The sequence below is a fragment of the Papaver somniferum genome, chromosome 6 (genome assembly GCF_003573695.1).
Source record: "Papaver somniferum cultivar HN1 chromosome 6, ASM357369v1, whole genome shotgun sequence".
Lineage (NCBI taxonomy): Eukaryota > Viridiplantae > Streptophyta > Magnoliopsida > Ranunculales > Papaveraceae > Papaver > Papaver somniferum.
Window position 1 is genome coordinate 135,823,802 of NC_039363.1, and position 144,179 is coordinate 135,967,980.

At 36.5% G+C, this 144,179-nt stretch overlaps 7 protein-coding genes across 8 annotated transcripts; 4 read left to right on the forward strand and 3 right to left on the reverse strand.

Moving 5' to 3' along the window:
• Positions 1–17,319: 17,319 nt before the first annotated feature.
• LOC113289429 (root phototropism protein 3-like) lies at positions 17,320–20,408 on the forward strand. Of its 2 annotated transcripts, none has more exons than XM_026538678.1 (4): positions 17,320–17,972; positions 18,124–18,197; positions 18,286–19,557; positions 19,662–20,408. In XM_026538678.1, exons 1-4 carry the CDS (start codon positions 17,945–17,947, stop codon positions 20,211–20,213), a joined length of 1,926 nt encoding a protein of 641 aa, XP_026394463.1. In that variant the 5' UTR covers positions 17,320–17,944; the 3' UTR covers positions 20,214–20,408. The 2 variants fall into 2 exon arrangements, with proteins under 2 accessions (XP_026394463.1, XP_026394462.1); XM_026538677.1 differs by having other exon boundaries at positions 17,323–17,972; positions 18,128–18,197.
• Positions 20,409–21,060: 652 nt separating this feature from the next.
• Positions 21,061–24,254, reverse strand: LOC113289430 (transcription factor bHLH143-like). Its single transcript, XM_026538679.1, has 4 exons — positions 24,100–24,254; positions 23,323–23,938; positions 23,042–23,201; positions 21,061–22,929 (listed from the first exon to the last, which is right to left on the reverse strand). Exon 4 carries the CDS (start codon positions 22,910–22,912, stop codon positions 21,869–21,871), a length of 1,044 nt encoding a protein of 347 aa, XP_026394464.1. The 5' UTR covers positions 22,913–22,929; positions 23,042–23,201; positions 23,323–23,938; positions 24,100–24,254; the 3' UTR covers positions 21,061–21,868.
• A 27,289-nt stretch (positions 24,255–51,543) lies between these two features.
• LOC113289432 (cyclin-D4-1-like) lies at positions 51,544–53,842 on the reverse strand. The gene is made up of 6 exons (XM_026538680.1): positions 53,371–53,842; positions 52,928–53,014; positions 52,696–52,794; positions 52,363–52,561; positions 52,130–52,257; positions 51,544–51,981 (listed from the first exon to the last, which is right to left on the reverse strand). Exons 1-6 carry the CDS (start codon positions 53,683–53,685, stop codon positions 51,763–51,765), a joined length of 1,047 nt encoding a protein of 348 aa, XP_026394465.1. The 5' UTR covers positions 53,686–53,842; the 3' UTR covers positions 51,544–51,762.
• Positions 53,843–56,262: 2,420 nt separating this feature from the next.
• On the forward strand, positions 56,263–59,099 carry LOC113291537 (serpin-ZX-like). The gene is made up of 3 exons (XM_026541062.1): positions 56,263–56,700; positions 57,740–57,927; positions 58,811–59,099. Exons 1-3 carry the CDS (start codon positions 56,263–56,265, stop codon positions 59,097–59,099), a joined length of 915 nt encoding a protein of 304 aa, XP_026396847.1.
• A 21,027-nt stretch (positions 59,100–80,126) lies between these two features.
• LOC113291538 (serpin-Z1C-like) lies at positions 80,127–81,486 on the forward strand. The gene is made up of 3 exons (XM_026541063.1): positions 80,127–80,459; positions 80,725–81,045; positions 81,175–81,486. Exons 1-3 carry the CDS (start codon positions 80,127–80,129, stop codon positions 81,484–81,486), a joined length of 966 nt encoding a protein of 321 aa, XP_026396848.1.
• Positions 81,487–94,169: 12,683 nt separating this feature from the next.
• LOC113291540 (serpin-Z1-like) lies at positions 94,170–95,445 on the forward strand. The gene is made up of 3 exons (XM_026541064.1): positions 94,170–94,502; positions 94,617–95,136; positions 95,252–95,445. The coding sequence occupies exons 1-3, from the start codon at positions 94,170–94,172 to the stop codon at positions 95,443–95,445; spliced, it is 1,047 nt and encodes a 348-aa protein (XP_026396849.1).
• A 441-nt stretch (positions 95,446–95,886) lies between these two features.
• LOC113289433 (14-3-3-like protein GF14 lambda) lies at positions 95,887–98,132 on the reverse strand. Its single transcript, XM_026538682.1, has 4 exons — positions 97,546–98,132; positions 97,183–97,305; positions 96,248–96,364; positions 95,887–96,106 (listed from the first exon to the last, which is right to left on the reverse strand). Exons 1-4 carry the CDS (start codon positions 98,029–98,031, stop codon positions 96,074–96,076), a joined length of 759 nt encoding a protein of 252 aa, XP_026394467.1. The 5' UTR covers positions 98,032–98,132; the 3' UTR covers positions 95,887–96,073.
• Between the last annotated feature and the right edge of the window lie 46,047 nt (positions 98,133–144,179).

A 144,179-nucleotide genomic window follows, 5' to 3' on the forward strand; every position in this document is an offset into this window, starting at 1 on the left:
AAAGTTATCCATATGAACACTTTCATATCAACCTTGTTCATCTTAATCACAACTAGTTCAAATGACTCAAATGAAACTAGTTCTAGAGTTGTTCAATTGTTTATATTCTCATAGAAGTATACAAGACATAATTGAAGCAAAATCGTTTTTGATTCAAATCGAATCAATTTATGAACATTATATCCACGGTTTGCAAAAGATTGCATTACTTATCATATAAACGTATTTGTTCATAAACAAACCGATTTTAGAACTTAACCCACTCAAGTATGCAAACGGGTACGCATACCTAAGTAGCCGGACTTGGTTTGGGTTCGCCAGTATGCAAACGGGTACACATACCATCGTACAAGACCAAACTCAGTTGAATTCCCGGACCTGAACTTTTAATCTGGTACGTATACGGGTATGCATAATAAGTTCCCGGACTTCAACTATCAAACCAGTACGCATACGGGTATGCATATTATGGTTCCCGGACTTGGAATAACTTGCAACAGTTAGCATACAAGTATGCATATTGGGCTACATCCAATCAATGATTAATCGTTCTAAACTCCATGTTAATCATTGAAACATTCTTGGAAGAGGGGAATAGCTATCTCACACAAACTATTAGCTTCAAAGCAATTTTCAAGTGATGAATAGATCAAAACGAAACATTCCGAGTCTACATCAAATGACTGTTTCACACAAATCATGTAAGATGTTACCATGCGATTTTCACATGATTATCTTTTGATTTTCACCAAGAATAAAAATGAACTTTGTTAAAGCGAAAGTTTAAAAACACATATTTTGAGAAATATGTAAGCGCGTTAAACTCAGCTCGAAATATCAAATGTGTATAATATAAAGTCTATATAGCTATACGACTTTTGTCTCAATAGGAGATAGAATATAAATAGACTTCCGAGTGATAGATGAGTTCAAGTCTCCATATACCTTTTGTTTATGAAGTTCCACAAGCTCCCTTTAGTAGTTCTTCGTCTTCAATCGATGAATGTCGTGAATTCTAAATCTCAACTACACATTTTATCCTAATCCGAACATAACGATAAGTAGACTAGAAATCAAGACTTATAGTTTTGGCAACTAAACTTGACAAACAAGCTTGAAATATAAACGCTTGCGAGTTAGACCGAGCATTGCTCTAACAAATACCTTGATAAATTCTTCTCAATTTCTTATTTTCACGACAAAGATCAGCCGGAATAGGTGTGAGACAAGAAGCTATCATCTTTCTATTTTCTAACAGTTTCAATAGATTAACATACTCTGAGATTTCCTCATTTACATCTCTACCAATATCTGAGTCACCTTCATCAAAAAGTTCATCCAACTGTTCTTCTAGCCATTTTTCCAAGTTATCAACAGTTACAACATCAAGAGAATGTTTATATATTGATCTAGATGTCATATTTTCCTCAGGTGTTGGATCCAAACTTTGATTAAAATCATCTAGTTGATTATGAACTAGTATTACGTTATTAAAGATAGTACGTTCGTCCATTGAATCAGATTGCTTCAAACACAGACTTATTAAGTCTTACACGTGTTTGCCTGCTCTGATACCAATTGAACACGTGGAGGTACCAAAATACATCACCAACTCTTTCTAATTCAACATGTATGGACTACACTCGAATACAATTCCGATAGTTCAACTTAAAGAATCTCAATCAAGGAATTATATGAAGAGTTTATTTCTCTTTTTCTCAAAATTAGAATGTTTAAATAACTAAGTCAGTGAACCTAATTATGTGAGAGTACTTGGACGATTCCAAAGATCAATATCTAAGAATCAATCAAGTTGTATCCAACAAAAAAGGATGGATATATCTACTTTGATTGATTTATGTACAACCTGTGATATTTCAATTATAAAGATAAACAATATAATAAGGAAAAGAAATAACAAAGACATCATACATTTTTTTAATAAGGGAACCACAAATGCAGAAAAACCCCGGGACCTAGTCCGTATTTGAACACCAAAATGTATTAAGCCGCTACAGACACTAGCCTCCTATCAGAACTTTGGACTGAAATGTAGTTGAGATCGAATTAAACCGTCACAGTAATTCATTTATAGTCGCGCTCTTTATACCTCTTGAATCCCATCAGGACTCCGCACAATTGATTCCCTTAGCTGACGTCCTTTACATCCTAAGAGTTTCTCCAAATCAATTGTTTGAGTGAGAAACTCAACAATCAAAACAAGATCAGGATACACAAACTATCAAGATAAAGATAGTTGGAACTGGCTTTACGAATCCCTAGGTGAAGTCTTTTTATTAACTAAGCCTTAGAAGGGTTTTAAGGAGATGACGATTCTGTTTACAACTAGGAAACACAAGAATAGTATCAGGGATTCAAAGATCCCAGTTGTTTGAGGTTCTCCTTATATAGACTTTCAAGATCAAGATTGTTTTAGGTTTAAGCTAAGGTAGATTTGGAACCAAGTAGTCAATAATCACCATTAGATAAAAAAACTTGACTTGAGATTAATATAGAAGAATATACACTCTGGTTAGGATGAACCGTAACTGAACCATGTATAATGACATGTTCATGAAGGTTAGCCGAAACTAAACAATTGAACAATAAGCTTAAGTATTTTCGTATAACACTTTAATACTTTCATTGAATCACACATATGATCAAACATGTATAGATAGTGTTTTTAGAGAGTTATTAAATGACGATTATCTCATAGAAATAATTCTGATGCATCTGAAAATATTCGAAAGGGTAAGTACGTGTACCGGGTACTGTATTATACTTGTTCGTGAATATTCTTGTCATAGTATGTATACCGGGTATGTGTAACCTTAAGATAAAAACAAATTCAGGAACTCATAGATATTTTATGGTATGTGTTCTGGGTATGCGTACCTTATTTGGTTTTGAAACCAACAGATCTTTTCCAATGTGCATACTAGGTATGCGTACATTTCATGGTCCATGAGTTCACATGCTTTTTATGGTATGGATATTGGGTACGCGTACCAAAAAGTCACAACCAAACTATAACTACGCTGGTACGTGTACTGGGCACATGTAATGCGGCTCCGGACCTATAACAGTTCTCCCAGTATGTGGACAGGTATGCATACTGTCCTGTATCCAGACTTACAGTAGTTCTATATATCTCTAATAATCAATATGAAACATTCCCGAATAACATCAATGGCACATATCACTGTTCCAAGCTATTCTCAAATGATTAAATCTTGAGTCATAATTAGTTCATAAGCAATAAATTTCTTTTCACCAAATTCATCAAGTATGAACAAATGTTCTTAAGCTTAGCATACTTCGAGAATGATATTTAAGATAAACTTGATTCGAAATTTATGTTATGCTACTGTCTAATTTAGTCATACAACAATGTCTCAAAGTTAGAAAGGTTAAAACTTGAGATATAGGTTGTTCAGTATTCACTTACCTTTGTTGAAGAAGTTCCCCGTAACTCATGTTGATCTTTTCCTCCAAATGGTAGAACGTAGTGATATCCGAATCTTAACCATACACTTCTATCCTAATCCGAGACAAACTAAATGTAGACTAGAAATCAAGATATAGTTTTGACAACTAAGTTTGACAAGCTTGAGATAACAATAATTGTGAATTCGACCGAGCAATGCTCTAACAATGCGTACCTTATCAGTTTTGAAACCAACAGATCTTTTCTGGTTTACATACTAGGTATGCATACCTTCCAGGTTCACGAGTCCACATACTTTTTATGGTATGGATACCGGGTATGCGTACCAAAAAGTCTCTGTCGAACTATAACTATGCCGGAACATGTACAAGGTACATGTACTACGGCTCTGGAATTATAACAGTTCTCCCAGTATGTGAACTGGTATGCATATTTTCATGTATCCAGGTTACAGTAGTTTTATATCTCTCTAATAATCAATATGAAACAATCTCGAACAACATCAATGACACATATCACTGTTGGTTATTTTCAAATGATTAAATCTTGAATCATAATTATGTCATAAACATTAAATTGTTCTTAACCAAATTCATCAAGTATGAATAGATATTCTTAAGCTTAGCATATTTTGAGAACGATATTCAAGATAAACTTGACTCGAAATTTTTTTTATGCATGTACTGTATAATTTAGTCATGCGACAATGTCTCATAGATAGAAAGGTGAAAAATTGAGAAATAGGTGGTTCAGTCTTCACTTACCTTTTGTTGAAGAAGTTCTCCAGAGCTCCTGTTGATCTTCGCCTTCAAATGGGAGAACGCGGTGATATTCGGTACTCAACTAAACATTTCTATCCTAATCCGAGACTTGACTAAATGTAGACTAGAAATCAAGATATAGTTTTGACAACTAAATTTGAAAACAATCTTGAGATAGAAACACTTGTGAGTTCGACCGACCAATGCTCTAACAATTTTCCTTTTTGTCATTTTTAGTGACAAAACTATCAATACATATGGATTAAAAATTAAAGCTTCAAAACTCTATGATCCATCATGCTTGATTTTCTTGGTTCTTAAACTCCTTGAATTCTTTATTACTTCAAGTTGCAATGATTCTGAATGTGTTCAACTCAGCATCGTTGTTGTTGAAGATCCATAGCGATAAGAACTTTGAAAATAGATATTCTAATCATCGTTATACAGAAACATAATATTATTATCTTCTCCAAAGTTCAATTGTATGGCAACTTCGAATTAATACTATGGTTATATGTTTCTCCCCCTTAGTCAATACTTACATTTTTTGCATAATAGGTGAAACCTCTATATGTTGATTCACTTCCCTGTACATAATGATCCGTAAACCCTATGTATGTAGTGTGAAACTACTAATTAATTCTCCACCTTTTTGCCACAAAAGAATTGGCAGAGGTACGAAAATTATGGGATCGTAATGAACTCAAACAAAAGATATTTCAAAACTTAAAGGAATACATATTAACTTTAATTTATATTATATATCATAGAGTATAAAATATTTAGCGCTCATCTAAGAGATTTAAGATACAAGCATCCCTGTAAATTCCACATCCACTCTCCCCACAAAAATATAACGATTAATAACAAGTTCAATTAAGAATTCTCCCCCATTTGATGTCATTCCCAAGAGAACAACATGAGTGACCTTACTTTAATAAAAATAATTGTATCCTAAACATCGGCATAAATGAATCTCAACACCAGTTACGAACAAAAAGATAATATTAATCGATATAACTCAACATAAGAAAATATTATGGAGTTGATAGTGCGGTAATTACACAAAGGTGTGATCATGAGTAGATTAATACTGCGAAAAATTCTCACAAAGCTTGTTCTATTTTTAGTTCATAAAACTCAACGTAATTGATGATCTTCCATCTAGTACATATGCTTGATATACTAGTGTCTGGTATTAAGGTCAAGTAAAATCCTTTTGTCTGAAAAGGTCATTGTGTTGTTCCTTTGTGAATGACATCAAATGGGGGAGAGTTCAATTTGAACTTATGCTCAACTGATACTCCCTACGTCCCACTATTAGATGACCTAGTTCAAGTTTGCACAATTCTAAAGACAAGGAAGGGAAAAGACTACTTTTAAAAATATTCTTACAATGATACCCTTATGGATAAAAATTAGTGAAATTTTGAAATGATTATCTCTCAAACTATACCAAGGATGTTAGCAAATTTCATACCATTGAAAAGCATTTTAAACACCTACATAACAAATATAAACATGCCTATCAAATTATGCATATTTCTTATATTTCTTATAATCAATTAAAAGGATAATTTTATAAATATATCCTTATTTAGTGATATAGGTCATCTATTATGGGACACAATCTAAAAGTAAATAGGTCAACTAATAGTGCAATGGAGGGAGTATATCTTTGTGGGAAGTACGGCTGTAGAATTATAGGAGATGCTTGAATCTATATATCTCCTTGATGAAGATACTGAGTTTACTAAGTGAAATCATCCAAATCAAAGATGGTTTGTTATCTCTGGTCTTGATACCTTTGTTTTTTCATTATGATCCCTTGTTTTTTCGCCTTTGCTAAATATTTTGGCAAAAAGAGGGAGAATTATTTTGTAGTACTCTACTATAAATATGGATTCTTGGAGCATCATGTAAGAGGAGTATATTATGATCCATAAATTTTACCTATTTTTCAAAAGAAGTAAGTAATGACTAAGGGTTAGAACAAATCACACTAGTATTGCTTCAAGTTGTGGTGCAATTGAACTTTGAGGAAGGTAACAATACTACGTTTTTGGTATAACAACCATTGAGTTGACTGATTTTAATATTTTAGAAAAGATCTAATCGAATATTCTCATATGTTGTTATTGCTACGGATCTTCAATAACAAAGGAGGTGAAACAATTATATGCATAACCATAGAAGAACTTGGAGAACAAAGAATTTAAGATGATGTTTAAGAATTAAGGCAATCAAGCATGATGGATTTAGATCTGAAAGATCTATTCATTTTAAATCCATATGTATTGATAGTTTTGTCACTAAATTTGACAAAGGAGAAGATTGTTAGAGCACTAATCAGTCAAACTCGCAAGTTTTGTTATCTCAGGCTTGTTATCAATGTTAAATGCACAAAACTATATCTTGATTTCTATTCTACTTAAGTCAAGTCTCAGACTAGGATTAGAGTATGGTAGTTGAGTATCAGACATCATTGAATAACCCTCGAAGATTGAAGACTGATGATCAAACGAAGACATTTGGAGAACTTCAAACGACAAAAAGGTATGTAAAGACTGAACCATTCTATTTTTTCACAACATCACCATTATATGTATATGTGTCTATGTCAAATTACTTCTACTAGATTTGATATTGCAAAGAAGAAGTTTCAAGTTAAGCTTGTCTTATTAAACATCTCGAAATATGATTCAAGCAATGGATGTTCATTGATCCTTGGAAATATTAGTTCAAAACAATTTATTATTCAAGAATTATTTTTGTTTCAAATGGATCATTTAGAAATTATCCAAACAATGATATTTATATCTATGGCGATTGAGAATGTTTCAGAACATCAAAAAAGAGTTTCAAGAACTGCTGAAATCTGGACATAGGGTAAGTACGCGTACAGACCCTAGATATCTGAAGTTTCGGACATATGTAGGTATACATACCTAGTGCTTGTATCATTTAGTTCTGAATTCGTAAAATGGGGGAGGTACGCACCCAGTACGTGTACCTCAAGGGTCTGAGTTCGTGAATAGGTTAATAGTATGCATACCCAGTATGTATACATTAGCTCTTTAAATTCATGAACTGGTTTATATATAGGTGTACCCTTTTGCATACCTAAGCAATATGAATTAAGCAGATGCTCGAGAATTATCTTCATAAATATGTTTTGCATTGCTCTCAGGAACACCTCTAAGACAACTTTAAACACTAAATCACTTGGTGTATGTGTATCATGATTCAAGTCTTAGGTGTTAAATGAACACGCTTATGCTTATACGTCATAAGGCATACTTTCCACGAACTATCATTATACACGGTTCCGGTACCCTAGACCATAGTGTATATTCTTCTCTATAATTTTAAGACGAACTTCTCACATGCTTATATTAACTCCTAACAAGAGTTTTATCTAAGCAGAGAAAGTGTTTGCTTGAATCTCAAGTTATCTTAGCTTGAATTTTTAAGCAACCCTTAGTCTTGAAAGTCTGTAAATAAAGAGACTCAAACAATTGGGAAATTTAATCTGTGACACTTCTATGGCCTAGTTGTATGCTAGAGTCGTCCTCTGTTAACCTAGGTTTTCTCTAAGAAACATAATTAGGTTTACGACTTAAAAACTTCACTTAGGGATTCATGAAGGCAGGTCTGACTATCTTTACCTTGATGGTTTGTGTATCTTGATCTTCTTTTTTCTGTTGCTGAGGTTTTCGACAATCTCTTCAGGAACGAGATAGATAGAGATCACAAAGTTTTACTTGTATCAGACTTTGTGATTCCTCTAGATAGATATCTAAAACTATTCTTTATTAATCCCTTTAAGAGTGTTCTTGAGAGATGGTTAATAATCCAGGATTCTCAGCTAATTGAGTGTAAGTGTTCCGGATTTGTGAAGTTGCTAGCTTTGTTTGTTGCAAACAGATTTCCAAGCCTTCATCTGTTCAATCCTAAGAGAAATAAAATAGGCTTATATGTTAGAAGCAGATTGGTATCAAAAGTCTTCACTTAGGATAACGCAACTCTTAGGATGTAAAGGATATCAGCTAAGGGAATCAATTGCGTAGAGCCTCGCGAGGTTCAAGAGACATAAGGAGCACGACTACAGTTGAATTTCTTTGAGTGTGTGTTCAAATCCGGACGAAGTCCCGGGTTTTTTTCCTGCAAGTGCAGTTTTCCTCATTTACAAAATTCTTGTATGTATGCTTTTTATTTTTCCGTATCTTTTGATTACTAAAAGTACTACACGGGTTCATACTCCTATCAAACAAAAAGGTCAGTAGTGTACTTCGTACCCTCTTCTTTTCGGACCCTTAGGAATTTTAATTGCTTGATAAAATCCTTCATATTTTTCTTCACCTAAATCTTTTCATGAATTGTTTAACATAATCCACCTCCATTTTCAAGCTAACACCATAGCCAACCACTATGTTTAAAGTTGTTTCATCTACTCTAATAGCATACCAATTGCCTTACTTAAAGCAAGCACAATTTTATCCTTCCATATTTTAATACAAAGTCCTGAAAATTTTATCCATGAAACCACAATTAATGGTTATCTTCTGATTTTCAGGGTTGATTAGGCTCTCATTTTCTCTAATTCTCACAATTTTCTTACCAAGCATCTAAACCTTTTTTTTTCCAAACATTATTCTTATCAATAGAATTATTCAGTTTTAAGATGAAGAAATCTTTCTTTAGAAGGATTAATTGATAATCACCAAAGAGATTTTATTGTTCTCTAAGAGAAATCGGAGCATCATCCAATTTGAACTTCAGGAAATCAAGCTTCTCAATTAAATTATACTTCTACTCATTAAGACTACTTTCACTCAGATCATCGGACAATTCCACAGATAGATCATTTCCTCTCATACCATCACTAGGAATATTAACTTCTGAAATAATTTTAGGTCTAAAAGCTGAATAACCATTACCAACATCATCATCACTTCCACAAAATTGATGGTTATTATGAAGAAAATAGAAAAAATCTATACTAACATCACTTAACACCAATTATTAAACCCTGAATCAAAAAAAAAGTCATACAGATTTCACCTGAAATGAAAGCAGAAGCTTCAACATTCTAGAGCTTGACTATTTTGGTCAACGTAATCCAAAAAATCACTTTTAAATTCAAGTTAGAGAACCCAATTTCACAAATCAAAATTGCCTTATGTTGATGGTGGATTTTAGTTCAAGGCTAAAATTCTAAAACCAGATTTAGTGTGCCGACATCCTGCAAAGGGTAAGGCCATTTGACAAACGATGAGTGCAGAAATCCTCTCGTTTTATTTATTTGAAGCAATTCAATAGATATACAAAATTCACTCAGAATAGTGCACGTAACAACAATCCCAGATATTCTGTGTATTTATAGCATTATTAATTAATACATGAGTTGCCTTGTATTTCCTGTGTTGTTCTCAGCAGGACTCTCGTTATTGGTGCGGCATGACGACTGAGTGTTTACTCTCAGCAGAGTAACACGAATCTCCAAGTGTCAATAGTGAGGTATGCACGAAATACCTGCAGGCCATACCATTCTCTAACCAAGAGGACCCTGTGTCGGTGTGCTTATATTAGCCCGATCGAGCATGTTTAATTCCCTAAGGGAAATCTGGACTGTCCATGTCAGTCTCCAAAACGATGGCGGCCACGCAAGTTGGCCGCATAATTTAACTAGCCTAGACGAACCCTAGCAGGAGCATGCAATCACCGTGATGTCCACCGGCGGGCCCACCTATGCCCTAGGCGATCGAACACCACGCTATACCCCTAACGCCTGTCAAACTCCGGGCCCGAAGAGGGATGGCCGCGTTGCCTTGGGGAAGGCTCAAACGAGCAAGACCGCTCAAAGCAGTCTTAAAATCATCATGATCGTCCAACTTCACCAGCCTGATTGGACGGATTAGATCATCCCACGATTGATCAATGAAGCACTAATGCACACATTAGTGGGCCCACTCCTCACCCACCTGATCGGTTTTCTCACGACCTAGCTTTAGAGCAATGAACGCTTGCTCGAAGTATGGCTGACGTGATGCTTAAAGGGTCACGGAAATCCCATTAGCGTCTTAAATCGATCACAACCATCCAACTTCGCCAGCATGTTTGGATGGATTAGATCACTCCTAGGACCATCGGGTAGGAACACATAAGTTCACCGTCGGCCCAACATGGGCCCCGAATGGTCGGTCTCCCCAAAGGAGGAGCATAGCCTGCCAAACCGTTTGGCCAAAGTTGCGCAGCGTGACTGATCCAAAACCCTAATTAGGGTTTGTGGCATTACATATATGTCGCAGTTTGATCATGACCATTCATCTTCGCCAGCTCGGATGGATGGTATAGATATAGACTAAGGAGGTCCGGAGAGCATCAACATGATCATCGTGGGCCCACCTGCGCATATAACCGGTCATCCAAGGTGGACCATGGCCAAGAGCCTCGAACGCGCGCCCAAAGATGGCATGCCGTGGCACCCTAAAATCATTTGTGGCAAAGGATTTCTGTCGCAAATCGATCACGACCACTCACCTTTGCCAGACAAATTGAGTGTCCAGCTTGGTCGGACATCCTAGGATAAGAGTTAAACAACCAATGAGGCACCTTGGTGATCTCCGTACGTCACTCTACCACAGGGAGTGATCGGCCAAGGGATGGCCCGCCCATGCGGACTTCAAACGATTCCTTGAAGATGTTTGAACATGCTGCTATTTTAAGACGCTTAATCCGCGACTTACTTTATTAAGCTTTAAAACAGCGATGCTTCATACATATTGATCATATTCGATGCATTACATGCATAGAATATACACGATATTTTATGAATATCGATTTCTTAAATAACTTAGTTATTTAACCTAATAGCATCACGTGTTATTTCCTGTGGGTCCCACAACTCGACCCACTTACTCGAGACATCAAACATGTCACAAACTAGGGGATACTTACTGGGGTAATGGTCTGGCGGTTTACAGCGTTCGGCGTGCAACGCGCCCATATATAAGAACGTGTCAGGAGGCATGGACGGTTAAGATGATGAGGGAAGTGGGCTAAGACGTGATCGTGCAATCACCTACACAACCCCACTACTCCATCACTCAACTTCCTCCACTTCCTACGAGATGAGGGTTTGTGCTCAATGACTTGTATAAATAGGTCCTTCGTCTGTTTCCAAACAACACGAACAAACACAGAAAAACCAAGTGTTGTCATCAGTATCCAGAAAACACCAGAACTGATAGCTTTCATTGTGCAAGACAGTTCATCATTCTGATACAAGTCATAAACAACCAACACCTTCATAATCTCAACACCTTCTTCGCTTCCCTCCCTAAGATCAACCCCATCTCCTTCACTTTGTCACCGAAGGAAGTCTGGAACAGCCATTTCTTGGTTTAGGCCAGAATTGTATAGATTGATCTCTCGAAGCAAAAGCACTCTTGTGCAGTGCATTTGTTTAAGGTTTAGATTCATTTCTCATCCATACATACCCAAATTTACCAAAACCAGCAGAAACAGTTTTCATCGATAAATAATTGGCGACCACAGTGGGAGATTAATCTCTCGGTTGTGAAGTCAAGTTCTTCAATACCCAATCCCATTTGGATGATTTCAAATGGTTGGTCTTATGACTCCCCCAACAACTTCAAATACCGATCGAAGTCCCTCCAATGGAGATACCCCTCTTCCCAACAGTGTATCTGATGGTGTAACCGGAAGAATCCCAACATTGATCGAGTTAGCACGGGTGCAGGAGATTCACACGAAGAACATGGACCTGATCAAAGAAGAGGTAAACGGTATACTCGATCTCCTCATCAAGATGACATCGGATATGAGATGTTCTTCTGTCACAGAGATTTTTACACTGGAGACTGATCCTCGCAACGATCCTCCTCAAGACAATAGTTTCACTATGAACCAGAGGCTGGTAGATCAGGAAGCGGCTTCTCTAGTGGAAAGTTTATGCGAACTTTTACACCTATCGAAGAATCAACGAGCGAAGATGTTTGCTGCAATCAACCAGATAGCCCTAGACGTGCATTTAACTCCTTTGCGTCCGGAAGCCTCGAAAACACCAGAGATATCTATGAATAATATCACAGAAGAAGACATGATGGCGGAGGAAGGTCATAACCGTGCCATACACGTTACTACACGCATCAAGGATTCAGATTTCAAAAGGTCCCTCGTCGACACGGGAGCATCTTCGAATGCGATTACTCTCAAGACACTCAGGACGACCAAGATTTGCACAAGCAAGATCGTGTGACAGCCTATCACGATGACAGACTTCGAAGGAAACCAAACCAACACGTACGGGTATGTCAATCTGAATTTATCTGTAAGGCCTGTGAAATCAAAGGTGAAATTCGCAGTCATACAAAAGGAGACGTGACTACTACTTAGAAGAACGCAACGGCTTCTCTCGAGATCTGGATGGAACAACCGTTTTTTCTGCGACACCACAAATGTTGTATGGAGAAATTCAGAAATGCCGCAAAGGGTCCACATCGAGAAAGACGAAGTGAAGATTCACGTAGTCGTTGTTCTAGTATGGAGGTAGTTGACAGCAAACAACACCAATGGAGTCCTAGAAATACACCTTCAGAGATCGCACAAGAAAAGATCCAAAACATGGAGTAATTCTGAGGATCTGTACATCTACAATAACAAAGGAGGAATGGCGCATCTTTAAATCATCATAAAGGGTTCACCCATTATGTCAACCCAAACAAGAGAAATCCCAGGACATCTTCAGATCTACTAGAGCTGACACCTTAAGGGAGCAGCCTCAAGAAGATAACGATGTCCGCGCATCATGTGGAGAAAGAATCCGGACGAATCACTATGTCAGACGATGGTGCATGTCTATCGTGCTATGTTGGAGAATCTGCGCTTTTGGTCATCCTATGGACTTCGTGAAGCTGTCAAACGCTCATCTACAACAGCATCTGCCCTGCTAGAAAGAACTAGGCCTGCCAGTAATGAAGAGCCTCATGATGTTCGTGGAAGCATACATCTCACCAACAGGCAATACAACCTTCAACCTTTCGTAAGTAGTTTCGCTGAAGCAGCAAGAGGAAATCCACCGAGATACAACATCCTGCGCGTCCAAAATCGCCAACTCCGACCCCGGTACCACATGCACGACTGCGACAATGATGAAACGACGTCCAAGATATTCTGGCTCGACGGCAACAACATCAATGAGAGACGCTTTCATAATTTCGTCTTCTGTAAGAGAAGTAGTTTTGTTACCAAAGGAGATTGCACCTGGGACTTAAGAGGTACATACAGACTCTCCATGTCAAGAGATTCATCATATTTTCAGAACTTATTAGTTAAATCATTCGCATGAAGGAACTTCCCTACTCCTCAAACACACGATCCAAAGATAATAATGGCAAAGGAGTATGACTGGGGACTGCTTAGCACTACCCATCTCAAAGATGGTGAATTTAAAGAGATGCAAGCACGCTATCATTATGATTCCAAGATGTATGAGGATGTACTCAAGAGAGCATACGTATTGTCAAAGACCAGTGATATTCCTGGACGTGTATGAAACGCAACGCAGACGAAAGGACGGCCTCATGAACCTAGCGTGACAACGTCTATCAAGTCGAAGGATCAGTGGAGGCTCGTGGGCAGGGGACTGCTTCTCTATTTTTTATTCCATGAGGCAACATCAAGGGACCTATCGGTTCTATCATTAGCTTCTCCCTTTAATAACGAGACAAGCTCTACCACTATATGAAGACTGCCAAGTTCGTGCCCGTAGCTATCACGCCTCTTCCTGCCGGTCTCTTCTGATCACAGCTGTTGCTAAGAACCGTTGTTCGTTCGTCAATACCCGTGCCCGAGCTTCACCATAGCAACAACCACTGCAGACATAGGTGTCCGAGCTTCACCATAGCAACAACCACTACAGACATAGGTAACCCGAACTTCTGCATATTTTATTTTCCCATGGAGAAGTAATAGAGTCACGGAGGCGATATGGTGATATCTTTATTATGGTAAACCCACCGACCATACAAGATAGACCATATAAATCACGCTTGGGGACTGAGCCTCAACATGAAATTCCTTCGTCGTCAGTCAAGGACTTCTTCAACACAAGAGAGATGGTCAATCAAGGAGCATGTAGCAAGGGAAAATTAAACTAAAGAAGAAGCCTCTTCAATGCTCTCTTTAGAGGAAGCCGCTTCAACGCTCTCTCCATAAGAAGCCTTTTCAATGCTCTATTCAGAGGAAGCCACTTCAAAGCTCTCCAGAAAAAGCCGCTTCAACGCTCTCTCCAGAAGAAGCCTTTTCAATGATATCTTCAAAGGAAGCCGCTTCAACGCTCTCTCCAAGATCCTCTTCGACGTTCACTTCAGAAGCTTCTTCAACGCTCTCTCCAGGATCCAGTTCGATGTTCGCTCCAGAAGCCGCTTCAACGCTCTCTTCAGAAGACGCTTAAACACGCCTTCCGGAAGCTACATCAACGTTCTCTTTGGGTGACGCTTCAACATATTTTCATCAGCATCCTTTTAAGGATATTCCTCATGATAGGGCTCGTCCACATCAGAGTCGAAGATTATGACATAAACCGACATCATGCTAGGGGAACGCTTACTTGGACGCCTCTTGAACGTGACATGTTCCAAGGACAGGACGACCCATCTCTCCTGGTAACATCTAACTTTGTCTCATAAGTTTTATTCTTATTTGTCACCATCTAATGTCTACCCCGTAATAGTGCAACCATTACATGCTAGGCATGGGACTTAATGTTGATGGCGGATTTTAGTTCAAGGCTAAAATTGTAAAACCAGATTTAGTGTGCCGACATCCTGCAAAGGAATTTTAAAACCAGATTTTAAAACCAGATTTTAAAATTGTAAAACCAGATTTTAGTTGCGGCAAAGGAATTTTGTCTCAAATCGATCACGACCACTCACCTTTGCCAGACAAATTGAGTGGCCTAGATCGCACCTCCGCGAAACAGAGTGGCATGGACTTGTACACCGGCAAGCCGTCTACACGCACGCCCGGTCGGTCCCACCAAAAACTTTGTCCATGCTTGATTTCGGTCAATCTAAAGAGTGATGCTTGCGCACCTCTTTAAAACCCTAAAATCCATCAACGGTCGCAAACATGTGCCGCAGATCATCTCGTCCTTCCAACTTTGCCAGCTTGGTCGGACAGCCTAGGCTAAGAGTTAAACAGCCAATGAGGCACCTTGGTGATCGCCGTCCGTCACTCTACAGATGTCCAAGGGATGGCCCACCCATGCGGCCTTCAAACGATCCCTTGAAGATGTTTGAACATGCTTCTATTTTAAGACGCTTAATCCGCGACTTACTCTACTAAGCTTTAAAACAGCGATGCTTCATACATATTGATCATATTCGATGCATTACACGCACAGAATATACACGATATTTTATGAATATCAATTTCTTAAAAACTTAGTTATTTAACCTAATAGCATCACGTGTTATTTCATGCGGGTCCCACAACTCGACCCACTTACTCGAGACATCAAACATGTCACAAACTGGGGGATACTTACTGCGGTATTAGTCTGGCAGTTAAGATGATGAGGGAAGTGGACTAAGACGTGATCGTGCAATCACCTACACTACTCCATCACTCAACTTCCTCCACTTCCTATGAGATGAGGGTTTGCACTTAATGACTTGTATACATAGGTCCTTCGCCTATTTCCAAACAACACGAACAAACACAGAAAAACCAAGTGTTGTCATCAGTATCCAGAATACATCAGAACTGATAGCTTTCATTGTGCAAGCCAGTTCATCATTCTGATACAAGTCATAAACAGCCAACACCTTCATAATCTCAACACCTTCTTCGCTTCCCTCCCTAAAATCAACCCCATCTCCTTCACTTTGTGACCGAAGCAAGTCTGGAACGACCATTTTGGTTTAGGCCAGAATTGTATAGATTGATCTCTCGAATCAAAAGCACTCCCGTGCAGTGCATTTGTTTAGGGTTTAGATTCGTTTCTCATCCGCACATACCCAAATTCACCAAAACCAGCAGAAACAGTTTTTACCCATAAACACCTTATTACTCGATTAAACTACGTCTCCCTTATCGTTTTAAACGGCATTTTTTCGAACATGTTCCACATTAGCCTCAAAACTAGCAGATTTTGATCTCAACCGACTGAAACCCATGTGGAAATAGGACCATATTAATGCTAAATTGTTCCAAAAAATTGAATAAATAATCAACATGATCATGACAATACTAGCTAGCATACATTTTTCCAAAGGAATGTTTTTATCAAAATTTAATTAGTTGGTCCCTCTTCCTCCCTACTCAAGACTTAAGAGACCATGCCATGAGTAATGGGTGAGGTTGAGCGTGGGCATAACTGCAACTACATCACAGTGGAAGTGTATACTATGTGGGGTCTGTCTCTCGCTCGCCAGCTAAAAGAACACCTTCTTCATTCTTTTTTCCTGTTGAAACAGCTCAAAGAACAATCGGTGATACCCGTCAAGTGATACGTTGCAAATTTGTTTGGCAGTATAATCTAATTTGACATTTGTTCGGAGTATATTTTAAGCGCTTGAATAAGTAGATCGATATGACATTTGTTTACTACATTTGTTCGGAGTATAATTTGACATTTGTTCGGAGTATACAAATCAACTTTAAAGCCGTGGGGCTAAAACATTGAATGTGAATATCTGCTATAGTCCTCTCTGATCCCCAATGAACACAACTACTCTAATCTAGATGGTTGAACGTTGAACGTACAGAGGGATGTTTACCAATCGTACCTACTACCCAGAAAAACGCCTCAACTCTCCACACCACAAGTTTTAGGCACGTATCGTCATAACCTTCTGATGTAAATCATCACAAGAATTACATAGATCATCAAACAAAATCTAGCAAGTATTGTCACTTCTTATCATTGTACTGGTGCAAACTGCAAACCAAACAAGCACGTGAAATTGTAAAGCCTGTATGCATAGTAGGGTAGGATGTCCGGCAGAGTAATCCCACTAAAACATAAAGAGAGGTATCCAAGTTCAAGCTTTTTTTAAATCCTCCGTAGCCACAATCGATCTCGAACAGTTAAAAGAAGTGTTGATTCATTCCAGTGAAGTAAATGTAACGGTGAAACTTTAGTGTTCCTATGAATTTCACTGTTACAAATATGTAACCAATGTCAAGAACTACTCTAGATGTTCCTCGGGATTCGGCTTACACCTTCGGGACAACATTGCTACAGTTATTAACCCAGACATTATGAGAGAGAGAGAGGATCAAACTCATAAATAACTATTATAATGCTTCATATGGGAAAAAAGAGGACTCAAGATAGCTAAAAAGAGTGAGAATGCTGAGAAAAGATCCAAAAACACTACTAAGACCCATTACTACACAGCCTGTAAGAGTTTTTGGAAATCCTCTTAAACCCGACATCTCTAACATAATTTGAACCATGCCCATGTGAGATTTTCGTGATCTTGCTCTTCTTGATCTTGTTAGTTGAAGTATTTGGGTATTTCTTTGATGCCATGTTCTGGTATTCTTGAGAGAAAGAAAGAAGCATAACAGGAAAACTAGCTAGCTTGCTACTCAATTTTCTGATCTCCCATAATGTGGGAATCGGAGAGTGAGTCGGGTAGAGGGAGAGATTACGGGAACGAAGTGGTTAGTACGAGCAAACACGGTGTCAAGACGGATGGATTTGAAAGAAGGGATCATTCTTGGTAACTTCAAAACTAATAGCAGTACTTAACATTTGTTTCTGTCTGAATTCATAAAAGTGTTCTGAAATCCTTACAGATCCAAATATGTACCTAAATTTCATATAATTTAAAGCTGTTTAAATTCACACTGACGGTGGTTTTCTTGTGTAAGTTAGGTATGTCGCCACGGATGTACCAAGTGACCTACTTGTTCAAGTTGGAGATATTGGCTTTCATCTGCACAAGGTACAGTTTTTTTCTTCAACTTCTATAATTTATTAAGATTTGAATTCAGGACTCATGTTTACATGTTTGTGTTTCAATGTCTATATAGTATCCCCTGCTCTCGCGGAGCGGAAAGATGAATAGAATCATATATGATTCACATGAAGCAAACATAAGCAGAGTTGAGTTCGACGATCTTCCGGGAGGCTCAGATGCATTTGAACTTGCTGCAAAATTCTGTTATGGTATAGCGGTTGATCTAACCGCTGGAAACATCTCTGGTTTGAGATGTACAGCAGAGTATCTTGAGATGACTGAGGATCTGGAAGAAGGAAACCTTATATTCAAAACAGAAGCTTTTCTTAGCTATGTTGTGTTATCATCTTGGAGAGACTCAATTTTAGTATTGAAAAGCTGTGAACATCTTTCTCCATGGGCAGAAAATCTCCAGATTGTCCGAAGGTGCAGTGAATCCATTGCTTGGAAAGCTTGCACCAATCCTAGAAGTATTAGATGGGCTTATAGTGGGAAACCTACGAGCATTTCCAGTCCCAAATGGAATGAAATGAGCGAATCGAGTCCTGGTAGAAATCAGCAAGCACCGCCGGATTGGTGGTTTGAGGATGTATCGATCCTCAGGATCGATCATTTTGTGAGGGTTGTCACTGCAATTAAAGTGAAGGGTATGAGGTTTGAATATATTGGAGCTGCAATGATGCAGTATGGCTCGAAATGGTTACCCGGTATAACTAAAGAAGGATCAGGAGATGAAGGCAATAACAGTAGAGACAGTAAAAGCAGCTGCAGTAGTAGTAGCTGGAATGGTGGGTTACACATGATTGTCGCAGGAAATAAGGAAAACCCGCCAAATCTACAGATCAAAGAGCAAAGAATGATCGTTGAGAGCCTTATTAGTATCATTCCTCCACAGAAGGATAGTGTTTCATGCAGCTTCCTTCTGCGGCTTTTGAGGATGGCAAACATGCTAAAGGTGGCTCCTGCATTGGTTACTGAGCTAGAGAAACGAGTCGGAATGCAATTCGAACAGGCTACTTTGGTTGATCTTCTAATTCCTTCTTACAATAAGACTGAGACTTTGTATGATGTTGATCTTATTCAAAGGCTTTTGGAGCATTTTCTGGTTCAAGAACAAACAGAACCTTCAAGTCCCAACAGGCAAACATTGTCTGATAAACTCAATTATGAAGGAAGGGGCAATGCAAAGATGAGAGTCGCAAAGCTCGTGGATAGTTATCTCACAGAAGTGTCGAGAGACAGAAATCTCACCTTGACGAAGTTCCAGGTCTTGGCAGAGGCGTTACCAGAATCCGCAAGAACTTGTGATGACGGTCTTTACCGCGCAGTAGACTCATATTTGAAGGTAATCCAACTCACTCTCACATGTAGCTTTCCCCAATTGTGCTCCTCATATATAGTACATGAATGCCTCCTTAATAAGCTTTTAATTAACTGTCAACTCCTTAGGCACATCCAACACTCTCTGAGCATGAACGGAAGCGAATTTGCCGTGTGATGGACTGCCAAAAGCTCTCAATTGACGCCTGCATGCATGCTGCACAAAATGAGCGTCTCCCACTGAGAGTAGTGGTACAAGTTCTTTTCTCTGAACAAGTTAAGATAAGCAATGCTATAGCCAACAACACACTAAAGGAGTCGGGTGAATCTCACTACCAGCCTCTAGTCACAAGCCGCAAAGCTTTGATCGAAGCCACCCCACAATCATTTCAAGAGGGATGGTCAACAGCAAAAAAGGACATCAATACATTGAAGTTTGAGTTAGAGAGTATGAAAACGAAATACCTGGAACTCCAAATTGACATGGAGAATTTGCAAAGGCAGTTTGATAAGTTGTCAAAGCAGAAGCACTCATCTGCCTGGACAAGTGGCTGGAAGAAGCTGGGCAAATTGACCAAGATGACACCTTTAGAATCATCAGACTTTGGGTCTCAGATCCCGACTGTTCCTGCCGAGCAAACAAGAAAAGGCCCCAGAAGATGGAGGAACTCTATCTCCTAAAAAGTGAGGACTGGAACACAGTCTCTGGGCCAGGAGAAAGAGAAACAAAATTATCTTCATTATCAAACTAATTTGTTTACATTTGCTGTATGTAATTCAGTTTCATTTGTCTTGTTGTTTCTCCTTCAAAGGAAAATCTTGGTTCCCCAATTCTATTTTGAGTTAATTCCTGTGTTTGCCTCAGGTCTCTCGTTACTGCTATTGCATACTGAAAAATAAGATTGTCGTTGGGATGCCTAGAAATGAAACCTAAAATCTAAACTTTCCATGCATTCACATTTCAGGAAACGACGCTGTCATAAACGAGTCGAACCCTGTTGTATCAGCAACAAATGTCATCAACATACAGTAAGTTTTATGGACTATCCCCCTCCTGAGGCTTGTCCATCATATTGATAACCACACGTTCTGTTGCACAGAGATTCTTCACAAGCTTAAATCTGAAGCCGCTTACAGCCGTGGAAGAATGAGTAAATCTATCTCCCAGATGTTCAGGGGTTTGTTTTTCCGATAACACGGAGAAATCCTGGAATATGTCCTGTTTTAAGGTTCACCATGGATGTATCTTTTGGAGCATCCTACACTAGTTCAAAGTTGAAATATCCTCCTAGTCCTAGCCTCTTACACAAGTCTGTCGGCCATAGCATTTAACTTGCAACCACGACTACTCAACAAACTAAGAGCAATTATGCTTCACAAAAAAACAAGTAGGAGCAATTGGGTGGGGATTCAACTTTCGATTTCAGTTCTAGACCCACTTCGATAACGTTCTATATGATGTTTTGTGGGCCTACACCCACAAAACACCATCGGACATACTCATACACAACTAAATACAAGATGTTGGTAACATTGAACTCGCACACAATGCAATTTCATTAATGAAGAAATCAAATACATTCACACCATAATACATAAATTGGGAGACCATTCCGAAGAAGATGATAATGTCGTTCATAACGCAATACATCAACTCTTTCACAAGAAAGCACAACCCCATCAAGGCACTCATCTGCGCAACCTTGTATATTACAAGGGTACAAAACAGTACACAAATCAACTACTCACACTTGTTTTTAGTTTATTTAAAATGGACTACTGAATAATACCAGTACCATTCTCAAACACACAAATTCATCTAAATAAAAGCTTTTAGAACCAAACATTTCATGTTCTGGTTTGACCTTACCCATAATGATATCATTTCTGAGTGCAGTGGAGAGTGGGAGGCAGAGAAGCCCGACCACAGAGGATAATATATTTAGAAGTTGACAAACATAAAATGGCTGAATTTGGTAATGGTGGTGGTAGGTCCTCAAGTTCACCAAAACTTAGCATGCAGGTTTTAACTGGGCACATCCCAGTAAAACAGTTTTCTCAATCATATGCCCACCAACAAGATGAGTCGAACAATTTCCTCCTAATTAGAAATCGCGAAAGAAGACTTACAGTAATCAAAATGTGAGTGCTGATACTGATTTTCTAGACATCCAAGCATGCAGGATTAAAAGAACTTCCTTCACCAAGCTACCACCCCCCTCTCTGCCTCCTCAAAAGTGTACTCGTTTTTTCAGGTCAACCACTGTTTATTATGCAAACCGAATCAATCACACAATCAATCAAGCTACTATTACTACTAATCTTACTGATAGGGATCACTTCATTGATCTAGCTTTAAACTTTAGGGACTTGATGTATTGGATAGCTTCATCAATGACCATAATAGCATCCTTGTCTTTCCCACCTGGAATTAGGTTCTGCAGAATTCTCACGGTCTCCCTTACCCTCTCTCTCCTCAGCCGCTTATTAACTGGTAAGGATTCCATATCTTTTTGTCTCATGCTGCCTCCAGCACAACTTGATTCAGCATCGTCGTTGCACTCCACTGAGTGATTTGCTAATCCCGAACTTGCAGTGTCCAAAAGTGATGCATTATAATGGTCTTCCTCCAATACTCTCTTCCTTTTAGTAGGACAAGCAGAACTAACAATGTCTACTAAATTTTCGCCAACCTCCTCAAGGTCCTGGCATCCAATCACATCATGTGGGGAATGGCCCGTGCTAATCTCTTCATCATCGGAATCACATTCATCATCAGAGTATAATAGTGCATTAAGCTCTTCTGTATCTTCGTGCATTTCACTTTTATCCCCAGATTCTTGACTCTCCTCAAGAGGAACTGAGGCTACTTGACCATGAGGGATCAGCTCTCTGTTACTTGTAAGGTCATCCTTCTGCGACCCAGTAATGTGCAATGATTTTGCACCATCATGACATGGGTGTCGAACATTTGAACCAACTGCCGAACTGTAGAAGAGGCTTGTTTGATCTCCAGACTGATCAAAGACAAGGAATCTCTTCTGGTCAGACCCAGCTAGTGAACTGGGTACAGCCCCTGCACCACATCCATCTACGCCACCATGCCGATAAGGGGAAGAAGCCAACTCTTTGGGTGCAGAGTTTGGCAATGGAGTTAACGTCTGGCGATGGCGAGGTAAGCAATAGAACCAGCCATTAGGTTCATTAACTTGCCCAATCTTTGATTGAGGTAAGCCAGCAGCATTGTATCCCAGCAAAGATGCATTCCGAGGAACCATACTGGGGTACCGGTTTGTATACGTCCTCAAATAATCACCGGGATTTGAATCTAATGTGAAGCCCGGGCTGTTAAGGTTGGATAATTGCAAGTCTTTTTCCATCCAACCAAATAAATTCCCTACAAAATTAAAAAGAGCGTAAATCAGCACAGACTGTCAGTTGCAATATCCAGTAATACAAAAAAATAAATAATAAAATCTAGTAAGACAAGTGAAAGATTAGAAACATACCGGTAAATAGAAAGTAATTCTTCAAGGGAGAGATTCTGAATACTTGATAAACTTCCAATAAAGAAAAAGAAGAATAGAACTCCTGAGTAACTATAAAAATGACAAACAGACTCCAAAACACCTACGTCACTGGTTTAAGTAAATGTCTAAAATATTCAGCCTGCAATCAACGAAAAAAAAAAAAGGAAATTAAGCAAGCATTATATGAACAAATCTTCAAGACCAAGAAGCACAGATAATATGAGTACATAAACTGAGACAAGATTAGGTGTGTGACAAACCTGGCAATCTTGCAATGGTTGAAAGCATGCTATTACTTTAACTATAATTGTGGTGTTTCCTGCGACACCCGTCTCGTGTTTCAAAGCTCGGAATTTTGATTGACTAGCTCTTTGACACACCATAACTCCTTGACAAACCCTTTTTATAGCAAAACCCACCCAAATAAAACTACAATTCTGGTAATGAAGTTAAAATGACCGTGACAAGAAACAAGGTTCAAAATACTTGACAGTGAAACTTTAACAAACAAAACTTAGGATATCAGATAGACAGGATGGAATTGTAACAGAAGTTTGAGAATGAAAATAACTAAAACTTGACAGTGAAATGTTAAACAGAGAAAGCTTGGTATTCAAAGAGAAACGTTATCAGATAGCTACCGAATTTTGCTAAAAGAAATTGGATCTGAGAGACAAAGAGAAAGAGAGAGAGGGGACTGAAAGAAGGTGAAGCAAGAGAGGAAATCTACAAAATAACTCTACAAAACAAGTTCAAAGAGACGGCTTTACGGAACACATCGACTGATAAACTCAACCACCGCATGCTGTTCTTCTGTTTATATAAAACTTTATGAACTAGCCACAATTACTTTCTTTCAAAATTCTCCTTCACAACCTGAAACAATTCCAATACATTAAAGTCAGGTTCTTGGTAAGGAAATAAAATTGTAGATCCATATAACCACAAGAAAAAGAATCAAAAGCAAAAAAAAACTTAACAACATTACATGAAATCTGAAAAAAACAATGACTAATAGAAAATCAGATATTACTTACAGAGAAGAGAACAGTGGATTTTTTAGTAAGATATTACTTGCTGTTCTTCAAAATTAAGAAGATCTTTGAAAAATCTTTTAAGGGATGGAAAAAAGAAGGGAGGAGGAAAAAATGAGGAACTTTTTTTTGATTTTGAGAGAAAGGAGATGAATGAATGAAGAAGAGTTAACAAAGAGAGTGAGCGTTGAAAGTGAGGATTATATAAAGAGGTAATGACAAAACTACCCTTATTTGTGGTGGTGGGGAAAAGTAAAAACAGATAGCATTCGTGGATCATAATTCCAGTATACTAATGGGATTAAAGAAAAAAGAAAAGTAGTAAAACCCCTTTTAATTATGAATGGTTAAATCATGATTTCTCTGGTTATTTTTTCTTAATACTTTAGTTTTCTTTAATGAGTTTCTTTTGACCACCATTGGAACAATGGAACCCTAGGTTTTGAATCCTTTTTTGTTTTTCCATCTTTGTGGAGTGCTGAGATGAATAAATTGACCACTTGGGAGAATCTTCGAGTTGGGAATATATGATGGAGTTGTTAGTTTCATTTACCTACTACACTGGTAAAATTTGGGTTTGTTTTGGGGGACACATTTGAGAATTTTATTCGGTCGATAATGCAGATTTGATCTCTAGATTTTGTATAATTAGAAAGGAGAGACGCTTTTTATTAAGAATTCGATAAACTCCGAGAACAATTACTCGAATTTCTTTGTCATGGAAAATGAACAACTGGAGTAGTCAATCTCAATCGAGACGTCCGAAATTTTCTTGTATCAGTCTATGATCTTTCCAAAATCAAGAAAATTGAGATACTCACTAAGTCGGGAAATGGTATGGAAATCAATTACAAAATATCAAGTAAATCCTAAAAAAACTCGAATTCTTTCGTGTTATGTGAAGTTGTGAATCATATTACGACGAGAAATTTGCAGTTAATCTAAAATTTCTTATATCTTCGTTTGCTCGATTAAGTAATATAAATTTTGATATGGGGCTATGAAGTTTTACCAAAACTCTTACTAAGATAAAATTGTTAACGTGTTTCGCTCCCGTCTAAGATGAGACCAATGTAGTTAATTTCGACCGAGGTCTCGTCGAAATTACGGGTTTCGGCACCCAAATGAGATAACACGCACAATATCGGTGATATGGCATTTGACTAGAAATTTCGGCCTACATGGTCGAAATGAAGGTGGTAATTAAAATTTACCTAAAGTATAAGGGCAGTTTAGAAAACTGATAAGCGTGGTAATGAAAATTTACCTAAAGTATGAGGGTAGTTTAGAAAATTTAGGAAAAGGAAATGATTAAAGCCCTAAAAACGGACCCTCTTCTTTTCTCTTCTTCTTAATCTCAAATCAATCCTTAAACGGCCGTAAAATTACATTTTTTTTACTCTCATATTAAAATTTTTATGGTTCTGGAGCTTTCTATATATCTTGAATGAATATTAATTTATTTTCTTTCTTTTTTCACAGTCGGTGGTAGTCCTTACATCTCAACATGTGCAATGTATAACAAACGTTCGATATAAAAAAATATAGGGATAAAATTTGGAACCAAGATTCCTATGTTAATTTTCTGGATACAATCATACCAAGGTTAGTCGAGATTCCAAATTGACTACATTAGACAAAATCAAATCCAGTTTCCAATGGACGAGACCAAAATCCGATATCAACTGCATTCACTGAACTATCCCAAAATAGTTGATACGTAGGTTTTGTTAGGTTGGGTAAGCGTTCTTTTTTTTTGTTTTTGTTTTTTTATAGCTTGGAACAGTGTTCTTGAGCTACATCCTTAACTCCTTATAAGGAATACGTGGTTCGAACACTTATCTCCACGGTGGGAGGGAGCATGTGACCACTTGATGGTTGGCTAGCTTGGGTAAGCGTAGACTTCCCTTACCACCATGACCATATGTAACGTGTGATACAGTGAAAAATCAGCAAACATGATGGGTTGCCTTCATGCGAGGAAAATGTGATTATGGAAGACGATTACAGGTTTTATAGCGAGTACGTGTAGAAAATGGGATGGACAACCGTACGACAGTACAATTGATTATTGTTGGATTACTAGTTGGGGTGTGTTAGTTGATAATTATATTATACTTAACTTAAGCGTGCTTATACATTGAAGTAAAAGTCTTGATCTAATTATTAACATTTGTGACGATCAAGGGGTTGGAGTCTTGTGATAAAAATAAAACATCACATTCTTCGCACCTAGGAATATACCACAGTACCTTCTCACAGGCACGCTTGTCCCAAAATCGTTTGATTAAGGCAGCCTAATTCCGAATTAGACTTTTCTTCGGAACTTGAAACCAAATCTCTTAAACAAAAAATAGCCAAATGTGAACCGGCCAGTGTCATTGAAAATTCAGAAATTGCAGGTTTAGGTAAAGTGTGCTTAATTTTACTTCACTAATTAACCTTAGTTAGGTTGGTCACACTGCACTCTAATAAAAAAAGCAAAGTGAAAATCAATATATTAATCAGTGTCACTCTTATAATGTAATTACCCATTACCATGCAGGAAGACTTTTTAACTTTAAATTCATCACTAATCCATTTTTAATAGTTGTAGTAGAAAATTATTTACCTGGTCTCTACATTATCATCTTCACTACTTGTGATGATTCCTTTTACCTGCAAAAGGATCTTAATACACAGAACAGAAGATCTAGCTTCACTAACCTCAAAAACTGTAGGTATTTTTAATTAGCAGGAGGAAATATGGATGGGATATAAATAATTAGTTTTATTATGCATTATCATCCCTTGTTGTTTGGAGAGTGGGGAACATAATACCACGCTCTAATATTGTATTAAGTTTGGTAACACTAACACATTTCTCACCCATAAACATTTCTCACGCTCTAATTTGTTTTATTTAACTTTTCTTAAATAGTTGTGTTTAAAATTTTCGAATTCAGATTACTGATATCATCTCGACTTTTGCATTGACATGACTGATAAGATTTCTAAGTATGAAATGGTAATTGCTTGATATTTACTGTTTAACTGCAAGAAGTAAGAAATGTGTGTACTCTCGTGGTCGTGGGTAATGATTTGAAGTCTAACAAATCGGACAAGTATATAGATGGACAGATCAGTTTGGCTAGGCGTATTGCATATTATTTGAATGATGAGAGACAAGAAGTGGGGTAAGCATAAATTCATGGAGCCAATTGGGTTTGTGGAAAGCTATCCACGCTTAGAAAGCCAAGCACACTATTTTCCCACCAGCACCACTTTCATTCATCACTAATGAAAAAGATTACAACTTTTCTTGTGCCCTAAAAATACCCAAAAATAAAAAAAGATAGAAGAGGGAGGAGGGAATCCAGGGTCACACTCTCTTTATATCTCCACACTCACTCACTTTCTTAGACTCTATTTTAAGCCCATCTCATCTCTAACTTTTAACAATCCAATTCTAATTGACATCTAATTAACATTATTGTTTCGTTCTTTTTCACTTCTTTTTTTTTTTGGGGGGTGGGGGGGGGGGGGGGGGGGGGGGGGGGGGGGTTTGTATGGGAGAAACTGTTGGGCATAGTGATAAAAGAGAATCCATCCATCATCTTCTCACGTACGATGAGCACGCAGGTAATGGGGTGTTTTCATTAAAGAAGAAAAATAAAGTCTAATTAGTGAGAGTTTGAAATAAGGGGAGGGATTAAAAAGTTGTTTTTGGTGGGACTGTTTTTTTAATTAAACATGATTAACTTTTGTATTGATGGGGGATGAGGATTGATCATTTGAGATGGACTATGAGTTTGCACGTTCAAGTTACTTCGGTGGTAAGGGAAATCAACACAATTTTATGTTGGTTTTTAAAGATGTGAAGTTGAAGGTAAATCAAAGACTTTTCTAGAAAAAAAGAATGAAAAAAAAAATGGGAATCAATTCATTTGATTATATACAAAATGAGAATTTAAGTTATGAGTAGAGGTGTAAAACGTACCGGCCCAGCACAACACAGCCCACAAAATCATAATTAAATTACTAGCTATTAATTACAATTAACTAGCCTGAATTATGGTTATTAAATTAAGATAAATTAGGCATAGGGTAAAATCTTTCGATTCCAGACAACCAAATCTGGTTGCAGTGTGAAAATAAGAAAAGTTTTAAAGGAAAATATTAAAAAAGATGAAAAAGCAAGTTGGTAAAAAAAAGTTTATAATATGTTTTTCACGCTGGATTAGCTGTGCAGTCATCAAATACCACACACGCCTAAGCTCCGTTGCCTCTATCTATTCAAAATTTCTGCGCTTTCACGCAGTTAAATCCCAACATTTTGAAAAAGGAGATAAAATCCAAAGTCAGAAGAAGAACTGAAATACGAATGCTTGTAATAATTCTTGAGTTCCATCATTTCTTTCTGACTTTATTATCTTTCAATACAAGCCGAGACGGAGAATGGGTTTCATGCGGTGAGAGAAGATGTTTAGCAGTGTTCTAGTGACGGTAGCAACGGTTAGATATTTTGTTTTTACTTTTTGTATGACATGGTCTAGACCTGCCTTCTAACAAATTTTGAAGCCGTCCAACATGTTTCCATGAGCAATGAGCTTAATTTTCGTTTGTATTTCCACTGGATCCATCCTTCACGCCTCATCCATAAGGCCAAGCACTATGGTGCTCAATTTCCCTTCTCTATCCCTTAAATGTGGGAAATTTCACAAAATTCATCTATTATGATTTTTTATATCCCCTCTAAATAAGGATATCCCTTCCCTACATTTAATACGAGATTAAATGTGATCCAAGTAGTAGGAATTAGGAAAGGGAAATGGCACATAAACTCAATTTCCGTATAAAAATTCTACTTTACGGTAACTAAGTATCCAGTTTTCAGTTGAAACAGATACTCAATATCCCTGATTTTTTATAAGGAAACCAAGTATCCGTTTCTGGTTTTCCAAGCTTTACACTAAAACTTTTCTTTTTCATTCTTTTTTTAACCTATTATATATATTCTTTTTTTATTCTATTTTTTTTACCTATACAAATATTCCAACGCAAAAAAAAAGGGAAAAAAACGACATTATTTACACGAAAACTGAGTTTCCGTGCAGTGTGGAGATGGGATAAAAGCATACCATAGTGCGGATTCCTTGTGACCCATATCCCTTCTTTACAAATAGCGGGTAGGGAAGGAAAATGGTGTGCCATAGTGCTTGGACTAAGGGCAGAAATTATCATACTGGTTGGAGATTATTCTCATACAATATTACAATATATATACGCAGGAATCCTAAAAGAGCCCACAATATTATCAATAAAATCGATTTGGATCCCTTAAACGCATGTTCCATATCACATATACTCTGGAAATGGTGAAGAATTTCTCAATATCGGATTCTTAGTGCGGATCCAACGCCGTGACACTCGGGAATCCCCAAAGTACACAGTTTCACAAGAATCGTCAAATATGACAAGCAAGCGTAGTACTGTGAGAATCGAACTCTAATGCAAGAGTAATCGAATGCAAGACACAATCCCAAACAGTTTTCCGAGTCATCGTGGAGTTAATGTGAGTTAGCCGACACGATAACGCACGTCGTTCCAAGCAGGTGGAGATGATCAGTTCTATTGTCTGTCACTGTTCTGAATGGTTTTCCAGGTCACCAACTATCTGGTGAGTGACAATTTAAGTTCTCGCAATTTCAAATTACTAGGCTAAATCCCACACGATTTTAAAGTAACTGACTTAACAGTTACGAACTTTCTTCACGCGCAATAGTTGGTCTTTTCTTCCAACTTATTCTTTTTCTTTTAAGGAAAGTTTTGTAGTCACATTACGAACACTTACGAGTCCTATAAGCATAATCCCTTGTGTATCTCGCAACTTGTTCTGATACCAACTATGACAAACCGAAAATCCCACCTCCATCATTATACTTGGAAGGCCGAGCTTCTAGATGAGCCACTAGGAATATGCACGTTGATTAGCTTTTCCAAGCATGGTTTCTAAACATGATACTCGAAATGTAGTTTCCATAAGTAGAATATGACCGTTCAAATTTTTCCTTGTTCTGCCAACGGTACAAGGCCATAAAGTTAATGGAATGACATTTTTTTCTATAAAGTTAATGCAAATACCGTCCACATGCATATGATATGCCATGGACTTACACTCAGACCATTGAAAACCAATTATGTACCCTTCTTTTGCCTCGACACTTAGATGGATGCATGCACTGATCTTGCTCGTGCCAACGGTCCATTAGCCATGCTCATTGAAAACGTGGGGGTATAAGAACCACACCCAATCCAATTATTTCGTTTGGCAATGTGTATGGACTAAAGTCCAATATAATTCTGAGAGAACCAAGTTACTGAGTCTCAATCAGGATATATATTAAAGATCTTTATCTCTTTCTCAACTCAATCAGTAAATCAAACAGATAGAAATCCGTGAACCTGATTTTTATGAGAATAACTAGGATGGTACCAAAGACCAATGTTCTAGTGTCAATCAAGTCATATCCAACAAACAACGTCGGATTTATCAACTATGATTAAACTACGCAAAACCTGTGATATTTCAATTATATAAACAAACTATAATGCGGAAAAGAAATAACACAGACACCAGAAATTTCGTTAACGAGGAAACCGCAAATGCAGAAAAACCCCGGAACCTAGAGTTGTTGTAATTGATTAATGGAAATATATCACTTTTACCGAAAAACGGCTTCCTCCATAGCCCCAAGGATTGGGTTTAGATCCTCATTATTATAAAGAAAACTAAATAGAAGAAATAAAAGAAAATTGTGAAACTGGCTACCGGCTCACCGGCTCTCCCTTGATTGTGCTCTCTTGCTCTCTATTTATACACACAAACCCATTAATCAAATATATTCTTCCATAACTCCAAAATCATCTTCTTTTTAATTAAAAATATCTTCAAGAATTTTTCTTCTTCTTTATATTCTCTAAATTTCTTTATTATACGCAAATCTTCTTTAATTCGCAGAATCAAATCCAAGAGAAAATCCTCTAAGATATCTTTCATGTTTAATAGAAGATAACTTCCTTTTTTCCAAAACTCCGGTAATTAATACTCATAGATTTCCTGTTTATAAGGAAGAAGATATTCTTGTCTTAAAAATTGTAAATCCTTTACTGTTGAAACCCAAATTTATCGCCAATATTTTGTTTGAAAATGAAGAAGAAGGTGTTGCCCCTATCCAAAGTGCATGTGCCTTTATTAATTTTCTCAGAGAGGTGCAAGCATCACTATTCGAGCAACTTTTTCCACACAAGTGTATTTCTCCAAAAACACCTACAAAAACATAAAAACACCATAATAAGTACAAAATCAAGCACTAACAATAGAGACACTGAGGACAATTCAGACACAAAAATGTGTCTATCACCGACCGAGCAATGCTCTAAAACGTATTATCCAGTTCGCGGAATTCTGATATTCTGTAAACTCTCTTTCAACAATTTGAAACATTCACCGTAGTCATAGTTCATAAATATCATTGCTCTGACAATTTCCAAATGATTAACATGAACAATAAATTGCTCTTAACCAAGATTGTTAAGGATTTAAAAACATCCATATCTTGAATCATATTTCGAGAGATTTATCAAGACAAGCTTGACTCAATTTTTTTGGTAATATTAAATCATACGACATAGTTTCATAAGATAGATTAGTAAATTCCTTGAGTAAATGGTTCAGTCTTCACATACCTCTTTGTTAATGAAGTGCTCGCAAATATTTTCCCTTGTTCTCTAGTCTTCAATCTTAAAGAGTTCTGTGATGTCTAATACTCGAATACCATACTCTAATCCTAGTCCAAGACTTGACTTTAGTAAACTAGAAATCGAGATATAGTTTTGTGCATCTAACATTGACAACAAGCTTGGGATAGGAAAACTTGCGAGTTCGAATTAGCAATGCTCTAAGAATATTCCCCTTTTTCAATTTCAGTGAAAAAAATATCAGTATATTAGATTCAATAAAATAAACCTTTCTGCTCAAAATCCATCACGCTTGATTTCTTGAATCTTCAACATCTGCTTGAATCTTTCGTTCTTCGAGTTCTTATATGGCTCTGCATATGATCGTTTTAACACCTTTGTTGTTGAAGATATGTAGTCATAACAACTTATGAGAATACCCATGAGAGATATTATAGAATGATAAAGTCAATTTACTCAATGATTGTTACATCGGTTCATACTATTTTTACCTACCTCAAGGTCCAATTGTACCAAAACCTTGAAGCGTTACTACGGTGATATGTTCTCTTCCGCAATCCTCACTTATATCTTTTGCATAATAGGTAAAACCTACGCTTGTAATTCACTCCCTCTTATATAATGTTCCGAAAATTCATGTGTTATAGCTATCAATAATTCTCATACTTTTTGTCAATAAAATTAGCAAAGGTGAAAAACAAGGGATGGTAATGAACTACACAAAAGATTTATCCAGACTAAAGATAACATACCAAATTTTTATTTATATGATTTCACTAAGTAAACTTAGCATCTTCATCAAGTAAAGATATAGGCACAGTCATTCCCTCTAATTCTATGGCCGCACTCCCCACAAAGATATAGTAGTTAAGCACAAGTTCAAATTGAACTCTCCCCTATTTGATGTCATTCGCAAAGGAATAATATGAGCGACCTTTATCTAACTACAAGAGAATGATTTCTTGGACAATAAAAAAGTTACAAGTAAATTTGTATCCTTAATATTTTTCTCTCTTCTCGCCAGTTATGAACAAATAAGTTTAAAAAAAAATCAGTGTTAATATTAGAGGCACTAAGGAACATTACTTTCGTGAGAAAAATAACATCGGAAAAAATTGTTCTCGAGGTCATTTACGAACAAAGAGCATAATTTTAGTGATATAACTCGACAAAAAAATTCTATCTTCTCTAGCAATGTACGAACATAGAGATTAAGATTTTCGATCTTATTCCTTGCCATTTATGGTTTCGATGAGGAAAGACGACAACTAAGATTATTTTATGGAACCTGCAATATATTCACAAAGTGTAATCGTGTGAAGATCAATATTGCAATTCTCAAAATAGTGTACGCTTCTTTAGACACTGGCGAACAAAAAGAGTTAAGAGCTTAAACTATGAGAACATATGAGATATTGTTCTAATCATAAAAAATATGATAGAAAAGAACAAATCTCACAATAATACACATCATAATCGATGAAGATTAGGTATTGCAATCATCCAGTGTAAAAGTTAACCAAATAAACTTTAATAATTACAAGATGATAGTATTTGGAGTAACTAGTTTAAATCACATAAATAGGCTACTCCAAAAGCATGTGTTCCCCTTAAAACAATACGAATAAAATTCCTATAAGGAACTAACTAGAAACGCATCAAATCACTCTTACGAGCACGAGCGGAGAATTCATTCTCATTGTTGAAAAACTCATTGATGATGGGATCATTCAGTTCTTCAAGATCTCCAGAGATGTTAGTCAACTCACTAAGTTCTGACCAAAGATCACAGAAGGCATTCTTACACAAATTATACTTTTGTTCACAGTAAGTTACCTCCTTAAAAGAATGATTAGTCGGAAACTTCAAGTCATTCCTCTAGGTTACGAAATCCTTCACAGTCGACCTAAAATCATTGTCATTGTGAAAAGTTGACAGTTGACATGAAGATGAAAAGGCTTCAGCATCTCTTGATGGTTTCTCCTTCTTGATGACGTAATTCCTTCAGAAAGATAAATATTGACAGCTTCTACAACATATCCTTCTTTATAACACCTTTAGTTATTGGATCCACAATTATATACCTCTTTTTCAATGAGTTGAGAAAACATGTATAGAGAAGAATCGTCAAGAAAAGAATTCTATGAAAATAAGGAAATTGGTCTTTTTTTAACATTCCATACATGAGTTCATGAACTAATACGACATGGGCAGGTACGAGCCAGTCCATTCATGAGCCTTTTCTAACACATCCAAAATATAAATTGTTGACATTCTTTTATGATTATCCAGTTGTACTAATTGTTAGATGTTTATCCATGGAAAGGAGTAATTCTCCCTTAAGAGTTATTAAGTTTAATATCAACTTTATGAATTAGAAAATCTAAGAGCATAAATTTCAACTTGTTAGATAGAAGTTCTCATGTTCTCGTCTCTTACTTAGGATTCAGATAAGAAAGGAAATCTCTAAATAATAACACAAACTAGGTTGACACCCATATCGGGTCATCATATTTTAGACTCACTGTTTGTGATGTGGTCGTACCTAGTCGCAATTGACTAACATAAATGTGCGAAGAAGACAATATTGACAACAAATAAAACCACACTTAGCCATTTATGTGATTAGTGTTAAAGAAGTTTAATTTATTGGATCAAGGCTCAACAAATAAATAACCCTTTTTTATGTCTTCCCCCATTAAAGAGAGTGTGATCCGCACAAGTTAGGATTCCATAAAACAAATAGAAGAACGTAATCGAAACATAAAATACTATACAAACATACTTGAGCAACCCCTACATCATAAAAATATAGTTTTCATGATATTCTTTGTGCAAATTTTGTATTCTCAAAGTCAATATTTGAGGTTGCACACATTACAGTAGAACCTCTATATAAGAATACTCCATATAGGAATAACCTATGTATAAGAAAAATTTTTGGTCCCGATTTGGGCCAGTTATATTTAAGAATATATTCCATATTGGAATAATTCATATTTTTTTGTGGTCCCGTTACCTCCATATAAGAATAATTCAGAATAGTATATATATAATATAAGTCATATCGTACATCAAAGTTTAAGACGAAGAGATTCTTTTAACCAGTTTGAAAAATCCTTTTAAGTTTTATAGTGCATGATGATTATTTATTTTTTTTGCATGACTCATTTAAATATATTTGATCATATGATTTTGTTTGTCGATTTTCCATATCATTGTTGAATATTGTGTGATTTGTATTATATAGCAAACTTCATGTATTTAACTAATACACTAGGTATCACCAGGCCGTAGGCCCGGTGATACCTTTGCTTTTAATTGGTTAGCCATGTTGGGTTGTCAAATTCAATAAATTTCTAATAGGGAAAGCATCTGCAGTTAGACTCCATTTAGAAATCCGTCTCAGTCTTTTCCAGTTGTAAGCTAGTTACCGAGGTATTTGGATGCATGCTTGTTGATCAATTCATAACAACAAATAATATTTTGTTTCTCTCACAACTTCACATGTAACATATTCTCGTGGTATCTTCATCTCTGTCTAAGTTTGGACAGACGATAGGGTCTGTATGCTTCCTGCAACCACCAATAACCGACGACAGTTGACCAATATCTTGACACATCTTCTTAAATCGAAAAGTTAATGAATGTTTTAGGCATAAAGATAAAGGTTATCTGATTGTTGATATCATTATTTGGTTTCTCATTTACGACCATAAAGGAGCTTCATTGTTTTGTTCTTCGAGTTGTTGACTGATGTTATCCATCGTCCACTTATGATGCATTTTTCCAAGACATATAAAAAACACATCATTAAAAGAAAAAATAAACCTTACGAATCGCAGCATAATTACACCGACTCTTAATCCATACTAACTCATATATTTTTAGTTTACTTCTAGGAATCTCAACAATAATTCTATAAACAATATCATCTATAAGGAAAAAAAAAATCATGTGAAAGGTAGATGTACGATATTAATTAACATATCATTATCTTCTTCGTTTTCTTATATCTCTGACTTATCATATCTTCCTTTTGTGATAAAATCTTCCGAACGATTGCAGTTGTAACGACATGTTACTATCAATAATCTCCCTTCGTTTTTTTTTCTCACTATCGCCATGTTTATGGTCATATATGGATGGCGATTCCTCAGTTTTCTCATCTTTTTTATTATCTTCATCTTTTTCTAGATCATCAAAAGACGGAAACTTTGAAGGATCAAATACTGAGCTTACTTGATCATTGTATCAAAAAGAATCAGTGAGTTTCATAAAAGACTTCACCGAAAACCTACTCAGAGATGAAAAGAACAAATAAAGCTGATATCAAGATGCATAAAATGGTAACAACCAACAAACAAATAAAAAGAATAATAGAGACATGAGAACATGAGAAAGTGGATGATGAGGAATGAAGTTGATTAAAGAAGAGAATTACCCAAAAGGATTCCCAAACATATCAAAGGTCATTTTGTTGTTTCAGAAGATCGATGAAATAAATGTTTGTCAGTTTGGAATATATGTTCAGGAATATGGGTTTAAACGTCCTCATCCTACTCAACGCAATATATATATCACATATTTGGATTATGTCAAATACTTCATACTTGATGGTATCATAACCGCTGTTGGAGCATATGCAGGTACATTTGTGTACCATGCAATATTATTGTTGGGATATAAGATACTTAGAGTATAGCATGAGAAGGGGGTTCTCTAAGTGTTATGTATGGTCTCTAGCCTTCCATCAATAGTAGGTGATTACATATTCAACTGTCATCTGGAGATACAGTAGAGACCCGGGCTTGGAACTCTGCGAGATTGGTATCGAAAAATGCTCAGAGAGGCAACGAGTTAAAAAATTGATACTGATTGGGATGAGGATGAAGTTATTGAGGGGAATATATATTTTTGATGGTAGTACGTTAATTTCATAGATTTAAGCATGAAAAACCATTACCAGTTCGATAATCTTCAAAGAGCAAAGAGTACCTCCACGATGGACACTCTACATATCTGTGATAAGCTGAAAGTATCTACCATATGTTTGCTTAATAACAACGACATGATCAATTTAAAGGTGGAAAGTGTTTATTTTTTCTAGGAATTTTAGATTGATTTTTCTTTATACATGTTAAGTTGGTTTGTAGGGGTATGACATCGGACGAAAAGAGAGGAGTTCTTTTGATGCCAAGCTATAAATTCAATTAAAATGGTTTTCGAGTTGCCTAGTTAGGAAATCTGGTGGGCGTTTTTTTTATTCGGGTACATAGGTAGCTAAGAGATGGTAGAGAGTTGAAAATTAAGAGTTAGTCTGGCCGAGAAAGGGTTATGGGGCCGTGACATATAATCTCTGCCATTCAATATCAAAAACGATCACAACCGCTCTTTGACCTAGATACATATACACCACCTTTCCTTAGAACATTTTTGTGAAAGTAAACAAATTTCACATGTGAAACTAAACAAAACTTATGTTTTCCTACGTATTTCCTAGGTACATTGTATTGCATAGGAAACTTCGTGTATTTACCATATGTATCATACATGTGAAACTAAACAAAATTTAACTAATATTTGTATTGCTTAGGTACATTGTGATGTTTGTTATGCATGATTATGTTTTCTCCTAGGTACATATATAACTATTAATCGTTTCAAGGAAGATCTACATATAAGAATAACCTCCATATAAGAATAATTTCTTGTGGTCCCTAGGATATTATTATATAGAGGCTCTATTGTACTACACTTAAGTAGTGATGGAGTAAGTTAGAGACTCGCCACTACTGTCATTGGATGGCGCAACAAGGTCGTTTGTATCTTTATGATGATCAAGTTTTTTCTTATCTTTCCTGCTCTTTCTTTTTTTCTCTCATGACGTGGCTCAAAAGATGCTCCAAAAGTGAAGTTCTTCAAAATTTGATTCATTCTATGCATGTGATCACTCTAAAGCTTTATGATAATTATGTTATTATTTTTGAATCTCCAACACTTCTCCTGAACATGTCCATTACTTCCGCAAAAAGAACAATATTTAGAAAAGCATTCTCCTTGAGGTTCGACTCCTTTACTACCACCAAGGATTTTTTTCATCATCCTTATTAGATCTGCAAGAATGTAGGTATTATTTTTGGTGTAAGAGGTGTTACCACTAAACCCGACCACTAGTATTTCCAAAGTATTTTTAATTAAAAAGCATGGCCGAGATCTTATCAGAACATCCAGATAGCCTTTCTAGATCATTCTTCAGGGTATCAATCTCTTTCTCCTTGAGATATAGGACTAGTGAAATTCTCATTGAGTTTGTCAAGCTCTTGATTTTCACATAAAGAGAGGTTTCATATTTTTTCAAGTTTTTCTTCTTGAAGATTTTCTCGGTGAATTTTTTCACTTTTGCTAAAGAATTCAAGAATCCCGTTGTCTAACTCTTCATCTAAATCAGAATTAGGATCTACATATATTTCTGTTGTGAGAGCTGAATTTTTGTATTAGTCTTTAAGAGCATGCAGATCAGGCGTCTCATCAAGAGAAACAATAAAAATATTATTTTCTTGATAATATTTCTTACCAGGGCATTCTTTTTGCATGTGTCCAAAACCACGACTTTTGAAGCACTAAAGAAGATTCTCATATTGTCGAGAGACCTTGTCTTCCTGAAATTGAGATATGTGATAGAACTTTTATTTCAGAACGTATTCCTCTTCATTTCTTGAGAAGTTCCTGTAACTGTTATGTGATTATAGGCATGGTACATGGCAGCGTCCATTTCGCCAGTACCATTGCAGCATTTATCAGCTAATGAATATCCAACCTTTTGAGGAGGTGGACTAGGTTCGGTAACGAATTCTAGAGCAGACATTTTCTTTAGCCGTACGTTGTTCATGATCTAATATATTTAACTTTCCAACAAGGATGCTTCTGGAAAGAGTTTTCAGATCATTTACTTCAGTGATGAGATGTTTCTTAAACTCTTCTCTATCTGGAAAAGATCTTAGAATTTTCATCACAATATCCTTTTCGGGAGTAGTCCTACTAAAATTTAACGCATGAAAGGTATTCACTATTTCAGATAACTTGTAATTAAATTCTTCAAACGAATATTCGTTAGCCCTACAAAGGTTTTCCTAGAAAGGTTTTGAAGCCATCCTATCTTTTCTGAGTTATTCCCTTCGAATAAGGTCTCTAAGATACTCTGAGCATCCTTCGACGTAGTGCACGTAGACGCATGATATTGAAGATCTTGGCTTATGACATGGGTAATAGCATTTAATCAATTAGATTTATGCTTTGCAATACTGATCTCGACTTCACTATACTCAGTTATGCCTTTAGCAACAGTTCCACCGCCTTGTCCAACTGTTGGAGGAACATAACTCTTCATGACAAGTGCCCATGTTTGAAAATCACAAGCTTATAAGAAGGAACACATAATTATTTTCACCATAAGTAATTTATGTCATCGAAGGCTGGTGGTACGTTAATAACTATTTTTCATAGATTCAGATCATCACAAACACAGACTTATCAGGTCTAGCGGTATTTTCCTAATCTGATACCGATTGTAAAGGAGAGGATACCAAGTATACCACCAACTTTTTCATTCGACAACCTGTATACACAAAACCCAATACAATTGTAAGTAGGTCTAAGGAAAAGACCCAAATATCAAGGCAAAGACCATTAGACCTAAGGCGAAGACCCAAACTCTAAGACGAAGAGAACTTTGCTATTTTTATCTATCTCTTTCCTGATATGAGATTACTAGAACCTCAAATATCAATAAGAACAAGATCCAGATACATAAACTATCATGTAAATGATAATATGACCGGGATTCACGAATCCCTAAGTGAACTCTTCCAAGTTGTAACCTAGATTTTTTTTATGAAGAACCTAGGTTATAGAGGATGACCCTTACTTAGCAGATAAGATATAAGAGGGCAAGGGATTGAGGAATCATATTGCATGAGTCATTCTATTTATTTATTTTCAATGCTCTAGGTAGCTTTGAATTTAATCTAAGATAATCCAAGCAAATACTTTCTTAGTTTAGATGAAATTCTTATTAGGAATCCATGTACACATATGGGATATTCGTCTTGAACTTACAAAAAAGAATGTACTCTATGGTCCAGGGTTCTGGAACCACGTCAATGCTGATTCGTAGTGTCTTAGTAGCCTTTGAACCTTTAAGACTAAGTTGTGTTCAATAAAAACTCAAGATTTAAACCATGATTCACAAGCTAAACCTGTTTGTAAAATAGTTCGTGAGCTTCTGCTTAAATCTGAACTGGCTAGGTAAGCATACCTACGGACAATACACGAATTCAGGCTCCAAGGATACGCGTACTGGGTATGCATACCTTGGCGGCTCGCAAAATCAGATCCCAGAGGTATGCATACTAGGTGTGTATCCCTCACCCCATTATAGAACTCAGATCAACAAGGTACGAGTACCGGATATGCGTACATATTCAGTTCGCAGAACTTGGATGTTCTGAAAACTCTCTTTAAACGCTTTGAAACATTCCCAATAACCATAAATAATAAATATCATTGCTTGGGCAATTTCCAAATGATCAACTTGAAATAAAAATAGTTCATAAATAATAAATTATTCATAACCAAGATTGTTTAGGATCTAAGAACATCCATTGCTTGAATCATATTTCAAGAGATTTATCAAGACAAGCTTGGCTCGATTTTTTTTTTCTTTCGCAACATTAATACTACCAAAATCATACGACCATAGTCTTACAGGATAGAATGGTAAATGCCGTGAGTAAATATGATGGTTCAGTCTCCACATACCTCTTTGTTGACGAAGTTATTGCAAATATCCTCGTTTGTTCTTCACTCGTCAATCTCCGAGGGTTATTCTGTGATGTTTCATACTCAACTAACCATACTCTTACTTTACTAAATTAGAAATCAAGATACAGTTTTATGTATCTAACATTGATAACAAGTTTGAAGTAAAAAAACGTGCGAGTTCGACTGTGCAATGCTATAACACATTCACCTTCCCTATAAAATGCATCAAGATGATGCATTCTCGGCAGGAAAATAAGAAATAATGATGCGTACGCATCATGAAACTCTCTCGAGTAAGCAATACGGCATAATGAAACTTTCGCATAACATATGATTTACTTTCCAAGCTTCATAGCGTAAGGATGCATCTCCGCTTAGTACACCTTCAACCAACACCTCCTCTGTGATACCCGATTTCGGCAATGGTTGGCCGAATGGAATATAAGTAATGATTTGTCCTTTCCTAGCACCGAGGCCGTTTCATCATAATTGGCTCCAGAGTTGGCAGAAAACTCTGCAGTTAAGCGTGCTCGGGAGGGAATAATCCAGGTATGAGTGACCTCCCGGGAAGTTTTTGTTGGATTACCGCAGCAATGCCCGTTGAAAACCCTACACTGTCGGATAGTCGTAGTGGCTAAGTGGGGACAATATCGGTGGAGGAACGGGTCATTAAAAATGGTATCATAGCCAACGACAGGTCACCTGCCGAGGATGGGAAGGTACGTTAGACGGGGTTGGTCCAGGTGCTTCTCATGAGAGGTAGGGAACGTCGGAGATCTGAGATTGCGAATATATTCTGGACCCCGATTTCGGCAGTGGTTGGCCGAATGAAATATAAATAATGATTTTTCCTTTCCTAACACCGAGGCCTTTTCAGCACAATTGGCTCCAGAGTTGGTAGAAAACTCCGCAGTTAAGCGTGCTCGGGCTGGAGTAATCCAGGGATGGGTGCTCGAGCAGGAGTAATCCGGGGATGGGTGACCTCTCGGGAAGTTGCTGTTGAATGACCGCAGCGATGCCCGTTGAAAACCCTACACTCCCGGATAACAGCAGTGTCTAAGTGGGGACAGTATCGATGGAGGAACCGGTCATTATATCCTCCCTGTATATGTCTTATTGACGTTTATACGAATATAAATTCGTGAGTAGAGTGTCATATACCAAGTCCACTTACTTCTGTGACAAAGAATTACGAGAACATGCGGCATAGTGATATATTTTCAGTTCTAGGCTAATGCTTAGCTTGAGAAATGCATCATTGTGATGCATTTTAGCTGTTGGCCATCATCTCACCTGCATGTTGCACTATAATGATGCGATTTTAGTCATTGACCAACATACACTGCATATGCAACAAAATCTTGAGATGAAACTTCATCTCATTCAATAGCGCATTCTGATATGCGCCAGGCAAAAAATGCGGGTTATACGCTATTACGCCCTTTAAAGAACTTTTTCCTGAAGTTCAAAATAAAAATATCGCGGACAAGATTAACTGATTAGATTTACTGAGCATATGTCCCGTATCATAATGCTCATAAGTCCCACAAGACTTCACAAGTTCTATCATGAACATCTATTAGGACCTTTTGAGCATACATCACATACTGCATACCCAGGAATCCTAAAAGAGTCCACAACGCCACCAAGAAAATTGATTTGGATCTTCTAAGCATATGTCACATACCATGTTCTCAACATGAGATCCTAAGTGCACATATCATACCATAACACTCATACATCCCCAAAGTTCACAGTTTGACAAGGGTCATCGAATATGACAAGCAATTTTTAACGCAATATTGTGAGGACCAACTCTAATGCTAGAGGAGCCGGATGCAAGCTACCATTTTAAAAAGTTTTTCGGGTTTCCACTGAGGTAGTGGGATCTAGCTGACACGATAACGCACATTATTCCCAACAGGTGGGTATGATCAGTCCCATTGTCTATCACCATTCCGAGCTCTTCCGGGACACTAACTATCCGGTAGGCCTAAGGCCCGGAAAATTTGCAGTACTGGGCTAAGTTCCATACAATTTTCAAAGTAACTGGCATACAATTTTCTTCACACGCAACAGTTGACCTACTCGTCCAACTTATTCTTCTCTGTTCAAGGAAATTTTTTTAGTCACATTACCAACACCAACGAGCCCAATACGAACAGTCCATAGTGTATCTCTGAACTTTTTCTAATACCAATTGTGACATACCAGAAAATCTCGCCTCCAGGCCGAGACTCCATGGTGCGTCACTCGTAGCGCAATAACTGGGTCGTAAAGTTTCAAGGCTAACCAGGAAAATACAATTGATTTGCCTTTCCAAGCATGCTTTCCAAACATGACACTCAAAATGTAGTTTCCATTAGGTGTCTCTTATCGTTCCAACTTACCCTTATTCTGCGATCATTACAAGGCCATGAAGGCTAATGGTGATACATTTTGGATTGCATCACATTCTGGAAATCACTATCCACACATATGGCATGTCTTGGACTTGCATTTAAGCCACGCGTACTTATTTCCCCCTCCTTGCTTTGCCTCAATCTTGAGATTGTTGCATGCTCTGATCTTGCTCGTGCCTAGGTTCTATCAGCCAGGCTCATGTCATCTTTTCCTTGCATCATCCATGTGAAGTAAGTGGCTTATGCAAGCTGCCTAACTTGGTTACCGATTAGCTTCCTTTCCTAGTCATGCACAGATCGCAAGTGGTGCACGCCATCGAATGACTTGATTAGCAGTATGAGCATCCAGTGAAAGGAGTGCAACTACCTCATCAATTGTGGCAGCAATCATCTCTTGCCCCGCATGCTGAGGATGGACTATATGAGTTACCAAAGTACCGCAATTATCCATCAATTAGATGATATAAACGACAAGATGATGGACCATAAATGTGGTATATTGCGGCTGCATACGTACCCAACCCTTACTATGACGGGATCAAGCATAGACTGATGAAGAGTCATCTCGAATGGAACAGACAACTCTAGCTTACTAAGACTACACCAACATCAATGACAAAAAGTCCAAGCAAAGCCCAATCCACATAGGCCAAAGGACTTTCGCGAGGTATGCACAAGACTTATGCATAGTTGATGCTACTTCGTTCCCACATATGCGTTCTCTTGTTTGTGACATGCATATTGGTGCAATATTCACATTTCCTTCGAGATGTATCAAGATGATACATTCTCGGGAAACAACACAAAAACAATAATGTCTACGCATCATGAAACTCCCTCGAGTAAGAAACGCGATATAATGATGCGAAAGCATAATATATGTTTCACCGTCCAAGCTTTATAACTTAAAGATATATGATGCTTTATCGGTCAAGCTTTGTAACTTAAAGATGCATCTCTACTTAATACATCTTCGACCAACGTCTCATCCTTATATATGTTTTATTAACATTTCTACAAATATAAATAAATTTGGGAATTTAGTGGCATATACCAAGTCCACCTACTTCCGTGATAACATATTATGAGAACATGCATTTCCATTTTTCAGCCAATGCTCAACTCGCGCAATGCATCGTAATGATGCATTTTAACTATTGGTTAGCATCTTATTGCGTGTTGCACTATAGTGGTGCAATTTCAATCCTTGGCCAGCACTTCCCGCATGCGTAACACAACCTTGACATGAAACTTCATCCCATTCAATGATGCATCCTACCAATGCGTCGCGCGAAAAATGTGAGTATTACATCAGACCTGCTACATAATAGTCTATCTGGCGACTATGGATCCTTATTCACTTTAGATAACTTGTACAAGTAAGCAATAGCTAACTATCTAGCCATCTAGGGGACTGTCATACCATAGAGTCAATAGCCTGTATTTGCTGCTCCCTCCATCCCTATTATATAGGCGGAATATTGGATTTTCCTAGTCCTACTAAATAGGCGGAATTCTAATTTTAAAATATCTTTTGACCTATATAACTTTATTTATGTTATATTGGAAATTGTATTGAAAATAAGACAAAGGAAAAAACATAAAAATTTATGAAAACAAAACAATTTCTTATTCTACGGGATTCTAACTTCTCCGTCTATATAATAGGGACGGAGGAAGTATGTTTTTAGATATTCGGTACATATGTTGCTTTAGTTTTTCCATGATAATGTGGGAATTGAACATAAAAGCAAGCAAGAAGTAAGGTCCCAAAACCAAATTAAGGACACCATGTTTGGCGACCCAAATTCAAAGCATGTAAGCCAAAAACAATGAAACAAGAAAAGAGAGAAAGAGAAATGAAACTATTAATCATAAGCGTGGACTAGGAAAGTACACTCCTCGGGCTTCCCCTCTCTTCTTTTATTGTATTGAAACGGAAGAGAAGAGAAGAAAAAATAAAAAGTGAATGACTAGCACTAGAGCATAGATATCTAGAGCTAAGTTCATGGGATGTCATTCCCGGGATATGCATCTCTTCCATCAGTCTCTCACAATGAAGGAGGGTGGTGGTGGTGCATGCGCGGGCTCGTAAAACCATGTCTTCATCTGTCCATGTCCTTCCCTCATCATACTTATTTAAATAGTCAGAGAGATAGATAAAGAGTCAAACCCCCCATGGCCTCATCACAATCTCTCTGAATCTTTGGACCCTGCACGCGTAGTTGATTGTTATTTTTTGTGTCAGTTCTTAGAAGAACTCCCTAACTAAAACTTGTCCATATCCTCCTCCTTCTTCTTCTTTCCTTCTTTTTAAATACCATGAAGAAGACAATACTGCAAATCGATTTAATTAATCTGGCAACACCAGTGTTCAAAGATGAGGCATTATGTTTGCAGTTGATGGGATTTAGGTGGTTGGTCCAGACTCCTATGCGAATTTTCTACCACATAATCCAAAGACAAATTTCAATTTCTAGAGGTGTATCTACTAGTATTTTACTACTAGTATTTTACTAGATAGTCATCTTCGGCTATGAAAGCATTAGCTCATAGAACTTAGTTATCCAGAAAAAAGTTGGATAATTTGAGTGTCAAAATCTTGTGCTTATCGGGGGGGATTTCTTTTCAAGTTTTGGCTAACAGACCCATTCTTTATTAGAAGAGGCATAGTGTTATGATAGCCCCACTGTGGACAGTAGTCGTAATCCATAGGAGAGACAGAGAGAGACAGAAGAGAATCAGAAGAAACTTTATGAATGAGAGGATTAATGGCTGTTGCATGCCACACCCTTTGACACCAGAGAGCTAGCCAAGCCCACCAGCGTGCTTTTTACAGTTGGAAGTTGAGAGTGACCGACTGACTGCTGTAATTACTAAAAAGCATTGCATGCCCCTCCCTCGTGTACATCCAAACTCGCTATCATTAGTAGGACGAATATGTTCTCTCATCACACCCATCCCTTCAATTATCTGAAAGGGTCTACCGAGGAGAATGCCTTTGGATTGCATTGGCTCATTTAGTACGCTGGCTTGTCAAATTTCTCAGCAGACACGTAAATTCTGGGATCAAAATGCTGTCTGTGAACACACTGTGAACACTCTTTGTGGAACCGTTGAAAGTTTTCGTGTCACCGGAGGTCCACATTCCCCTGCTCAGAATTGATCTTAAACCAGTTGGAAGCATTGTTGGCCGTGGGAAACTAGCCAGGTTTATGCAAGAGGAAGGTTACGCCTTCAGCAGCTTGCGCCTTGTGGTTTTCATATGGGCCTAAGGATCATAAAGTTCAGGACAATGCCATTGCCAGGCACTAATATAAATCCTAAACTTCAGACTGAAACCCCATTACTTTTTAAACCCAACAAGGCAACTTATATTTAAATCTGTTATGACTTATGAGGCGTACAACATTCTTTTGAGGCCCACTAAATGTGCCAAAATAAGGTCATTAAGTTGTAAAACCTATCACCCCTTATCCACCTTTTTTTTAATAATGGAAATTATCCTAACTTAATTAGTGTTAATGATTATGATTAAAAATATTAATGATTGATTAAAGTAAAGTATTAGTGGTGGATTAGAAGAGAAATCACATTTGTAAAAGATAGTTAGGGTGTTTAGAGGAAAAAAAGGTGAAGTGAAAAAAATTAGTTTTTGAGATTGGATGTGACCAAAATATATGATTCAAATGATAAAGGAGAATTTTTATCCTGTAAAGGCAAAAAAATACACATCAGTTACAACGAAGATTGAGTTTTTACAATTTTTTTTTGGTTGTTCAGTGTTATGTTTGGTTGATAACCTAAAAGTCGAACCTTGCTGGGAAGAATAGTTTGGCTCATAATTTACAGCTGACCGTCATTGTATGACACAAATACTAGTAGTTCAGTATGCAGTCATTGTTACCGAACTTATAATGTGTAAATTCAGCGCCAATAAGTTAAAACCTAGTTGTCCATTGACTTCGTTGTGTAGTTATGCCTTTTGGCATAAATTCCAACAACGCTACTCGTACTTTTAGTTTGTTTTCTAAGATAAGGTAGAAAATTTAATTAATACATCAAATATTAAACGTTGACTAAAAAGATCAGATTCGACTAATAAAATATGAGTTCGACTGAAAATTGATCCAAGTTCGACTGAGAATTTTAAAATATGTGTATAACTTGAGGATGTTCGGTTGTCCGTGTTAGATGCATTATTAGCGAACTCATATATGTAAATTTGTGTAAACTAAAGTTAAAAGCTCGGCCGACATATAATATAATCGAATCAGCCGAACTTGAATTTATCCCGAAAAAGTATAGGTTCGGCTAACACCAATATATCATATAATCATCCGAACTTAAAGGTCTTCATCGTTACAAACTGGGTTCGGCTGAAAACATCATATTTCAGTATCAGCCGAAATGTTCTTCTGAAACAGGGGAAAAAATAGATGAACTATTATCTGGGTTTCTAAATTCAGGTCTGGAGCTAAATTTCTTGCGACTCATTTTATAGTTGTGGTTTTAATCGATGATCAAAGATTTATGAATCAACTCTTAATCGAGATGGAAGAAAATCAAAACGGTCTGATAATGATTAGATTAGGTTAGAATTGCAAATGATTTTCGGTTTTGATTAGATTAGGTTTATATAGTAATTTTATTTTAGCAGAAGAGTATTTTTGTAATTTAAACTAAGGATAACTTCGTAATCTACTCACTGTTAGGTACCCCTTATAAGCATATCATAAATCGTCTAATCATCTTGTATGCCTCAAAAGTTTGAGACATGCCTCAAAACAACTTTCTTTATATTCTAAACCCAACATAATCAGTTGAAAGCCCATTATTATTTTTTTCGATCACAAACTAGAAGCCTACTTAAAGGGCTAATGCATACTCAAGGATCTATGATTTTGGCCATACTGAAATCTTATTAGGCATACTGAATAAAGACAAAAAAATGATGTGAAATAACAAAATCAGAAATCACCTTAACCAATTTTTTTTTTAATGGAAAATCTATCCTTTACGTATTAGTGTTAGTAATCTGGATTAGTGATTAGAACTTTTGTTTAGTGATTAAGATAATTTTCAGAATTATAAAGGTTTGTTTAGATGAAAAAATTTAGGGAAAAAAAAATCAAAGTTTTTATTGAGAAGGAGAAAGTGAGAAAAAATTTCTTCTTGATTCAATGGAGGATGAGGAGGGTCATTCTTTATCTAAAAAACCTAGGAAAATACATATCAACTACAACAATGATCCAGAAATGGTTGATTTCTTAGATTGTGAGAATGATTTTACACAAACTCAAACTCAAGAAGATGATTTTTATGAGCCAAATCCATGATGATGAACACATAGATGAGGAACCCAATGTTTATATCACACATGTACACTTCTATTTTATATTTAATCTCACTTTTGTAGCTTGAAATCATCAAAAAATTGTATTTTTCATCATGGTTCGGCGAACCAGGACTATGTTCGGCTTAAAATATAAGCCGAACCCACTAAATTGATGAACAGTTCGGCTAGCTGAATTTGTTAACGTTATACGCCGAACCTTCATTTTCCAACTTCCAACCTATTTGCAAGATCCTAGTTCGGCGTGTATTAAAGTCTAATAACAAGTCGAACTTAATCCTGAGAGTTAGGTTCGGTTCTCACTCTAAATATCGTATCAGCCGAACTATATATTTTTCCAAGTTCGGCTCATATTCAAAAAATCACATCAGCCGAACATGATACTGATTTTCCATGAAACACTTAAATTCATAGACATTTAGGGGTTAGGATTCTTATTACATATGTTTTCTATTGTGCAGCCTTTTCATAGGATGAACCAAACAAAAAAAGTGGAAATTACTAAAAGTGTTAAGAAAGTGAAGTCTAATGATGGAGAATACCAAAGTCCATATTAAACTCATTAAAATCAATTAGATCTTATCTTCAACTTCAAGATAATGAAAAGACAAACACAACGCAAAAAGAATGAGGTCATTCCGACATCGGACGAAAAAATTATGGCCAAAACAAGATCGAAAAACTTGAGTGTGCAAAGAGAAGGTTCGGCTGATAACTCAACAACACGAGCTAGCCGAACCTAGAGCCTGCAAATCAATATTTTCGAAGTGTTTACAGAGAGAGGTTCGGCTTGAAAGTGATCTAATCGAGTCAGCCGAACCTGACAACCACCTGGGGTAAATTTCACTTCTCAGGTTCGGTCGGGAAGGTTTGCAAGGTATTAGCCGAACCTGACACTATTCTGGGACGTATTCAATACACATTTTGGGGTTCGGCTAAAAATTGACATTTACGGTTTAACCGAACTGTTCATAGACACTTTCAGGGTGAAATTTCAAGAACAGTTCGGCTCAAAACTCAACTCAATTATCAGCCGAACCCGCTACTGTAACCGTTAAAAACCCTAAGTTTTTAGCAATTTAACCCATTCAATCCATGAAAAACAACAAATAAAAGATTGGGTTTGTAGGAAATACCTTCTTATCCTCATTTCAGTATTTGGAGCTTCAAATGGTTGGATTTCCTATTCAATTTCCGGTTCAATTATAGTTTTCACACCTTCATCTTCAATTGTTCTTCTTCTTTAATTCATGGATTGGAAGAGGATTTAGAACACCTGACGTTTTTTTTTACGATCCATTATACAGTTCAATTTAACTGATGATCGAATTTTCACGAATCGATAATTAATTACAGTGATGAAAAAAAAATCTGAGAAAAAAGGAAGGTGGTTTAGCTGGAGGAAGAAGAAGAGATGTTTAGGATAGTTTATTTTTTTATTTTAGGTTCAAGGGTATATAGTTTTCCCATCCTTATAAGGTCACCTAGGATGGGAAAACTATTTTGTATGCCTTGAAAGTTTTTGGTATGCCTAAAATCATAGTTCTACTTAAGAGCTTCAAGGCACACAGATTGATTATTCTAACTAGGGTAGGGTGATAAGGTGTGGCATAGGGCAGATAAATTATTTAGTAATCCTTCATTAATTTATTTTTCAAGATTTTTATTGTAACTTTTTTTATTTTTGTTTTCCGTTCTCTCTTCTCTTACTGTAAGGAAATGTACAATAACATATTTTATTTTTTTGTGTTTGATTGATAGATATGCTTAATTTGAAAAACCAGGGATTTTACGGCAGTTACAAAATGAAGTTCTGCTGACAATTAAAACAAATTATTAACCGAACTGCTCACTATTCTTTATTTTAAGGTGCTAATAAACAGTTCAGCTAACAATTAAATACAAATAATGTTAGCCGAACTTCACTTTAAAGAACAACACTACGTTCCCCTGTCATATTGTTGTCGCTTTAAGCCGCTGACAAGTTTATCAGCCAAACTTAAGAGTATTCTTCACATGCAAAGACCACCCAGCTAATAACTTATCATCCGATCTCAGGAAGGATGTTTTAAAAACGGATAACTTGTCGGTTGAACCTAGATTTTGTTAATTACAAAAGAATATTTATTTCTTTTATAAAGATAAAGATTAGTTTAAAAAATATTAACGAAAAAATAAGAAAAATATAAAGGACAGTGACAATTTTACAGTATGTTTTGAAAGTTTTCAGTATCCCTTAGGTTTTTTTATTTATTATTATTTTTTATTTTTTTCAATCAAATATTATTAAAATGCAAGCACTCACAGTTAATTAGGGGGCAGACTTGAACATAAAGGGGGAGCACGACTCCAAAACAACCTCAAGTAAACCAAGACATCCATGATCACTGCTTTTTTTTTTTACCTAAAATACCTTTAGGTGAAATTTTTTAAATTTCTCTAAGAACACACAAGAACAGAAAAGCACACCTCAATAGCAAAAGTTCATCATTAAGAAAATAATTAACAATCGAAGTCCAAGTGACTTGCACTAGTCAGGTGCGTCAACCAGTCAGAACCTAATCTAAGTTTCACGAAATTAAAACAAAACTTTACAGGATACCTAATTGTTCAGGTTCAGACACCTGAATTCTCAATAGTGTGAACCAAAAATCTAAATCGGACCGTTATCGTAATACATAACAAATAAATAACCCAAACTATCTTTAATAAACAGGTAACTTGGTTATTTTATCCCGTTAATATCCCTTAACACACCCACATAACTATCAATAACCAAGAGACCTCCTTGTATTTATGTGTCTCCTAAATCTTGGTTCTTTTTCTGTTAGGTACCTCTAGATTCCTTTCTCCTGGAAACTAATTCCACTCTTTTTTTCACCACAAATTTCTCAACAAGAAGAATGACATTAAAGAAGAAGGAGAACAAGATAAAAATCGAAATTCATAACCATATTTATATTATTCAATTTTGTATATTTTTTTTCAATTGCTTATTATTCCATTTTTGGGAGACAAAAGCAACATTAGTGTGTTTATTCTCCTAATCAGATACTTCAGGGGGATGTCAATTATTCCTCCCACCATGTCTGTATAAAAACAGCTCTTATGATTTGACAAAAAACATGTATTACTCTATGTTTTTTTCATTATAAACTTCCTAAATAAGTAAATATGCATCGAAAAGAACTGTTCATTTCCTTCGTAACTCAACAGTTATTGTTTGCAAAAATTACTTACCTTTCTTCGTCTTACATCAATTGCCAAAACTTGTGTTGCTTATCAAATTGAATATGTTAATATATTTGTGAGAAGTGAACTCTTCTCCTCCTCTGCCTTCTCACCTCATTTCAGTCTCCTCCTCTTTGAAGAATCTTGACTGGTTTGAATGAAATTTGCACTTGAACCTTCGATTGAATCATCACTTTTATAGCTCAAGGATGTAATATCTAATACCCCATTAGGACTTTGGGGTACAGATGAGCCTGAGATACCTTCAATCTTAAAAGACTCATTTACGAGTGACACCCCTTGGATCATACCAAGGCACTTCAACAATTTCTCCTGTAAACAGGGGTGAGAAACCTATGAGGATACACATAAGTTATGTTCGATCACACTTTGGGTTATGTTTGAATATACTGTAATCTAAGTTATTGCAAAAGAAAGCAACACAGCAAAAAAAATTTAGATGAGTTGTAACCAAGTTTACCTTATTTATATGTTGGATGAAACCAAATGCACACCTCTCAAGCTGCATTGCCTCAATCCCGCCCAATGATACATATATCGCCACTGCTGCAGCTAATTCAGAAGGCTTGAATTCGAAGAAGTTGATCCCTGAAATCAGTTCCAACCAACAATTGTCACACAATTCAGTTTTCTACAATTGGAGTATTTGAGTTTGTTTTTGGTGGAAGACTGATAACTGGGAAAGACACAGACCTCTAAGTGTGCTTAAAATAAGGGCAAATGATTGAGAGATTAAAAATCTCGAAGGTTGACCACCATTTATCTTTGTGAGAAAGTAGTCTATGAATGTGAAAGGGGTCACTGCTTGCATTCTCCAATTCAATGTACTTAGCACTAGAAGTTCCATTCTTTGAATAGTTTTAGCTTCAAAAATGAATTCGGGTTCGCAAACCTGCGCAAAACCCAAGTCCCATTAAGACTATCAGAACACAAAGAAAATGCCGATCAAGTTCTAACATTCAAAGTGCAGTGTTTGGTTTCATTGTGCAAAAGACAATGCAATCAATAGTTACGAGCTTTTTCTACCTGCAAATCTAAAGATAATGTCAATTCCGTCTCCTCCATTTTAGCTGCAATGGACAAACAAGCCACAGCTAACAACTGCATCATCCATGACTTACCCCTCTAACACAGGAAAGACATACAGCAAGAACACAATGAGAACCCCAATCAGCAATTCAACCCAACATGGAATAAGTTTATTCTAACGAAGAAATGAGTGTTAATGCATACTGGGTCCATTAGTTTTGCAACTTACAGGAAGCTCATACGCCGAAAGGAACCTATCCAAGTAATTTATCCATAAATACGCACTCAAAGGTCCAAAATTGTGATACCCATGAACCTGTAAAACACAAATACAACAACCTTCAACATCATTGTAATGGAGAAACAAAAACACAATCAGAACAAACAACACAACGTAGAAATTCCCAGCAATATAACAAAACTGTCAGATCTTTAGATCAACATATCATACAGTTTATAGGCATCAAACTCTGGGGCAAAGTCATCAAATTGTTACAGATTAAGAAGAAAACACTAAAAAGGAAAATGAATCTAAAAGCTCAACAACCATTTAATAGAAACCATTAAGAAGTATCAGATTATTAAACCCCAAGACTAAATCTTTATTAAAGAGACCCATTTGAGGAAACTATATTAATCCAAAGAAAAATACACGAGGAATGAAATGATTACCTTCCCAATCCAATCAATAGTATCACTTCTGATCTTTAAATCCACCTCTCCATTCTGCAATCTCTTAAAGTAATCATCTCTTGGCAGATGAAAAGTTTCTCTCTGAAACATCAAAACTAAATCCTCTTCACTATGATACTCAACGGAAAACCCATCCCCATGTAAAAAGTTAAGATTTTGATTATGGGTTTGATGTTCTAGTTGTTCAGAAAGAGCTTCCCCAAGCTCATAATCATTGTTTATGTTAATATCATCAACAACATCATCATTAAAGCAGATAATGCTCTCTTCTGCACAAAGAAGATTGGGGGCCATAAATTATAAAAACTTTGTATAAGGAAGTAAGGATCTTAAAAGTTTCTCTGCATCTGAAATCTCATCTCCAATTACTCATTAGATATTGTGGATGAAATGGGTTTTTCTTCTTTAACTTTCATGAGGGGAAGGAGGTAGAGAGAGAGTGTGCGCAAGGACGGGGGGGTTATGTAAGAAAAGAAAAAGAACAGACAAAATGGAGAAAAGCAAGTCAATTAACAGCTAACCAAGTAAAAATTTACTCCGTATCAACCCCCAATTAGCAGTAATAATTCAGTCATAAACTTGTCGGTTTTATAGATCCGACAATGCAAGATTTATGGTAAATAATTTCACAAGTTCACAACACACAAATTTAACGTGGTACAAGCTCAAACTTGCTTAATTGACCTGCCAAGCTCTTCATCATATAATAAAAGATATCCGATATACCATGGTTTTAGATCATTTTTGTTACTGAGAAACTGATTTCGAAAAAATGACAAGTTAGTTACTGATTCGGTATTTTTTTACGGTAAGAACTGAACTTGAACATTATGACATGATTCACTCCAACAAAAATTTAGAACCAGCATATCAGCCGTATGCATTAAACCCTAGATTATCCACCTTGAAGATTTGGAACCCGCATTCCAGACTCCTAACAACTAGGTAGCTAAGAGCCAAAGACTGTTATGATTTAGTTAAATGGTGACAAGTTTTACACTTAGTTGACTTGTAAAAAAAAGGGTACGAATTGTCTGATGATAGGGTTTAAACGAGGTGATTATTCTGGTTGTCTGGCATCTGCTATAAAAATTAATGGGTCCAACTTCTCTTTCACAATCTTGGTGGAAATGGGTCAGTGGGTGAATATTATAGATTATTAGCAATAGGGGTGTAAATAATACCCGAAAATACTCGGCCTGCATGTATCCGTCCGAGCACGCCTGTACCTGAAGTAGCCCAAAGTCTGTTATGGCCCGTCATGGACCACCCGGCCTGGCCTGAATTAATTTATTGAGCGGTCTCGGACTTTGCGATTAATTATGATGCCCGGCCTGATACCTGGCCTGGTGCCCGGCCTGAAAGCCTTCTATGTGTCATTAATCATTTAATATCCTCTTAAAAAGACTTAAAAGTTACAATTTTATAATTGTCAATTTTGTGTCAAGAAAAATAAAATATATAATTGTTTTTTTACTTATAATTAACCTTTTCAAAACATTAATGGTAATATATTTTCTTATTAGAAAGTTTATTGTATTCTAATTAATTATTTATTATAGGCTAAAATTAAAAAAAATTCAGTGTAATTTAAATATAAAATAATACTATCACTTACGATAGGCGATGTTGGAAAGGAAAGGATATTGTATTTAATACCGTTCATTTGAAAATTTAAACTTAAAATTTTTTTTTCAAAATAGTGACCTATCCGACCCGATCTGGCCTGCCCGTATAAAAAGCGGGATTTGGGCGGTCTTTGGGTAGCAAATTATCTACTTGTGCCCGGCCTGTCCGGCCTGAATTTGTTTACGGGCTCACAAATATTAAGCCTAGCCTGCCCGACCTGTCTTAGTTTTTGGGTCGGGCGGCCCGGCCTGCCCGAATTTACACCCCTAATTAGCACGATGTTACCTTCAAGATCCCAATGGAAAGATTTTACATCCATTTTGTACGAGTGATGAAACTGGTAAAAACAACAACTCTTTATCAAAAGGACTTATCCCTTTTACTTGGTCTAGCTAGGGATTGGACCACAAGACAGCGTAAAAACTTGCAATCCATGTACGAAGCTCGTTGGAGACATCTGGTTGAACGAGTCGAAGAACGGGAATTTTGTATTCTCTCCTCAATAGATAATGCTCTAGGGTTACTAGCTTCGGGAGAAAGTGCTGAAACTTTAAAAGAAATATTAGGCTTTCTCAACTGTGAAAGCATCGATCATCTACATTCGGTAAACTCGGGACTCCTCCACTCTTTTGCAAAAAATGGACCTCAACTGTCTTTTGTTAGCGGTGTTTGGGTTGACAAATCTTCTCCTCTTAGAACTACGTTCGAAGAAGTTGCAACCGGAGTTTATAAAGCAAAAGTCGAGACTGTGGATTTCAAATATAAGGTAACTGAGAAATTTATTTATTGTTAAATCATTTTTTCCGTACATAGGGCATACAAATTATATACTCCTTTGTATTTAGCATTTTTTTAATAAAAGATAATATGCCATGTCTCCACTTATTTTTGATTTGTTATTGTAACTTATTCAGGGTGAAAATGCCGTGAGAGGGTGAACCAATGGGTTAAAAAGAACCCAAAGGATTAATTCAGGATCTCCTTTCTAATGGAGCTGTGAATGAATATACAAATGTTTTACTGGCGAATGCACTCTATTTTAAAGGATTTTGGATGGAAAATCAATTTAAGCCAACTCTTACAGAGAAATCAGACTTCTATCTCCTTGATGGCAAGAAATCAATAAAAATTCCCTTCATGTCGAGTAACTATCATAAGCAATCTATTAGTTGCTTTGAAAGCTTCAAGGTACTTCGACTCGGGTACCAATCAATAACACAAATAAGTGATCGATATTTTTATATGTATATAGTTTTACCTGATCAAAGAGATGGGCTTGGTGGACTTATAGAAAAGTTGAGTTCTAATTTTGCTGGTTTTATGGATCAGCATATCTCGGTCAATCATCCATATGTTCCAATTGGACAATTCAAGATTCCGAAGTTCAGTATCCATTTTGATTTTGAAGTATCACGAGTACTCAAGGAGTTTGGTGTAGTTATGCCTTTTGATGAATCCAAAGCACAGCTGACTGAGATGGTAAATATTGATGATCCTAGTAATGAACACAAGCTACATGTTTCAAATGTTTTTCACAAGTTTTTTGTTGAAATTGATGAAAAAGGAACTAAAGCTGCTGCTTCAACTGGGATTCAGCTAGCAACCATAGCTGCCATACGTCCTCCTCCTCATGTTGATTTTATTGCAGATCATCCTTTCATGTTCATAATCAAAGAGCAGGTAAGTGGTGTGGTGTTGTTCATGGGACATGTCCTCGATCCTTCTCTAGACTCGTGATGATTCTAAATATATGTGTCCTTGGTATTTTAGCCAGTAAGTTTTTGTTTTTATTTTTTCTTGAATTCGAGATATTAAAACTGAATGTCACCTTTATTTTAAGAAACCTTTAGAAATTTATTTCTCTTTATGCCTTTGATAGTTTTTGTTTGTCTTTGAATATGCTAATTGTCAATAACATCAAAAGTGGCAGTAACACCAACTTCTTCCAGTTATCGCACTAGTCTAAGGGAAAATTTGTTTATATATGTTGTTTAAGAAAGTCCTGGGACAACTTCGGCAACAACTATCCAAGTGCCATCCAGGCACGTACAAACTATCTTGATTTTTTTACAAAAATCAATGCCTGTGACAAAAGGCTCCGAGGCGACAAAAGGCTTTTGGTAATCGGATGAAAGAAGGGGGATTCTGAAAACATACAGGCTTTTGGTAACGAAGGGGAATTCTGAAAACATACAAAAGGAAGAGTAGCATATTCAAAATCTCCTGGAATAAGGAAGGTACCATGATAGCTGCAATTTATGCCAACATCGTGTGTGTAATGGAACGTAGCAACAAGATACTGAGATGCTTGAATAGATAAACGTCTATGCAGGTTTACAGTATAAATAACTTCAGAGTTTGTAAAAAAAAAGTTATATTACACGAAGTAGGTAACTTTCCAACTCTTTCCAACGTTGAACCATCCTCTTAGAGGTAAAAGCAGAACAATGATCTATAAATCTCCAAATACCATTAATTCATTAGTGAGAGAATTATACTATAGATGAGAAGAATTTACAAGTCTACCTGTTGAAAGAAGAGAAAGAAAAGTTTATAGAAAAATTGTCTCCAGGTCCATATAAATTCAGGTAATTTTCACCTCACCTACTTGTTAGACAAACACAAAATAGATACAAACTATATATTATTCCTTGGTCGCGTTGGGTATAGGAAAAACCTTTTCTCAACATAATGTCAAATTTAATTTTTGAATCTACAGCCAAGACCGTGGATTTCAAAACGTATAGGTAGTACAGAGAATACCGGTGTTCTAAGAATCATCGTTGGACGTGCTAACACACAACTTTCTACTGTTGAGGGCATGAGGGTATCATTCACTCGTCACTCTCAAACTAATACTACGTGCCGATCAACAACAACAACAAAAATTGCTCGTTGCCCTTCCAGGTTCTCGTAAAATAGATAAGAAGAAAAAGGAGCTTTCGTTCTTGTGCTGGACACAGCTTTAAAGCCTTTAACCAGCTTCTACTAAAATATACAGTACATATGTGTAAATTAAAGGTTAGCATAGTTTGCTGCATTAGGGTTTCTGCTATTCTGGTAGATATGGAAAGGGAAAAATTAAAAGTTAACGCACCCTCTTTCAAAATTGATAGATCACAGAGAAGAACAATTGTGAGAATTGGAAAAATCTTAAAAGAAATGGAGTTATGGAAGGACAACATAAAATAATTGGAATCACCCAAAGACAACATAAAAATCGGCAATCCATGTATGAAGCTCGTTGGTGACATCTGGTTGAACAAGTCGAAGAACGTGAATTTTGTATTCTCTCCATTCTCAATAGACAATGCTCTAGGGTTACTAGCTTCGGGAGCAAGTACTGAAACTTTAAAAGAGATATTAGGCTTTCTCGACTGTGAAAGCCTCGATCATCTACATTCAGTTAATTCGGGACTCATCGAATCTTTTGCCCAAAAAGGACCTCAACTGTCTTTCTTTAGCGGTGTGTGGGTTGACAAATCTTCTCCTCTTAAACCTTCGTACGAAGAAGTTGCAACCGGAGTTTATAATGCAAGAGTGTGAACTAATGGGTTAAAAAAGAAACCAAAGGATTAATTCAGGATCTCCTTCCTAATGGAGTTGTGAATGAAGATACAAATATTTTACTGGCGAATGCACTCTATTTTAAAGGATTTTGGATGGAAAATCAATTTAAGCCAACGCTTACAGAGGAATCAGAGTTGTATCTTCTCGATTGAAAGAAATCGGTAAAAATTCCCTTCATGTCCAGTAACAATTATAAGCAAGCTATTAGTTACTTTGACAGCTTCAAGGTACTTCGACTCTTGTACCAATCAAGAACACGAGTAAGTGATCGATATTTTTCTATGTATATGGTTTTACCTGAGAAAAGAGATGGGCTTGGTGAACTAATAGAAAATGTGAGTTCTGATTCAGCTGGTTTTCTGGATGAACATATCTTGGTCAATCATCCATATGTTCCAACTGGACAATTCAAGATTCCGAAGTTCAGTATCCATTTTGATTTTGAAGTATCACGAGTGCTCAAGGAGTTTGGTGTAGTTATGCCTTTTGATGAATCCAAGCACAGCTGACTGAGATGGTGGATATTTATAGTCCTAGTAATGAACACAAGCTTCATGTTTCAAATGTTTATCACAAGTTTCTTGTTGAAATTGATGAAAAAGGAACTAAAGTTGTTGCTTCAACTGGTATGCAGCTAGCAACCATGGCTGGCAGACCACCTCCTCCTCCTCCTCCTCCTGTTAATTTTATTGCAGATCATCCTTTCATGTTCATAATCAGAGAGCAGGTAAGTGGTGTGGTGTTGTCCATGGGACATGTCCTCGATCCTTCTCTAGACTCGTGATCAGGGTCGTTCTTGGGAAAAATTTTCCCCAAAGTGAATTCATTTTTTTCCCCTAAACAACATCAATACCTTTTATACTTATAGAAACATTCAATTAGGCCATCAATCCATATTCCGATTGGTTGTTTTTATGGGTTTGTAAGAAAGAGAATTGAAAAAAAGCAAAACTATAATGCGCCGTGATCTGGAAGAAAGGAGGCAGTAGAGCCGTAGAGGTGAAGAGGAAAGAACGAGATAAAAAGAAACTAAAACGTTTCTTCTCAAAGTTAAATTGTATAGATAATCTCCCCTCCTTTAAAATACTAAGTCATATGAGCTCCCACGTCGCACGGTGAGTATGACACCCCTCTCAAATTAAATTAGATAAAAGCTTTCACACGTAACAATTCTGGAGAGGACAAGTGGTGGAACTCTATTGGTCAAAACATTAAAAACTGAATTACACCCTATATTTAACTGGCCGTTAATAACACTGTTAGCAAAAACATGGGTGTACAACACTTATGTGAGTATTTACAGCTAATTAATTACTTACACTTGGTTTACACCAAATACTTAACTGGACGTTACTAACGCCGGTTAGGTATACAAAACTTCCGTCGAAATTTAAACCGAGATACCTCTTAGGTTGAGAAAAAGGAAATAATTCTTTTTCTCCCTTCATAATAAGCTCTAAAAAACCAAGGTGACCATATTTACCACACAAAAACTCCACCCATATGTTAAGATCCATTAAATCTACATATTCCATAAAATTGATACGAAAACTCCAAATATTTTTAAAACGGTAAATTACATCCATTCCATTTTATAGAAATACCGAGCTTACCCCCTTCTTCTTTCTCTAGTCATCTTCTTCTTCGTATTTAGATTGACCGTCTCTCTGCTTTTCTCTATCTCACTCACATCGCCATTACCAGCATCATCTCTCTATCTCTAGTCGTCTTCTTTTTCGTATTTAGATTGACCAAGACCATCTCATGATCGTCCATCAACACCGCCTCATTCTTTTCTCTCCCCTCATCACCACCAGCACTACCGAAAGCAGAAGCAACATCCGTAGGTCATGAGAGTTGTATTACCTTCTCTTCCTCGCTCCAAATTAATTTCCAGAAGGTAAATTTTTTAATTTACATATGCAGAGATGGGATTTTGAATCAATTTCATTTTTTTATCGAATTTTATTTGATTTATAATTCGTTTTGTATCTGTTTCTGTTTTATTTATTCCAAAATTAGGGCTTTGTTTTGGATTTTTGGAAATTGTTAGGGAAAACTTGATTGTATAATTGGTACTAAACTTATCTTTTTCTTTGTTGTTGTCATTGTTGATTTTCTACGAAGTGGGACAAACAAGAGTTTTCTTTTGCTTTTCTATGGTTCCATGACATTTATAAGCTAAACATAGTCTGTTGAAAGTAGTGGAGACTCTTTAGTTCAATGACATTGTACTTGAAAAAACTCTCAATGACATCTTTTTTGATCATGGATGAAGCAGTGCTAACCAATCCTCAATATTGTTAGTGAAAAAATTCTTTCCTTGGATTTTAACTTTGTATGATTTTTAACAGTCCCTGGTGCCGCATTCACTACCAAAATCAACTATTGGAACCGCTGTATACATTACTTGAGAAGTATTACTAAAGAAACAGTATGATGAAAAGGTAAAATCCTCAATCACCACTTGCTAGTCTTATCGGACATAATCTTGTTGTAATTAGTATTACCAATTCGAAGCTACTGCGCATGCTGTCAATTTTTTTGTCTACGTATATGCTATAGTACCATGAAATTTATAAGCTAGACATAGTGTTGGTAAATGTTCATATTGCACAAAGTAAATGTTTATGTTGTATAAACTGTATGCCTCTGTTGTTGCTGTTGTCAGTAAGTGGTGATGGTGGTGAGTGGGTTGTTTCGTTCCTTCTTATCTTAGCTTGTTTAAGTGCACTTTCAGCATTATACTGTACTTGATATTTTGGGAAATTTTATGTCTCAGTAATTTAAAGTTTTCATTGTTGGCAGGTCATAATTGCGGTTAGAGTTCGGCGTACTGATGAGTGCCAAATATTGTATATATTTATCCCTTTTTGTTGGCATTTAACTCATCTTTTGCGCATTAATTCTACATTTTATCCCATATTCTGTATTTTCATTGTTTTCAAGAATAAATAATTTTCTTAATTAATTTTGCATTTTTAGGTACTAAATAAATCCTGGTTATCTCACGGAGCGAAAAGAGCAAAGGAACGGCAAAGACTCTCGATAGGAGGAAGCGAAGATTGATGTTTGCAAGAGCCGGATCAATTAGAAGTGGGATTGAAGAGGAAGAATTGTTCTTAAAGAAGATATGGGCTTGGTATACCCAAGGCCCAAAACCCTTACCCAAATCCATTTCCATTATACATACCCATTTCCACGAGAGCCGTCAGATTGGATCCATCTCATCATCCGACGGTCGCCTCATCATTGTGCATCAAACTCCGAAGATCCTGTCAAACACTATAATACCTAACTCCATCTGAAGCCGTCAGTTTTGTTGTATCTCATAATCCAACAATCGTGAAAACCCTCTTTATCGTAGCCGTTCGATTCAATCTATATGGGATCGTCCAACGGATTTTCATCGCCGTACATCAACTCTTGAGGTCTCCGCCTCACACCATAGCAACACATACCCTATTCCCAACCAAACAACCCCTAATCCTAATCCCATCCATAATCTACTTCATTCTCATCCACAATTCCATCTTCAACTGTTTAGCTTTGTTTTCTTGTTTTGTATTGCTTTTGCCTTGTTGTTTCTTCCCTGCCCTGCAACTCTGTTGCTTTTCTGTTTTGCATTTTCTTCACTGCTTGAGCAGCTGCAGTACTGCTGCTGTAACCCTTGCTGCATTGCTGCCTTTTTCTTCTACTGCTGCAATTGCTGCTGCAGCACTTGTGCTGCTTTGCTTCCCCCTGCTGCTGCCTCCTGCCTCAGCTGCTGTTGCTGCTGCCAAACTGCTGCAGCTCTTGCTCCTGCTGCTGCCTTCCTTTTCCTGCCTGCTGCTGCTGAGCCCAAAGCTCAGTTCACTTCCAAAAGCCTCTGAAGCCCAGTTAAGGCCAAAGCCTAGTTCACTACCAAACCCAAGTCACAAGTGAACTGTTAAGCCCAATTCACAGTTGAACTGTTGAGCCCAAAGCTCAAATCAGTTCACTGAAACCAAAGCCCATAGTCCACATTTCTGAGCCCAAGCTCAGTTCAATCCAATTCAAAATCATTCAAAGGCCCAAAGCACAATCATAACCCATTGGTTACCAAAATCCATTGGTACCCAAAGCCCAACAATAGCAAATTTAGGAACCCAATTAGCTAGAAAACTCCAAACACACCCGATCTCTGTGGATCGACCCGTACTTGCACGGACTACAACCAACGACCGTGCACTTGCGGTATTATTGTAGGCCCGCGTTTCATTTCACTTCAATTTTATACACATTTCCGGGCCCACCAAGTTTTTGGCGCCGCTGCCGGGGACTCGGTTGCGGCGCATTTGTTGTTTTTCTTTGCCTTGCTTTTCTGTGCAGTTGCATATCTTGCATAATTTTCTGCCATTTGCATCTGTCTACCACCTGCATCTCATGCTGTAGTTAATAGCATTTTAGCATCTGTAGTTGTAACTTAGTAATCATTTTAGTCTTGTAAATATTAGTTAGTAATCATCTGTAGTTGTTCATTAACTTTGCTACTTAGCTATACCTTGCATCCTAGCATTAGCATTCTGTTCTGTATCATTATCATTTCCATTCTGTGTAGCTGTAGCATCACTGCATCATCTTAGACATTTGCATAATCTCTTCTTAATTGCTTAAACTGCACAACTCTGGAAACTGAAGCTTTTGTTGAGTTAGCAAGTACATGTGCTTCTCCTGCTGCCCTGCCTGCAAGCCCTGAACTGAACCACCTGCTGCTGCTGGTGCTCTTGTGCTGCTGTGGTGCTCCTGCTGGTGCCAGGCCAAGAATCCTGTGAGCTTCTGCACCTGTTGCTGCTGATCTGCTCCTGCTGCAAAGCCCTGAGCTGGTGAGCCTGCTGAAGACCAAGCCCAACAGGACTGTGCTGCTGAGGAAAAAAATCACAAGCCAATCAGTAGCAAATCACAAGCCCAACTGGGCCTGCTGAAGTTGCTGTCAAGCTTAACAATTTGAACCAAGCCCAACTGGGCCTTGAGTGTTGAAGCCAAAGCTTAGGATGATCCAAAGCCCAACTGGGCTTTTGCAACCTAACTGAGCAGCTGGGCTGTGCTTCAAAGGTAAGCCTAAACCCATTAAGAGAACCCAACCTGTGGGCTTCCATTTTTAATTTGTGGGCTTGTAATAATTTTTGTTTTTCTTTATTTTTTTATTTGGGCTTGTAATAATTTTTCTTTTTCTTCTTTTTCTTTCTTTTATGGGCTTGTAATTATTTATTGTTGTTTTTATTTTCTTTTGTGGGGTGTGATAATTTATGCTAGGCTAAGTTTAAAAAAAAAAAAAAAAAAAACACCAAAATTTTGCTCCTAATTTCAAAAACCAAAACTTTTCTCCCATTCAAAAACCAAATTTTACTTGCTCCCATTTTAACAACCAAATTTTTTCTAAATATCCCATTAAAACCAAACTTGCCAAAAAAAAAAATGTCTCCCACCAAAACCAAATTTTTCCCAAAAATCCAAACCCTTTAAAAACCAAATTCTGAGCTTTGTAACATAGTTACTTAGCTTTTGAGCCAATCATGTCTGGATTTTGGTCTGCTCCTGGGGATGGAAATAAACTCTTAGAGAACTTGCTTATGGGCATATGCCACGTTATGAACCTTCCACGGACCATGATGTCAATAGTCATAGGAATTATTATGGACATTTTCAAAGTCCCGAGCCGCAATACATGAACCCTAATGACTATTCATACATGCATCATTTATCGCAACGTGAAAATGAACATTTTGCTAGTGCCTCACTCACCAATCATCACTTATGGATCAAATAGAAGCTCGAATCACAGCTTTAGAAATACAATCACATGAGGAATCTGTCACATCTAATTTTCTTAGGCAACCTGAAATCTATGCATGTCCCGCATGTGGTAGTTTAGACCACCCTGTTGAGAATTGTCATATTTTGCATAATTTTAGGCAATCTAGAGAAAATCCAAGGTATGAAATGCCCATAAATTGTGAGAATGGTAGTCATTGGGACCATAATCAATCCTTTGAGGGTTGCGATCAATCTTTTATAAACCCTAATGACCATGCACACATGTACCAATCACCACAATTTGAACATGAAGAATTTTGTACTCCCATGAATTTAGACTCCACCACAGAAGCTTTCAGACTCAGTGAGCAAAACTTCGATAGATCTACATCACGAATTCAGGCATATTTAGATCAGATTTTGCTTCACCTACAAAAGGAGGAAATTCATGAGGAAATGTATGTTGTCCCTAATGAAGTGTCTAGTCCCATTCATGTAAATGATGTTGAATATGAACCTAATTTAGAGGAACATGAATCGACTAATGACACCACCACTTTTAATGAGGACCAATATGCATGCTACCATGATGATGATTATGATGATATGTTAGAAGAACATGAAAATATTGTGGAACCTGTTGGTTCAATAACATATGGCTTCTCGCCCTCGACCTTCATGAATGTTGTTTTTTCTATACTCATTGTAATTCATATGATTTTGATATTGACATGGGATTCGTACAATTATTCTGTGAAGATGAGCATGACATAGGAATAGTTGAATCTTCTGTAGACACTAATATGCATGAAAATATATTTGATGTGTCTGATTCTCTACCTAGGTCACATTGTGATATTTCTCCTGATTTGCCGATGCATGAGAATGAATTGTTGATGATGTTGATGATTCTAGTGTGAACTTGCTAATTTGATTGATGATTGTGAGCATGATGTGACATGTGTAGATGATTTAGGAGATTTTGATTTGATTAATAATGATGTGCCTATCTCCTACATAAGTCACAATCTGATGGCCTTCCACCCAACCTAGATTTGGTTTGTACCCATATTGTCAAACCACTTTTCTGAGAGCCCAATCTAGGTTTGGAACTGTGTGCTTCCCAAGTCCTCTTGGACTATTTTGCTTCTAAGTATAATATCTTTGAGGAACCACAGTTGGAAATAGCATGTTTGCCCGTCCCTAGCACAGTTCATTTCGAGCTAGACCTTGTGCATGATGAACCCCCAAACTGCGAGATTTTGTTTTCAAAATTTATCCGTAAAATCCAGGTTTGGGGGTAGCTCATTTTGTTTCACAGTTTCACTTGCGTTTCTTTCCTTTATTATTTGTGAAGCTGTTGAAACCTTTACACTTTGTCTTTTGGGTTGATCCTCAACTCTTTAGATTGTTAGTGTATGGTGAATTTTTTGTATATAATCCAGTAGTAAAATTTCTTAAAAACCCTTTTGTTCCTTTTGTATATATTTTGCTAATCCAATATGATCTCGGCTGAAATATGTTGGATTTTTGCCTTGAATAACGGAGTTTTAATTCTGCTTTCGCCGAAATCGGGTATTCTCTCTCCTTTTACTCTACTCAGCATGTCCCTTTCCATATGTTGCATTTTAATCTTTCCATATTTTGAAACATTGAGGACAATGTTTAGTTTAGGTTTGGGGGTATAGAGTAGATACCACGATAATTTGCCATAATTGAAACGAACTCCTTCTTCTTTTGAAAAAATTGAAAAATTCCAAAAAAAAATTGAAAATTGAAAAAAAAAATTAAAAGAAAAAACAAAAAAGGAGCTCATTTACCTTGAAATGTTGACTCTTGTGCAAATATGTATTTTTATTAGGAGTCTTAGTCTAGATATTTAGGCACCCTGATTCTAGCACAATTCACATAGTGATAAGAAATTTGCACGCGCACGATCTACCAATACATGTATGGCCTCGATCTTCAAGGTGTTGGATAGGAAGTTACGATTGCCAATCACTTTAGAATACTGAACGAAACTTGACTAGCTTGTTCTTTGGTTGGTTGGGATAGAAGATGGAGGTTACATTAAGAAAAACAACCATCGAATTTAACTGGGTGCATCAAAAAGGGCTACCTCTTGCAAAGTGTCATGTAATTTTTTGTTTCTTTTTGTTATGTATCAAAAGTGCTACCTTATGTAAAAATCAGTATCATTAAAAATACAAAAAAAAAAAAAAAAAATCAAGTATTTATCAATTCCATCATCTCTTGTTCCAAAAATAAAAAGAGAATAGTCAATGTAAATAAGAGTCATGTAAATAGTCATCTTTTGTTGTTTCATTGTAATAAGCAAGGAGGGTGTATGCCATTGATGTACAACGCGAGTAATTGTGAAATACCTCCAACTCATTCACAATTCTCGTAAAGTCCGGACAGCTAGCTAGATTTCGACCTCAGTTCTTAGCCTGAGAAACTATCTCTTGGTGATTAGTAGTCATAACTTCAGATCTTTCTTTACACATGTGTAGATACACTTTACACTCTTATCACATGTCTTTTTTTGTTATCAGTGCTAGGATTGTGCCTTTGATAGCTAGATTGACATCTCCATTTTGCTGTGAGCTTAAACTGTTTTGCACATGTCACATTTGATGGAATCTGAGCTCATATTTTGTCCTTAGGTTTTGTAGGCACACCTCTGGTAAACCTTCACGAGACTTCAACTCGTCCACTAGGGACACTTAGTGGTTTAAAAGGCTTAGTGCATACGCTAAATGCATTCGAGAGACCAGCGATAGTGGTATAGTTAGGATTTCCTTAGTTTGTTTTTACTTGAGGACAAGTAAAATTCAGGTTTGGGGGTATTTGATGAGTGCCAAATATTGTATATATTTATCCCTTTTTGTTGGCATTTAACTCATCTTTTGCGCATTAATTCTACATTTTATCCCATATTCTGTATTTTCATTGTTTTCAAGAATAAATAATTTTCTTAATTAATTTTGCATTTTTAGGTACTAAATAAATCCTGGTTATCTCACGGAGCGAAAAGAGCAAAGGAACGGCAAAGACTCTCGATAGGAGGAAGCGAAGATTGATGTTTGCAAGAGCCGGATCAATTAGAAGTGGGATTGAAGAGGAAGAATTGTTCTTAAAGAAGATATGGGCTTGGTATACCCAAGGCCCAAAACCCTTACCCAAATCCATTTCCATTATACATACCCATTTCCACGAGAGCCGTCAGATTGGATCCATCTCATCATCCGACGGTCGCCTCATCATTGTGCATCAAACTCCGAAGATCCTGTCAAACACTATAATACCTAACTCCATCTGAAGCCGTCAGTTTTGTTGTATCTCATAATCCAACAATCGTGAAAACCCTCTTTATCGTAGCCGTTCGATTCAATCTATATGGGATCGTCCAACGGATTTTCATCGCCGTACATCAACTCTTGAGGTCTCCGCCTCACACCATAGCAACACATACCCTATTCCCAACCAAACAACCCCTAATCCTAATCCCATCCATAATCTACTTCATTCTCATCCACAATTCCATCTTCAACTGTTTAGCTTTGTTTTCTTGTTTTGTATTGCTTTTGCCTTGTTGTTTCTTCCCTGCCCTGCAACTCTGTTGCTTTTCTGTTTTGCATTTTCTTCACTGCTTGAGCAGCTGCAGTACTGCTGCTGTAACCCTTGCTGCATTGCTGCCTTTTTCTTCTACTGCTGCAATTGCTGCTGCAGCACTTGTGCTGCTTTGCTTCCCCCTGCTGCTGCCTCCTGCCTCAGCTGCTGTTGCTGCTGCCAAACTGCTGCAGCTCTTGCTCCTGCTGCTGCCTTCCTTTTCCTGCCTGCTGCTGCTGAGCCCAAAGCTCAGTTCACTTCCAAAAGCCTCTGAAGCCCAGTTAAGGCCAAAGCCTAGTTCACTACCAAACCCAAGTCACAAGTGAACTGTTAAGCCCAATTCACAGTTGAACTGTTGAGCCCAAAGCTCAAATCAGTTCACTGAAACCAAAGCCCATAGTCCACATTTCTGAGCCCAAGCTCAGTTCAATCCAATTCAAAATCATTCAAAGGCCCAAAGCACAATCATAACCCATTGGTTACCAAAATCCATTGGTACCCAAAGCCCAACAATAGCAAATTTAGGAACCCAATTAGCTAGAAAACTCCAAACACACCCGATCTCTGTGGATCGACCCGTACTTGCACGGACTACAACCAACGACCGTGCACTTGCGGTATTATTGTAGGCCCGCGTTTCATTTCACTTCAATTTTATACACATTTCCGGGCCCACCACGTACACAACAAGTACAAATCTCTTCAGTGGAGATGTTGAAGAGGTGTTTGCATGAAACCAATGTTGTAGAGAAACTAATCAAGTTCCCACAGTTAAAAGGCCAGCTATAGTGTTTCCAAAAATACCTTGTTATTAATCCCGATACTCCGCCAAAACCAGGTCTTCCAAGTAAGAAGAAAAGAATTTTTAATACATGTTCACTTCCCAATAAGAAGATGAAAACTTGTGGTAGATTCCATGTTTTGACTACCCATAACCGAAGGACATGCCATGCTCGACAGATGTGAAGCCATTTCGATTACGATTCTTCGAATTTCAGTTTCAGTTTAGTTTAGACTACATAAAATATGTATTTAATCTACTTTTCATATTTCATTTTGATGTTTGTTTTAGAGTTATTTTTCATTTATTCTCTTTTTTATTCTTTCTATAGTTAAACATGTTAATTTGTTGCAGGTGTGTCATACTTATTTCATTTTTAGATTAAGTTTGGCAGAGCTTGCGGGCTTTTACAATCTGTTGGAACCAAAATAGGTTTCATCATATTTTTACTGGAACCCTTTTTGGTTTCATCATATTTTTGCTGAAACCCTTTTTGGTTTTATCATTTTTTACTGCTATTTTTCTTTTGCATCTTAACAACATGAGAGATTATGTTGTCTACTGTTTTCTAAAGTAAAATTACTAAGCAGTGCTTTTTTGGTGTCGTAGATATATGATACACTATTTATGAATTTTAAAGATCTGCTTACATGCTTATCAAGTGTTACAACGTAGTGAATTAGTGAAAATTTGTCCCAGTTTTTTTAAGTGACAATCAATGTTCCCGACAAAAATAGAAATAATATCCTTTAGACATAAGATGTAAGGCACTACAAAATGAAATCAGTTAATTTTTTTTTACAGAAACTGTAATTTTTCACCATTACAATTAGTCGATAACCATTTACAAGTAGTTTAAACTTCAACAAAAACTGAATTTTTGCCAAGAACAAGACATTTTTTAGGCACGACATGCGAGTATTGTTCTCCTTTTTGTATCAAAGCCTTTATTGCAGATGCTTCCGTGCACAAATGATGCAGCGAGCACCTATATGGCTTTGTTTCTCTTTTTCTCCCTGTTGTGAAACCAAAAGTAAACGATTAAACAAAATGATGAAACCATAGCTGAAGAATGATGAAACCATAACTAAAAATGGTGAAACCAAATCTGGTTAGATCAAGCAAACATCAAGTAAACACACCCAACAGATATATGTAACCATAAGAGGAGATGGTGAAACCAAATATGGTTTCATCAAAAAAATGAAGACAATATAACACGCCAACAGAAAATTGTCTTCAATTTTTTACTCAAGTTCGACAAGGGGAAAATGAATAAAACCAAAAATGGTTTCATCAAAAATACAAGAATTAATCAACACACCAATAGTTCTGGTGGAAACAAATTCGGCAAGGGAAAAATGATGAAACCAAAAATGATTTCACCAAAACTACCAGAACTAATCAACACACCAACAATTCTGATGGAACCAAATTCGACAAGGAAAAAATGATGAAACCAAAAATGGTTTCATCAAAACTACTAGAATTAATCAACACACCAACAGTTCTGGTGGAACCAAATTCGACAAGGAAAAAATGTCGCATCCAAAAATTGTTTCATCAAAATGACCAGAATCAACCAACAACAACGAACTAGTTCTAGTGGAATTAAATCTAACAGTCAAAAAATGTAAGATTTGTTCATACTGATCATTAATGAACAGTAATCAAACAAAAATATGAACAATAATAAATAATGATCTTATTATTGATCAGACAACATGAGACAAAGGATTCGATTTACCTTTTGGAGGATTTTTAATCGTCTTCTTGAGTTGTTCATCTTTGTTTCTCTCTTGTTAAGCATTCTTCTTCACCATTTTAACCAGTTTTTGTGATTTTTGTTTTACTTTTTTGATTCTAGGGTATAACTTGTCTCGATCTATAATTTCTAGTTTCTAACAATCCATATTTAGAGAAAAAAAAGAGGTTCCAGTAGAAGAAAATAGAATCAGAAGGGAAATGAATTTCGTAGATCTATTTTTTTTTTCCCGAGAGATTAACCAGGGGTTAGTCGTGGGAGAGTTCGAGAGATTTTAATGTATTTAGGTTTTCTCCTGTTAGTCCTGAGGGAGTTTGAAGGAGTCTCTCCAAATCTCCGTTAGTCGCGGGGGAGTTTAGAGGAGTCTCCTAAACTCTCTAGAAAACACCTGTTAGTCGCTGGGGAGTTTAAAAAAAGCTCTTGAACTCCCTGTTAGTCAGAAAACCCTACAATACTAGGGAGTTGGTTGCTTTGGGGAGTTCGAAGGAGTTTTTAGTGTATTTTGGTCTCACAACAAATCTCTCAAAAGAGTAGAGATTTGGGAAGGAGTTTGGTGCGTAGAAAACCATAGGAGAAAGAAGAGGAAACGTTTTTTTTCCAGGTATGTTTTTTTTCTTCTTTGATCTCCATGATTGTTTATAATAGTTTGATTTGTGTACTATTTTGATTGTTTTTCATATCTTTGATCTCCATGATTGTTTATTTTGATTGTGTGTATAGTTTTTTTTTGTGGGTACTCTCTCTCTTTCAAAACTCTAATTTGTGGTTCAAAAGATCTTGGTAAGAAATTGCATGATTTGATTATAATGATATCTTTAAATTCAACCGTTGGAATATGATGAAATTTGAGTATGTCGTAGTTTACCTTGTTATAGAAGTACAGTAAAATTTTCACGTGGATCAGGTCACGTTTGCTACTGAAAAGCTTGCACAATGTATGACTATGGTCTGCTGAGTTTAAATCCCGAATAGGGGACTGATTCCTATTTATCTCATTCTCCGCTTATCGGACAAAGATGAAATTTTAGTATGATGTTTGTATATATGAAGGTTTCCTACTTTAGAAATTTCATGAAGTTCTGATCACTTTAGGTACACAAAAGTGTGAGAAATCCGGAACTGAATTCTGTATGCACGTATTGAAAGTAGTCGGGTTCTGAGTAATGTATCTTTTTAATGAACCGTTGGAATGCTATGATTTTTGAGTGTGTTGTGGAATATTGAGTTGTAAGTGTACCGTAAAAATTTTAAGAGGATCAGGTAAGTATTAGTACTGCAAAGATTGGACAATCTGAAACTGTGTTTCGGTGAAACAGAATTCCTTTACAGCTATCTTCATAATTTGTTATGTCATCATGCATTAATTGTCTTGATACTTTGCATGGGTGTCATTGAGAATCATTATCACTTGTTAAGTCCTCTTATTTAGACACATACTTCTCTTCTATTCTATATGCCAAAGTTAAATACAGTGGCGTACTTCATTCCGTATTGGCGTGTTTTAGCCAATTAATACGGTGCTTTTGTTGCAAGGAGTTGCTAAGGGATTTTATTTGATTAACAATTTGGCTAAGTAGCTCTGCGTGTTAGTAGTGTGTAATCTAGTATCACATTTTTTTATCATGTTTACATTAGACTGTTTGGTGTTATTACTATCCTTGCTTTGTTAAGTTCTAGTATTGAAATTTGAGTATGTCGTAGTTTACCTTGTTATAGAAGTACAATACAATTTTCACGCGGATCAGGTCACGTTTGCTACTGCAAAGCTTGCACAATATATGACTATGGTCTGCTGAGTTTAAATCCCGAATAGGGGACTGATTCCTATTTATCTCATTCTCCGCTTATTGGATAAAGATGAAATTTTAGTATGATGTTTGTATATATGAAGGTTACCTACTGTAGAAATTTCATGAAGTTCTGATCACTTTAGATACACCAAAGTGTGAGAAATCCGGAACTGAATTCCGTATGCACGTATTGAAAGTAGTCGGGTTCTGAGTAATGTATCTTTTTAATGAACCGTTGAAATGCTATGATTTTTGAGTGTTTTGTGGAATATTGAGTTGTAAGTGTACCATAAAAAATTTAAAGAGGATCAGGTAAGTATTAGTATTGCAAAGATTGGACAATCTGAAACTGTGTTTCGGTGAAACAGAATTCCTTTACAGCTATCTTCATAATTTGTTATGTCATCATGCATTAATTGGCTTGCTACTTTGCATGGGTGTCATTGAGAATCACTATCACTTGTTAAGTCATATTATTTAGATACATACTTCTCTTCTATTCTATATGCCAAAGTTCAATACAGTGGCGTACTTCATTCCGTATTGGCGTGTTTTAGCCAATTCATACGGTGCTTTTGTTATAATGATATCTTTAAATTCAACCGTTGGAATATGATGAAATTTGAGTATGTCGTAGTTTACCTTGTTATAGAAGTACAATAAAATTTTCACGCGGATCAGGTCACGTTTGCTACTGCAAAGCTTGCACAATATATGACTATGGTCTGCTGAGTTTAAATCCCGAATAGGGGACTGATTCCTATTTATCTCATTCTCCGCTTATCGGACAAAGCTGAAATTTTAGTATGATGTTTGTATATATGAAGGTTTCCTACTGTAGAAATTTCATGAAGTTCTGATCACTTTAGGTAAACCTGTGAGAAATCCGGAACTGAATTCTGTATGCACGTATTGAAAGTAGTCGGGTTCTGAGTAATGTATCTTTTTAATGAACCGTTGGAATGCTATGATTTTTGAGTGTGTTGTGGAATATGGAGTTGCAAGTGTACCGTAAAAATTTCAAGAGGATCAGGTAAGTATTAGTACTGCAAAGATTGGACAATCTGAAACTGTTTTTCGGTGAAACAGAATTCCTTTACAGCTATCTTCATAATTTGTTATGTCATCATGCATTAATTGGCTTGCTACTTTGCATGCATTGATCTTTAAGTCTCAACCTCCATTTCCGTATCAGGTGCAAGCGGAGATAATGACAGCTTGTGCAGGCCTACACAACTTCTTACGAAAAGAATGCCGTTCAGATGAGTTTCCGGTCGAGGAAGAGGAAGATAGCCATCCATCAACGCTTGTAAATGACGATGAAATTTTGACACAACAAACTCAAGAACAACAACGTCAAGAAGCTAATGCATGGAGAAAGAGTATAGCGGATGATATGTGGGAAAATGTTCGTGAACAAAGGGAGTTAGAATTGTATGGAGACCGTTAAATTGAAGGGAAAAAAAATTATCTCGTTGCACGAAATAACATACTATTGATACAGAGATATGATCATTTTCATTTATTTTTTTCTTTTGATTAAAGATCAATGTTATTTACAAATAAGGGTTTATTGTTTCTTAAAAGAGAATGAGTTAGGAGTGAACTCTCTCAAACTCCCCCAAACTCCCTCTAATAAACTCTCTCAAACTCCCTACACTCCCCCAAACTCCCTGAACTCAAAAACACAAAACTGTCTCAAACTCCCTACATTCTCTCAAACTCTCTCAAAATCCCTGAGATTTAAAATACACTCAACTCACCCGAAATCACTCGAGGACTAACCCCCTGTAAGAAAGAGAATTACACGAAGATACGGCGGGGGAGACTTGTCGTTTACTTCTGGGCTGAATAGATGGAGGGGTATTGTAGACAATTCTGGAATTTTGGGGTTTTTATTACTCTTTTGTTTCGGTGGAGTTATCTTATACGGATGTTGACAGCCTTTCGGCTGTAACGCGTGCGTTATTTTTTTTCTATTCCTCCCCAATTTCATCCCACTGCTGCAGAGAAAAGATTTTGATCGAGAACATCGTATCTCTGCTGATCAGAAGGAGGGTGTTGGGTTTGCTTTTAATAGGCTCACTTGATGTTTATTAAGAGGGGATGGAGTTTCAAATGGATTCAGTCAGTATTTCTTCCAGGTTTGAAGGTTCCATTAGTGGCGGTAGTAAAGGTTTCAGGTACGGTTTTTTGGTATGCTTTTGATTTTTTATTCAATTAAGCTTCAATTTTTAATTTGATTTTTGGGTTTCAAGCTCAACACCAATTTTGGAAACCCTAGTTTCGGCCAAGAAACGGGAAAAGGAAGTAAAATCGTGTTTTTTATTGAAATTTTGGTATTTTAGGGCTTAAATGTTATCATCTGAAATTCGGTTGATTTCTTAACAACAACATCAACGATGGGGTTAAATGTTATCATCGATTTAAGTTGTTTCACCTTTTTTTTATTGCTGCATTTTCTAATAATTTATCTCTCTTTTTTGTAATTATGCTTAAACAAGGAATACGTATCTTTCTCTCTAATAATTTGTTCTTCACTGTTAATTGGTTAAATTTGAGATCTGTAATGAATTAGGATTCAAAAATCATAATCTAACAGAGTACACAAGCGATGTTTGCTTAAATGCCTAAATTAATTGATTAGTATTTATGCTACTCTAAGGCTGCTGTTGCCAATTGAATGACGGGTTTAATTGGACTTTCCAGAAGTAAAAGCAGAATTTCAGGTAATTCAATGATATCTCATATTGCTTTGCATATCCTGAACTGTGCTCCAGGTTAAAGTTTTGCGAGTTTAAATCATTTTCTGATCCTTATAAATTTATTAATTACATGTGCTTTGTTAAATTTGAAGTTTCTGTCATTTTGGTGTTATAGTTTATCGACTGGTGCACAGCTATAGGCATAAGCAATCATCATACCTCAAATTGTTCTCTTGAAGTTAGTGTATCTGCATTGAGTTGGTCATGTAGATGATTGAGTAAATATGAGGAAGAAGAAACATAAGAGTACCTATATTTGTAGGAGTAAATGGTGTTAATAAATAAAAATATTTAGGAAACCGGACGGCCTACACCACCTAATGGTTTTATCAAAGTTAACTTACATCTAGGTATTGCCTCATTTCAAGTCAAGTTTTACTACAGGTTGGGGAAAAAAACTGACATTTTACAATTTTCTACAGGATGTGCAAAAGAGATATATGTTTGTGGCCTTTCTCGGTTTCTTCTATGGCAAACAAGCAGGTTATTATTTACCTCCTATTTCATTTATTATTTTTAAAGAATAATAAGCAGGTCTATCTCCCATGGCTAATGAGCAAATATCATTTTATTCTTTTAATGTGTACTTACTATTTCTTCCGTTTCTAAAAAAATAGCCTTATTTGATTTTCACAAAAATTAAGAAAACTAATCATTGGAGCCACTTTTCCATGTTTTTTCTTAATCTATCATTTGGTCCCTTTGTTATTAGAGAAAGAAGAAAGAGAAGTGACCCCTTTTTGTATTAGGAGAGAAAATGGAAAGAGAGAAGTGGTCCCTCTATGAATATAATAGTAAAATCATGACGTTTGACTTTCCACGTATGGAAACAAGCCTATTTTTTTTTTGATATATCCAAAAAAAAAAAAAAACCTGTCTATTTTAGCAACCGATGGAGTATTATTTTTTCTTGCATGCATTCAATGGGAACAAATGGAGAAGTTTAATAGTGAAAAGGAATCTTTTTTAGCATATGCGTAAATCCAGGAAAAGGAAGCCCTGATTACCCACTTCCAGATCTCTAGCTTAATGAATGAAGTTAAACTAAGTGACACAAATCCACTTAAGGTTGTTTTTTTTTTTGCTTAGTTAATTTTATTCTATAGTAATATGGCCAATAATCATTTGTCTGGATAGTTCCTTATAATAGTGTTCATTGGTGCTTACCTGGAACTATTAATGTATGGAATGATTTATTGATGGTTGTACAACAGAATGAAGATGGTCACTCCTCGAGTTAAGTAAATAATATAGAGTTTCATCTATCTATCGTTTGGTGATCATGCTCCATGTGTAATCCCATAGGTTAATTTCGATCGAAAGCTTTAAAGAACTCATTGATATTTGCTAAATGTCATACTTTTTAATATGCAGGTTGTTGTGATCAATTCTCAAAGTATTTGCTAAAATGTCATATTCTTTTAATATCCAGGTTGTTGTAATCAAATCAAAAGCGACGGGGCGAGGCGAAGTCGAGCTACACCAGATAAAAGTTCTTAAGCTATCGGGACGGAACGAGGCGAAGCCGAGCTACACAAAATAAAAAATCCTAAGCATGAATCTGGACGGGGCGAGGCAAAGTGGTTTTCGGGTCCGCCCGGTGCGTAGCACGGGCACAAAATCTAGTTTGTTTTAAACCCTTTAAATTAATGTAACTTATAGTTCAGTCCAAATTTTTCATTTTTCAATGAAAACCCCATATCGGTATAAGAGTTTTCGTTGGCCCAGGACTTTTGTTGCCTGCAAGCCCCACTTTGCCTGCTTCCCTATCAGGCTCAGCCCTGCTCGCGATGACTCTGGATATATATGTCCTTGGTATTTTGGCCAGTAAGTTTTTGTTTTTATTTTTTCTTGAATTCGAGATATTAAAACTGCTGAATGTTAACTTTATTTTAAGAAACCCTTAGAAATTTATTTCTCTTTATGCTTTTGAGGTTTTTGTTTGGCGTTAATATGAATTCTTTTGTAACCTTTGAGAGTTTCTAATTTCAATAACATCATAAGAGAAATGAAATGAAATGGATTTCTGTTGATAGGTAGGTAGAACTTACAAGTTACAAGGCTTATGAAGTGATGTCTTGACGCCAGTTTCTAATGCTTCATTCCTCTTCATAACCGCAACGCCCTTCATTTATCTGACGGTGTGCGGTTGTTGTTGTTGCAGTTGTTGATGAGGCCCTCCGCTGCTTTAACCACTGATCTGCTTTCTTCTTTGATTCTTTCTCAATATGCCTTTGTTGTTTCTTTGCATCTTTTGTTTGTTACCTCCGCCATAATTCCTTAGTTTGAAGTTTTTAGTGTGGTGGATGAAAGAAGGGAGACTTGTGAAAACATACAATGGGGAGGAATGTACCAAGATAGCTGCAATTTATGCCAACAACGTGTGTGTGTGTGATGGATGTGAGAATGTGGCAACGAGATACTTAGCCAAATGTCTGTACAGGTTTTATAGTAGAAATGAATTACATACTTTACCATTACATAAAATGCGATTACAGTCCCTAAAAATAATCTTACGACCTGTAATTTTTGAACCCCAAAATTCTTACACTACAAATTTTACAGACACTACACAAGACTACATGAAAATTCAAGGCCTGATCGAACTTTTTGTTTCCCCAGAACCCATGATAGAAGTAGCTAGGTAGCTTTCCAACTCTTTGCAACATATGTGCAAGTATAAGAATCTAGATATTTTTATCAAGAGCTATAGTCTTGGTAATAGACCATGATCGTAACAGTGATAAGACAGAATTTGTTGCTGGAGGATCAACACTAGTAGGCAACATGCACTGGCAAATAAGGATGTGCTCCATTGACTCTTTCGCTATTGTCACGTCGATTCTAGCCAGGAGTCACAAAAATAGACACACGTGCATGGCTTACGGAGTTCTTCCCGAGTATGCAATTGACGCTATTCTTGGCCAATCAATGTTAGGCTACAAAATAAGCTAGAGCAATTGCGAATGTTCAACATGTGCTTCAGATAAATGATTTATTTTCTTTTTAAAGCTAAGAATTATAAGCTTGGTAAAAAAACGTCGCAGCACATTTTTTTTTAAAGCAAACTTCGCTTTCAATTCAGATGTTTGGTTGGGTTTTGGCCTTCGTGCTAAAACACCACTTTATACTGTTGAAGGCTTGAGGCCATCCATTCACTTGGTCACTCTCATACGTGCCTTGCTCGTTCCCGTTCCAGGTTCTCTCGTAAAAAAGATCTTGTTCTTGGGCTGGATACAACTTTAAAGCCTTTAACTTCCACTAGGAATCTAGGATCCAATCTCAAATCTTTCCACTTTTAGGCATATATTTCGGAACAAGTTTTGTGAACCCTAAGAGTATCTCCAATAGAAGGTGTAAAAAATTCTACGTGGACTTTTAATTTAGTCCTTTTATTTATGAGGTCTACACATAGAGTAAATGTAGGACCTCATATCTAAAAAGCCATCTCCAGAAGTGAGAATTTTAACCCTTACAATTAAAAGAAAATTGGTTAAAAACATGACGTGGAGGTGAGGTGTAGATAACACTTTCTTGAACACCTTCATAATTAGTAATTGATCCTTCCTAACTTGTAGAACCCTACTGTTGGAGATGGATTTATGCCAAACGGGGGTCTAAAATCCTATGTGTCACTAAAAATAAATAGATCACTCTCTTGGAGATGCTAAGAGCATCTATTTATTTTTAGTGACACATAGGATTTTAGACCCCCGTTTGGCATGAATCCATCTCCAACAGTAGGGTCCTACAAGTTAGGAAGGACCAATTACTAAATACGAAGGTGTTCAAGAAAGTGTTATCTACACCTCCGGTTGCACTTCCACGTCATGTTTTTAATTAATTTTCTTTTAGTTCTAACGGTTCAAATTCCTGGCGAGATTGGGGTATACCCAGATTAATTGGGGTATACCTTATGAGACAAAATCTGGTCATTTTGAAGTAAAACCAAGCCACCCCTTAACTATGTATTTTCTAAATAGCTAATATACCCTTGTTTAATTAACACTAAAAATTCTGATTAGGTTAATTAATTGCGTTTAGATGAATTAATTGAGTAGATTAAAACTTATGAATTTAAGTTATGAAATTCATGTGGGAAGATTTTTGATAAAAAAAATTGTTTTGAGAAATTTTTTCCAACGAAAATGAAAACATACTACTCAAACACTTCTAAAAAGGGGATTGCAAAGCTGATGTATGAAATCATACTCAAAATTAAAAAAGAAATCAACACTTTCAGTTCTAAAACTATGAAAAGTCGGCAGGGTCGACGAATGAAGAACATGCCGACTAACTTTGGCCGGCAAGGTTTGAAGATGAAGAACATGCCGACAACTTAGGCCGGCAAGGTCGATGAATGAAGAAGATGCCGACTTTATTATTTTTACACACAGGAGACTGTTGTAAATGTTTTACTAATCGGCATCTTATTGATTTCTTACCTTGCCGGCTACATTATAGTCGGCAAGGTTTAAGGATGAATAACGTGTCGACCCTGTAAATGGTAATTCCAGAGATGAAAAGTCGGCACAGTACTCAACCTCAAACCCTGACGACTATATTTTAGTCGGCAAGGTGGACAAAAAAACCTTGCTGACTTTCGATTGTTTTGATTCTTCGTTTTTTTTTTATTTTATTTCATCATGCATAGTTAGTGTTTCAAAGAAAGATTTTGAAACTTTTTTGAATATGTTTTGGTCGGCATGGAGATGCTCTAATTGAGCAAGTAAATCTCTATATGTACACATGTGTAAATCATAGTAAAACATAGTATCATGCATTAAGGTTTCTGCTGTTCTTGTAGACATGACAGGGGGAAATTAAAAGTTAACGCACCCTCTTTCAAAACTCATGGATCACCGAGAAGAAAAAGTGTAAAAGAATTGGAGTTACCGGAAGACAACATAGAAGAATTGGAGTTACTGGAAGACAACATAGAAGAATTAGAATCATAGGAAGACGATATAGAAGAATTGGAATCATCGGAAGACGAATCAGAAGAATCGGAATCACCAGAAGACAACATAAAAACCGGCAATCCATGTATGAAGCTCGTTGGTGACATCTGGTTGAACGAGTCGAAGAACAATAATTTTGTATTCTCTCGATTCTCGATAGACAATGCTCTAGGGTTACATGCTTCGGGAGCAAGTACTGAAACCTTAGAAAAGATATTAGGCTTTCTCGACTGTGAAAGCCTCGATCATTTACATTCAGTTAATTCGGGACTCATCGACTCTTGTGCCCAAAAAGGACCTCAACTGTCTTTCGTTAGCGGTGTTTGGGTTGACAAATCTTCTCCTCTTAAACCTACATTCGAAGAAGTTGCAACCGGAGTTTATAATGCAAAAGTCGAGACTGTGGATTTCAAAAATGAGGTAAGTGAGAAATTTTATTTATGTTACTCTATTGTTATATATGTTGTGTTTCTGTGCATATAGAGCATACAAATTATGTACTTCTTTGTATTTAATATTCTTAATTTTTTGCTTGATTCTTTGAAATATAACATTTTTAGAATAAAAGATAATAATATGCCATGTACATCCACTGTTTTTGATTTGTTATGGTAACTTATTCAGAGTGAAAAAGTGTCGGAGAGTGTGAACAAATGGGTTAAAAAAGAAGCCAACATTTATTCAGGATCTCCTTCCTAATGGAACTGTGAATGAAGATACAAATGTTATACTGGCGAATGAACTCTATTTCAGAGGATTTTGGACAGAAAATAAATCTAACTCAACTCTTACAGAGGAATCAGAGTTCTATCTCCTCGATGACAAGAAATCAGTAAAAATTCCCTTCATGTCGAGTAACAATTATAAGCAAATTATTAGTTGCTTTGACAGCTTCAAGGTACTTCAACTCCGGTACCAAACAAGAACACAAAAAAATGATCGATATTTTTCTATGTATATAGTTTTACCTGAGGAAAGAGATGGGCTTGGTGGACTTATAGGAAAGGTAAGTTCTGATTCAGCTGGTTTTCTGGATCAACATATCTCGATCGATCATCCATACGTTCCAACTGGACAATTCAAGATTCTGAAGTTCAGTATCCATTTTGATTTTTAAGTATCACGAGTAATCAAGGAGTTTGGTGTAGTTATGCCTTTTGATGAATCCAAAGCAGAGCTGACTGAGATGGTGGATATTGATGATCCTAGTAATGAACACAAGCTTCATGTTTCAAATGTTTATCACAAGTGTTTTGTTGAAATTGATGAAAAAGGAACTAAAGCTGCTGCTTCAACTGGTATGCAGCTAGCAACCATGGCTGGAAGACCTCCTCCTCCTCCTGTTGATTTTATTGCAGATCATCCTTTCATGTTCATAATCAGAGAGCAGGTAACTGGTGTGGTGTTGTTCATGGGACATGTCCTCGATCCTTCTCTAGACTCGTGATGACTCTAGATATATGTGTCCTTGGTATTTTTGCCAGTAAGTTTTTCTTTTTATTGTTTCTTGAATTATATGAGATATTAAAACTGAATGTTAACTTTATCTTAAGAAACCTTTAGAAATTTATTTCTCTTTATGCCTTTGAGGTTTTTGTTTGGCGTTTATATGAACAATTCTTTTATAACCTTTGAGAATTTCTAATTGTCAAAAGTACATCTAAAGAGATATGAAATGAATTCGATTTCTGTTGGTAGGTAGGTAATAAACTTACAAGTACAGGGTTTAGGAAATGACGTTTCCAAATCACCAGGAATCCGTGACTGGAGCTTGAAGCGCCACAGTTTCTAATGCTTCATTCCTCCCCATAACCGCACCACCTTCATTCATCTGACAGTGTAGTGTGCGGTTGTTGTTGCAGTTGTTGATGAGTTTTCTCTGCTGCTGTAACCACCGGTTGGTCTGCTTTCTTCTTTGATTTTTTCTCAATATGATCTTTGATTCTTTCTCAATATGCCTTTGTTGTTTCTTTGCATCTTTCTTTGTTACCTCCGCCATAATTCCTCAGCTTAAAGTTCCTCAGTTTGAAGTTTTTAGTGTGATGGATGAAAGAAGGGAGACTTGTGAAAACATTCAAAGGGAACAGTAGCATATTCGAAGTCTCCTGGAATAAGGAAGGTACCAAAATAGATGCAACTTATGCCAACAGCGTGTGTGTTGGATGTGGGAATGTAGCAACAAGATAGTTGGCTACTTTGATAACTAAAGAACCAGTAAAAAATACTTAATAGACAAATGTCTCTACAGGTTTTATAGTAGAACTAACTTTAGAGTTTGTAAGAAAAAATAATCAAAAGCGTAAGTACCAACGTTACAATTTGCGGCAATATTTAGATTCAAATGAAAACCCAAGTTCTGGAAGAATTACATACTTTGTTAATCCTACAAGAGCATGATGCATTACAAAAAATGCGATTGCAGTCCCTAAAGATAATCTTACGACCTGTAAATTTTGAATCCCAAAATTCCGACACTACGAATATTACAGACTACACAAGACTACATGGAAATTCAAGGCCTAATCGAACTTTTTGTTTCCGCACAACCCATAATAGAAGTAGGTAACTTTCCAACTCTTTGCAACATTTGCAGAAGTATATGAACCATCTTTCAAGATATTCTTATCAAGAGCTATAGGAAGTAGACCATGATCGTGACAGTGATAAGACGGAATTTGTTGCTGGAGTATTAATACTAGTGGGAAATAAGCACTGCCAAACTTGGGACTTGGGAGGTAAAAGAATAGTTAGTAAGGATGTGCTCCATTCACTCTTCCCTATTGTCACATCGGTTGTAGCCTGAGCCAAACAAAAATAAACACCAAACATGCATGGCTTAGTAGCTCTTCCAGAGTTTGCAATTGACGCTAGAGTACCAAAAAAACCAAGGCAAAATTAGCTACAGCAATTGCGAATGTCCGACATGTGCTTCAGATAAATGATTTATTTTCTTTTTGAATCAATTTCTTCTTTTTTCTTTTGTTATAAGCTTGGGAAAAAACGTCACTGCACCTGTTTTTTTTATAGCAAAGATCGCTTTCATTTCAGATGTTTGGATGGGTTTTGGCCTACGTGCTAAAACACCACTTTCTACTGTTGCGTGCTTGAGGCCATCATTCACTCGTTCCCGTTTCAGGATCTCGTAAAAACATAAGCAAAAGGAGCTCTTGTTCATGGGCTGGACACAACTTTAAAGCCTTTAACCAGCTTCCACTAGGATCCACTATCAGATCTTGCCATTTTTTGTGGCATAACTTTCGGAACAATTGTGGACTGAACAATTAAATCTCTCTCTCTATATATACACACACACACGTGTAGGTCAAAAGTTAACATGGTTTCATGCATTAGGGTTTCTGCTGTTCTGGTAGACATGACAGGGGAAAAGTTAAAAGTTAATGCACCCTCTTTCGAAACTCATGGATCACCGAGAAGAAAAAGTGTAAAAGAGTTGGTCTTCACAAATATAGCATCGAGAAGAAGATAATTCTTATTATGATAATCTTATCAATTCTGGTTACACAGTTCATGAATATATAGAGCCCAATATTACGATTAAAGCAAAGATCCTATATACTAGGAAACAATATATTATCCTTAAAAAAGGATATACCCCCCCTCAAGTTGGTGCATATATATCACACATGCCCAACTTGTCCAGAAAACTCAAGTATTTTTTGCTTGACACTCCATGTGTGAGAATATCTGCAAGTTGTTCTTCAGACCGAACCGGTGGCAGCTCAATAATGTTGTTGTCCAGCTTCTCTTTGATGAAGAACCTGTCAACCTCCACATGTTTAGTACGATCATGATGAACATGATTATGAGCAATATCACGCGCAGCTTTGTTATCACAATACAGAGTAATATGATCCTTAAGAAGAACCCCCAAATCCTTAAGGAGAAGCCTCAACCACAAAGTTTCACAAATGCCATCTGCCATACCTCTGAATTCAGCCTCTGCACTTGATCGTGTAACAATATTTTGTTTCTTACTTCTCCAAGTAACTAAGTTACCTCCCACAAAGGTAAAGTAGCCTGCAGTAGAACGTCTGCCATCTATTTCTCCTGCATAGTCAGAATCTATATATGCCACAACCTTTCTATAATCTCACTTTTAGAGAATAAAATTCCTTTTCCAGGAGCAGACTTTAAATACCTCAAAATACGTAAAACTGTATCCATGTGTTGTTCACATGAATTGACTAACAACACTGAGTGTATAAGCAATATTTGGCCTTGTGTTAGATAGATACATCAATCTCCCCACAAGTCTTTGATATCTCCTTTTATCAGTAGGAACTTGATCAGGTTCAATACACAGATTTACCTTTTCTTCTAAAGGTGTATGGAATGGCTGACATGCCCACTTCTTTTAGCAGATCAAGAACATATTTCCTTTGTGATAAGAAAAATCCTTCACCGTATCGAGAAACTTCAATCCCAAGGAAGTATTTCAACGAACCAAGATCTTTCATTTGAAATTCCTTTGATAAGTATCTTTGCAATGATTTCCTCTCCTCTGGATCATTTCCTGTCACCACCATATCATCTACATATATGATAAGAGCAGAAATTTTATCCTTCCTTTTCTTTATGAACAAAGTATGGTCAGAATTACTCTGACGATATCCAAAGTTCCTCATAGATTTGGTGAATTTGCCAAACCAGGCCCTTGGAGATTGTTTTAGTCCATACAATGACTTGTCTAGCTTACATACCTTCTTACCATGAGATACTGGAACTGAAATACCAGGTGGGAGCTCCATGGAAACTTCTTCAGTTAATTCACCATGCAAGAAGGCATTCTTTACATCAAACTGCTGCAAAGGCCAATCCAAGTTTGCAGCAAGCGATAACAAGACTCGTACTGTGTTGATTTTCGCTACTGGAGCAAAGGTTTCTGTATAGTCGATACCATAAGTTTGGTTGTACCCTTTAGAAACTAATCTTGCTTTATAACGTTCAATCTCACCATTTTCCTTGTATTTAATGGTGAAAATCCAACGACACCCCACAATCTTTCTTCCTTCTGGACAATCAACATAATCCCAAGTATCATTCTGAAAAAGGGACCTCATTTCTTCTTCTATAGATTCTCTCCATTTTGGACCATCTAATGCTTCCTGCACATTGTTAGGAATAAAAACAGTTGATAGTGCAATCTGTTTGTACTTAAACGATGGTGAGAATACCTTATTGTAAACAGAGGTATTCCTAAACCCATATATTCACCACCATTATCACTACGAAGTACTTGAATCCGTTTGTTGTACTGAGTGTCAATCATCTTATGGAACTTTTAAAACAAGGCGGTAACTTCACTTTTGTTTTTCATGAGACACACCCACGTCATTCTAGTGCAATCATCAATAAAAGTAACAAACCATCTTGAACCACCCAGTGTAGTAGTTTTAGATGGCCCCCAAACATCAGAGTGTATGATCATAAAAGGAACTGGACTCTTATTGAATTATAATGGAAAAGAAGCACGATGGCTTTTTGCAAGTTCACATACTTCACAATGAAAACTAGAAATATCAAGTTTTATAAATAAACTAGGGAATAATTTTTTTAAATAACCAAACGACGCATGTCCCAATAGTCGATGCCATAAAAAAAATTGAGATTTTTGTCTCTCCCCCTCAGAACCATCAGCAAGAAGAGTTTGACGCAGCTTATCCTAACTACTTGACACCAAATCCAGATAATATAGCTTCCCACACTTAACACCATAACTAATCGTTTGCTTCGTTGTGATGTCCTTAAAAACACAACAGTCAGGAAAAAATATCACTACACAATGTAAAGTATTAGTTATTTGGGAAACTGATAGGAGATTACAGTCTAATGTAGGAACTACTAAGACAGAATCTAAGTTTAAAGTTTCAGTGAGAGATATTGATCCTTCACCAGTAATTGGAGCTTGTGAGCCATTTGCAGTAGAGACTGTTTTTTGTAAGGATGGTTTAATGGGAGAGATTTGTTTAGAATCACATGTCATATGGTATGTGGCACCAGAATCAACTATCCATGAATTATTCGAAACAAGTGAAGAAACATTTAAAAACTTACCATCCCTGTCCTTGATACTGATGCAGATATTACCATGGAATCCTTTCCTTTCTTTGTTGAATCCATTGAAGCACCAAATTTTTTATTTGTCTCCTTCTTCCTCTCCAGATGTTGATCCCACCAATCTGGATATCCAACCAACTCGAAACACATGTCAATTGTATGTCCAGATTGATTACAATGTACACTTAAGTGATGACTTGTTCACCCCAGTCTTTGATTATCTCTGAAAAGACCCTTTTTGATTGTACCGATTTCGAGTTGCCATAGCAGCAAGTTCAACTTCTTCCGATTATTTTGCCATCGTTGTACGTCGAACATATTCACGACGAAAGAGTGCATAACATGATTCCAATTCAGGAATATGATCTGGTAGGCTAGGAAAGATGTATGAAATAAGAGAATAAGAAGCCTACATGTTATAACCGCAAGTGCACGGTGTCGTGATGTAGTGTGTGCAAGTGCGAGTCGATCCACATAGACTTGTGTGTGTAAGTTGAAGTTTCCTAAGCTAATTCTCTAAGCAGTGAACTAATGAAGCAAAGAGTAACAGTGGCAGTGAGTGACAAAGAGTGACAAAGAATGACAGTGGCAAAGAGCCAAAGGCAGTGAAGATGATTACAGCTACAGATGGTAGACTAGGAGGATACTAAGGCATTTGATTCCACATCTTGATCCTAAACTAAGGAAGTTCTTATGCAAGCTATGTCTTGTTCTTTCAGGGAAGACTACAATGAGTGATTTACTAACTAACCTTGCTAACTTACCCCTAGCATCAACTGTCTTCTTACAGCACAGCTGATCACAGGCTTGTTCGCTCAACCAGTTAACTATCAATTCTAAGGCAATCTCTATAGTGGATTGAATTCTTAACTATTGACTAGCTACACTCCTAGCATCAACTGTCTTCTTACAGCACAACTGATCACAAGTGAGTTAACCCAAGTAGCAATTCATCAATCCTAAGGCAGTTAAATCATTCCAAGACAATACATTACAGTCCTTCAAATGGACTGATTTCTTAACCACAGTCACAACTTCACCCCTAGCATCAGTTGTCTTCTTACAGCACAGCTGATCACAGGTGAATTAGCTCAAATGGCTAATTATCAGTCCTACTTCAGTTTAAACATCACAAGAACAATAACATGTATATTAACTATCCTAGCATGCAATCAAGAGTTTCATCTAAGCCCTAGCAAGTAAATTAGAACATACTAGACATGGTGAACAAATACAATTGAAATTTACAAAATAATTTAAACTAAGAACTAACCCTTGAGGCACTGGCTATTCCAGTCCTCTTGGGTGAAGCACTGGCTAGCCCAGGCATAACCACAACACATACCCACACCTTCTATTTATACCCAGAATTCAAAATTAGGGTTTACAATGTTTTCCCCCAAATTCCCAAATTCAACAGTGACAAAATTAGGGTTCCACTCACCTATTTCGATTAATTAAATCACACCCATGTCGTCGTTGTTCCTCTGCTTGCTGTCTTTTCTCCGTCCTCAGCTATTTTTCTCTGCCACATCCATCAATTCTCGTTCCCAATTTTCAAAACCCTACCAGTAGGGGAAATCAGTGAAAGGAATTGGTAGACGTTAGAGAGAGATAGGATAGTGATGGGTTGGTGGTATAGGGTGGTGATGATTTGATTTCTCGAGCTCTGCTCGAGTTGGTGGAGGCAGCAGGAGAAGGTGGTGGGAATGGTGGTTGCAGAGGAGGTGAGGGAGAGAAGAACGAAGATAGAAGGGGGTTGTTTGGTTTGGGTATAGATATTTAATGCTCGGGTGTTGGGCGGTTGTAGAAAATTGGATGAACAACGAGGATGAGACGTTGGATGCGAAGATGATGGATCGATCTAACGGCGAGACGGAGGCAGATCTTGAGCGACCGTTGGATTCTAGATACAACAATTCTGACGTTCCAGATGAGAGTTAGGTGCTATGATGTTTGACAGGAGCTTCAGAGTTTGATGCACTGTGATGAAGCGACCGTTGGATGCATCTGGGGATCCAATCTGACGGCTACGAGCTTAGGCAGGCTTTGGGCTTGGTCTTGGACTTAGGTTAGAGTTTGGGCTTAGACAATTCTGAGCCCGCTTATTCTTTAAGAACAAATTCTTCCTTCCAAGCCCACTTCTAGTTGGTCCGGCTCTTGCAAACATCATTCTTCGCTGCCTTTCTAGCGGGAGTCTTTGCCGGTTCTTTGCTCTTTTCGCTCCGCAACTCATCTAGACTTTATTTGGTACCTAAAAATGCAAAATTAAGTAATAAAAATATTTATTCTTGGAAACAATTAAAATACAGAATATGGGATAAAATGTATAATTAATGCACAAAAGATGAGTCAAATGCCAAGAAAAATATATAGAAATATGCACTTTTTAGCACTCATCAAATACCCCCAAACCTGAATTTTACTTGTCCTCAAGTAAAACAAAACTAAGGAAATCCTAACTATACCACTGTCGCTGGTCTCTCGAATGCATTTAGCGTATGCACTAAGCCTTTTAAACCACCAAGTGTCCCTAGTGGACGAGTGAAGTCTCGTGAAGGTTTGCTTAGAACGTACCTACAAAGTTCTAGGACACAATATAAGCTCATATTCCATGAAATGTGACATGTGCAAGACAGTAGAAGCTCACAGCAAAATGGAGATGTCAACCTAGCTATCAAAGGCACAATCCTAGCACTGATAACAACTAAAGACACGTGATAAGAGTGTAAAGTGTATCTACACATGTTTCTAGAATGACCTGAAGTTATGACTACTAATCACCAAGAGATAGTTTTTAGGCTAAGAACCGAATTCTAAGCCAAGCTAGCTGTCCGGCTTTACGAGAATTGTGAATGTTCACCCAATGAGTTGGTGATATTTCAGTTTTCCCGCGTTATACATCGATGGATGGACCCTCCTTGCTTATTACAAGACTATTTACAACAAAAAGATGACTCTTTACATGACTCTTATTTACATTGATTACTCTCTTTTATTTTTGGAACAAGAGAGAACTATTGTCTTTAACATGACAAAACATGGAATAAATAAATACTTGATTTTTTTTTTTTTTTTTTGTAAGAAATAACTTTGATCTTTACAACATAGTGACACTTTTGATACATGAACAAAAAGAAAAACATAATTACATGACTCTTAGCAAGAGGTGGCCCTTATCGAATGCATCCGGTCAAATTCTATGGTTGCTTTTCTTAACGTATCCTCCAACTTCTATTCCAGCCAACCAAGGAACAAGCTAGTCAAGTCTCATTCAGTATTCTAAAGTGATTGGCAATCAAACTTCCTATCAAACACCTTGAAGATCGAGGCTATACATGTATTGGTAGATCGTGCGCGTGCAAATTTCTTATCACTATGTGAATTGTGCTAGAATCAGGGTGCCTAAATATCTAGACTAAGACTCCTAATAATTACATATTTGCACAAGAGTCAACATTTCAAGGTAAATGAGCTCCATTTTTATGATTTTTTTCAATTTTTTAATTTTTTTTGAATTTGATTTTTCAATTTTTTTGGAATTTTTCAATTTTTTCAAAAAAGAAGAAGGAGTTCGTTTTCAATTATGGCAAATTATCATGGTATCTACTCTATACCCCCAAACCTAAACTAAACATTGTCCTCAATGTTTCAAAATATGAAAAGAATTAAAATGCAACATATGGAAAGGGACATGCTGAGTAGAGTAAAAGGAGAGAGAATACCCGATTTCGGCGAAAGCAGAATTAAAACTCCGTTATTCAAGGCAAAAATCCAACATATTTCAGCCGAGATCATATTGGATAAGCAAAATATATACAAAAGAAACAAAAGATTTAACTAAGAAATTATCTACTGGATTATATACAAGAAAAATTCTACCGTACATTTGGTTTTGTGGGAAACATTTGGTTTTGTGGGAAACATTTGGTTTTACGGGAAATATTTGGTTTGTAGGGGTTTGAAAAACTTTTGGTTTTAATTGGAAAAAGAGAAAGAAAAGTTTGGTTTTTAAATGGGTTAAGTGGTGAAGCCCACTTAATTTGGTTTTTAAACTTTGAAGACAAAGCCCAGGATTTGGTTTAAATGGGTGAGGCAAATGGTTGTTTTTGAATAATAAAAAAAAAAGAGCCCAAAGTACGAAGCCCACAATTCAGTGAACTAGGCCCAATTGGGTTTTCAGTTTGTTGAGGCCCAGAGTTCAGTTAAATACTAGGCCCGGATTTTGGTTTTCAAAGTTACAATTACAAGCCCACAGACAGTTTAAACAAGCTCACAGAAAGTTCAAATAAGCCCACAAACAGGGTTCAGGAGCCCAGTTGGGCTTAAAAATGTTTTCAGTTTCTGTCTGGGTTTAAGCCCACAGTTCAATTGGGTTCAGTCATACAATTTCAGAAACAAATTTTGACAAAGCCCAGAATTCTAGTGGGAGAAGAATACCACAAACCCAGTGTAGAACTCGGTTGAATGCTTAGCTGGGTAAGCTTCAGCCCACAGACTGCCTTGTTTCTCTTCTGTTTCAACCTTGGCTTGGCAACAACAGCTTCACAGCCTGATTTCTTAGCAGCATTCAGGTCAGCAGCACCACAAGCTTGCACCTGGTGGCTCAGAAGAGAAGAGTTAGTTCTCACAGTTTGGAACTAATTTCAAGATGACAGCAACACATTCAACACAACTCAGGCAAATTTCAGCACCAAATTTCAGGCTGACAAGCTGACAACACCACTTCACATTCACAGCATGCAGATTCAGGCATTCAAGATGACAATGACTATGAGCTACTTTTACAGCTACAGCATGAGATGCAGGTGGAGCTGAAACAAAATGGAGATGTGCAATAATGCAATGATGCAATGATGCAGATGCAGATGATACAATGATGCAAGGTATGCAAGATGAAATATGCTAATGATGCAGATGCAAGGTTATGCAGATGCAGTGAATGATGCAATGATGCAATATGAATACAGAACTAAGTTACAGCTAAAATGCAGATGATGCAGGTGATGATGCTAATTAAAACTAAGTTACACTAAGTTACAACTAAGTTACACTACACAACAGCTAAGTTACACTAAGTTACAGCAGGTTGAAAACAGAAAAGCAAGAGCAAAATATTTTTTTTTTTGTTCAACTACACAGCGCCAGTCCCCGGCAACGGCGCCAAAAACTTGGTAGGCTAGGAAAGATGTATGAAATAAGAGAATAAGAAGCCTACATGTTATAACCGCAAGTGCACGGTGTCGTGATGTAGTGTGTGCAAGTGCGAATCGATCCACATAGACTTGTGTGTGTAAGTTGAAGTTTCCTAAGCTAATTCTCTAAGCAGTGAACTAATGAAGCAAAGAGTAACAGTGGAAGTGAGTGACAAAGAGTGACAAAGAATGACAGTGGCAAAGAGCCAAAGGCAGTGAAGATGATTACAGTTACAGATGGTAGACTAGGAGGATACTAAGGCATTTGATTCCACATCTTGATCCTAAACTAAGGAAGTTCTTATGCAAGCTATGTCTTGTTCTTTCAGGGAAGACTACAATGAGTGATTTACTAACTAACCTTGCTAACTTACCCCTAGCATCAACTGTCTTCTTACAGCACAGCTGATCACAGGCTTGTTCGCTCAACCAGTTAACTATCAATTCTAAGGCAATCTCTATAGTGGATTGAATTCTTAACTATTGACTAGCTACACTCCTAGCATCAACTGTCTTCTTACAGCACAACTGACCACAAGTGAGTTAACCCAAGTAGCAATTCATCAATCCTAAGGCAGTTAAATCATTCCAAGACAATACATTACAGTCCTTCAAATGGACTGATTTCTTAACCACAGTCACAACTTCACCCCTAGCATCAGCTGTCTTCTTACAACACAGCTGATCACAGGTGAATTAGCTCAAATGGCTAATTATCAGTCCTACTTCAGTTTAAACATCACAAGAACAATAACATGTATACTAACTATCCTAGCATGCAATCAAGAGTTTCATCTAAGCCCTAGCAAGTAAATTAGAAGATACTAGACATGGTGAACAAATACAATTGAAATTTACAAAATAATTTAAACTAAGAACTAACCCTTGAGGCACTGGCTATTCCAGTCCTCTTGGGTAAAGCACTGGCTAGCCCAGGCATAACCACAACACATACCCACGCCTTCTATTTATACCCAGAATTCAAAATTAGGGTTTACAATGTTTTTCCCCAAATTCCCAAATTCAACAGTGACAAAATTAGGGTTCCACTCACCTAATTCGATTAATTAAATCACACCCATGTCGTCGTTGTTCCTCTGCTTGCTGTCTTTTCTCCGTCCTCAGCTATTTTTCTCTGCCACGTCCATCAATTCTCGTTCCCAATTTTCAAAACCCTAGCAGTAGGGGAAATCAGTGAAAGGAATTGGTAGACGTTAGAGAGAGATAGGGTAGTGATGGGTTGGTGGTATAGGGTGGTGATGATTTGATTTCTCGAGCTCTGCTCGAGTTGGTGGAGGCAGCAGGAGAAGGTGGTGGGAATGGTGGTTGCAGAGGAGGTGAGGGAGAGAAGAACGAAGATAGAAGGGGGTTGTTTGGTTTGGGTATAGATATTTAATGCTCGGGTGTTGGGCGGTTTTAGAAAATTGGATGAACAGCGAGGATGAGACGTTGGATGCGAAGATGATGGATCGATCTAACGGCGATACGGAGGCAGATCTTGAGTGACCGTTGGATTCTAGATACAACAATTCTGACGTTCCAGATGAGAGTTAGGTGCTATGATGTTTGACAGGAGCTTCAGAGTTTGATGCACTGTGATGAAGCGACCGTTGGATGCATCTGTGGATCCAATCTGACGGCTACGAGCTTAGGTAGGCTTTGGGCTTGGTCTTGGACTTAGGTTAGAGTTTGGTCTTAGACAATTCTGAGCCCGCTTCTTCTTTAAGAACAAATTCTTCCTTCCAAGCCCACTTCTAGTTGGTCCGGCTCTTGCAAACATCATTCTTCGCTGCCTTTCTAGCGGGAGTCTTTGCCGGCTCTTTGCTCTTTTCGCTCCGCAACTCATCTAGACTTTATTTGGTACCTAAAAATGCAAAATTAAGTAATAAAAATATTTATTCTTGAAAACAATTAAAATACAGAATATGGGATAAAATGTAGAATTAATGCACAAAAGATGAGTTAAATGCCAAGAAAAATATATAGAAATATGCACTTTTTAGCACTCATCATGATCCTTTCTCAAGATTTCACCACGTATCTGCTCAAAACTTTCATCTAATCCAGCAAGGAATATATGCACCCTTAGGCGCTGAATTGATTTCCGATAGGCTTCAATATCATTAGAGTTCTCCATAACCACCTTGTCACGATGATCCATCTCTCCAAATATTTCAGTTAGTTCTCCATAATAAATTGAGAGTGCTCTGCCATTTTGTTTTGCCGAAAACGCTCGTCGATTTAGAGTAAATACCTGCATCTCATCATCTCCATCATAAAAGTATTTAGATAATGCGTCCCAAATCTCTCTAGAAGTAGGTAACCGAATATATCTCTTCATGATTTCAGGTGACATAGACATCAACAACCATCTCTCGACCTTTTGATTATCTGTGTGCCTCTTCTCATATCTTGGATCTTCCTCGGTAGGTTTTCTTGTCCTTCCCATAATAAAGGAGGTTTTTTCTCTTTCAGCAATATGCATCTCCATGATTTGTTAGGAGCAGATTTGTTTTCCATCTGCCCTTTTTGTTTTGATTTATTTTGGTATAATTCTGAATCACTATCCATGATTCAAGAACCCTAGATCTGATACCATCTTTATAAATATAGGATCGAGAAGAAGATAATTCTTATTATGATAATCTTATCAATTCTGGTTACACAGCTCATGAATATATAGAGCTCAATATTACGATTAAATCAAAGATCCTATATACTAAGAAACAATATATTATCCTTAAAAAATGATATATATTAACAGTTGGAGTATCCAGAAGACAACATAGAAGAATTGGAGTCATCGGAAGACGACACAGAAGAATCGGAATCACCAATAAAAATCGCCAATCCATGTATGAAGCTTGTCGGTGACATCTGGTTGAACGAGTCGAAGAACAAGAATTTTGTATTCTCTCCATTCTCAATGAACAATGCTCTAGGGTTACTAGCTTCGGAAGCAAGTTCTGAAACTTTAAAAGAGATATTAGGCTTTCTCCACTGTGAAAGCCTCGATCATCTGCATTCGGTTAATTCGGGACTCATCGATTCTTTTGGCCAAGCAGGACCTCAACTGTCTTTCGTTGGCGGTGTTTGGGTCGACAAATCTTCTCCTCTTAAACAATCGTTCGAAGAAGTTGCAAACGGAATTTTCAAAGCAAAAGCCGAGACTGTGGATTTCAAAAATGAGGTAACTGAGATTTTTTTTTAATCTTACTCTCTAAGTTACCCGTGTTTCTTTGCATATAAAAGATAATATGGCATTGAATCAACTTTTTTGATTTGTTTTTTTAACTTAATTCAGAGCCAAAAGTTGCTGGAGAGGGTGAACAAATGGGTGACAAAAGAAACCAATGGATTAATTCAAGATCTCATTCCTAATGGAGCTGTCGATAAAGATACAAAGGTTATATTGGCGAATGCACTGTATTTCAAAGGATTTTGGGTTGAAAATCAATTTGAGCCATCACTTACAGAGGATTCAGATTTCTATCTCCTCGATGACAAGAAATCAGTAAAAGTTCCTTTCATGTCTAGTGATGACAACTATCAATCCATTAGTTGCTTTGATGGCTTCAAGGTACTTCAACTACAGTACCAATCAAGCACAGAAGATAGCGATCGATATTTTTCTATGTATATAGTTTTACCTGAGCAAAGAGATGGGCCTGGTGAACTAATAGAAAAGGTGAGTTCTGATTCAGCTGGTTTTCTGGATCGACATGTCTCGATCGATCATCCATACATTCGAACTGGACAATTCAAGATTTCAAAGTTCAATATCCTTTTTGATTTCGAAGTATCACGAGTACTCAAGGAGTTGGGTATAGTTTTACCTTTTGATGAATCCAAAGCAGAGCTGACTGAGATGGTAAATATTGATGATCCTAGTAACGAAGAGAAACTTCATGTTTCAAAAGTTTATCACAAATATTTTAGAAGTTGATGAAGAAGGAACTGAAGCGGCTGCTTCAACTGGTACCACGCTAGCAACACAGGCTGCCAAAGGCCCTCCTCCTCCTACACCTGTTGATTTCGTTGCAGATCATCCTTTCATGTTCATAATCACAGAGGAGGAAAGTGGTGCGGTATTGTTTATGGGTCATGGCCTGGATCCTTCGCTAAACCCGTGATGACTTTGGACATGTTCTTGGTATCTTGGTGAGTGGTTTTTTTATTTATTTAAATTGAATTCCTGACATATTTGGCAATTTGCATACGAGATTTTGATCTGAATATTAATTTCTTTTTCTGAAGAAACTTAAGTAACCTTGATGGTTTTCGTCTAGCGTTTGTGACCTTTGAAAGTTCTTTTTTTCCTAAAATGCCTTGAGATTTTTTGGTAGCCCTAAAACAGGGTTCTCGGGTATGGCTCCAAAAAGTGGCTAATGACTTCTATCTAGTTGAGCCCATCAGGGTACAATGGCATATGGCTCTCAATTAAAATTTAGTAGTTATGTTCAAACCTCCACATCCGAAAGACAAAAATCCCAAACACAGGTCAATGCAATGAGATGCTTAGATGAAAGTTGCAATGTGATCCCAACTGATGATACTTTTTTACGCGCAACCAATAAAATTACCCACTAGAAAGCTTTGTTTTCATTCAACTTAAAAGCCAGAGTCAGCACAGATACTAGGAATAGTTATATGGGTCGTTTATCGCTCCCCCATGGAAAGCACATTTCATTAACAATAACAACAGTAGTTACAGATAAATGACACTCAATCCCCACACCTTCCACATGAGAAGCCTGTATCTTAGCTAATCATGGAAGCTTCATCCAACTGATCCTGCAAAGACAAAATATTTGGACTTGAATTCTATAACTGAAGGACGATATAGTTTGTTAAAACTTCACAGAAGGAAAAAAAAGAAAAGGCATTAACAGCCAATCTCAGTAATAATGACTTGTTGGAGGATACAATACTAACCTGCATATCAGAAGTCCAAAGAGTGAGATTATCCCTCAGAAGTTGCATGATGAGAGTGCTGTCCTTGTACGATTCCTCACCTAGCGTGTCCAGCTCAGCAATGGCTTCTTCAAAGGCCTGCAAGTGATGTTAAAATATGAGAGAATGATTCAACTCTATCAAGTTTTCAAGCTTCAAAGTTTGGTGAAATCAAAGCACATCGTAATTGAACATGTAGAAGTTTATGAAAGATAGCTGAGGCAACTCAATATTCCGAAATAAACTACTGTTTGATTACAGGCTTTACCTTGTACTTCTTTACGTTTTGTATTTACTTTTAAGTGATCAAATCTTCATCAGTACTATGAACATACACATTAAAACAATGAGGTCGGAAAGACAGCAATCTACGAGATTGCACATCAAACATGAGTAGAGTCCAAATATGTTGTTTTGACCTGAACTGATATTTGTGATACATAACTACAATGGCCACTTTATTTAGTCCTATACTAAATCAAACTACTGTACCCTCTGCGAATATCTTGGTCACAATTCACAAGTCAAGCTTAGTGGTCACTGAAACTAAAAGGTAAAACAAAATATCCAACCAGCTCAGAAATTCAGAGGACTATTCTTAGACATGTCCTGAATGCATAATTACGTTTTTAAAAAATCTGGATCAGCACAAGTATGAAATAAAACTACCCAAAACCATTCAAACACTTCAACTAATTCAGTAACTGATTACCCAGAGTTCCAGACTAATAAATACTCGAACCAGACCAAGAATAAAGATATATAGCTTCCAATAGTAATAGAGAAAGACTAACCAAATTATCAGCAAAAAAAAAAAACAATAATAATTAACAATCACATCACTCAACAGAAGAGATGCTAAAAAGAAAATATACAGTATAATGTTTCACATAGGCAAGGGAATGAAACAACCATACCTGTTTGGCCATGCTACAAGCTTTCTCGGATGAATTGAGAATCTCATAGTAGAAAACAGAGTAATTAAGAGCCAACCCCAATCTAATTGGATGCGTTGGAGCAAGTTCGGCCATAGCAATTTCCTACAAATCCCACGACAAGAAAATTGAACAGCTGATTAACTAATAAGTAAATCTCAAAACAATCCTACTAAATTTGAAGTATCTTATTCATAACTAAACCTTCTGTAACACATCCATCCATCAATTGGACAAGTAAACCCCAAAATCAAACCCTAAATAACTCATTCCCATACATCCATAAAAAGAAAATCAAAAAAAAAAAAAAAAAAAAAAAAAACACAAACGAAGAATTGGAGATACCTGAGCAGCTTTGTAAGCAAGCATAGTATCTTCAGCAGCTTCTTTCCTTTCAGCACCAACTTTAAATTCAGCTAGATACCTATGATAATCACCTTTCATCTTATAATAAAAAACTTTGGATTCACTTGAAGAAGCACAAGGAATAAGATGAGAATCTAACAATTTCAATATCCCTTCACAAACATCAGTCAATTCAGATTCCAAATTAGATCTATAATCTTTCACAAGAACAACATGATCATCATTTTTCCTACTTTCTTCTTTCTGTTCAATTGATGAAACAATTCTCCAAGCAGCACGAAGAGATCCAATCACGTTCTTGTAAGCAACTGAGAGTAAATTCCTTTCTTCAACTGAGAGTTCAGTTGTTGAAGTTGAATAACCAACTACTAGTTTCTCTAAGTATTTCACCATTTCTTCGTATCGTTCAGCTTGTTCAGCTAGTTTTGCCAAGTATACGTATTGATCTCTTCCTAGGGTTTCCATTACTGACCAGGAAGATGGAGAGGAGAAGCGAGAGATGGAGAGGGAAAGGGAAAGCGTTTCTAGTCTACTTTGTTAGAATTTTTTTTTTAGACAGAAGAGAGAGATGAGATGTTTGATTTGAACGGCTTATATTACGGGGTTATGGATTGCGTTTTGAGCTGTCCGCTTGTCGGTGTCTTTGAATTTGATTCCCTTTTGATTAGCCACTGACTCAGTGCTAGCGAGGATTAGTTAGTAGTGGCAGCCAGGATAAGTTCTAGAGAAACGGATGGAATCAACGCCGCCGTGATCTAAGTGGAGGGAAGAGAATAAACGGGTTTAGTATGATAGGACTCAAACCATGGGCTGTGGTGCCAGCTTTCCCAACCATTTTTAGTTTTTTTAACAAACAACCATATATTAAACATAAATATTTCTTCCATCATGACTTATGTAAGGAATTAACATTGTTGTTGGGAGTAACCACCATTCTCCACGTAAATTGTACTTGCGAGTTGCCTTAGCTATTGCATCCGCAGCCTTATTACAAGCTCTGTACATAAAGGTACAAGACCACACAAGATTAATGTTACATGTATCTACAATTTTCTCAGTAAAGGCAAACTCTGCCAGCGACAAAGAGTAGTTTGCTGCTGTAAGAAAGAACAGATTGCAAGATTGTCAGTCTCAAAAACAACATGAGACCAACCATTTGTTGCTGCCAGTTGCATAGCCTCCAACATAGCCCAGGCTTCTGCTTGTTGGACATTACTAGCTCTCCTTAATGCTCCCCTTCCCATGACATATGCTCCTGCAGAGTTCCGAATTATAATTCCAATACCAGCCAATAGGGAACTAGAATTGTAAGAAGCATCAACATTAATTTTCAAAAATTACAGAGGTGGAGGTTTCCAATTATGATGTAAGACATTATAACTTTGAGGATGATTATAATTAGAAGGAGGGCTGCCTAGACGATGTTGTGCAATGTGATGTTGCCAAAAACAGCTCTACACCTGAGTTTCCAAATGAGATGAATAATGCACATGGTTAAGTGAATAATCTGAGGAGTCTTCTGGATGTTGAAGAAGGAATCTTTTAACTGCCAAGTCTGAATCCAAGATAAGACAGTAGAGTGCTGCAAAATAGAGAGAAACTGGTGAGGGAAGTAAAACTGCCATATTGCCTTAGAGAAGGGGCAATGAAGCAACATATGATCCAGGTCTTCTATCTGATTGAAAACCATTTTTAGTTTATGCTCACAATTATACTAGACAAATTGATGATTTTCTTTCTTCTAAAAGCTTTTACTGATTTTTGCAAGTATCTAGTAGATAAGAAACAAACAGAAAGGAATCAGAATAAGGGTTTTGTTCTCCGAGCACAAACAAAGGATAAAGAGAAAACTTGCAAACATGGTGCGAATGATAAATTTGTGTTGTGTTTTATAACGGCATATAGTAGGTTTTCGATTCTAAATGCTTTTCTTTTTTTTTGTTCTTTTTAATACAGACATTTTCATTAATGGAAATTCGAGGTTATAATGAGTTTAAAATAGAAAATAAAAGAATACAAAGTAATAAGAACATCTCCTAAAAGTACAATACTGAGAAACCGACAAAATCCGAAGCAAGACAAATACAAGTATGAATAAGATGATGTTTTTTCGAAATTAAATTTCCAACCACTTAGAACTTGTTTGTTTGCAGCTGACTCGGCGTCTGAATCTGAGTCAACCCATGACTCGGACCGAGTCAGCAGTCAGACCGTTTGTTTTCCATTTTGAGTCAGATCTGACTCGACCTCTGACTTAGACATAACCCCTGACTCGTACTCATTTGAGTCAGGTAACAAAATACCCCTGACTCATGGGACCAAACCAATGACTCACTTATTTCCAAGTCAGATGAGTCAGATCTGACTCAAAACAAACATATCGACTCAGATCCAGATGAGTCAGGTGATTTCACTCAGATCCAGATGATTCAGATCCAGACGACTCAGATGAGTCAGGAGTAAACAAACATGATGTTAGTTTGTTTTTCTTCCTTAAAAAAATGTGCGCTCAAAATAGGAGTAAGTTGCTCAATCTCTTGTAACTAGTAATGAAGCTTCTGTCGTGAAAAAGATCATCGATGAATATTTCGTCGCCGGATAAGCTGATGATGAAGATTCCAATGAAGATTTCGTCGTCGGAGAGCATCACTATTGATCTTAAAACCCAACCCAAGAACCGCCATTAAAACGTAGATAAACCTCTAAAGAGTAGATAACACCACCATAATGGTGTAGAAAACATAATAACAACTAAGTTAAAACTACTAACTAACCTAGAAAGCAAGAAATGATAAAGAAATCTTCTCAGAAAAGGCTTGTTGGTGATGGTTTTGTTGAAGAAGAAGAAGAATGAGTGGGAAAGAGGAGTGAGGGGTTCGATTCTGAATGCCTTGACATGAAAAGAAAATTTGCTACACAACTCGTTTTAATGCTTGTTGCACCCAAATGTAAACAAGATCGTTTGCATGAACATTACTGGTTGTTGTTGTTTTTAATAGGGAAAGATAATCAAATTAAATTAAAACGATTGTTTACATCACAATATTTCTATCCAATTGACTTATGATATAATATAGAGGATTGTTGTTTCATTCACTATTGCTAAAGTTTCTATTAAATTTACCTAAATAATCGGCTCTACGACTAAATGGGCTTCCTTGCCAAATTAGGGTAGAGGCAGAAGTATTTATATTAAGCAATCAAGTATACAAATATACATACATAGCCTTAAGCTTATGACAGAAGCAAGTATCATATGACGACACACAGGAAAAAATACAATGTGATACTTATTTACACCTCCCTTCAAGTTGAACAGGGGGAACACACAAAAAAGAGCTTGGAACAAAGATTGAGAAACTTGAAAATGTGGGGGTCTAACAACCACACCCAATAATTTGTTCGGCAATCTGAGAGGACTTACTCCAATATACTTTCTAGAGAATCAACTAGATCGTCAGACTCAATCTAGAGAAAGTATATCAAAGAGTTTTATATCTCTAACTCTTAATTCAATCCGCAATCAGCAAATAGAAATATGCGAGCCCGATTGAATATTAGAGGAGTAAACTTGAACGATACCAAAGACCAATGTTCAAGGATCAATCAATCTCAATCAATCGCAATCAACAACCAAAGGTTGGATTTCCTAATTGATTGATACAACGCACAACCTATGATATATATTTCAATTATATAACAAAATATAATGCGGAAAAGAAATAACACAGACACCAGAATTTTGTTAACAAGGAAACCGCAAATGTAGAAAACCCTCGGGACCTAGTCCAGATTGAACACCATACTGTATTAAGCCGCTACAGACACTATCCTACTACCAATGAACTTCAGACTGGACTGTCGTTGAACCCTAATCAATCTCACACTGATTCAAGGTACAATTGCGCTCCTTACGTCTCTGATCCCAGAAGGATACTACGCACTTGATTCCCTTAGCTGATCTCACCCACAACTAAGAGTTGCTACGAACCAAAGTCGAAGACTTGATAAACAAATCTGTCTCACACAGAAAAGTCTATAAATTGAATAAATCTGCCTCCCACAGAAATACCCAAGAGTTTTTGTTCCATATTTTGATAAATCAAGGTGAACAGGAACCAATTTGAAAATGCGGGGGTCTAACAACCACACCCAACAATTCGTTTTGCAATCTGAGAGGACTTACTCCAATATACTTTCTAGAGAATCAACTAGACAGTCAGACTCAATCTAGAATAAAGTATATCAAAGAGTTTAATATCTCTAACTCTTAATTCAATCCGCAATCAAAAAATAGAAATCTGCGAGTCTGATTGAATATAAGAGGAGTTACTTGAACGGAACCAAAGACCAATGTTCAAGTGTCAATCAATGTAAATCAACAACCAAAAGGTTGGATATTCTGATTGATTAATCTTAACGCACAACCTGTGATATTTCAATTATATAACAAAATATAATGCATAAAATAAATAACACAGACACCAGAATTTTGTTAACGAGGAAACCGCAAATGCAGAAAAACCCCGGGACCTAGTCCAGATTGAACACCACACTGTATTAAGCCGCTACAGACACTAGCGTACTACCAATTAACTTTAGACTGGACTGTAGTTGAACCCTAATCAATCTCACACTGATTCAAGGTACAGTTGCGCTCCTTACGTCTCTGATCCCAGCAGGATACTACGCACTTGATTCCCTTAGCTGATCTCACCCACAACTAAGAGTTGCTACGACTCAAATTCGAAGACTTGATAAACAAATCTGTCTCACACAGAAAAGTCTATAGGATCGAATAAATCTGTCTCACGCAGAGATACCCAAGAGTTTTTGTTCCGTCTTTTTATAAATCAAGGTGAACATGAACCAATTGATAAACCAGACTTATATTCCTTAAGAACAACCTAATATTATCAATCACCTCACAATAAACTTAATCGACTAGCGAAACAAGTTATTGTGGAATTACAAACGATGAGACGAAGTTTGTTTGTGATTACTTTTCTATATTGCCTATCGGAGATATAAAATCTCGAGCCAATTATTTCAATTGTACTCAACACGATAGAAACAACAAGATCAGATCACGCAACTACAAAGATAATAGTTAGGTCTGGCTTCACAATCCCAATGAATTCTTCAAGTCGTTAACATACAAGGTCTCGAGAAGAAACCTAAGGTTAAAGGAGAATCGACTCTAGTTATGCAACTAGTAACACACGGGAGGTGTGGGGATTAGGTTTCCCAGTTGCTAGAGTTCTGCTTTATATAATTTTCAAATCAGGGTTTGCAATCCAAGTTACTTTGGTAACAAAGGATTCAATATTCACCGTTAGATGAAAACCCTGATTAAACCAAGCTAATATCTTTCAACCGTTAGATTGAACTTAGCTTGTTACACACAAATGAAATGTACCCTCATTTAGGTTTATGTAACCGTACCTAAACGTGTACACCATGTTTGTTCACAAATAGTTAACCGAGGTTAGCCATATGATTACTCTCATATCAACCTTATTCATCTTAACCATAACTAGTTCAAATGACTCAAATGAAACTAGTTAAGAGTTGTTCAATTGTTTAGAAAACACAATTTAAATCAAATCGGTTTGATTCGTTTGAATCAATCATGAACATTATAGCCACGGTTTACAAAGATTGTATTCCTTATGATTTAAATGTTTAAGTTCATGGACTTGACCGATTTAAGTAACCAGCTAAATATGCGTACGGGTATGCGTACTTAAGCAACCGGTTTTGAGTTTGTAAAGTTTCCAAACTCAGCAGAAATTTTCGGTTCAAAAACTTCCGCCAGTATGCGTACGGTACGCATACTTAAGGTGACTAGTTAAGAGTTTTGCCAAAACCAAACTCAGCAGAAATTCTCGGTTCGAGAACTTCCGCTAGTATGAGTACGGTTACACTTACTTAACCTTTCTCCTTCACCAATTTCGTATACACACATATGCATACTCTTGGTTTCCGGTTTATGGACTGATACACTAATGTGCCAACACACTATATATGCTTATATCCAAAGATGGCTACATCATAAACTCTTTATTTCAATCATTGAAACATTCTTCTATAATGTCAATGGCCGTTTTCACACACTATTAGCATCAAAGCAATTTTCAAGATATTGAAATAATCATTATTGAAACCTTTAAAGTCTTACACCAAATGATTGTACCACACAAACCATGTAAGATGTTACTCGGCAATTTTCTCATGATATAAGATGAACTTTGTCGAAACGAAATCTTACCAACACATATTTCGAGAAATATGTAAGCTAGATATACTCAGCTCGAAATCTCAAATGTGTATAGAGAAAACTATATCATAACACGACTTATGTCTCAATATAGGAGATAATAGAAATAGACTTTCCAGGAGATAGATAAGTTCAAGTCTCCACATACCTTTTGTCGAAGAAGTTCCACAAGCTCCCCTTAATAGTTCTCCGTCTTCAAGAGATGAACATCGAGAGATTTAAGCTCAACTACACTATCTATGTCCTAGTCCGAGATATCTACAAATAGGTTAGAAATCAAGACTTATAGTTTTGATCACTAACATTGACAAACATGCTTGAGATAGCAAAGCATGCGAGTTCGACCGAGCAATGCTCTAACAATCTCCCCCTTTGTCAATTTTAGTGACAAAACTATCAATACATATGGATTACAAAAAAGATAAAAAAATGTAACTTGTTGTCCACATGCTTGATCTCCTTGGCATCTTCAACGTGACTCGAAATGTTTGTCACTTCCAAGTACTCCATGATCCTAAAGGTCGTAAGTTCAGCATCACAGTTGTTGAAGATCCGTAGCTATAACAATAAGAAAACAAAATGCTCTCAATCATTGTTATACAATGTCATAGTATTATTACACAGCATCAAATTTCAATTGTATCATAACTTTGGAAATAACACTATGGTGATATGCATCACTCCCTCTTAGTCAATACATATCTCAACATGAAAACCACTCCCCCTTACATAATGATCTGTAAACCATATGTATTTGTAGTGTGAACTACACATTAATTCTCCCCCTTTTTGTAAAAAAAAATGGCAAAGGTACGAAAATTAGTGGGATCCTAAAGAAATTTCCACGGAAATACATCATGACCAAAAGGTGTATTAACATACCAACAAATTTAGGTGCAATCATAAAGCCGGAGCTAAATGCATTCATCAAGGAGTTAATGAAGATACAAGATAACCTCTAAAAATTTCACAGCCGCACTCCCCACAAATATTTGGCAATTAAGCACAAGTTCAAAAGAACTCTCCCCCATAAAATATCATCCCCGAAGGAACAACAAAGACGACCTTACTTTCACAAGAAAAGAAGGATTTATTTGGACAACCAAATCAAATGAAAACATGAATTTGAATCCAAAAAAATTCAATTGAAATAACCACAAGAGAACCCATAGTTAGTTCAATCGAAAAATGACAACCAAATTAATCACAAGAAAACCCATGATTAATTCAATTGGAATACACAACCAAATTAACCACAAAAAGCGATCAATTTAATTGGTCATGCTCGACATAAGCGAACTTACGGAGCAATAACTAAAATAACAAAAAAATAATGATTAATTTAGTTGATCATGTTCGATATAGGGAACCTTATGGAGCAACAACTAAGTTAATCATAAGAATGAAAAACTCAGTCGATTGTGCTCAACATAAGAAACCTTATGGAACAACACAGTATATGCAAAAAGATTGTGGATCGGAGATCGACCAAATACTTCGGAATAGACAAGGATTCATTCTATTTTTCATCACTATTTGCACAATGACATATAATAAACTTAATCCATGTAAACAAAAAAATTATCCTTTATTTTTTTATCAAAACATGACATAAAAGGATTCAACTTTTGTAAAGTCAAAAGTTCATTCTATCTTCCATCAATACATTCATATCGATATAATAGAGGTAACTTTTAAACAAGTATGGGACAGTCGCAGGTTCACGGACGTAAACAACATATATATCCCATAACAATTTGCAATATAAAAAATCATAAAGATTAAATTTGCAAAAATCATCTTCCAAAAAATACTTTAGAATTTAAATGAATAAATCTAAAAACAATGAAGATAAAAATCATTGGACATAGCTATGTGTACTCACAATATTGGTTATTCCAAACCCTAGTTATTCTTCTAAAAACTAAAAAGGAGATTTACTAGACATTAAAATCAAACCAAAACAAACTCTAAGAAGAATCACAAGTGATAATTAGAGTTCCGGAACGAAAATTTCACTGGTACCAAGACCTTCAAACTTGTGACCAACTGTATCAACTGCATCTTCGGAGAAGATATCCTCATTAAGAAGATCCTTAACTTGTGACTTCATGAGAACAAGATCAATATCAATCTTTTTTAACTCAGTTTGTAACAGGTTAAGATACTTTACAGAGTTCTCGAGCTTAAGTTGAGTCTTCCCAAGATCAGTGAGAAAACCATGAACCACTTCAGCAGAGACCATCTCAGCATTCTCTCGATCTTGATGAGAAAACGCATAATAGCATGAGGCACATAATTCGAGTTCGTCCGGTTTAACAAGGGTGCTTTTCTTCTTCAAAACAAACTCCAAATAGACCGAATCATCAATTGAATCAGATGGTAAATTCCAAGAACTTGAAGTGGACCCCATCCTTAAAAGAGCTATAGAAGGTTTGGTATTTATTGGTTTTGCAAGAAACAAAAATTAGGGTTTTTCAAGTTTGGTCAGGGCCAATGTGAAAGGCGGTACATGCACGTACACAACTTGACCTTATACCAGAAAGGACCTAGAAGTGATCAAACAACCAAGAATGTCGTTTATTTACAAAGGTGTTTGCTACGTGAAAAGATTCACAGACCAAAGCTCAATAAATCTAATATTCTCATATGAGAAAAATTCAGAGCATATAAGTGTAGCAATTTTTACAAAAGAAATCTCAAGAAGAAATTTGTAGAACCTGACACTTATTGAAACACACAAATACTTATGCAAGACTTGTTTATGAATGATAATCCAGCTAAGAACGATAAGAAATCAGCATAGAGAATCAAGAGACAATTTCTTTAACATAAGTATACCTGAAAACATCTCACTCAGTCAGGATTTTATTAAGAGTGAGGTTTCAACCTTGTGATTAATTAGCACAAGTATGAGCCTTGAGCTCATTAAATGAACGTTGCTTATGGTTAAGCCTCTTTTTCATGTTCTTTGGAGGAAAACCATTATGGTGTGAAAAATTATCATAAAACTTACTATCATCAAGGTATGATACATAGTTTTGATTCTTACCTGAAGAATTTTGATCATACGGAAAATACAGCATGTTGATAATTTCTTTATATCCTTCAATTATCCCTTTTAAGTTGTCTTCCATACCTCCATTTTTGCTTCCTTCTTCTGGTATCTTTTTCACATTATCAACAACATAATCTCCCTTCCTAATTGAAGAATATCCATGAGTTCTTCTTCGTTGTCGAAATTACTTAGGAATACTGTTATGTGTTTGAACATTCGAGGAACACATTGAACTGACTTTCCTGGTGGAGTACACAGGGTAAGTACTAAAACCAATTGGTTTAGACATACGAATGTCAGTTACACCTTTGAGAATTAAATCTAAGGTGTGTTGAAGACGAATAATAGAATTTTCATTCAACCTAGAATTCCTCTTTTGTTTACTATCTTCTTTAAGATTTGCTCGAGATTTATCTCCGATAGGTAAGATATAAAAAGTAATCACTAAGCTCTTCGTCTCATTCTTTGTGATTCCACAATAACTTCTTCTACTACCATATAGTTAAGTTATTATGAGGTGATTGATATTTCTAGGATTCTCTTCGGGAGTATAAGGCCGGATTATCAATTGGTCCATGTTCACCTTGATTTATCAGAAGACGGAACAAAAACATGTAGGTACTTCTGCGGGAGATAGATTTATCTATCAGAATAGACTTATCTGTGGGAGACAGATTTGTTTATAAGTCTTCGAGTTTGGTTCGTAGCAACTCTTAGTTGTGGGTGAGATCAGATAAGGGAATCAAGTGCGAAGAATACGGTGTGGTTCTAGAGTCGTAAGGAACGCGACTGTACCTTAATCGGTGTGAGTCTTGGTTAGGGATCAACTACATTCCAGTCCGAAGTTAAATTGTAGTAGGATGGTGTCTGTAGCGGCTTAATACAGTGTGGTGTTCAATTCTGGACTAGGTCTCGGGGGTTTTCTACATTTGCGGTTTCCTCGTTAACAAAACTTCTGGTGTCTGTGTTATTTATTTTCCGTATTGTATTTTTTTATATAATTGAAATATCACAGGTTGTTCGTAGTTCAATCAATTGGTAAATCCGACCTTGATTGTTGGATAAGAATTGATTGGCACTTGGACATTGGTCTTTGGTACCGTCTAAGTTATTTCTCATATCAATCGGGCTCACAGATTTCTATTTCTTCGATTGCAGATTGTATTGAGATATTGAGATATAACTCTTTGATATATTTCTTGGTTGATCTCGCTTTATAAGTTGGTGCTCTCAGAATTGTATTAGAGTTAGTCCATACGGATTGCCAAACGAATTATTGGGTGTGGTTGTTATGCCCCGTGGCGATGCATTTTTGATTTAGTGTCGCCCCGTCTCGTCTCGATGCATTAAATAGGTGGAGAAAAGATTTGAAGTATGTGCGGATTTTATTTATTTTTCTTTTTATTTTCGTAGAAAATGTGTGAAATATGTGAGTTTTTTTTCCTCTTTATATATTAATTTGGAGAAAAAAACAGGTGGTAGGTACTCGACTTCCGAATTGAATTTGGACTTCCATAAACTTCTAAACACGGTAAGTTAAGTTTTCCTTTTGAGTTTGTTATTTTTAAACCAATCATATGTTGCCAAATGTCCTCACCAAAACTCTTGTTTCACAAAAACCGTAAAAGGCTTATTGATGGTATTTGTACAGTGACAAGTAATGTGGTTCTTTCAAAGACTTGTGAAGATTGTGATTTTAGATTTAAATTTTTAAGACTAAAGAAAATAAAGCAAATAAATAAAGATAATATGAATATTTTGGAAAGACTGGGGCTAGGATTAATTTGATTCTAAAAGTATTGCCTAGACATGTAGATTTTCAAAAGAATAGATGTTAATCGCAAGCATAAAACATCAAAACCCTGAAGCAAGCATGCTCTATCAAGAGAAAATACAACTAACTAATCAAAAACATATAACCAAATTTTAGTCAAATGCAAAAATCATAATCAAATTGCAATAATTAATTTAAAATATAAATGTATCACTTTTACCGAAACAAGGTCTTCCTCCATCGAACACCCACACCAACATTGTTTTGGCATATCACGTTCATCCCAATCAAAAACAGTGGTTGAGTCTCACTGAAACTCCTTCAAAAATCCAATAGAAAATTACGCAGTAACCTGTAGTATTTTCCCGCCATTTTGAAAGTTTAACGACGAAGATGGGTTTCCCCTTATCCAGTGACGGGGTGGGATTAGCATTGGGTTGTAAATTGTAAAGAAGGTGCCCCTTATCAACTGGGTGCCCCTTATCCAAACTGAGAGTTCGTTTAACAGCTGCCGTCCGGGGGTGCCTTTAGCAGCTTTTCGAGCTGAATTTTCCAAAAATTTTATTGCCCAAAAATACCTACAAACACACAAAACACCATAATAAGTACAAAATCGAGTACCAATAATACAGAAAATTGATAACAACTTAGACACAAAAATGTGTCTATCAAACACCCCAAACTTATTATTTTTTAGTCCTCGAGCAAATCAAATTAGGGGTGTCAACGGGTCCGGGTCCTCCCGGGTATCACTAGACCCGGACTCGGACCCTACTTATAAAGGTCGGGTCCGGGTCCTAACGGTTCCGGGTCCGGTTCCTAAATTTTCTGGACCCAGAACCGGACCCGTTTAAATACCCGGGTACCCATCGGTTCCGGGTACCCATTGGGTCTAAAGAAAACTATTTAAAAAATCTCAAAAACTTAATATATTTCTCGTTTTAGCTTGGATTTAAGTAATTTTTATAAAATATTATTATTATTTCTTATGAATGTACTAAATAAAGATTAAATGTAAAAGAAAAAATTTAAATGAGTAAAATATCAAAGCTAAAACTAGAAAAAATACTTACAATTTTGCTAAAAACATGAATAAAAGTATGAATAAACGGGTACCCGATACCCGCGGGTACCCAACGGGTATTACCCGTTTGGACCCGTTTAGATTCGGGTCCAATCGGGTAATTACCCGTCGGGTCCTAAGTAGCTAATGGGTCCAACTTTACGACCCGGAACCGGACCCAAGTCTACCGGATCCGGTTCCGGTTCCGGGTAATGGGTACCCATTGACAGCCCTAAATCAAATATAGAAAATAAAATCCTAACTCACTGTCGCAGGCATCGCGATTGCAGTTAGTGTGAGCAACAAGCCTTTGAACCCCTAGGTGGCCCTAGTGGCCGAGTTATAGTCTTAGGAGGGTTTACAAGAGGTATACCCACAAAACCTTGACTTCTAATTGATGACAAATATCCAAAGAGCTATGAGGATATACATATTATCAACCTATCGCCAAGTGACTAGAATGCCAGAGAAATTAAAGGTATCCGCTCTATAGCTGAATAAAGAAAAAAGGGAGACACATCCGTTATACTGCTAGATAAAAAGATATCCGCTACACAACTAGATAAACATTATGAGATGCATACGCCTTACAATTGGATAAGATTAGGAGAGATATAAAGATGAGAGGGACATTTTCTACACAGCTGGACAAATTATGTGTGTTAAATCATAGCTCGGTTGAACCCACCAAGCGTTGGTATGTCAAGTTTGGTTGTCATATTTTAGTGAATCAAAACTCATGTTAAGAGTCGCTTGATTATGTACTAGAGTCAACTTCATATAGGTTAGCTTGAAAGTATTATGATATGAGATATTACAAGTATTGCGGAGACTTGAAGATGTGAAGAAGCAAGGAGCTACAACGACAACAATCATCCTTCCACTTGAGGTTAGTGATATTTGACTTGAGTTGTTTCATTCCCTAACGTATATTTCAAGTCGTGCATATTAAAAACAAAAATGCGAAGCATATTTGAACTTTAGATAGACATAGTATTAAGGAATACAATACGAGGTTTATTGCTTAACCATTAAACTTTGTAGATAAGACATCGTCATAATCATTTGAATGATATTGTGATTATGTATGGTTATGAGGTGAGGATGTCATCCTAGGGAAAAATGTTTTACATGTGTTATAAGTAAGTTCATAAACTTGTTTATGAACCGAAAAGGAAATTTCCAGGTGTTATTAGTTTTGTTATTCATTGATTATCTTATGAACAACCGATATGTGTGATTGAGTGTAACCGCTCACAACTTGTTTGTGTTCTTGGTACAACTATTCACAAAGGCTTGACTTATGTATTGGTATGAACTTTTATTAGTGAAACCGATCTTAAGTAATCACCTAAGATGGTATGACCGGGTTTGTGATTTTATGTCTGACCAAAATTGGGAAAAGGGGGACCGATCCTAGTAAGAGGTGTAGTACATCAAAAAGGGGAACCGATCCTTGTATGAGGTGCATCAAGGTTTATAGCAGAAAGGGGAACCGGTCTTATGGACATGTGCAACACGTTTTTAGGCAAAGGGGAGCTGATCATATGGACATGTGCAACACATGCAAGTTAGATACCATATATATGTGGGGGAACCGATCCTAGTACCTAGTCAACCAAATTTTGGAAAGCTAGTGTGACTATGCACATCACTCACATGGAGGTAGAACCGAAACTTGTTTTGGTAGAACCGTTAAACCCATGTTTTGTGATTGAATGTTATTTGATCAATCGCATAGTTCTTGAAAGTCAGATGAACCAATTCTAAACTTGTTTGGAAGTGTGGAAAATCGGTTTCAAGGTTGTAAGTATGAAAGAGAACTTACAAAGTTAGGATGTCGACATACTTTGGACACGTGCTGTGAATTTTTATTATTTGATTGTTCAAAGTTGTTCCTTAATAGCTAAGGGGAGAGAATCCCAGGATCGAAACATAAATAAGTTAAGAATCTTTTAATTAAGGTTATTAATTTCATTTTATAGAGAAATTAGAATTAGTAATCTGAATTTACTAATTAGAGATTTTTCGAGAGATTTCGATCATTATTTTTGGACAGAGCATTTCCAGGAATTATGAAATCGAAGTTGTGCTTTAATGAATATCTTGAGAATATTTCCGGTTTTGGAAATTCCTTGGTGTCCAAACTTCCTAGTCTATAAATACTGAAGTTTGCATTTTTAGGAAACTAATCATTCGTAACAGCAAACTACCTCTTGTTGTGCTGCTACTGGTGAAGCCGCCTATTCGGAGAGGAAAGTAACCTAATTAGGCGAAATCTCTTACAGCCGCTCGGTTTAAAGTGTTCTTTGGGATTGAGAAGCTCTAGTCAGTACCGTTGGTGGGAAACTAGATAATTGTGGTTTATCTTTTGTTTTCATTGATTTGATTGACTAACGGTAGTTGAACTTTGATTGCACCTAGTTTGTTTATGCTTGGGAATCTTCTCTTCTGATTTAAGATTCACTCAAACTAGTTCAGAGTTTCGACAGGGATCTTTAGACTGTTTGTAGTTCTAAAGACGATATTGTGATAATCCATTGTTAACAGACTCCGTTCTGTGCGTGATTGATCACAATAGATTCAAGTGATTGTGTGCAGGTGTTTATTGAAGATCTAAGAAGATTTGAAGACGAAAAAGATATTGAAGATTTCTGATTTGTGAGTTCATAATCTTTGGTGTGCACAATACTTGTTTCGGTAAAAAGAAGATCTAATTAATAATCGGTTTTATCCTTGTGATAGAATTGGATTGATTAATTGATTAGATCGGCATCAACACAATGCTTTGGATTAAGAGTGTGGATTGAAAAATCTTAACAATTACTTTGTTAATTGAACATAAGATATATCTAAGGACCTGACGAAGGAGTTTATGTTAAGATAAACAGAAGAGCTTTGTCCGTCTCATATCACTTGGTTGAAGAGAGTTGATACCAAACAGATTTGTTGTTCCTTTACTTTTTGGAATACGAACCAAAGAAATTGATCCAAGTACGTGACTTATTTATAGGTTGGAGGCGTGGAAATACAGACGGAACTAGGTGAACTATAGGTTTAGTTGCTTGGTCTCAACTATACGAAGTTGGTGTAATTTTGTGTAGCGGCTTAATCCTGAGAGTATTCAATTCTGGACTAGGTCCCGGGGTTTTTCTGCATTTGTGGTTTTCCTCGTTAACAAAATCTTGCTGTGTCATTTAATTTTATTTTCCGCATTATAATTGTTTTATTATAATTAAAGTAAATCACACAAACGTTAATTCCTATTTACTTGATAAGTGAATTCTATTGTGTTTGGTTAAGTCTGAACCTTTTTATCAAGTAAACATACTTCGTTGTTGTATTTTCTCGATCTCGTATCTATAGACGATCACACGAAGTGTGAACCGATTAGTTGTATTGTCTCGACTCAGTCCATAGACAAACACTTTCGGAGAAAGGACTTATAGGTAGGACAAGTTTTAGATTGAGGTATATTTTGGTACCCTCGTCTTTTCAATTGGTATCAGAGCAGGCAAACACGAAAAGATCTAACAATCTGTGTTTGGTGCGATCCAACCTATAAGAAATTGAATCTAATGGTCGATTCAGTTAACGTAATGGCATGATTTGACTACTTTATAAGATCGTGGTGGGAAACACGTATGAAGTATGTAATACTCTTATTCCTAAACCTGTTAGGAATTATGCCTATGTATCTCTCGAGTGACTTACATAATCCTTTGGCTATCATAGGATTGTATATCATTATAGTGAACAATGACACAGTGGCCTATGAGACATGTCATATCTTGAAAATGCATAAGATTCTGCTCAATATTTTTATGAACATCGGCTATTATGATCCCAGCAGGATACTGCGCACTTGATTCCCTTAGCTGATCTCACCTACAACTAAGAGTTGCTACGACCCAAAATCGCAGGCTTTGACAATAAACAAATATGTCTCCCACAGACAAGTCTATCAAAGGATCAATCTGTCTCCCACAGATAAACCCTAAAAGTTTTATTCTGTCTTTTGATAATAATCAAGGTGAACAGGAACCAATCGATAATCCGGTCTTATATTCCCGAAGAATATCCTAGATTTATCAATCACCTCACAACAATCTTAATAGAATGGTAGTTGAAACAAGATGTTGCGGAATCACAAACAATGAGACGAAGATGTTTGTGATTAGTTTTTATATCTTGCCTATCGGAGATATCAATCTCAAGCCAATCAATTTGATTGTACTCGTACGATAGAAGATGCAAGACCAGATCACACAACTACGATAAAAGTAGTATCGGTCTGGCTTCACAATCCCAATGAATTCTTTAGGTCGTTAACCTGGTTTAGAAGAAGAAAACCAAAGGTTAAAGTAGAATCGACTCTAGCACGTAAACTAGTATCACACATAAGGTGTGGGGATTATTTTTGCACAATACTAGATGTCTCCTTTATATAGTCCTTCAAATCAGGGTTTGCAATCAATGTTATCCTAGTAACAAAGCATTCAATAGTCACCGTTAGATGAAAATATGATTTAGATTCAAGCTAATATTTCTCAATCGTTAGATCGAAAACTTAGCTTGTTACACACACTTGACAATGCATGCTTTTAGGTTTGTTAACCATACCCAAACGTATGCACTTGTTGGTTCAACAATAGTTAACCAAAAGGTTATCCATATGAGCATTTCATATCAACCATGTTCTTCTTCACCATAACTAGTTCAAATGACTTCAAGTGAACTAGTTAGAGAGCTGTTCAATTGCAAGGAAATCTCATGTACTACACATGACACAATTGAAGCAAAGATGATTTGATTCACTTGAATCGGTTCATGAACTTTTATATCCAAGGTTTGCAAACTGCATTCCTTGGTCTTTTTAAAGTTTAAGTTCAGAAATCATCTTCAGATATATAAACTTCTCAAGTTCGCAGACTAGGTTCGCGGACTTAAGTTACCGGGCAGAGTTTACAAACTCCAGCAGAAATTCTCGGGTTTGAGAACTTCGCCGGTTCGCGGACTGGGTTCGCGGACTTATCTTCACGCAAGTAGTTTGTCAACTCCATCAAAATTCTAGGATTTGAGAACTTCGGCAGTTTGCGGACTGAGTTCGTGGACTTGGCTCACGCCATTCTTCCGGTTCTCTTGATCAACAAAGTTCGCAAACTTTGGTTCAATGAATAGGACTTATACATACATGTGTTTCCACCATAATGCTTATGTCCATCATTGGTTATGTAATCTAAACTCACATTTCAATCATTGAAACATTCTTAGAGGACGTTATATAGTTGTTACACTATTTCTCGTCAAAGTAATTTTCAAAGTGATTGAAACATATCATGACTTTCATCACTAGGTAAAAATAAACTTGATCGCAGCGAAAAGCTTACCAACACATATTTCGAGATATAGATATGCGAGGTATACTCAGCTCGAAATACTAAATGTGTATAATCCAAGTCTATATATATAGCATACGACTTCTTGTCTCAAAGAGTAGGAGATAGAGTAGATAAACTTTTGAGTGACAGATAAGTTCAAGTCTTCACATACCTTTTTGTCGAGAAGTTCCACCAGTTCCTTGAGTAGTTCTTCTTCTTGTATGATGAATCTCCATGAAGTCCTTGAGCTCAACTACACTTTGTATCCTAGTCCGAGACTTAGATATAATAGACTAGAAATCAAGACTTATAGTTTTGATCACTAACATTGACAAACATGCTTGAGATAGCAACGCATGCGAGTTCGACTTAACAATGCTCTAACAATCTCCCACTTTGTCAATTTTAGTGACAAAACTATCAATACATATGGAATACAAAAAAGATAAAGAAACTTTAGTAGCTCCTGTTCCACATGTCTAATCTTCAACATTCCTCGAAATCTTCGTCACTTCCAAGTAATCCAATGATCCCAAAGGTTGTAAGTTTAACATCACCGCTATTGAAGATCCGTAGCTATAACAATGAGAAAGCATCGTTCTCGATCATTGTTATACAGTGTCATAGTATTATTACACAGTGTGAAATTCCAATTGTATCACAACTTCAACAATAATACCATGGTGATATGTATCACTCCCCCTTAGTCAATACTCCATCTCACATGGAAACCACTCCCCCTTACACAATGATCCGAAAACCATATGTATTTGTAGTGTGAACTACATATTAATTCTCCCCCTTTTTGTCAATAAAATTGGCAAAGGTACAAGAACGAGATCATAATGAAATTTCCGAAAGAGACATTTCATGACTAAAAGAAAAAATACATACCAACTAATTTAGATGCAATCATAAAGCCGAAGATAAATGCATTCATCAAGGAGTTTAAAGATACAAGATATCCCCTCTAAAATTCCAGAGGCGCATACCCCTCAAGATATGACCATTAAGCACAAGTTCAAAAGAACTCTCCCCCATTTGATGTCATTCCCGAAAGAACAACAACGATCGACCTTAATTTCAAACGAAAAGAAGGATTTTTATTGGACACCGAAAACCATGAGAATGATTTTCTATATCCAAAAAATCAATCAAATTAATCACAAGTAAACCCATGATTAATTTAATCGGAATGCACAATCAAATTAAACACAAAAAGTGATCAATTCAATTGATTGTTCTCAACATAAGATAACTTACGGAGCTACGACTAAGTTAACCATAAGAAAATGATTAGCTTAACCGTTCATATACTCAACATAAGAACACCTTATGGAGTCACGAAAATACTCAACTAGATTAATTACAAGAGAACCCATAATTAATCTAATTGGAATACACAACCAAACTAATTACAAAAGTAATCAATTTAATTGTCATTTGTTTTGCTCGACATAAGAATACTTACGGAGCAATAACCTAATAACCAAACAAGATGATTAATTTATTTTAATATGCTCGACATAACATATCTCACAGAACAACAACTAAGCTAAGAAAATCAACTTGGTTGTATAATGCTCAACATAAGATACATTATGCAGCCTCACAGTAATAGATAAAATATGGATCAGGGATGATCGATACTGCGGAATACACAAGGATTCATTTTATCTTCAATAACTATTTGCATAACGACAATAATAGACATGATCCTTGAAAACAAAAGATTTAACCTATCTTCCATCAAATAATTGATGATATAGGCTTAAATTTTGTATTTTCCAAAAGTCCATTCATTCTTTTACCAGTACGTGAATACCGAACACGAACGACTTTACTTTTGACAAAGTATGGGACAAACATAGTTCACGGACGTAAACACCAACATCCCGTAACAAATTTCAATATATCAAATCATAAATATTAATACTGCAAAACATCATCCTCCAAATATTTTTAGAATTTAATACCAATAAACCTAAAAAAAAAAGATGAAACATGATAGCTATGTGTAGTCACAATCATTTCTATTCAAGCACTAGTTATTCTTCCAACTAAACCAAAAAGAAGACATACTAGGCATCATAAATAAAACTTCAATGACGCATTTCACTTACTTTGATAATTCTTTTCATATTCCCTATATTCATCAAGCTCATCTTCGATTAGATCAATCCTAGATTCAAGATTATCCATCTTTTCTTCAAGTCTTTTGGAGGAAGCTTCGAGTTCACTTTTCAGGGCACATACTTGATCCAAGACAAGATTCATGGTTAAAGAGAGATTATCAAATTTTGAGACTAAAGGATTCTCATCATAGGGTGAGATACGCTTGTCATAACACATATCATTATCAGAAGAATCAAAACGAATCTTCTTAGAGGGAAACATAACAGTCCATACATCACTTTCTTTGCTTGAAAGACTAGAAGAGGACATGATAGAGAAGGTAAATGAAATGATCATGCAGAAGAGGAGAAACTTCATTTTTAAGGGAATGAAGATGAAGAATTTCCAAAAAAAAGACCTTTTGCCAAACCCTAACAGAATTCGGTTATCTCCAGAAAAAGTCTTTTAAAGAGCCAGAAATCGTACATGAACAAAAACCGGTACAAGAGGAGAATAAACAAAAAACGAATCCTAGAGATTTAACAGATACATTCCAACACAACCCTTTCGAAAATCATGATTCTTTCCTAAGAGGGATAGACTAAAGAATCATGAACATCAAGATTACATATCATAATCATTCCAATCCAATGTTGGACTGGGATATATCTCATGAAGAGGGGAATTATTTGTTAATCTACATTTTTGCTTATTCTCTAGGAAATAAGAGTTATGCGCATCATTCTTTTCCCTTTTAATCACAGTTTTGAAGAACTTGATTGTTGATTTGCGCAAATCTTGCATCGTTCTAGAAATTACTTTTTGAGATAAAAAGGATTTTATAGGCGATTTTTTATTTTTCTTCTGTACACAGCGTTTAACAGAGCAGGACTGCTTTTGATAATTCGTGCTAAGACGATCCTAATTTTACACAAGGAAACCGAGAGTTTTGGTAGCATCTTGTGTTTTTATGTATCACCCTTAGTATCAAGATGACATGAGAGTGATACATAATCGGGTGACACTTGCTGACACCGCTTATGAGACATGGTCGGAGTTATTCGACATGTCGTATAAGAATCACGATTGTGATTTTCAGCAAAGAGATTAAGAGAACAATAACAGATTTCATCCTCTGGACAATAATCAAGAGTACTCATCCATGCTTTAGTTATCTTATTCACCTTAGTATCTAGACCTTTGGAAGTATGAACACTCTTACATCACACGAGACCAGTTTTGCTAGTACAGTTTTTCTGAACTCTCTTATCCTCCTTTTTGATTGATCGAACTTCTTTTTGAGACTTTCTTTTACTTTGTCTAAGAATTTTCTTAAGCTGTTGTATAAACCGAAACAGCGTAGAAACAAACTAATTCTCATTTTTCTTATCAATCATTTTAGGACAACGAGATTTTCCATCAGGAGTAGTAACATGAATACTATACGAGTGATGTTTATCTCTTGATTTTAATTTGCGATCAAAAATTTTGAGCTTTCCGACAAGCGTATTTCGCGAAAGGGTGTCAAGGTTATTTTCCTTAACGATGGCACTGATCTGAGAATCTTCATCACAATTTGCCTTTCAGGAATAGTCCTACCCAATGCACATGATGCATTAACAATTTCAGAAATTTTGTGATAAAATTCATCAAATGACTCTTCTTCTTCCATATGAAGGTTTTCCCATTCGGAGTTAAGGTTATGAATCCTAGCTTCCTTTTCGCTGGTGTTACCTTCAAATACAGTTTCTAAAGTATCTCAATCATCTTTAGACGTGGAGCATGAAGACACATGGTTTCGAAGATCTGAGGTGATGGCATGCATGATGGCATTCAAACCATCAGAGTTTTGCTTTGCAGCAAGTGACTAAGCAGCAGTATATGTACCGATGTTTTTAGGCATGGTAGCATATTCAACTATAATGAAAGGAACCTCATATCCATTAACAACATAAACCCATGACTGGAAATCACGCGATTAAAGAAAAGTACGCATAGCAATTTTCCACCATAGGTAGTTTGATCCATCGAAGACTGGTGGTACGTTTACCGAGATAACACAACTGTCCATAAAGTCAGATCACTACAAACACAGACTTGTAAGGTCTTGAACGTGTTTTCCTGCTCTGATAGCAATTGAAAAAGCGTGGGTCTAAAAACACCACCCAATATTTCGTTTAGCAATATGTATGGACTAACTCCGAATTACTTTCTAGAGAATCAACTAGACAGTCAGACTCAATCTAGGTAAAAGTATCTCAAGGAGTTAATATCTCTCTCTTGTTTTGATTTACTCGAGCTAATAGAAATCAACGAGTCTTTAATCAAACATAAAGAATAACTTGGATGGTACCAAAGACCAATATCCAAGGATCAATCAATCTAAATCAACAACTAAAGGTTGGATATTCTAATTGATGATCTATAATGCACAATCTGTATTATTTCAATTATAAAGATAAACAATGTACTGCGGAAATAGAAATAACACAGACACCAGAATTTTGTTAACGAGGAAACCGCAAATGCAGAAAAACCCCGGGACCTAGTCCAAATTGAACACACACTGTATTAAGCCGCTACAGACACTAGCCTACTCCAAGCTAACTTCGGACTGGACTGTAGTTGAACCCCAATCAATCTCCCACCAATCCAAGGTACAGTTATGCTCATACGCCTCTGATCCCAGCAGCATACTGCGCACTTGATTCCCTTAGCTGATCTCACCCACAACTAAGAGTTGCTACGACCCAAAATCTCAGGTTTTGACAATAAACAAATATGTCTCCCATAAACAATTCTATCAAAGGATCAATCTGTCTCCCACAGATAAACCCTAAAAGTTTTGTTCCGTCTTTTGATAATAATCAAGGTGAATATGAACCAATCGATAATCCGGTCTTATATTCCCGAAGAACAGCCTAGAGTTATCAATCACCTCACAACAATCTTAATCTTATGGTAGCGAAACAAGATGTTGCGGAATCACAAGCAATGAGACGAAGATGTTTGTGATTACTTTTTATATCTTTCCTATCGGAGATATCAATCTCAAGCCATCAATCTGATTGTACTCGTACGATATAAGATGCAAGATCAGATCATACAACTACGATAAAAGTAGTATCGGTGTGGCTTCATAATCTCAATGAAGTCTTTAAGTCGTTAACCTGGTTTTAGAAGAAGAAAACCAAAGGTTAAAGGAGAATCGACTCTATCACACAAACTAGTATCACACGTAAGGTGTGGGGATTAGTTTTGCATAATGCTAGATGTCTCCTTTATATAGTCTTTCAAATCAAGGTTTGCAACCAATGTTAGCTTAGTAAAAAAGCATTCAATATTCATCGTTAGATGAAAACCTGATTTAGATTCAAGCTAATATTTCTCAACCGTTAGATCAAAAACTTAGCTTGTTACACACACTTGAAAATGCACGCTTCTAGGTTTGTTAACCGTACCCAAACGCATGCACTTGTTGGTTTAACAATAGTTAACCAACAGGTTAGCCATATGAGCATTTCATATCAACCATGTTCTTCTTCACCATAACTTGTTCAAATGACTTCAAATGAACTAGTTAGAGAGTTGTTCAATTGCAAGGAAATCTCATGTACTACACAAGATACAATTGAAGCAAAGATGATTTGATTCACTTGAATCGGTTCATGAACTTTTATAGCCACGGTTTGCAAACAACATTCCTTAGTCTTTTTAAAGTTTAAGTTCAAAAATCATCTTCAGATATATAACCTTCTCAAGTTCTCAGACTAGGTTCGCGGACTTAAGTTACCGGACAGAGTTTACAAACTCCAGCAGAAATTCTCGGGTATGAGAACTTCGCCGGTTCGCGGACTGGGTTCACGGACTTAGCCTCACGCAAGTAGTTTGTTAACTCCAACAAAAATTCTTGGGTTTGAGAACTTCGGCAGTTCGCGGACTGAGTTCGCGGACTTGGCTCACGCCATTTTTCCGGTTCTCTTGATCAACAAAGTTTGCAAACTTTGGTTCAAGGAATATGACTTATACATAAATGTGTTTCCACCAAAATGCTTATGTCCACCATTGGTTATGTAATCTAAACTCTCATTTCAATCATTGAAACATTCTTAGAGGACGTTATACAGTTATTACACTATTTCTCGTCAAAGCAATTTTCAAAGTGATTGAAACATATCATGACTTTCTTCACTAGGTAAAGATAAACTTGATCGAAGAGAAAAGCTTACCAACACATATTTCGAGATATAGATAGGCGAGGTATACTCGGCTCGAAATACCGAATGTTTATAATCCAAGTCTATATATATAACATATGACTTCTTGTCCCAAAGAGTAGGAGATAGATTAGATAGACTTTTGAGTGACAGATAAGTTCAAGTCTTCACATACCTTTTTGTCGAGAAGTTCCACCGATTCCTTGAGTAGTTCTTCTTCTTGTATGATGAATCGTCATGAAGTCCTTGAGCTCAACTACACTTTCTATCCTAGTCTGAGACTTAGCTATAATAGACTAGAAATCAAGACTTATAGTTTTGATCACTAACATTGACAAACATGCTTGAGATAGCAACGCATTCGAGTTCGACCGATCAATGCTCTAACAACACCAAATTCCAACAACAAGTCTCTTTTTGTTAATCTTGAAAAACTTGGTAAACAACTTGGCTGTTTTCAGAAACAGCTGGGATTTGCTGCTCCAAAAGATCCAGAAACTCTTAAAGGAATTCAAAAAACTGAATCAGAGTTTTGAAACCAAGAATCTGAAATTGAAGAAGAGCTACAAAAATTACTTAGTCTCAAGGAATGTGCTTTCTTATGATTGAGTTGCAAAAGAAAAAGGAAAAATAGACAGTAGTTTTGATTTATTTCAATAAAGTCTATTATGAAACTATCTTATTATGAATAAAATTATTTGATTTATAATTTTTCTTGTGATAGTTTTCAGTTTACATAGCCTGTGCTTGAATGATTTTATATTATTGATATGTATGTTTATGGGATGTTTGATTTCGGTTTTACTACCTTAATATTCGATCTCATATATTGTGGACCCTTGTGGTTTGGGTGACTTTTTGATTTAGCAGGATTAAGTTCTAGCCCATGTTGGTAGGCTTTATCAAAGAATCATGAGGGGTTCTGATAGAAACAATATGTGAAAAAGTCACAATATGTTGAATCGGTTTTGGTTTAGCATAAAAGCATATGTGTTTCGACGGTTTTCAACTTTTGCTTGCAATTGTTAAAACCGATTTTCAACCTTTTTCTGGTAAAGGTTGGTTGTTGTTATTCTTTTGTTTTTGCATAAGGATGATAACATGATGGTATTTCGATATCAATTCTCCCTGGACGAAGATACAAATTTATTGGAGAAGTGGATGTGAAATTTGAGGTAACAATCTTGTTAGTTAATTGTTTTCCTGTTTAAGAAAATCCTGAATTTATTTCATATATATTTATTGCTTTTGCTTGACAAAATTTCGGTACAATTGATGTTTATTCCATTATTTGTGTATGGATGTATGTGTGATTCAATTGGTTCCGGTTAAGAAAAACTATTGTTATCTTGGTTTATTGTGTGGTATCAATTTTTTAGGCTTACAAAATTTCGGTGCAATTACGGTGCTTTAACGTGTATGTTGTTTCAATTGCTTCCGGTTGAGGTGAATAATTATACAAGTTGATTTATTTGGTTTGTATGAATTATTTATGGCTTAACGAAATAAAAGGTTTACGGGATGAGTTGTTTAGTCCAATTCGATTCCGGATAAGAGAAACTAAGTTAATTATGATCTTAGTTAGACTTATCGAAGTGAGGTTTCGGTTATTCAAGTCTAATCGAATGCCTTAACAAGAAATGCTAGTTAACTAACCTAGTATTTGTGTTGTTTAAAATTGAAAGGTCTAAGTTTATGGATAATTAGAACCTGATGAGAAAAATAGAGTTATCTTTATTTTGGTCTTATCGAATAAGCGATTGTTTTTGTACAATCGGTTTAGCAAAGGAACTAAGGTGCTTAGTTGATTTTTGGTTTGCTAAACTAAAGTGGAAAAATTGTTTCAGACAATTGTTTCCTTGATAACATATCAAAATAAAACTACTTGTAGTTTCGGTTTTGATATTGGTTATCAGAACATGGTGTGTGGAACCCTCGTGCCTAACTCTATAGGTTGCAAGTCTATTTTGAGATTTATAAGATTCTTTTCGTGTTGTCCTTTATTTTTTCGTTTCTTTGTCATTTTGTGACAAAAAATGGGGAGAAATATATGGAGTAAACAAGTGATAATGGCATTGATTTTATATTGATTTGTATCGCTAAGGAAAAGAACATTGGTGCTTGAACGTTTATCTAAACGAAAGAGTGAAAGCACAGACTAAGGGGGAGTAACATATCATATTAGTGGTATAAAAAAGACGTGTGGATTGAATATCTACCTATCTTCTTTAGGAGGAGTATTGTGTTTGTTATCATAGTGTCAACAACGACATTTTTGAGGATTGAATGTATGCAGTTTACTGTGTTGTTGAATTCAGGAATCAAGCGTATGTGTAATGAATTCTTGTAATTTGTTTATCCATATGATGTAAGAGTTTTGTCACTAAAATTGACAAATGGGGAGATTGTTAGAGCATAGCTCAATTGAACCCACCAAGCATTGGTATGTCAAGTTTGGTTGTCATATTTTAGTGAATCAAAACGCATGTTAAGAGTCGCTTGATTATGTACTAGAGTCAACTTCGTATATGTTAGCTTGAAAGTATTAGGATATGAGACATTACAAGTACTCCGAAGACTTAAAGATGTGAAGAAGCAAGGAGCTACAACGACAAAAATCATCCTTCCACTTGAGGTTAGTGATATTTGACTTGAACTGTATCATTCCCTAACGTATCTTTCAAGTCGTGCATATTGAAAACAAAACTGCGAAACATATTTGAACTCTAGATAGACATAGTATTAAGGAATACAATACGAGGTTTATTGCTTAACCATTAAACTTTGTAGATAAGACACCAGCATAATCATTTGAATGCTATTGTGATTACATATGGGTATGAGGTGAGGATTTCATCCTAGGGAACAATGTTTTACATGTGTTCTAAGGAAGTAAGTTCATAAACTTGTTTGTGAACCGAAAAGGAAATTTCCTGGTGTTATTGGTTTTGTTATTCATTGATTATCTTATGAACAACCAATATGTGTGATTGAGTATAATCGCTCACAACTTGTTTGTGTTCTTGGTAGAACTATTCACAAAGGCCTGACTTATGTATTGGTATGACTTTTATTAGTGAAACCGATCTTAAGTAATCACCTGAGATGGTATGATCGGGTTTGTGATTCTATGTCTGACCAAAACTGGGAAAAGGGTAACCGATACTATTAAGAAGTGCAGTACATCACAAAGAGGAACCGATCCTTGTATGAGGTGCAGCAAGGTTTGTAGCGTAAATGGGAACCAATCCTATGGATATGTGCAACACATTAAAGTTAGATACCATATATATGTGGGGAACCGATCCTAGTACCTATTCAACTGAATTTTGGAAAGCTAGTGTGACTATGCACAATACTCACATGGAGGTAGAACCGAAACTTGTTTTGGTAGAACCGTTAAACCCATGATTTGTGATTGAATGTTTTTTTACCAATCGCATTGTTCTTGAAAGTCAGATGAACCAATTCCAAACTTGTTTGGAAGTGTGGCAAATCGGTTTCAAGGTTGTAAGTATGAAAGAGAACTTACAAAGTTAGGATGTCGACATACTTTGAACACATGTTGTGAATGTTTATTATTTAATTGTTCAAAGTTATTCCTTAATATCCAAGGGAAGAGAATCCCAGGATCGAAACATATATAAGTTAAGAATATTTTAATTAAGGTTATTAATTTTATTTTGTAGGGAAATAAGAATTAGCAATGTGCATTTAATAATTAGAGATTTTACGAGAGATTTCGATCATTATTTTTGGACAGAGCATTTTTAGGAATTATGGGAACCGAATTTGTGCTTTAATGAATATCTTGAGAATATTTTCGGTCTTGGAAATTCCTTGGTGTCCAAACTTCCTAGTCTATAAATACTGAAGTTTGCATTTCTAGAAAACTAATCCTTCGTAACATCAAACTACCTCTTATTGTGCTGCTACTGGTGAAGCCGCCTATTCGGAGAGGAGAGTAACCTAATTAGGGTAAATCTCTTACGGCCGCTCGGTTTAAAGTCTTCTTTGGGATTGAGAAGCTCTAGTCAGTACCGTTGGTGGGAAACTAGATAATTGCGGTTTATCTTTTGTTTTCATTGATTTGATTGACTAACTGTGGTTGAACTTTGATTGCACCTAGTTTGTTTATGCTTGAGAATGTTCTCTTGTTATATAAGATTCACTCAAACTAGTTCAGAGTTTCGACAGGGATCTTTAGACTATTTGTAGTTCTAAAGACGATCTTGTAATAATCCAATGTTAACAGACTCTGTTCTGTGCGTGATTGATCACAAGAGATTCAAGTGATTGTGTGCAGATGTTTATTGAAGATCTAAGAAGATTTGAAGACGAAGAAGATATTTAAGATTTCAGATTTGTGAGTTCATAATCTTTGGTTTGCACAATACTTGTTTCGGTAGAAAGAGGATCCAATTAATTATCGGTTTTATTATTGTGATAGAATTGGATTGATTAATTGAGTAGATCGGCATCAACACAATTCTTTGGACTAAAAGTGTTGATTGCAAAATCTTAACGATTACTATGGTAATTGAACATAAGATAGATATAAGGACCTGGCGAAGGAGTTTATGTTAAGATAAACAGAAGAGCCTTTGTCCGACTCATATCACTTGGTTGAAGAGAGTTGATACCAAACAGATTTGTTGTTCCTTTACTTTTTGGAATACGAACCAAAGAAATTGATCCAAGTACGTGACTTATTTATAGGTTGGAGGCGTGGAAATACAGACGGAACTAGGTGAACTATAGGTTTAGTTGCTTGGTCTCAACTATACGAAGTTGGTGTAATTTTGTGTAGCGGCTTAATCCTGAGAGTATTCAATTCTGGACTAGGTCCCGGGGTTTTTCTGCATTTGTGGTTTTCCTCGTTAACAAAATCTTGCTGTGTCATTTAATTTTATTTTCCGCATTATAATTGTTTTATTATAATTAAAGTAAATCACACAAACGTTAATTCCTATTTACTTGATAAGTGAATTCTATTGTGTTTGGTTAAGTCTGAACCTTTTTATCAAGTAAACATACTTCGTTGTTGTATTATCTCGATCTCGTATCCATAGAAGATCACACGAAGTGTGAACCGATTAGTTGTATTGTCTCGACTCAGTCCATAGAAAATCACTTTCGGAGAAAGGACTTATAGGTAGGAAAAGTTTTAGATTGCGGTATATTTGGGTACCCTCGTATTTTCAACTTGTGATGAGTTGAACCAGTGTTAAAAAGATCTTGTGCCAGATGGAAAGCGGACTAACAAAGCAACCAATATGCATCTCTCTTCGACTCTCTCATAGTGCTCAGTAGAAACAACGTCTTCTTCGGCTTCAACTGTTGATGATAAATTCTCGAACCTCGTATAACCTTGACAATTAACTCTTCTCTTCAATTTCTTGCTTGAAACTTCATTATAGATTTCTACTTACCTATGGCCTTATTGAACAAAATATAAAAAGAATTTCTTCATTTCTTCATTTTTTTTGACACAATAACAAGACTAATATTTACATGGCCATGAGACAAGGATTTTAGCATTTGGATCTTCGTAACTTGTAATATCTTGGTATCATGAACTTCAACAACTTACGTCATTTGATTTTCTTTGCTCTTATAACTAAGTCTTCAACTTTTATTTTGAATTTTGCTTTTCTTTCTATTGTTGCTTATAAACCTTAAACCGTTAAATGTCTTCAACTTTCTTCATAGATTTTGATGTCGCTCCGCTTGTTGATGATGATAAGTTTCTACTGAGAGAGAGTCGTAATCCAGTAACTAAGACTACATTGTGAGGTTGCTTTGTCTTTCTGGCACTTCCTTCTGACCTAATTGTCTTTCGATCATGGATGGTTAGGTCCATCACGATTACCCTCTAAAAGGTAAGTTCTCTCTTCTGAGTGTCAATGATTTCTCAATAATGTCTTTTTCTCTAATGTCTCACTAGAATGTTATCCCTAACAATTCGAATTTCCATCTTTTTGGTGAGAAACAGTATGTAAACTTTGCTAACCGGATACTATGTGACATTAGAAGTCTCTCCCTTACCTCCAAACTTAAATATAACATTGTCCTCAATATTCTAAAGATAAAATTAAAAACATGAACAAGGAGAAACTGTTACCACTTGAAGAAAAGGAAATGAGGAAGGATATTACCGTGTTGCATGAGCAAGGGTTACCTCCCAAGGAGTGATAAGTTTAAAGTCTTCATCCAGACATCAAATACCTTAAAATGGATTTTCACCTTCCAAAGTCATATACCAATAGCCGAAATAGCTGAGGGTCTTGATGTAGTTTTTTCAAGTGGTAAGAAAAGTGGTTCGTTTAAAGACTTGTGAAGATTTGTTTTAGACTTAAAATAAAAACTCAAGATGAAGTTGTTTTCAAGATTTTAAAAGCACTGAGACTCGGATTCCACCAATCTCCAATTTCTATGTGATTTAATCTAATCAATATTTATGCAACTCTTTACGTTAAAAGTGATTCTAATAATTTCACCTAGACAAGTAAATTCTCAAAACAATAGTTGTAAATCAAAAGCACGGACCATCAAAAGACTAACCTAAGCATGACCCGTCAATTGAGAACACAACCACTTAATCAGAATCATATATTCAATTTCAGTTCAGTGCAAATAATCATAAAAGATATTGTAAAAATTAATTAAATAAAAATTACCACATAGTAATTGGGAAACTGGCTTCCTCCGTCGCCTCAGCAAAAGGGTTTAGCTCCTCATATTATTCACGTGCTCAAAATAGTTGTTCATAGCTCAAATAGGTGAAAAACAAGAGAAAACTAATAAAGCAGACAGTTCGCAACGCTGCAACGGTGTTACAAACAGCTGTTACAACGGGTTGAAATGTTACATAGAAAAGATGACAAGCTTATGATATATGTTATCTATTATTGTTGAACAACGATACTTCTGTTATGCTGTTTAAAAAAAACTGCCTCTGCGACTGTCTTCGTCTGTCCAATGTTCTTCATCTTCGTCTTCTTCCTCCTGCTTCAGCAGCAGCAGAGAGCTTCTCTGCAAGTCTTCTTTCTCGGATTCTCTGGCCTCTGACTAGACCCCTAACTCCCTATCTCCCCACCCCTTGCATGTGACTCGTAATAACCATTTTATACAGCACAGGGTAATTAAATCCCGAGAATCTCTGTCTTTTCTTTAACCAAAAGCTACAGGAAAATATTTCCTTTCTTTTGTTTCATGCGGCTTCTATTTCAACTGAAACTCTTCGTAGGGGATATGGTTGAATCTAACAGGGAATATCTTCTCTATAACCTTCCAAAATAATCAAAACAGGACCAAGATTATTTGCATGTTGCCGTAAATAGCTTTTCTCTCCCTATTTTAGATAACTACCACATATAAGAAGATTTTGATTCTTTTTTCTACTCCACAAAACACGTCACCGCTCCTTTATACTCGTATCAAGCCCATATTGATCCATATCCAAAAAGAAAGCTCGCAAAAATCTCTTCCAGAATCAATCCAAACTTTACGAAGGTGAATAAGTTTCTTCCCTGTTTAGCCGAGAACTGATTATCCAGCCCAGTTTGATCCGTTAAATCTATTATAATAGCCTTGTTTAGTCAAGTATAGTCCAACCCAAACATTCTTCGTGATTGAATCTCTGCCAGACACGCCCAACTCTGCCAGTAAAACATGCAGGAGAAGAAAACAATTTCCCGCCAAAACTCGTTTGACTGATTGAAGAAGGACTGCTCTGAATCCAAAGTTTAGGAGCCTTTATCCACTGGATGCCCTGGGATGTGAATAGCAAGTGGATGCCCCTTAGTAACTGAGGTGCCCCTTATCCAAATGAGGGGTTCCTTTAGTAGTTTACTCCCACGAGCGCAAATACCACTTTTCGAGACAAATTATCTGCAAAATCTTATTTTTCCAAAAACACCTACAAAGACATAAAATGCCAAAATAAATACAAAATCGAGCACTAACAATATATACAATTGGGATCAAAATAGACACATAAATGCATCTATCATGTCTTCAGAACCAAATAGAGCTGACACAAAAATAAGATTACCATTAGAGAAATAATCAGAAAGATCACAACCTTATCTAGGGATTCTCTCAAGGCAACTAGATTTTTCTGGGGTTTCCCTTTTGGCTCTATATGAGTGTCTAGAAAAACAGGTTCAGAAAAATGACGGGTCTCTAAGAACTGGATTTCCTCGTGGACAGTAACTGGAGGATCAGGTAGCAGAGTTTGAAAAACTCAAGTAATACCTTAGAGGCACAAAGCTCGACTCCCAAGTTAAGGACTTCAATTAGGGATACTTTACGATCACCAGAATAATCATTACCCCCAAACTTAGGGTGAACAACATCCTCAGATGAACCAAAATCTATAGGATGGATTTTAGGGTCCATAAAGTCATCACAATGACTAGCTTCTTTTGAGGACTGGTTATCTAAACGAACATCATCATCATATAATGGATTATCAAAGAAAATCTCTAGCATAGGTTCATCAACTAAAGTGTTCGTCAGGGTTACCTCCTCCGAATCACTAAAGGGTTCATCAAATAATGGATTATCAAACATAATGTTGGCTAAAGGATCAAGAACTAAAGTGTTAATCATGTTCACTACTTCTAAATCGTAAATTTTAGAAGACTTAATAACATTAAAGACATTTAGATCAATATTCATATTACCAAAAGATATGTTTATAAGTTCGGTTCTACAATTGATGACAGTGAGATGTGGCTAAGAATGGGCAACCTAAAATCACCGGAATTTGAGCACTTGGATCCTGAACAGGCTGGGTATCTATAAAAACAAAATCCACTGGATATATGAATCTATCAACCTCAATAAGAACATCTTCTATGACACCACGAGGGACTTTGACAGACCTATCAGCTAATTGAAGTATCATTTTGGTCGGTTTCAACTTACCAAGACCTAGCAGGGTGTACACATGATACGGGAGTAAGTTAATGCTATCTCATAAGTCAAGCAATGCCTTATCAACTACATGATTACCAATCGCACAAGATATGGTGGGGCATCCAGGGTCCTTGTACTTAGGGGATGTTTGTCTCAGAAGAATTGAACTTACTTGACCAACTAAAAAGGCTTTCTTATGGATATTAAGCTTATGCTTTCTTGTACAAAGATCTTAGAGGAACTTTGCATAAGCGGGCATCTGTCTAATTGCTTCTAATAACGGAATGTTGATGTTCACCTGCTTAAATGTTTCCATTATCTCGTTGAAAGTCGACTCTTTCTTCGTTAGGGCTAACAATTGTGGATACGGGGCTCTAGGCATAAAGGTAGTCCTATCAGGATTTTTTTGGGAGTTCTTAGAGATTTTTTCAGTTTTCTCATCTACGGGTTCCTCTTGAGAAGTAGAAGGTGGAACTACAATATGTCCACTAGGCATGGATACCTTATTGTCTACCATTTTTTCGCTCCTAAGGGTTGTCACAGAGTTCACGTGATTGAGCAGTTTCTCTCCTTTGGGATTCAGATCTGTTTGACTAGGGAACCTTCCGTTTTCTCTGTCACTTAGTGTCTTAGCTAGTTGACTAACCTGAAGTACTAACTTAGCAAGAGTCTGGTCGGTTTTATATTGAAAATTAATCTAGTTCTTTGTTAACATTTCATGGATATTTGTTAACATATTAAGAGTTTCCTCTAAGATAGTCATTTTCTTCTCAGAAGGGTTCTCAAACTGGGATGGATCTAAAGAGTCCTTAGTATAACTAAAACCTGGGGGAGGCTGAGAAATACTAGACTGACCTTGACTCTGGCCCTTAAAGCAAGAGAAATCTGGATGGTTTCTCCAACCAGGGTTATAGGTCTCTGAGAATGGGTCAAACTTCTGACGATTTTCAAACCTGGAGTTGTTATAGAGAGCATGAGCTTGCTCTTCACTAACCTGACCTTCCCAAAACGAGTTATTGGGATTTATTCCACAACTAGAGACTTGAGAGGCTCTATTCCTATCAGCATGTTCAACACAAGACCTATGTTTAGACTGACTCAATTCCAAAGCTTCTAACCTTCTAGAAAAAGCAGCAAATTTAGCATCTGACCCAAATCAAGTATCCACCATATTGGTGCTACTTCTATTGACCAAGATTATTTTAGGGGGTTCAACACAAGACTCCCACTGTTGGGATTTTTCAGCCACTTCTTCTAAAAAAGAAAAATCTTCATCAGCAGTTTTATCCTAGAACTTATCCGCACATAAAGACTCGACCAGGATTTGGTCGAATAATCTAAACCGTCATAGAGAATTTCAACTAGTTTCATTTTCTCGTAACCATGGTGAGGACATTGGGATAAGAGATCGTTGAATCTTTCTAAAAACCTATAAAGAGATTATTCCTCTTGTTGGATACTGACACCAATTTTCTGCCTAACAGCTGCAGTTTTATGCTTAAGGTAAAACTTCAAATAGAATGCAGCAATAAGTTCCTTCCATGTTTCTATAGACTCGGATGGTAGGTTATGCAACCAGGTCTTGGATTTATCTCTCAAGGAAAATGGGAATATCCTAAGTTTCAAGACTTCATCATTAAGGTCTTTAATCTTAATTGTTCCACAAATTTCTTCAAACTCCCTAATATGAAAGTAAGTATTTTAATAATCTTTTCCTAAGAATATAGGGATCATCTTAAGAATACTAGGATTCAACTCATAAGTAGCCGTAGAGGCTGGCATTTTAATGCATGATGCCCGGTTAGACCTAGTTGGGTACATGTACTTCTTCAAAGTTGTCATTCTTGGCACAGTTAAAATCCTAGGGGTGAATTCCTCACTAAGATTCTCAAAACTAAAGTTTCCAAAAACAGGGCTCTATAAAGAAGAGTCTTCAAGCTCCCAGTTTACAAAAGAAAAACTTCTAGGATTTTCACTAATCAACGACCTAGAGTGTCTCTTGTCCAAGCCCGGTCTCTAATGACCTCGGGCATACACTAGAAAAAAAATAAAAAAAAATCCTAAGGAAGGGAGGTTCTAAGCAAACACACAGCAGGCTGACTCCACCAAAACAAACCTAAATATTTCTACCAAACAACAAGCATGATGGCTCCCTTAGATTGTTTCTAGACCAACTAAGCAAACCTCTCTGGAATCAATCTGAGTTAAAATAAGTTTAATAGAGACAAGGGAAGCTCAATGGAGCTTTGACACCCATGCCTCACCGGAAAACGTTTCCTCGGGTTACAAGGCGGCGCGCTCAACTTACATTAACGATCATGAACTTCGAAGTATGCTTAATAGAACAACCAATATTTTTCGAACGACTTTCCTATTCAGCTCGTTACCCTATCGATCTCGTTCTAGTCAGTAATTTAAGCTTGGGTTCGCGTAGGCTGTGTGTTCCTAAGGCGGGCAAGAAGAGAATGGTGATGATAACCGAACCCTTATCTTGTGTGGCCAGACCTTACCTTTTACTAGAAAATTAAACCATTTTCAGTTCTCAACATATATTCATACGAAGGAAGACAGTAAACCCGCTGACAGGGGATTCATGGGTGTTTCGAGAAAACTTACCTCCCGTACCAGACGGGCGAAGAACCGTTGAAGTCGACTTGGGCCACCGACTCCTATGTCAGTGCACGAACCCGAGGGGCCGAGGAAATATCATAATTGTCTTCCTTCTCTGCAAATAGTTTATATTTAATTACCCTTCCTTAGGGTTTAAAATAAAAAATAATATCCCATTGTCCAATGTCCAAAGTCCAAAAATAAAGTGCAAAAGAAAAGAAAATTTACAAAATTAAAAGATATCCTAATACAATGATGGTAAGAAAGAATTCTTATAAAGAAAATCTAAAAAAAAAAAAAAATTAAAAAAATAAAAGATATCAAATAAAAATATCAGATAAAAATTTTTGTCCTTTTTCCTTTTATTTTAGCTTTTATCTTTGACTCCAAAGCTTTTATTCACCAAAGTGTTTGGCTTAATTTCTTTTCGATCCAAACTCCAAACCTGTAGCACAAAGAAAAATATCAAACAAACGTAAAATAGAACAAAGTAAAAATAAATTTAAAAACTTTAACCTAAAGACAAGTCCGCGTCGGCGGCACCAATATTTGATGGTATTTTTACAGTGATAAGTAATGTAGTTCTTTCAAAGACTTGTGAAGATTGTGATTTAAAATTTAAAATTTTAAGACTAAAGAAAATAAAGCAATATTGTGGAAAGACTGGGGATAGGATTCCACCATTGGCCAATATTAGTGATTTAATATAATAATAATTATGCAATTCAACATTCAATTTGATTCTAAAATTATTGCCTATACATGTAGATTTTCAAAAGAATAGATGTTAATCGCAAGCATAGAACATCAAAACCCTGAAGCAAGCATCCTCTATCAAGAGAAATACAACTAACTAATCAAAATCATATAACTAAATTTTAGTTCAATGCAAAAATCATAATAAAATTGCAATAATTAATTTAAAATAGAAATGCATCACTTTTACCGAAACAAAGGCTTCCTTCATCGCCCCAGGGATTGGGTTTAGCTCTACATCATGGAAACACGATCAAAATATGATTTCATTGCTCAATATATGTTTACAAATAATGAAAAGGAATAAAAAATAATTAAACCCGGGTTTTGTAACACTTATAATTGTTACAAAATAACTGTTACAGGAACGATATAAAGAAAGTGCCACAACTACTGTAGCTCTGCGACTGTTTTCTGGCGGCTTATGTTCTTCGTGTTCTTCACCCCACCAGCATAAAATAATTTTCCTGCAACTAATTTTTCCGGCTCTGTGATGCTCTAAACTTCTCCCAATTCTCTCCATCCCCCTTCTCCGACTTCAGGCAACTCTATTTATACTCACAGGACCCATATATCTCGTTGTAAATGCAAATAATCTTCCCAAATATTCTCATTAACTCTATGGAATAATTCCATTTGTTTCTCTCCTACATGCGCTAGTAAGTGTCTAGCACACACCAACTCGATGAAACACGACTCAAAAGACATTGAACACGCTGCTTCCACAAGATTTTTCCCCAAAATAATCAACCAATAGCCCAAGATATCCTCGAGATATCTCGGTTGAACCCACCAAGTGTTGGTATGTCAAGTTTGGTTGTCATATTTTAGTGAATCAAAACTCATTTAAAGATTCGCTTGATTATGTACTAGAGTCAACTTCGTATAGGTTAGCTTGAAAGTATTAGGATATGAGACATTACAAGTATTGTGAAGACTTGAAGAGGTGAAGAAGTAAGAAGCTACAACGATAACATCATCCTTCCACTTGAGGTTAGTGATATTTTACTTGAAATGTTTCATTCCCTAATGTATCTTTCAAGTCGTTCATATTGAAAACAAAACTTCGAAGCATGAACACTCTAGTTAGACATAGTATTAAGGAATACAATACGAGGTTTATTGCTTAACCATTAAACTTTGTAGATAATACATCGACATAATCGTTTAAATGCTATTGTGATTATGTATGGGTATGAGGTGAGTAATCCTAGGAAACAATGTTTTACATGTGTTTTAAGGAAGTAAATTCATGAACTTGTTTTGTGAATCGAAAAGGAAATCGCCAGGCGTTATTGGTATTGTTATTCATTGCATATCTTGTGAACAACCAATATGTGTGATTAGTATAACCGCTCATGACTTGTTTATGTTCTTGGTAAAACTATTCACAAAGGCCTGACTTTTATATTGGTATGACTTTTATTAGTGAAACCGATCTTAAGTAATCACTGAGACGATATGATCGAGTTTGTGATTTTGTGTATGACCGACTCTGGGTAAAACGGAACCGATCCTAGTGAGAGATGCAACACATCACAAAGGGGAATCGATCCATGTATGAGGTGCAGCAAGTTTTTAGCAGAAAGGGGAACCGATCTTATTGACATGTGCAACACGTTTTTAGGAAAAAGGGAACTGATCCTATGGACATGTGCAGCAAGTACAAGTTAGATACCATATATATGTGGGGAACCGATCCTAGTACCCAGTCAACCGAAGTTTTGGAAAGTTAGTGTGACTATGCATAATACTCACATGGAGGTAGAACCGAAACTTTTTTTGGTAGAACCGTTAAACCCATGATTTGTGATTGAGTGTTCTTGATCAATCACATAGTTCTTTAAAGTCAGATGAACCAATTCCAAACTTGTTTGGAAGTGTGGCAAATCGGTTTCAAGGTTGTAAGTATGAAAGAGGACTTACAAAGTAAGGATGTCGACATACTTTGAACATGTGCAGTAACGTTAATCTTTAATTGTTCAAAGGTATTCCTTAATATCTAAAGGAAACAAAATCCCAGGATCGAAACATAAATAAGTTAAGAATCTTTTATTTAAGGTTTTTAATTTTATTTTAGGAAAATAAGAATTAGTAATGTGCATTTACTAGTTGGAGATTTTCCAAAGAGATTTCCGGTCAATATTTTGGACAGAGCATTTCCAGGAATTATGGAATCCGAATTTGGAATATATTGCATATCTTGAGAATATTTTCGGTTTTGGAAATTCCTTGGTGTCCAAACTTCCTTGTCTATAAATATGAAAGTTTGCATTTCTAGTAAACTAATCATTCGTGACAGCAAACTTCCTCGGTTGTGTTGTTACTGGGGAAGCCGCCTATTCGGAGAGGAGAGTAACTTAATTAGGAGAAATCTCTTACGGCCGCTCAGTTTAAAGTGTTCTTTGGGATTGAGAAGCTCTATTAGTATTATTTGTGGGAAACTATATAATTGCGGTGTATCTTTTGTTTTCGATTGATTTGATTGACTAACGGTGGTTGAACTTTGATTGCACCTTGTTTGTTTATGCTTGAGAATCTTCTCTTCTGATATAAGATTCACTCAAACTAGATCGAAGTTTCGGCAGGGATCTGTAGATTGTTTGTATATCTAAAGACGTCTTGTGATAATCCACTGTTAATAGACTCGGATCCATGCGTGATTGATCACAAGAGATTCAAGTTGATTGTATGCAGGTGTTTATTGAAGACCTAAGAAGATTTGAAGACAATGAAGACTTTGAAGATTTCTGATTTGGGATTCATAATCTTTGGTGTGCACAATACTTGTTTCGGTAAAAGAGGATCCAACTATAATCCGTTTATCCTTGTGGTAGATTAGATTGATTAGTTGTGTAGATCAGTATCAATACAATTCTGTGTGATTAAAATTGTTGATTGCAAAATCTTAACAATTACTTTGGTAGTTGATCATAAGATAAATCTAAGAACCTGACGAAGGAGTTATGTCATGTACCCATGACTGAGACTGAATTGGTTAGCTGAGTCGTATACCCGACTCACCTGGTTACTAGTAATCATGTGTTGTCACGTGTGCTCATTTGTGAGTGGTTTATTTCCTCGAGCACCATTTTTTGTTTACTTTCTTCTCTGATGTAATAAGGGTCGTTGATGTCCCTCTTCTCATATTGGTGGCTTAAATACCCAATCATTTTAAGACCCTAATTTTTCATCAATGAAGAATTTATTTTGCTTTCAGTTTTGAAAGTTAGGCTATGCTTGCAGAGACAAGGAAGATTGATGCTAGTTATCTAGATCAAATCCTTGTAGTTGTACCTCAGTACACTACAATTGGTATCAGACTCTTATCCTGGAACCTGTCGCCATGGCAAATCGAGAAAAACTTCAAGAACTTACTACTTATGTTGCTGAGAACACCACTTCCATTAATGAAATCAAAGAGGAAATTACTTCTCTGAATTCTTCAGTAGCTGATATTGGTACCCAATTGAGAATTCTTATTCAGTTATCACAGAACATTCATCAACCACCATATCCAAATTCCTCTGGTGGATCTCAAGCTGAATCTGCTAATTCTTTATCAGATCTTCGGAAAATCATCAAGACCATAATTCCTCACAACAACAGTAAGTTCTCTCGCACACCTAAAGTTGATTTTCTGAAATTTAATGGTTCCAACCCTCGTGGTAGGGCTCTTAAGTGTGAGCGTTATTTTTCATTTCACAAATTTCCTAAGAGGATCGTGTAGGTATGGTTGCTATACACTTTGACTCTCAGGTGGATTCATGGTTTACTAATTACTGGTGTGATTTTTAATCGTTGTTGTAGTAATAAAAATTCAAATTCTAAGACTTGTGAAGATTAAATTTAAAGGTTTAATGAAAATAATAAAAGAGAGAGTTACTGGGACTAGGAGTTCACCGAATTCATATCATAAGGTTCAATTATTTATTCTTCGGCAATTATAGCTCAATAAATAAATTATACTGACTCTTATTATTGCCAAGGTAGATTCTCAAAACATTAATTATAAATCGTAAGCATGGGACATCAAATATTTAAGCAAGCATGACCCATCGAATAAAATAATAACTAATTAATTCAAATCATAAATCAATTTAAAATAAGTGCAAAAGTCATATAGAGAGTAAAATAATTTTACCATGTGAGAAATTTGGCTTCCTTCGTCGTCCCAGTGATGGGGTTTAGATTCTCATGATGAAAACACACTCAAAATTTATTTTTATTTCTTAAATGGTGTTTACAAAGAAGAGAAAATGAGAAAAATTAAACGCAACTATTTTGCTTTTCCAAAACTCCCCCCCTCTCTGGATGCCTGTTTGGTCCTATTATCACCCTATTTATACACAACAACTCATTACTCAAACATCTTTTCAAAATATTCTTCCATAACTCCACCAGATATTCTCTTTAATGAAAGATATCTCAGGAATAATTTCTTTCTCCATTTATCACACATCTTCCTCTATTTGCTAGAATAAAATCATGGGGATATTATCTTTTTTTATTTATAAATAAAACCACAAATTTTCTTTCTCATTTTCAATAAAAACAAACTCATCAATATATCTCTTTTAACTTCAAGATATGAAAACTTCTTGTATAATAGGCAAGAAGATATCTTTTCCTTAAATCTTTAAGATCTCCCATAAATTATGTGAATCTGTTTCAAATGAAGAAAAAGTGGGTGCCTCTATCCATTTGTTGGGTGCCAGTATCTGAAATGATGGGTTCCTTTATCAGTTCCTCTGGTTGCCTTTAACACTTTTTCGAGCTATTTTCCCAAAAGAGCTTATTTCCTTGAAAAGACTTAAAACAAGATTATTAGTGATTAAATTAGTCATAGCGAATGTAGTTATGGATGAAAATGCGGCACACTTGCGTGCTCATCAACAAGGTAAAGAATCTATTCAGTGGGATACTTTTGTTAAAGATTTATGCGTTCGTTTTGAGGATATTTCACAAGATGATTATGTGGGTAGCTTTAACAAATTATCCCAAACCACTACAGTAGAGGATTACTATGATAAATGGGAACATTAGAAAGGCTTCATGGTTGCTAACAATCCTTCTTTACCATAAAGTTTTTATACCCTCAGTTTCATCAGTGGTTTGAAAGATGATATACGCAATACTGTTAAGATGTTCAAACCTGACACTACTTCTGAGGCTTTTTATTTAACAAGGATTCAACAGGCTTCAATGCACCATCAACTAAAGCCTATTAAACCATTCTCTAGACCTTTTACACCAACACCATTATCTGTTGCCCACCCACCTTCCTCTATCAAACCATTTTTTTTTCTACCTCAACTTACAGTAAACCATCAACTTCATCTACTACTCCCATTATCACACATCCCACCACTCCAACCAAAACTTCTCCAGACAATTCCTTTCCACCAATAAAAAGGCTTACTCATGCTCAGATGCAGGTGAGAAAAGATAAAGGATTATGTTATAATTGTGATGAGTTTTATAGGCAAGGACATAAGTGAAAAACTCAGCAGCTTTTTTATGTTAATATCTGATGAAGAAGCAGAAGAACAAGAACAGCTGAGCACTGATGACTCACCTGTTGTGTCCCCTTCCACTCCTGATTCTCCTATTGAGATATCTTTGCGTACCTTAACAGGGAATGTTGTTCATGACACAATCAGGATTACAGGTCACTTGCACAAGCATCCCATCATGGTTTTGGTTGACACTGGAAGTACTCATGGCTTCATTGACTCATATCTTGTGGCCAAATTAGGCATTCATGCTTCTCCAACAGGGTCCATGTTAGTTACTGTGGCAAATGGGGACAGTCTCATAAGCCAAGGCATATGTCAAGACCTACATTGGGATCTGCAGGGCCACAAATTTTATTCTAATCTAAGGGTCTTACCATTAGGTGGCTTTGATATGGTATTGGGAGCTGACTGGTTACAGCAATTGGGAGACATCACCTTCAACTTTGCTCAACTAAAGACCTCTTTTATGCATCATGGAAGCTACATCACACTTCATGGAAGTCCTTCTAAACCCTCCAATAAAATTATTTCTGGCTCTTCCTTAAAGAAATTCATCAAACATAACACAACAACATTAATTGGTCAATTTTTTGCTATTGCTCCTGCACTTCCTACTCCAGTACAAGCAATTTTGGATTCTTTTCCTGATGTTTTTGCAACACCTACTGCACTTCCTCCACAGATAAATTTGGACCATAAAATTCCTCTTAAACCAGATTCATTACCCACTCCACAGAAACCCTATAAATGGCCTTACATTCATAAATATGTAGTGGATCAACTGGTGCAAGAAATGCTTTCTGCTGGCCTTATTCAACCTAGCAACATCTCTTTTGCTTCTCCCATTTTACTAGTGAAAAAGAAAGATGGGACCTGGAGATTCTGTGTTGATTACAGGAAGCTCAGTAAATTGACTGTCAAGGATAAGTTTCTCATTCCATTAATTGATGAGTTGCTGGATGAACTCAAATGAGCTGTTATCTTCACCAAAATTGACTTAAGATCTGGTTACCATCAAATAAGAGTCTTTGGTCCTGATATATTCAAAACAGCTTTTCGAACTCACCATGGCCATTATGAATTCAGAGTCATGCCATTTGGCCTTAAAAATGCTCCTGCTACATTTCAAGCCTTGATGAATGACATATTTCAACCATTTCTCAGGAAGTTTGTTTTGGTGTTTTTTGATGATATCTCGATTTACAGCAAATCCTTAGAAGAGCATCTTCTGCACCTCAACCAGATTTTTACACTCCTCAGACAACATTCTTTATATGCTAAGCTGTCTAAATGTGTATTTGCTCAGCACCAATTGGAATACGTGGGACACCTCATTTCTGCAGATGGTGTAGCTGCTGACCCTGCCAAAATATCTGCTATGCAAACTTGGCCACTCCCTGCCAACTTAAGGCAACTAAGAGGATTCTTGGGCATTACAGGGTACTATAGGAGGTTTATCAAGGGATATGGTACCATATCTAAACCACTTACAGATATGCTCAAGAAGGATGCATTTCATTGGTCTGCATCAGCTCATGAAGCTTTCCAGGCTCTCAAATCTGCAATGACAAGGGCCCTAGTATTGGCATTACCTGACTTTACAAAGCAATTTATCCTAGAAAACGATGCATGTGACAGGGGAGTGGGAGCAGTACTTATGCAAGAAGGCAGACCACATTCTTTTTTCAGTAAAGCTTTGGGTCCTAAAGCATTGGCATTATCCACTTATGAGAGAGAGCTTTTAGCCATTGTCATGGCAGTAAAAAAATGGAGGTATTACCTCTCTCATAGTAAGTTTATCATCCATACTGACCATCAAAGCTTACAACATTTACTGGATCAAAGACTCTCCACTACCTTGCAACAGAAGTGGCTAGTTAAGTTGATGGTCTTTGACTATGTCATCAAATACAAAAAGGGCCAAGATAATGTGGTTTCTGATGCTCTGTCCAGACTACCAACCATCTCTGCAGACTGCAAGGCTCTAACATTGAGTACTCCTCAATGGATACAAGATATCATATCCAGCTATGAAGGTGACCCTGTAGCTCAACAACAAATTGCAACACTACTTGTCTCTCTTTCTCAGTCCAACTTTTCTTATTCCCATGGCATACTGAAATTCAAGGGAAGACTATACATTGGGTCAGGTAATGATGCTAGACACTCCATTCTTCAATCCTTACATTCTTCTGCTATTGGAGGACACTCAGGCATGCTAGGCACTTATCATATGGATAAGTCTCATTTTTTCTGGCCCAAAATGAAACATGACATCATGCAATTTGTGGCCACTTGTAAGATATGTTAATGCAACAAAAACTCTACTTCTTTTCCTAGTGGTCTTTTACAGCCTCTACCCATACCAGATAAAGCATGGAAGGAGATATCCATGGATTTTATTGAAGGACTTCTGTTGTCCAATAAGAAGAGTGTTATCTTAGTTGTATTGGATAAACTTACAAAATATAGCCACTTCATTCCTCTAAGTCATCCCTTCACAGCCATGTCAGTAGCCAAAGAATTCCTCAATAACATCTTCAAACTACATGGTTTACCATCCTCAATAGTCAGTGACAGAGACAAGATTTTTGTTAGTCATTTCTAGCAAGCTCTATTCAAGTCATTAGGCACTACTCTCAACCTCTCTACTGCTTACCATCCACAAACAGATGGACAAACTGAGATAACAAATGCTTGTATGGAACAATATCTCAGGTGTATGACTAGCTCCAACCCCAAACAATGGACACAGTGGTTAGCTCTTGCAGAATGGTGGTTCAACACCAACTACCACTCCAGCCTGAAAATGTCACCCTTTCAGGCTTTTTATGGTTATCAACCTCCTCATCTCATATTTCCCATTATGGCTTCCATTTCAGTTGCTTCTGTAGAAAGTTACTTGACAGAGAGAGATATTATGTTGTAACTCCTGAAAGAAGACCTAGCAACGGCACAAGATAGAATGAAGTTTTTTGCAGATAAAAAGCGCTTGGATAGGGAATTTTCAGTAGGAGACTTGGTTTTTCTTAAACTGCAGCCGTATTGCCAATCGTCAGTTGCTATAAGGAAGAATTTCAAGCTTTCTGCAAAATATTTTGGCCCCTTTCCAATTCTGCAACGTGTTGGAGCAGTTACAATTACCAGCAGGCTCGCGAATCCATCCAGTCTTTCATGTATCTCAGCTTACGAAGCACATTGGTCTTAAGGCTTCTACACTACCATTTCTGCCAGTGGTGGATGATGCTGGTCGTTTTGTTGTCGATCTAGTAGCTGTGTTAGACACTCGTACCACTCTCAGAGGTAATCAACTTGTTTCTCAAATACTCATCCACTGGTCTAACTCTACGATAGATGATGCTACATGGGAGGATACAGCTCACATACAAGCTCAGTTTCCAGACTTTATCCTTGAGGACAAGGATTTTTAAAGGGAGAGGCATTGCCATGTACCCATGACTGAGACTGAGTTGCTTAGATGAGTCGTATACCCGACTCACCTGGTTACTAGTAATCACATGTTGTCACGTGTGCTCATTTATGAGTGGTTTATTTCCTCGAGCACCATTTTTTGTTTACTTTCTTCTCTGATGTAATAAGGGTCGTTGATCTCCCTCTTCTCATATTGGTGGCTTAAATACCCAATCATTGTAAGACCCTAATTTTTCATCAATGGAGAATTTATTTTGCTTTCAGTTTTGAAAGTTAGGCTCTGCTTGCAGAGAGAAGGCAGCTTGCTGATAGTTATCTAGATCAAATCCTTGTAGTTGTACCTCAGTACACTACGATTTATTGAGATAAACAGAAGAGACTTTGTCGAACTCACGTCACTTGGTTGAAAAGAGTTTCTACCAAACATATTTGTTGTTCCTTTACTGTTTGAAATACGAACCAAAAGAATTGTTCCAAGTACGTGACTTATTCATAAGTTTGAGGCATGGAATATAGACGGAACTAGGTGAACTTTAGGTTTAGTTGCTTGGTATGAACTATACGAAGTTGGTTTGATTTTGTATAGCGGCTTATTCCTGAGAGTATTCAATTCTGGAAAAGGTCCCGGGGTTTTTCTGCATTTGCGGATTCCTCGTTAACAAAATCTTGCTGTGTCATTTACTTTTATTTTCCGCAATTATAATTGTTGTTATTATAATTTAAAGTAAATTACACAAACGTTAATTTCTATTTACTTGATAGTAATCCTATTGTGTTTGGTTAAGTCCGAACCTTTTATCAAGTAAACATACTTCGTTGTTGTATTGTCTCAATCTTGAATCCATAGTCAATCACACAAGTTAACTTATTGTCATATTGTCTCGATCTCGTATCTATAGACGATCACACGAAATGTGAACCGATTTGTTGTATTGTCCCGACTCAGTCCATAGACAATGACTTTCGGAGAAAGGACTTATAGGTGGAAAAGTTTAAGATTGAGGTATATTTGGGTACCCTCGTCTTTTCAATTGGTATCAGAGCAGGCAAACCCGAAAAGATATAACAATCTGTGTTTGATGCGATCCAACTTATAAGAAATTGAATCTATGTATGATTCCGTTAACGTTATACAAGAGTATGAATAATCAAAAGTTGATGATGTTACTACTTCGTTGACTCATGATCCAGGAGTTGCGAAAACATCCGTATTCATCTCTGATGGAAAGGAAGATACTGATAAAGAGTTGGTAAAACTCCTAAAGCCTATAAAATCTCTGTCTTATAAAATGCTTATATTAAAGACGGAGTCAAATCTTCTTAAACAAGAGATCAGGGATAAAGATATTCAACTGAGTTGTCTATCCAAAGAGAATATGGATCTCACTATCAAACTAGAAGCTCATGGAAATTCTCTTACTTTAGATAAAGAGACACGTCCTATGATTTTGAATAATGATGCTGTTGTGATTTCTTCTGATAA

What these genes read in the sequence shown, in the direction of transcription:
- LOC113291538 (XM_026541063.1), top strand. Translation starts at nt 80,127, where the DNA reads ATGAAGCTCGTTGGTGACATCTGGTTGAACGAGTCGAAGAACAATAAT. An exon ending in CTGTGGATTTCAAAAATGAG is followed by an intron (nt 80,460 to 80,724) that starts GTAAGTGAGAAA and finishes ACATTTATTCAG; the next exon opens with GATCTCCTTCCTAATGGAAC. An exon ending in TTGGTGGACTTATAGGAAAG is followed by an intron (nt 81,046 to 81,174) that starts GTAAGTTCTGAT and finishes CGAGTAATCAAG; the next exon opens with GAGTTTGGTGTAGTTATGCC.
- LOC113291537 (XM_026541062.1), top strand. Translation starts at nt 56,263, where the DNA reads ATGTATATAGTTTTACCTGATCAAAGAGATGGGCTTGGTGGACTTATA. An exon ending in TGTTCATAATCAAAGAGCAG is followed by an intron (nt 56,701 to 57,739) that starts GTAAGTGGTGTG and finishes TTGAATCTACAG; the next exon opens with CCAAGACCGTGGATTTCAAA. An exon ending in ATTGCTCGTTGCCCTTCCAG is followed by an intron (nt 57,928 to 58,810) that starts GTTCTCGTAAAA and finishes TTACTTTGACAG; the next exon opens with CTTCAAGGTACTTCGACTCT.
- LOC113289429 (XM_026538677.1), top strand. Translation starts at nt 17,860, where the DNA reads ATGTGGGAATCGGAGAGTGAGTCGGGTAGAGGGAGAGATTACGGGAAC. An exon ending in GAAAGAAGGGATCATTCTTG is followed by an intron (nt 17,973 to 18,127) that starts GTAACTTCAAAA and finishes TGTGTAAGTTAG; the next exon opens with GTATGTCGCCACGGATGTAC. An exon ending in TTGGCTTTCATCTGCACAAG is followed by an intron (nt 18,198 to 18,285) that starts GTACAGTTTTTT and finishes ATGTCTATATAG; the next exon opens with TATCCCCTGCTCTCGCGGAG.
- LOC113289432 (XM_026538680.1), bottom strand. Translation starts at nt 53,685, where the DNA reads ATGGCCCCCAATCTTCTTTGTGCAGAAGAGAGCATTATCTGCTTTAAT. An exon ending in TTTCGGCGTATGAGCTTCCT is followed by an intron (nt 52,795 to 52,927) that starts GTAAGTTGCAAA and finishes TTCCTGTGTTAG; the next exon opens with AGGGGTAAGTCATGGATGAT. An exon ending in TATTTTAAGCACACTTAGAG is followed by an intron (nt 52,258 to 52,362) that starts GTCTGTGTCTTT and finishes AACTGATTTCAG; the next exon opens with GGATCAACTTCTTCGAATTC.
- LOC113291540 (XM_026541064.1), top strand. Translation starts at nt 94,170, where the DNA reads ATGAAGCTTGTCGGTGACATCTGGTTGAACGAGTCGAAGAACAAGAAT. An exon ending in CTGTGGATTTCAAAAATGAG is followed by an intron (nt 94,503 to 94,616) that starts GTAACTGAGATT and finishes AACTTAATTCAG; the next exon opens with AGCCAAAAGTTGCTGGAGAG. An exon ending in ACGAGTACTCAAGGAGTTGG is followed by an intron (nt 95,137 to 95,251) that starts GTATAGTTTTAC and finishes CAAATATTTTAG; the next exon opens with AAGTTGATGAAGAAGGAACT.
- LOC113289430 (XM_026538679.1), bottom strand. Translation starts at nt 22,912, where the DNA reads ATGGAAAAAGACTTGCAATTATCCAACCTTAACAGCCCGGGCTTCACA.
- LOC113289433 (XM_026538682.1), bottom strand. Translation starts at nt 98,031, where the DNA reads ATGGAAACCCTAGGAAGAGATCAATACGTATACTTGGCAAAACTAGCT. An exon ending in TTGCTTACAAAGCTGCTCAG is followed by an intron (nt 97,306 to 97,545) that starts GTATCTCCAATT and finishes TGGGATTTGTAG; the next exon opens with GAAATTGCTATGGCCGAACT. An exon ending in TTTGGACTTCTGATATGCAG is followed by an intron (nt 96,107 to 96,247) that starts GTTAGTATTGTA and finishes TTGTCTTTGCAG; the next exon opens with GATCAGTTGGATGAAGCTTC.